The following is a 144,179-nucleotide window of genomic DNA, read 5'->3' on the forward strand; positions in this document are numbered from 1 at the left end:
ATGGTTTAAATTTGTCAAGAAACTTCGTTTTATCGGTGTTAATGATAATGATGAGCGTTGCGGTTTTTAATAGTGGTAGAAAAGCGGAAAGGCTAAGAGGAAAGTGGGTTTTTCTTAAAAACGGTATCCACAGAAATTATTTACGACGACAGAAACGACCTAAAACACGTATGATACTTATTCCATTGACAATTGTAAATAAAACTTCTAAATATAATGAAGTAAGGTATTTCTCTAAACTTACTGGTGACTTTTTGCGACACTCCTTAAATACATACAATTAACATCGACTGCGACTACGCGTTTTTAATTTATTTGCTGATGTTTTGATTTTCTGTCAGATATTATTTCGTTTGATCTGGTTCGTCTTTCCTTTCTTAATCAAAGTGTTCACGTGAATTAACTACCGTTAAATTGTGTATTTACGATTTTACTTTTATAATGTAATATAACATTATTGTAAGCAATCAAGAATACATGTTCAGAACAATTTGTACCACAACATCTATGAAGTTAGACTTGTATGCATGTACATACTCGTTTTGTTTGAAAAGTCGAAACTCATATAAAACAGAATGTACAATGTTTGGAAATCCCAAAGTAAATATTCTTTGCAGATATGTTCACATAACACATAGATGTGTGTCGTACAAACGTATAAAAGTGCCAGAGTCGACTAATTGTTTAAAATATCTTGGTCAACATTAATTTTATTGAAGAATAATATTGCATTGACCCTTTCGTATCCATGCGTTTGTTTGTTGTTGTTTGCTGTTGTTGTTTTTCGCTGCAACATGTTTCAGGTTAGTGTTAATGTTGATTATCGTTATTTTACCACAATATATTACTCAACGTAACTATGGTTCAAAGCATGACAATAACATAAATTCTATACTTCTGAGCAGAAATCCTCAGATAAGAAATAAAACAACGAACATATAGTTGTTTAAAATACAATAATTGTCATCTTATTACAAATATGTCTGGATATAGATCAGTTCACTTTATACACCAACAGTGCTTACGATTTAACAATCACAAAAAATCATCAAATGTGTCAAGGATTTGTTTCCGGACTTCCTTCGAACGATCCTTCTATTCCCTTACTACCGTCCATTGGCGACTATGTTGCCCTGTAGAGAAAGAAAACAGAGAATATCGTGAAAGATGCTTTCCAAATTCCTGTGATTGTATGAACATTTACTATTGAAGATTAAGGTAGAAAGACACATATCCGTAATCCCTGTACGTACATAAATGTAGCATGTATGCTTTGAAGAGGTAAATGGTACTTAATATAACAAGAAGAATACACGTTGTGGTCATACTTTAATAAGTCTGTTTTTTAGCACATAAGCTTGCGTTTTATGTACAGAAACTATCTTTCGAAGACATGAAAAAACTAGTGCACCTGCGTTTATGCAGTCACGACTCGTTATCCACGTCAGACACACGCCATTGATATGAACAATAGTGCATAAACTACAATAATTCTCACAAAACCACATTTAACCCAAAATCGAAATTTGAAAAAGTTTATTAATAGTAATTGCATGAAATAAAATGTGTTTCTATTATATTTGAATGCAGACATGTCAAAATAACAGCTTAGCTATTTACCTGACAGCCACACTCGGCACAAATGTCACAGACATGTACATTCTGTAGACTTTTCGACTGGTAGAATGACGTCACTTGGTTACCTTACGGAGAAATAATGTTTTCAATATAGTTAAAAACGCGTGTATTTACACGTCATGTTTATATCACGAGTCTGACCTTAAGTAAATCCATTTGTTACGCATGTATTGGTTAAAATAGATCTACATTATACCATTCTGTTTTAAACTAAGCTATAATCATTGAATCTACATTTTTTGTTATACACTACTCTTGAATTTGCTGTACCTTTGAATTCAGATGATTCGCGTTATCACACAATTTATACCACGTTTTTTAATATTGTTAAAATTTCGTTAGAAGAACCTGTTGATTACATCGCCGATTATGACTTCGACATATTTCCATAAGTATATGTAATAATTCTCCAGATATCAAAATGTTGATTGCTTACTCGGCTGATAGTAGTCGTATACACGGATCGGAGCTGGTTGCGACTTGGCCACCATTCCAGTTCGGATAATATCCAGCGTAAGGCACATGGGCGTAGGAGTAATCTGTGTATAACATTAATGCATACCATTATGGCAAATACGTTAAAGCGGGTATATACGATTTTTTATATGTGTTTAATTGTAATATATTGATAAAATATGTTACAATAACCATATATAGGCAAGAAAAATTATACATTAAAGCCGAATTTCATAAAATGCAGCAAAGACAAATTAGCGCCCCGAGCCGATTGTCACGTACATATTTTCCTACAATAACCGAAGCATTCTTCTTTGTATTAGGATCGGAGTTAGTGTTCGTTTGTCGTATGAATAGATATCGTTGCAGGAATTCAAATAAACCGATAAACTAAGTTTACATTCACATCGTACATGTATGGTATACATTCTGGCGAATTCGGCTGTACAGCCGTTTTCAATTTCAGAATTAAATATCTGGCTTATTTCGCATTTTCGACACTTTTATTTTAATTTATATTGAAATATATATATAATAAGTTTTTACACATTTTATATAAATTCATAAATATTTGACAAAATCGTATATACCCGCTTTAACAACATTGGTACAGTCATTATATATGTTGGTTGAGCAAATGATTGATCAACAACTACTATTATTGTAATTTTAAGTTTTTTCAAATAGCATATGATTTTAAGAACACGCACCTAAAAGCATAACACTTTTTGGTCCAAAATAGCGCGGTGTTTAGTTGTTAGCAATACAAGTACAGTCAGTAAATTAATATGACAAGGGACTCTATTCTTACCTGATTGAAGTACAAAACGAGCTTTCTGTCCTTAGACTCCACGCGTTTTATCTCTACTACTTTTTCAATGCTTTCAAGATCCGCTTCGAACCCAGATGGAATGCCGAACTCCTGGATGGCCATTCCACTAGTACCGGCCTTCAACCATCTGTAAGAAGTCGGCTATGACTTAAATGTGAACATGCATTTACATGAAAATTATGCAGTACGTTATATAAAAGATATACCAATATGTGCTTCTGAATGACAAAACAGGTCACAGGCAGACATTGTCATCAAGCCTTACAAATTAAAGTACGTTCTACAGCTATCTGCAAACACAATATATTTTTAATACGCCTAATATGAAGTTTCTCGCCCTTCTGCTTATCGCGAACACTTACTTAACGCATGATTTCACTGACAGCATATCTATGGTTTCAGTAACTATGGTGACATCGATCTGGAAGGAGGGCGTCTCAATTTCTTGTTCAACGTTGAACGAGAGTCCGACCTGATCAAAGACAAAAGACATTTCATCTTACGTACATGCTAATACCATTACACCCTCTGAAATCATTCGGTATAATTGCTGAATTTACTTGTTATACCGGTATATAACATACCATTAATACTGTCTTCCGATTTCTGTGATTGGAAATTATCAAACCAGAATAATTGCACTTTTCATTTGGATAAAACACACACTTACATCCAACAGAGCCATTCCGTGACCAGTCGCGCTAACAGAAACCTGGCTTGGAATCGATGGCAACTGAAACAGAAATTGGAACATATATTGCTCGTAAAATTGACACTGCAATCAAAATCAAGTACATATTGTATTGGCAATGCAAATTTGTATTGAAGGTGAAGGTAAGGTTTATTTATTTGAACACATTTAATTTCTGAAGTAATATTTTTTATCAAATTCTACTTACTACAACGGACTGCATGACAAGAGCATTTTGCTTGTTGATGTTGAATGTATGCGTGAAGGTTCCAGCTGTTACTGTGGCTTGGATGTTAAACGTGTCTGAGAAGATCATAGCAGCAAATCTGGACAAGGCTTGGAGAGCAACAACGGTATCCTGAAAAACGATGTAAATAAATAAATATAAATGGAATGGAAATAAATAGATACCATTAATTTCAGTATTATGAGTTGTTTTAAAGATTTTTTTACCCAAATCAGAATAACTGACAAACATTAGAATAAGACACGAAACAACTCGATAACACATTCAAATAGGAGATGCAATTATGATGGCATTTTCTTTCATCGTCAAAAAAGAACAGTTATACACTGTTCATAATCAATATAAAATAATGATAAAAAATGAGGTTATAAAAAACGTAAAATAACCATATCTTTTCCAAAACATCCAATGTTTGGTTATTGACATATTCATATAATTAGTTTACGACAGTGATCATCCGACCTGTGTTGAACTGAAGCCTCCATTAGAGTTTCTCTGGGCCGTGATCCACTTCATAATCTGAAGACCCACGCTCATATCGCTGGCCTCCGCCGTCACCAGCAGGTTGTACGCAGTCATCTCAATGTCGATAGGGTTGGCCTGTGAGTGGGCGGGTTGCCAGTGGCTCTGAGTGGAGGCTGCCTGGTCCTTGTGCCAGTGGATGGTGCCTCCTACAGGTTAGATTTAGAATATAAACATGTTTAATTTTTACTCATTGTATGTGCCACCATAAACGTATGCGGTAGCCAGTTAAGCATATTGTCATCGAGAATCTCTTCAACCAGTTAGAAATATTTTGATGAATTACATGTGTATAACACTGAAAGTAACATACAGGTTTTTATTATCAAGCGTCGAGGAAATATACACTGAGTCTGAAAGATTTAACGCCGAAGTTTCATAACACTATTTGATATATATTTAAATTTGATTTGAAACACACAACACAAACCTGGCCATATGAAATCTTGAAACACTTACCGCTAACGATTGCATCATTCTTAAGTTTGGTCTGGATGTCACGTACAGCTGGACTATGGGCAAGTGTCAGGGCGTAGTTGCAAAGGGAAAGAACGTAGTCATCATTCGTCGTTGCAATTTGGGACTCCAGGTAATGTGTTGCCAGTGCCACAGATTGTATAATTCTTTGGTGAATGCTCTAAAATACCAGACACATTTAAGATATTATAAAGTTATGTTCAGTATGTTTGTTGCGTTTATGTATATATTTTTGCTTTACTTGCAATATAATTAACGGAATAATAATGTGTACAGTAAGTAACATTTTATTTCACATGCGTATCATCTATATAATCTTACATTATATACATATTATTATCATGTACTTGTAATAAAAATATATGTTTATATACGCTAAATCTGCAATAAACGACACGATTTTAATGACTTGTATTACTTAGTGTAAAATGAACTACATACTGCACGTTGCTTAAGCAGACGCATTTATATCAGAAAAATTAACTTACTCCTTGAAGATCATTGTTTTCAAGAAGTGATGCCAGAACAAAAGCAGTGAGACCGATGCCGGATGCAGCTCCACCCTGAAATCAAAAGAGTTTTAAACTTAAAATAAAATAAAAAATTGTTCAACTATATTGTCGCCATCATAAAAACATTTAATTTATTACAAATATCAATGTTATCATGAGAATTCATATAATAATTGATATCTTCATACTATGTTTGTGATTTCATTTTTTAGATAATGCAGATTTATAATATTCCGTTGACAGTGTGATCAATCAAAGAAGTAATCAATTGAAAAGTTGCACAAACAAAGTTTGCCCCGCCTTTTTGTTCGTTTAAGTTAATATGTCTATTATCAATTAATTGTAGAAGGCAAACACGTGCTTTAATGTATAACTGAAAAATTACTCACTAATTTGTTAATTTATAAATTATTGAATATAGGCAACACGTCCATTGATCGCGATCTACCTGCATATCCTTATGGATCACATTACCAGGCTCTGGGAATGAGCCGTCGGCTTTCTGTCGGTTGATCATCCAGTCGATGGCTCGAGTCAGTGTCTCGTCGTCGATGAAGATTTGCTTCTTAGCCTGATGGAATGACTTGGCAACAAATGCAGTCAGCCTGTATGAATGGTTGCAAAAATTATGTTCTTCCTTTTGTCAAAACAAGTTAGCATGAGGTATATGTTTATGTGAATGAATGTTGTGCCTTTTGAAAAAGAACAAGGCTTTCTATCATTATGTATATACCCTATGGTAATCCTTCTGACTTGTAAGTGCCTTGATTGTGAAGTTGCTTGGCTCCTCAGACCGTATGCATTTTTTGCCAAAGTGTTATACATATATATTTAAGACAAGTTCCTTGAAAGTCATTTAAAGGGTGCATGAGATATATAATAAATATGAAAATTAAGGCTCAAACATTCAAGTGTAATGTTGGGAGTGAATTTGCGTCACTTTTTTATGTCTCCTGCATATGGTCTCATGGAGCAACACATGTGTACATATTTTCGTTAACATTGTTTAAAGAGTGCAGTGGATAAAGAGCGGAAAGTATTAAGCGACACAAAACTGGAAACTTAAGAATCTAACCTAAAATATTACATCGACCTTAAGCTGGCGTGAAGGCCGTGCTTTTTGCACGTCGTATTAATGACATTAATATTATTTCAATAAATTCCCTTTAACGGTTCCAGAGATAGAGAGATGAAGCAGACATGACAATGGAGGTTAAAACAGTTGACCTTAATGCGTAATCTAGACATTGAGCAGATGTAACTGACTAATTCCTCATGTACCGATTCTCAATCTTCTATTTTTTTTACTCCAAGTATCTTCAACATCGTTTGAACAGTATAGTTGATTTTTAACGGTCGTAAATTGTTGCGGACAGATGAACAGAGACGAAAGGCAATCTTGCAAATCCCTCCACCTTTGCGGCGGGTGATACATTATAATGAAATGAATATGCCTTAAACTTTTTCCATCTCTTTATAATTCTCATAACACAAGCATGTGCTAAATAGACTATTCTGATTGATGTACACATGTAAATAAGTATATAAATATGTACAATCGTACTTGTGAAAGAAACATCACTCAAAAGACATAAATCAATTATGAGTCCAATATATGCACTATTATATATATCTTCAATAACAAAGTCTTGAACATTACCCACCACATGCTTCCAGATGGGTCCTGATCACCAAATGCGCTGAATGAGCCGTCCTTGTGTTGATATGTAAGTTCACGTTGATACCCTAAGTTGGACACACCGTGCATTAGCAAGAAACAAATGCAATTTAGTTTGAAATGAAAGACTCTTGGGCGTCATAATGCAATGTGATAAGAAAATACGCAAATAAAACATATTATGATTAATGCGTATACATTAAAAAAATGACACGAATCAATACTCAAGAAACATATCTAGGAGCTACAATGGAACGTGGTGCTGATTAAATGGTTAAGGGCGGAAAGCCGAAATCGACCTTTTAGTAATCTGCTTTATTCGTAATTTCTTTAGTCAAATGTTTATGGTTAGGTAAAAGTATATCCATTTAAGATTGAATCATTTCAAACTTATATAGAATGTCTCAAACAACAAACTGTTTTTTAAAAAGTCACCCAAGTATGCAGTAGGTAGGGAACATAAGGGGAACACGATGCAGCACCCTTCACTGTTGACCTAGATCTTTCCCCAACTCATTCAACTCTATTTCCGTCACTCACCCTTCTCCATAAAGCTGATTGCCTTGTCCTCGATATCTCCCGTCAGTTGGTTGGTTGCCGTCAGGTAGTTAGTTACAAAGACATCTGGCGCGAAGCCAAGCATCGTCTGCTCGCCACATCCGGTCGGCATTTGAAGCAGTTTGTCGAGATTGTTTACCGTTGGTCCAAGAAGGTCACCTGAATAAAGCGCCTGTGTTATTTAATGTATTTAAAAAAAAATACCGTTAAGCATATGAAATAGATAAATCATGCTTTCAACAATTCAAAATTAACATTGTGTTTTACTTTGTCCGTGTATGTGAACATAAACTTTTGAATAAATACGTAATATTTTTGTATAGGAAAAGATCAGGTCAAAATGATTGTGAAAACTTAACGTGTGCAAATGTTCATTTATACGTTGGGCATGTTAACTAAGTTTTTTTCGTGTACCAATTGCGGTAACGACGATTCTTTGCGAGCCGGCGACGACCGTTTGAGGCATAGAGATGTCAACAACCTGGCTGAATGTCGTCTGGTTCTTCAGGTCTACTAAAATTGGGTTGCTGTAATGCTTAGCGACTCCTTCAGGCTGTCACAAATGTATAGTAATGACGCATGAACGTAAGACATTATATAACACATTTTCCATATAAATTGAATGATTTAATCAATTTAAAACGTTTTTGATCTCAAGGTCAATGTTCATTCGGTAAACTATGAGACCAGTATTGTTTGTGTTGGGTTTAATGAAACGAGTTTTGTTGTACTTTTTTCACTTGAAAACGCCAGCCAAAAGTACATGGCTTAATAAAGATACACAAATGCATTACTAAAATTACCTACACACATAAAGGTATCGTTACCTGTTTAAATAGCCATTTCATATTATAAAGATATTAAAAAGGGGACCTCTCACCTCAACAAGAAGTTGCCTCTGTACCCCGTCAGCTGCGAGAGCCGACTGGGCGGTCACAGTTAGGGGGATAATTCCCAGGGAGGCGGGAACGATCGGGAAAAACACGGACTTGGCCTCCCCGGCAGGGATCTATCAGATAAATATTACACAGGTATACCAAACACATTAACGTTGACGTTGTGCGTATATTGACACATATTGTCATATTGAATATTAAGTCATATTCAGCATTAAAGGATTGTAAATTAAAACGTTAATTATTAATTTAGTTACATATTGCAGCATCTTTGTAAATAAACAAGCATAAACTAACAGTATATGAAAACCCCAAAATGAATATTTATAGGGACCTTTTTAACGTTTTGGTAAATTGGAAAAATTGAAAATACAATATTTCAGATTTGCAAATTGTTATTTTTGTTACAGTATTTGTGAGGAAACAGTAATATTTAACATTTACCATGCTCTAAAATATCCATTATTAGCATCTTTTGACGATTTAAAAACCTAAAAAATTATAAAGCGTTGCAACGCGAAACGATTGCTTAATTTGGAGAGTTCTGTTGTTGTCGTTATGTTTTGTGACAAAACAAGGATGGCTTTTATAAAGTATAAAATACATCATTTTCTCTATGAGTACGGATGGCCGAGTAGTCTAAGCATTAGACTTTTACACCACAGGTCAGTGGTTCGAGCCCAGTTGAGGGTACCTATTTTCTTTCTTTAATATTATTCTTGGTTTTTACTGGATCTTGTTAGATCCTATGTTTACATTTATCAATATAAAGACATTTAATGACAAACTTCAATACAAGCCTTAATCTGTGAAAAGGTCCTATAAAATATCAATTTTTAATCACGTATTCGTGAAATGAATCTTAAAGAATGTCGAGCACAAACGACGTTGCTCGACAAACACTCGATGCACTTTTCTTCTTAGATGAAGTGAATCTTTTGATCACGGTATAAGAACAGCGGGGCGAGTATCGTCATACGTGGACTGTCTTCGTCTGCGTCTGTGTGCCGTAACTGACTTGGCCGTTAGCGTCAACTGTCATGCTCCTGAAGTCAGACGAACCTTTCAAGGTCACCAGTACCTGAAAATGTAATTGTATAACGAACGCACATATATAACAAAAAAAATTTTTCTGTATATAGTTAAATGTTTGGTCATTTACTGGATTTGTAATTATTCTTACATGTACGGGAAAACATCAAACAAAACTACTGACAAGAAAAATATCACGCTATCATTTCATATGCACATTTAATTTTGGTCTTTGTTAAACAAATCATATACAGGGAAACGATTCTTCGCAGTACCAAATACGGTATTGAAACAATCTGTTCATGACTTTTTGAAATAATTTTTTAAAGTGTGCATCAAAGCAAAATAAATGTGTGTATATATCTGTATTAAATTATTAATTAAGGTTGTCATGTCTAAACCTTAAAAAAATCAGCATCATATTAATAAAAACAACGCTACCATAACACAGAAAAAGCACGAAATGCCAACTTTCTACAAAGTTGGTATTTAAATCAATTTTGAGGAGTGATTAATTATCGTATATGCACTGCTTGTAATAAGCTCAATTGTGGGTAAATCGAATTGAATATCCGTGTATTTTGCATGGTTACAAAACGTTTAAAAGCATGTATAAATGAAATGCATTGAGAAAAGTAGCTTTGTATGAATTAAAAACTCGCAGAGGTTACCTCTCTTTACAACTGCAATCACAAGTTAAATAATCGAATACATTTAACTTTTTGATCGGTTTTGTACTTTTTATCTAAGCAAACGATAAATTAAACTTAAAAATGAAAAAAAACGAACAAGAACGAAACGCATTAAAACCATATACATATTAAATATCAAAATATTTGAATCGATTTTAATCAAAGGCTTATGATGAGAAGGATTTCATTCGTTCTGATCATAGTCCATCAAGTTACTATGCCTAGATTCTATGAACGCAGCTTACATCCATATCCTGTGACATGTAGTTAAAGACGTTTGCTTGAAGAGCGAGCTCCTCCCCTCGGACAACAGAGTACGGCAGATTGAGGCTCACGAAGAAAGGCTTGAATGCCTCAATCTGAAATGTAAATCCATCAACTGAAGTGAATATAAGGCTCTCCCTCCACTTACCGTTCCAAAGTCCGAAATTCCATTTTTATTTCCTTTGTATTTGTCGCGTGCTTAGTTTTATGTTGAGTTTTACCCTTCTTTCTAGTGGCAGACAGTTTCGGAAAAGATAATGTGTCATAAGTTAAAAAAAGCACGAGCTATTAGAAGGTTTTCATCTTACTGATGCAGATGAAATTAAACTTTGTATCCCAACGTCTTTTTATTGTCTTATCGGTGACCCCTTAATGATGTTGAGTTGCTGGGGTGAATTTATTGTCCAGAAAGTATGCGTCTTATATGTTGCCCTACATATGACTAGAATATGCTTATTAGGATTTAATTCCTTGATTATTTTTATTAAATACCATGCATACGTTAAACATTGAATGTCAACCCTATTGCAATATTGTTTAACTCGTTATATTTAGAAGCTTCCTTCTCTCTCGTATTGTCCTATTAAAAATCTGAATTCCGAATAATAAATGCACAAATTAATAACCCCTTGTTTAAGTACTATTTGAAAAGATGCAGTTAATCACAGATTTTATTTAGTGTAAATATGCGAAACATTGTGTGCCAAACCTTGGCTGGAGAGGAAGCGATTCCCAATCCTGACTTGGAGTGAACTGCAAATGCACTTGCTATCCAAGATGTGATTGTATCAGGTACAGTGGTTGAAATAGTTACTGTGCCGTCCGCTCTGTAATTGATAACAGTAAAAGTTGCGACCTTGTAGATAAATATCGTTTTATTATATTTTAATAAGATACAGACGATATGAAATGGCTTTAGATAAACTCTTATTAAGGAATCCATCAATTTCTTTATAGAAACAAAACAACAACAATTTAACATGAAAGGAAATAGGAACTAAAGTTATTAAGTAAAACAGTTGAACATTTAAACATAAAAAGCTACGTGTCAAATAATATATATCAGTTATGTAATTCGGTATTATAATTTACTACATTTAACACCGCATTTAACATATAAGAACAATATACAATTTGGATAGAGAAAAAAAGTAAATTCTCAAATTGTAATAGAAACGATAATGTAATCTAAGTTTCACATCACCACATGAAGCTAATATATTGAAAAACTATTTCCTGGCATAATGTAGATAATATAATTAAAATAAATATCTGAATATATTTTAGCTAAAGCTTTCTAAGCGTGTTTTAATTATGCGACAATATTAAACTGGCTTATTCAAACGCTGACACATAATTCCGCATTTATAAAAGAATTTAAATTTAAAACGCATTAAAAACAATTTAAAATCGTCGCACAAAAAAATAAAAGCATGGATGGAAATGGATACACTCACAAACAAAACAACATTGAACTTAAAACTAGCTGTCCCAAACAGAATCTTCGCAAATGAAATGATCTCTTTGATGTTTTTTTGAAGTTTTACCCAGTGGAAGAGTTTGACCAAAGCCATGTTTCTGGGAAGACATTGCGAATACGGTCTGGTATTTGCAAGGGTGCTGGGGATGATGATCCAGCTGCAGCCGTCCCAAAACTATTTACTGCTGCCGGAAAACCGCCTCCCCCACCGCCAAGGAAACCGCCAAAATGCGGGCGCACTAAAGGTTTGCAGAACATCGCATCGTTAGAAGGGACATTTGTAACAAGGCCATTACGGTTTAAGCTTTGCCACACTCAGCTATTCATATTTTTAATATAAATCCAGTGACACAAATAAGCATCCAAACATCTTAAACGTAAATGAATGTTCTACACACAATGGGTTGCAAACTAATTAGCAAGAGTAGTGTCCGTGAATTCAGATGTACCCTGTGGAGTGGTTAGACCAAAGCTATGTCTCTGGAAACACGTTTCGAATCTGAGTAACCTCTTGCAACGGGTTTGTGCCAGATGACGTTGCTGACAGTGTTTCCAGGGCAGATCCCTTTTGGAGCATCATATCGGTGTCCAAATATCATATGAAGAACATAATTGGTATTATCTTTTATACCCCGTTGTATTATAATCTAATTAGAGTGCAAGTGTGTGGGCATAATACATTGTCTTTAAAGTTTCTTTCGATAAGCTTATCAAGTGAACATTTCTTCTTTTACGTGGATAGACTTTCTTATTGAAGATTTATTGCGCAAGAAATGCACAATCAAATACAGCGTCTTCAAACAAAAGAGCTTATAAGTAATGATCTTCGTCGAACAATGTCAAATCAATGTCTTCCAAACGACTTGGAAACTTTAGAAACAAACCAATGATGACCTATGACGAACTTATTGAATGCTAACGTCATGTCAAAGTTACGAAGCCATATTGTCAGGAAGGTCAAAACCCCAAAATACATCGTAGCTACAAGTCAATTTAATGAAAACTAGCTGATAGCCTTTAAAACTTCATAACACAGCAGGCACGTCACAAAAAAACTTATACCAAACATTTATATAAGAAGGCAGCTTTCGCTTATCTACGCCGTCCAAGATCAAATAGCTGATACCCGGTTGTTAAGTTACTCCAAAGCCATGTTTCTGGAAACACATTTCTAATTCGATCCACCGACTGAAGTGGGCCACTAGGGGCCGGAAGTGGTTGCATGCCACCAGGAGCCGGCCCCATTGCCATTTCGGGAAACATTCCTGCCATCATAGGACCATCTACCATTGGTGGGACTGTGGATTCAGCAATTGAAGTAAATGGAAATGTCGATTTAGACATTATATGAGTTTCTTTACAATCAAGCCAGTAAAATAAAGTGATGCTGGATGAAGCAATTATACACATATAAAATTGAACGACATATAAGGCAATCAAATAACATAAGATGATAAAATCTTTAGTCACTTAAAACTGACAGTTCAGGGATATTTTTTTTGTTATTTTGGTTAGCCTTACTTTAAAATAAGACCCGAATTAATGAATACAACAAGGATAGATCATTATGAAATTTATATAAACAAGTAGGACTTAAGTGTCCAAAATATGATTCAGGAACTGATAGTGTCTGTATGATCACCACCAAACTAACTTTATCGAAAAACTTTTCAAATCTACGTGAACATATTAATAATGAGAAATTAATGAAAAACAACATACCGAATGTTTTTGTCAATGATAAGATGCATAACCAAATTTAATTTTCTATATGACTTTCTTTTGTATTCAGTGCATGGTATTTTTCGGTTCATTTCCTTTTTTAAGTACTAGTAGTATGCTATTGCATTCTTCCAATATAAAACAAAAAAAACATGTCTAAAACACTCGCGACCATAGAAACCGATCACATATTAAGGTTATTTTACAGGAACGATATGAATACATGGATTAAAGTATTATTCTGACCAGAGGAAATGTTGCTGGAACCAAACATTTCTGAGTCTGTTATATTCGACCCACGTCTCAGCAACAAATGAAGAAACAATTACACTACCATCTCCGCTTTAAGATTACATTCCTAATCCAAGACACATTCAACAAGTTTTTATATGACTGATAAATCATGACTCACAAATAAACTTCAAAGCATTAAAAAAGCACAGTTAGTTGACTTTCATATGCGGCAATGGAAGAAGTGCTTCTAGCGACACATTTTAAAGTAAATTTGAAATACCCTATTGAAGAATTATTCCACAACCATGTTTCTGGAAACACATGTCTTATACGGTCAACTGATTGAAGTGGCGAACCGAAATCTGGCTGTGGTGGACCAACGCCATGTGCAACGCAGTAAACCTATTCTAGCATCCGTCCTCCCATTAACAGGGTCCCATTTTCAGCTCTGAAACTTTTGAATCGGTTGCTGATTGCATGAAGTTGGTATGTATTATCTCATTTTCTCATACTTGCGTGTGGGTTTTCTGATAATGATATTTTGTTTAAACACGAAATAAGAATATGCTTTTAATGTCAACTGATTGAGAGTCTTGTATAAAACCATAAATATTGCTAAACCAGTAATGCAAATGAAAAAAGAGCCAGTATATTGTGGCAAATTGTAGCAAATAAACGTTTTTTGAAACCTGATTTAGGCATGGCATATACTTTAAAAAATTAAGTAAATCAAATGAATTGACTCCATCGCATCTTTTTTTGAAAATTGGGGCGTCCGAATACCATAACTTTGCTTTTGAGTTACACACAGATTGACTATCTTTTAATCTCTTATCCGTATACTATTTGTCGAATTATGATAAAAAATATTGCATATTATAATGTATTGGTGCTATTCGCCTTGAGTCTTCCTCATTGTATTTACTTATCATGGGCAATTTTCAGCCTTGTCCATCGACAAAATTGCATATTAAACTTGAACTCTCAGCGAGTGTAGACAACTGATGGCAATACAAAATATTGACTGTACTGTCAATCCGTTATAACCATTGTCGAAAAATGAAAATCATCAACCTACATTCAAATGTTCAAATGTGAATGCCTTACATAACGATCCTTGATGAACAGATCACACCTCATCTATAAATCAACACTGAGCACGATCTGGCAATGAACACAAATATTGTATGTCAGTCTTATACCAACTAACTAATGATAGATTCGTCTAAATAACAAATAGGTACACCACAACATACTTCCAACAAACAGTAATACAGATAGCAAGCATTCTGGAGGTATCAAGTAGTAGCCTGTTGTTGTGTGACTCCATGGATATGCTTCCGAAAGTACATTTCTGATTCGATTCGACCTACTGATAGAAGAAGCCCACCAGAGACCGGTATCGGTTACAAGCCACAAGGAACAGACCAGATAGAGGTTGCGGCAACATTCTTTCAATCCCTATCTACTATTATAGAATCGCGTATTCGGCTGTAAAAAATGAAAATCCATTAACCTTGTACAAAAACGATGTGTATAACAATTAAAGGGAGGAGGAATCTGATTGGCTGAGACTATCAATACGAGTTCACCCCATATCCGGTTCCGCGAATATATTTGGTGGACAAAAAAGAGAAATTTTAAAATCGTTCGTACAATTTCAAATTTCGCACAAACAATCTATTAACATAGTGAATGCTTTGTGTATAAGTCATGCAAGTTATTAATTAATTGATCGATCTGCTTAAAATGGACTAAAATACACGCGCTGTTTGCGATAATAAACTTTGTGAATAACGAGTTAGCACAAGGAACTAATTCGTTCTGTTTAATTAACCACCCAAACCAATTTTATATCAATTGGTTTCATATCTGTAGAACTCTATGAAAATTAATTTAAACAAACTTTGCATTGCCAATTGAAATCCTATCCTGAATAAAAGATTCCACTTAGTTAAATATGAAAATCATATATGGCTCATTACTATAGCGCATTGACGAAACACAATAGCAGCTAACCGTCACCAGTGGCTGAATAAAAAAATGCATTTGCTTCGACACAGTAAATGCCAAATATCCAGTCGTAGAATTATTCCATAACCATGTTTCCGGAAATACATTTCTAATTCGGTCCACTGATTGAAGTGGTGAATTTGATGCTGGTTCTACTGAACCGCTAGCAGACGCAAGACTGTCAACTCTTTCTGGCATACCTCCTGCCATAAACATTGCCCCATCTATCAGCTCTGGATCTATGGAATCGGTTGTTAATTTGATTTAACTTTTTTTTTCTTGAATATACTTGTGCATAGTTTGCGAGTTATATTATGTTAGGGAATGCAATACCCCCATAGATAGAGTAGATTGAATCATTTGTTCTTCTGATATGAGAAAAACGTCACCCTTTCGAAACACAGCTATTTAAAACACGCGGTAAAAATAATTGGGGCATTATGAACATCAATGTATCCCATTGCCAAAGCTTACACTGCTATGACGTTATTTGTCGTTTGCATATTGCAAAACAGCAACCATGGAAACAATCTCCGAATTATATTTAAAATAATGGTAAGTACACAAATACAAGGCAGGCTAAAACTAGTAAGGGGAAGACATGCAACGGTTCCACTTCCCACTGCGCTCGCCTAAGCGGAAAAAAGGTGTACACCATTGCATATACCCTGTCGTAATATTACTCCAGAGCCACGTCTCTGGAAAGACATTTCGAACTCTATCTACTTGTGCTAGAGCCCCATTATCGGGCATCGCTACAGGCATAGGCCCGCCCGCGCCCGCACCCGCCATTTCACCACCTCCAAATCCCATTCCGGCAGCCATCATGGGATAATCTGTAGAGTCCATCATGATACGTAATATCAAATGATTACCAAACATCGGTAACCATTCCCATGTCATTTAATTTAAAAATTATTACCCCGCTTGAGTTGAAGTCATGGTGGCTGTCTTCTTATTAAGAAGTATTGTACAAGATCGAAATTCATTGTGTCGCGATCAAATGCACTAGACCATTATACGGTTTCTTATTAGAAACGGATGATGACCGTACGCATCGGGCTGTATATAAGTGTTGAAATATGTTGAAACTATTTAGTGGTTATACATTCATTCTTCAATTTTTGTTCAGAACTGCTGTTTCCCGATTTAAATTATTTTTTCTTTTTGATATTTGAATGCAAAACTTACAAATCATTGGTTCGTTGTGGTGGAACACATTAGCGTCGGTCAAAACCTTGACACCAGAGTTCTGAAATATGTATGATTCGTATAAATACATATACAATTATAAATATATCTGCAAAAGTTTACCTATGTTATGAAAATAAACGTTCACGTGTGTAAAACCATCTGACTATTAGGGCAAACTATTGAGGCTGTGTTAGCGGAACAATACAGCAAGGCGTATTTTTCGCCATGAAATGGACTGTTAAAGCTTTGATAAAGTCATTAATTACTAGAAACTAATAACACAAACCAAACTAAAGAATCTGATATATCATACGTCAAAAATGGTCTGTGCATCAGACCCTCCGAAGTATCTTGGGTACGGCCACCACACCATGCGTTTGCGGCGCCCGACCATGGCCATTGGCATAAAGTCGCAACAGAAGGAGCTGCTATCATGGCTGATTGTGTCGTACGACTTCAACTCGTCGATGACCTGAAGTTACAAATCTTCCTGATGAGAAAAAAATAGATAGACTGTTTACCACATATTTAAGTAAAGTACTGACAATGATTCTGGCATAATAAAATGTACCCGTTATTGACTTTGTAAAACATTACTTTTGTACGTTTTTTATACTGCTCCTGTGAGGATCAACATATCTATAAGACAAGTTTAAATCCCAACGTTTGTGCTTTATTTTTGCATAATGTAAATTTTGCGCTCCTTGTAATTATGATTGAACTGGGCTGAGTTATTCTCGTTGTTGTTCAATAACTTGGCATACGTTCCCGCGTATTAATGCATAGGCAGATCATACTCGCATGTGCGAAGGCTATGATGTGCACTTGTGCAAACATTGGTGGATTTCAAAAGACAGTATTTTTATGCAAAACATGCATTGTACAATAAATAAAGTACTCTAGCTGACGCACCTCTGACTGTGTTACGTCATTTCCGGATCGGAGCAGCAGGACGCTCTGGTCAACGGCAAGTAGATTGACGAGTGACTGGGGGTCCGCTGTGACGATAACGTTCACGTTATCCCCGGGAGCAGCCTTGGTCTTGTCGAACGACAGAGCAACCTACAAATAGAAGCAATATAAGCTTAGTGATTTTTCAATTAAAGGACAATATCCGTTGTATTAATGTGTTTAAAATATATAAGTAAGTACACTATTATATTTTTACTTACCTGGTTTTGGAAAGCGCCATCTACATCGAAACTAATGCTGTCAGTGACGACCTCGCCGTCAGCACGTACGTAGTAAGCAATGATACGAGCGTTCGGGGCCATCTTGGAGTCAACATGAATACTAAATGTACTTCCGGAAACCGTCCCAGCCATGACGACATTACCACGTGACATGACCTGAAAATTATAAAGACCATGACACTAGATTGAGAATAAAAATTAATAAACTTGAACAAGGTAAGAGTTGTTAATATGTGTGTCTGTGCAACATTCGAATGTCTTTAAAGTATGTGAATGGAACTGACCTGGACAAACAAGGTCGAAATGGTTTCAGTTGATCGAACATCAAACGATGCCACTTGACCGGCCTGTAAATGAACAATATGTAAACATAATTCAAATGTAAAACAAAATAACATGGTTATTAAAACAATTACATCATTACACATATGCGTGTCACACCTACCCGTAGGTTAGAAGATTTCAAGGAGAGCTGCATGTAATTATTACTCGGTGAGTAACTCTTGCTCAGACTGAGGTAAGCATTTACGGACTTTCCATAGAATGCCTGAAAAAAGCATATGCACATATGAATTAGGTTATCCGAATTACATATTATGTTTTCTAAGTTTTTGAATCATAAAGCAACAAAGAACATAAATATCAAATATTTACAATTTCACTCCAAATACATAACGGTATGTGTATTATTTAAAGAGCATTTGAAAACCCATAGACCAGAAAAGCTACTACCTGTACACTGACGCTGGTTGAGTTTTCTGGAATGTCGACCTGGATCGGCACAATACCATTGTCCGGTACTGTAAAGGTCTGCTCTGGAAGACTGTAGCTGTGTTGTGGGGGCTGGTACCAGGGATAGGGCGTGGTTGCCTCGCCCTTGTCTTGGTACGTGCACGTTACTGTTACTCGCACATCTTGACGAACACCCTGAATGGGCTGGTCATCTTGCTGTGAGACGCGTAGCTGAAATTGTCAGATAATGGTGATATAATCTAGTAAACTGTGTATAAAGAAAGGTACACACACTTGTTACCATAATACAAAATACAATAACATTGGATATATTTGCTAGAATATGGTCAATTTAAATGTCATGTTTTTACAGTTTATATAAATAATTTCAATTTCCTTTTTCTGATTCTTATTATGATGTGAGCAATGGTATGTTTCCAATTTGAGTGAAGTAAGATGGACCCTGTGCTGTCATCACTGCATCTAAATACCAAACACAACAAAAACAGAAAATCGAACAATGAGAACTTCCTGGAACAATTCTGATGTATAAATACTACTTACATATGCAGTGTATGACAGACCAGGCTTGAATGTGTTTGGGTTAGATTTCAGGAACTCCATTTTCTCAGCACGGGCATAAAATTTCACTTCGTTGTTTCCACTTAAGGTGATGTGATTAAGGCTCTCCGTTACGTTGGCCTCTACCGTCAAAGTTTGTCCAGTCAAGTAGCTGTTCATCGTCTTTATAGCGTCCAATGGGATGGAAAACGAGGCAGTACCATCGACCTTGCACAAAATGAAATATTATTGTAATTCTTAATCTGTTTAGAAAACTAATTAACATGTCTGACCATTTGTGATATATGGTAACGGCAGATGTAGTATCAACTATAATTTAGCAACTGTTAAAGAACTAAAATAGTTCACAAACAAAAAGAGGCTGACTTGATAGCTATGGGTTTTACTATCGGTGGTCACTCAATAGAAGCATATCCATTTGCAATAAATACATGCGATACATAGTCCATATATTTGACTATATAATTATATAACTATATATAACTACAAAACTTTTCAAAGCGAAATGCCATTGAATGCGTCACCTGCGGGTTGTCAAAATGGAAACTTAAGGTTCAAAATATTAAAATTGCATGATTTTTACAAACCGTATGAGTGGTTGGGTCACGTTTGGCTCCTCAATACGCAAACTTACGGGATGCTACTACAAAACTTTATGTTTATACAAACCGAAAGAGTCAGTGCTTGCGTCACGTGTGGCTCGTCACCATGGTAGTTATATGGGCGGTACCAGTTCTTTAACTTCACAATTAAGTTGACCGTTCCCTGCACCGGCTTACCGTACGTATAACTAAACATTGATCATGTCAAGTTTATAAATTGTAACACTTGTGAATCTTAACACAAAATGTTACGAAGCGTCACGAATCTTTTTAACAATCAGTTGTATTAATAATTTAAAATAATTGTCATTGAGCAGTGCACCACAATTTTATCTTGAGCGTGAATATTTTGCATAAAAATGTTGAAAAACATTTTAACAATTAAATAGTATGAAACTTCCTTTTAATCAAAATATTTTGTTCGTTACAGGCTGCGGTATTTGTTAATTCAATTCAAATGCAGAATTCCACTTACATTGCGCTGACCTTCCCATGCAGTGCGTTATCGGAAGTAAGAATAAACGAAGCCAGTTCGACTTTGACCTCAAACTTTGGAAGCACTGCAAAATACACCAACACAATCGTAAAAAGTGTCGATGGTAATACGTATTATTTCAGTTCAATCTCTAAAGCCAGTGACTCGACGATCTTCAAACTGGCACTAGCCATATATTAAAATGATCTCTTCCAGGATTGCCCAAATTACAAATAACACATTCTAGATTCAGAAAGAAATGTTTTGTTTATGTTAAAACCTGCAGAAAAGCAATAATTGATAGAATGCCTTTACTGCTTGATATGAACAATAACTGACTTTATAAGGTAAAAAAAAACCTTTAACTAGTGTCTTTTTTAGCCAATGAAAAACGAGTATTTTGTAAAAATATATTCAGTTAGATGTCTTCAAGACTTGAATGAATATACATTGAAAGATCCTACCGTAATGAGCAACGACGAATATTTTCTCTGTAGATCGTCCCTTTAAAGTAAAGGTAAATAAATAACAATTTTGAATAATTTGAATAAGTATATAGATTATATGACGATATTTTTCCATTTGAAAACGCTTACAAAAAATGTCCAGTTAATACAAAATACATTATACAATGCATACGTGTATGACCAAACGTATCCAAATGCGAGACAACCAATCATTGTCCTTAGAAAACTATGTTGCGTATATTATTATCATAAAGATATAACTATACATGTTTATCCAATGCAAAAAGTGCATTAAATGCATATACCCACTTTTAATAAACATGTACAGGCTTTAAAGAATTGACAGGATTTAAAACCACGAGTTGCGTCGGGATTCAATGAAAGTACCAGTTGAATATAAGGGATGGTAGCCAATGCTCGGAAAGCATATATAATATGAAGATGATAATAGACCAAAGAATACCTTGATACAAACTAAACTGACGCTTTTACAATCATATCGTAGTCTTCTTTAGCGTCGAAACCTGTATTTTGTAAATTCAATTATCACTGACGTTTACAAAATATTAAGTCTTGTTTATATCGCGGGATTTGAGGTACAATCATGTTAGCATGACTTAGATTTGGTTTGCGTTACATAGCGAGTTATTTTATTTGAAGATTGACATTACAAAGGCAAAGCATAACTTGCTAAGCAGGTTTTAATAACTGACATTATAAATGTATGTCAGTATTCAAAGCAGAACTTACATGTGCTGTAACCTTCACTTTCCAGTCTCCGAGCACCGGCTGTGTGTCAATTTCAAGAAAGTTGGTCACGACGCCGCTGGCATCGGACACGCCGAGCCATTGCTTGATCTTGTTCGTGTTGGGGTCCTAAAAGCGGGAAATGGAATGCAGGATTACGTGACATGTCAAGTGTAAGAGACTCGGGCTTGAGAAAAGGGACAATGTTTATACTCTCAATACAATACAAAACATAAATCAACATACTCATTCCTTACAATGCTCACATTCTAGATTCATTTTGAAAGCAAAGGCATGCAAAAAAGCAACATGCATGGATTAAAAAAACTCGTTTCAATCCAAATATTCGTACATTTACTTTTTATTTTAATAACATACTCACGTATATTTCAATATCATAGCTTCCAGTATAAACAGTCAAGTTTGGGAACACAGCAAAGGCTCTGAAATTGACTGAAATGCAAGAATAAGAACTGAAATAACTTTCGTTTGCTTGCTCAAAATGTCAGTGTTGATGGCATGACCAAGACTGAAACATACATCTATCTGAACACAACTTAAGGCAGATTAGACCGATTAATTTGAAAAAAATGTATCTGTAAAGAATATGTATCACGCGGTGGTGACACCAGGTTTGTTCACATGTTTTTGTTTAATTGTTATGGTTGTTTTGCTGTGTTGTTGTTGTTTTGGCAAAAATGTTGCTTGACATCATTAAAGGTGTTCATGCTGATAACGACCGTTCTAATTTGTATCAAATGCTGTTTCACTTTATTTATATGAAAATTGCATGACAAGCTGAAAAAGAAACTTATGGTAAAGTGATAAAGGAATCTACGGTTTTATATGAAATAATACTTTTGGGAAGGAATTCTACCGTAAGATATGGACACATACTTCGGTCAAGGTTTTAACGGTATGCCATACCATTTCATGGCATAGACACACACTTTGGTCAAGCATTCTAAGGTTTTGCTAAGGTCACGTACTAGTTTGCCCAGGTTTGTAGGTGGCCTTGTCCGTCTGAATAAAGATCGAGATGCTCTTGCTCTCGTAGTTGATGGAGGTCTCGTTCTGGAAGTGTAGGCCATGACCGGAACCTTGTACTTGGATTTTGTAGGATCCGCTGTGCAAGTTGTCCGGAACCTGTACGTATTGCGCATTTGTTTATTAAAGAAAAGATAATCCGATTCTTGACTTAATTATTATCACATATGGATGTAGTTATTGTTATGAGAGCAATCGATACAAATTGGTTGGTTCAATCTGCATTTTAACTGGATAAACAAAGAAACTATGTCTTAATACAGCTTGAAACATATCTTGATGACAAAACCGCGAAAACGCAATATGCCAACGTTGATATATTAGTATATACAAAAATGAGTTTCTGAAAATGTTTTCTATAAAAGAAAAAGTTAAACTGCTATTGTTTTTAGGAAAAACTAAATTCACGCGAACCTTTGAAGATATTCGGTTGTTTCAATAAGGCTGTACGGAAAAAGCAATAGTCTTGTAAAAACAATTACTTACATTGATCTGAATTGAAGTTACAGACCCTGCAACACAAGTGATATATTTATAGAAACATTAATAAAATATAATATTATGATGAAATGTATAATATTATATAAGAATGCGGACCTAAAGTAAAATGATGTTATTTAATAGATTATAACATTAATCGTCGTTGAACGTTATAATCATAGTGTTAAATCAATCGCCTACCGGGAGTAACGGATTTATGAGCAGAGGCTATTACGGCCTTCGCGCTGTCGTCGAAAAGTTCTGCCTTAACGTTGACGTCGCCTGACGCTTTCAGGACGTTGACGCTAATGTTGAGTGGGACGCCAGGTCGGAAACTCTTAGGAGTAAGAACGATGTAAGAGCTGAAATTATTAAAGAATACTAACGTACCAAAGTCAGACTTGACATAAGAAAAATGTACGAACTGAAACAGAAGAAAGATGCTGAAAAACGCAGAGAAGTATTGGCGTACTAAAGATGTACGAACATTAATAATAAAAAGATGATGAAAAACGTAGAGTAAGTAGTATTGACGTAAGAATGATGCATGATCTGAAATTATAACGAGATGCTTGCGAACTAAGACCAGTTTTAACGTAAGTCTTGACGTAAGAACGAATTAATAAATGACATGGTCAACAGATGCTTATAAGCAAAGACGTAAAAACCATGTAATAGCTAAAAATACCAAATAACACAATAAAATCAATCAATCACATTTGTTTTAAACTTCCACAAATAATTCTCTTCAATGAAGGTCCTTCAACCTTGAAGAAGAAAATATTAGCAAATTATTAGCAAATTACTTAGGTAGATAAAAATAAGGCTTTAATATTTCACATATATTGGTGTCACATAAATTACACTGGTATAACTACAACCAAATAAAACCGACGAGGCTTGAGCTAGGTGCTAGACAGGGTTTCATGAAAACGGTTGAAACGTTTGAGCAGTTGTTAATCAGACAACGGAAGCTGTGACTCAGTTCTTTTGTATTCGTGTTGATTTGGGTCAAGTTCTTCATGTCGTGTCTCATTTCAGTTTATGGGTTATCAAAGGTTAAAATGGTTTGGTGGCAGTGTTGTCGTTAACATAACGAAGTAAATCGTGACTTTTTTTCTCTAAATGGTTTTTACTTCATAAGTTCCCTGATGTCGTATTATCAGCATTTCGTTCATTCGTCCATTATTTAGGACAGATAAGTTTTTGCATTATATGAGACATAAAGATAATTTACATGCACATTAACAAACGTAAAATTTAACAGCAATAACATCCACACAACAAACAACAACAAGGAAAACAAGCATTACAATAAACACGACAACACCGTAAAGCAGGCGATTAGAGTAAAACTTAAAGTGTGGAATATAATTTTTGCGGTCTTTGATCTTAAATTTAAAGAAAATGTCATGGTTAATATCGGATAAGAGCCGACAATAAATTAAGAACATTGGTCAAGGCTTATCAATAGGTAATACTTCGGCCAACCTGCCAATATGCTTTTTATCTTATATCTTCATATTTCATCGCGTCTGTTACAGTAAATGTCATTCCGAACATCGCAGTAATTTGCACATTTTCGGCACACAATTTCGTCTTTTTTTTCATATGACAATTGTTTGATGCATGTGGAATAAATTAGCGTCACATTGTTGTAAACTCTTTTCCTATATTACTTTTAGTTTTAAAATAAAAGAAGACGCTTGGCGTTCTGATAAAAAAAATAGCCAGCTTTGCGATGCAGGGTGTCCTTTTGCATTGTTGATGATCGGCAAGTGACTTAACACTCTGAGTTGGTTTACAGCAATCGGCTTATTGTATCAACCTTCCAATGGTTTTCTTATGACTAACGCTTATGTCTTTGTACAATTTTAACTGAGTGGTTCACGAACAAACGAGTAAAATGTACAAGAAAGGAAAAAATGGACCATTGCATTCTTACTAATAATTAAAAAAAAAAATTCAACATTCTTTTCATGGCATGTATTTTATGCATATCAACAATGATTCTTATGTAGATAAAAATCCTTGTGGTCACTGTTCATGGGTCACTTTAGAAACAAAAATATGTATAAATCAATCAATCAGTAATCGCAATAGCTAGTGTACTTACTTTTCTGCCAAAGCTACCGCAAATGCGGCCGCTAAAATAAACGCCTTCAGCATTTGATTGTTATCTAAAATAGTAATAATGCAAATGACAATAATTACCAAAATAAATACCCGAAATTAATAAAACAAATATCGTAAAGCATAGTGTACATTGCTACAAAATTGTTTCATGTAGTGCAAATTCAATTACAAAGTAAACGGTTTTCAACTACGTTTCTCGAACAAAATGAAATTAATTACCGTTCGCGTCGCGCAATTCAAAGTCTGTTTTAAATTTTAATGAAACCTAATAATTTGTACACCTGTTTCATGCAAGATGTTCCAATTTGTGTGAGCGGACTTGGACACCGGTGGTTTTATACTGAAATTACGGCGTTTCCTAACTACTGAAGTATTTCACAAGATCCATATTACGGACAGGTCTTTCAAAGTGTTATCGTATTTGTACCTGTTTACCGTGTTTCTGTTTGAATATCATGAGAGCTCAACCTTGATAACATGCTTGGTTAGATATGCTTTTATGCAAAACTTTTTCTCAAAACAAATTATAAAAAATATATTACAATTGTTTTTTTTTCTTCAAATAGAAATATGAATAGACGTAATGCATCTTCAGTATGTTGAAAACATTATTTTTCACAATAAAATTATACTAATTGTAAATCATTCAATAAACAGCAAAAAAGGAGTTGAACGAAAGTGGGTATACCCCAAGAAGCAGTGTTACATTAGAACAAAGATTTGTAGTCAGTTTGTACTGAACCGTCTCTCATCCCTTTAACGAAGTATCAGTTGAAACACTCTTATTATACTTCAGGTACACACAAGACAATTAAACCAATGACAATATTTCTCAAAATTTTGACAAAATCAAGTTTCAATACGCGCGAGTACCTGTATGCACACAATATTAACGACAATAGCGCTGTTAATATTGAAAACGGAATTATGGTCATTGTACTTAGCAACGTCCTCGAATTGTCTTCTTAACTAGAGTCTCATTTGAAACCAGTGAATAATAAAGGACTTATACTCTGTCTTGCGTCTTGCAAAATGTTTATCAAAATATGGACTGTTTTAGTTTTAAAACCATATAAGTCGTATATGTAATGTGACAAATATATTTGAGATTTGAAATACTGTATTTATAAACGTGTTTGTTCTGTTATTTTACTCAGTTAAATTGATTTTAAAACAATGAGTTACATCGAAATGTAATCGACATTTTTTTCTCAAAGTTACAAAATCTTTAGTACATGATACGCATAAGTAAATATTGGTTATCACAATGTCGCTGTGTGTCCTATTTAGATAAACTTTGAACTAAAGTGCGGTTAATCATGTTAAAAATCAGGAACAAAGCCAGTGCATTTTGAATGTTACTTTCTTGGATCAATAGACTACCCCGACATTATCGATATTATATAACGGCAAAAAAAGGAGAGATGTGTACACTTCACACGTCTGTCCGTTTGTCCGTCCGCAAGTATGTATGCCCGCCTGTGCGCTACTTCGTCTATCTGTCTGTCGTCATGCACCTCTTTCCGTCTTATTTTTAGCAATAATATTGATACGTATAACAGTAATTTTGATAATTCTATGTGTAATGGTATGTGTGTGTTTGTATGGCGTTCGTGCGTGTATGGGTCCTTAAACTTCATTTAAAATACGCTATCCGAAATAAACTCGTGATGACTTCGTTTCCTAGTTGCTCAAAAAGATCTGGTTCGATGATATCATATTAAAAACAAACACATTAAAAAAAATCCTTAAAATTCTTTTTATGACCTCCTAGATGGACTACCGGTATCAAATTATTTAACAGACATTATTATAATGGCCGTTTCCTGGGATGTATATACGATTTATGATTAATTATGGGCTAAATAAGACGCGTGACATGTGTTATACCTGGTTGATTCAAGTGTATCGATTAAGAAATTATTTTACACATTTTATTCTTTGACATCCCCAAACGATACTAAGTTGGATTCAAACGTCTATCAACTAAGAGAACATACTAATCATTATGTTCAGTTCATTTCTAAAACTATTTATTTTTACGTAATTGTGGTTATATACGAGGTCGTTTCATCTTGTTTTGTGAAGTCGTGCTGGCTATTAAAATGAAATGAAACGCACAGCTCTGAACATGGAAATGGAAAGGTAAGGCTAATTAATAAAACAGGCCGGTTTCGTGACTTACTTAACAATAAAATAGCAAGGATTGGCGATGCCTGTAAGTTGTGTCAATTTTTTTAATAGCTGATCTCAAAATCGGACAACCATGTGATGTCCCTTTTTATTTTGAACAATGTTGACTCGCTTGATTCCAAATCAGAACGTCAGCGTTTTACGCGTTGTGAATCGAGCTTTATGGTATAATGAATATCCCGATCATGCATATAATGTTGTTCGAAGTAAAGGTCCGTGCCACCAGGAGGGGTTCGAGATTGCTTTATTTGCTTTTTTAGTCTGACTCTGTTGAAGAATTCTTTCTGGCATATTCTACATTTAAACTCTATGAGTCTATCTATGGGGATGGTATCTCAGTCTTCCTGTATTTTTAAAGGGACCGTCAACCACGAATGACGAAAAAAGAAAAGTTATAAAATACCGTATATTTTTACAATTATTAGTTTATATAGATTAAAATATCCCGACTGGCATATAACATTATTTGAAAAAAATTATTAAGTTTTCGCGAAATTATAATACCGAATGTACTGAAAATATGAACTTTTTTCAAGTAATTTAATATTTGATATTAAAATCAATATTCGTGGTTGACGGTCCCTTTAAACTCCTAATTACATATACTGCAAATAAAGATTCATTTGTAATCGCCTTTTGCGACCTGCATCAACAAATTTTCATATCAAAATAAGGCAGACACGTCACAAAATACTTCAAAATCATTAATATATTACTGAAAAGGACTGATAAGCATTCTATCTTGTATATCAGCCACCCTACAGCCCATCCAACTGAAAATATTGGAATTGGTCGGCAGGTGTTGTGTACAGCATGATTATACTTCTACAATAAGTAACGTAATTAAGAAAATACTTAGATTGCGCCACATAGCATGCTATACAACTATAATATTGATGTACACACACATTTTTTCTAAAGATGGGTACCGTAGGTATTTATCGTCAACCCCTTTCACCCCTGTAATGTGTCATTCGAAAGTCAAGTACCAAAATGTGCTTAACAGTCAGTTCCAGAAAGGGACAAAGTTATGTAAAAAATATGAAGTTTTAGGGCCGGAATCTTTTCCCGCCAGAATACAAATTTGATGCGTTAATTAGTGATCTATTTTTTGTGAAAATATTACTTGTGTACATATCTACATTTATATTCATAATAATCTCGCACATGCTGTCGTTGTTGATTTTTTTATGCACCAAAGTGTAAAGGACCATTTACCAAAAAAATTGAATACAACTACCAAAAGTAAATTGTATTTCTTATGTATCTCTGCATACTAATGTATACGTGTTGTATTTGTACGATGTCTACGATTTAATTAACCTCAAGTTTTGCCAAAGCGGCAGTTCTTGTTCGCTAAGCATGCTTATGTTTAGTATTTCCTTTATCTTTAGATTCATGAAGTGACAATGTCAGATAAACATTCCATTTTTGGATAGCGAAACCGGTAAAACCAGTCAAGGGAATTATGGTGATGATGATACAAAATAATATCAGAAGGATACTTTTACTTTGTTTAAGCTAATTTTATCGATATAATAACTCTCAAATAATGTCATCAAATAATCGTTTCAATTGATTTGTGCTGGGTGTAATATCTCCGCATGGTAATAAAATATACCGCGTTCCATACGCCAAAGCTGTTGATCTCTATGCGCATGTGTGACCACTACGCGGTGCATGCCACGTGTCTTATCAACAGTGTTAGAATGTATCACGTGCATGATTATCTCAACGCGCATACGTGCTACTGCCGGGCGCTAGCCAAATTTATCATCAATCTTCTAAATTAACTTATTAAAACAGCACGCTCATGTTATGTTGACTCGAATTTTAGTTGTTCGCTTGCGGACAACTAAGGTTAATACTGCCCGTTGAAAATCGGTCTGCTCTTAACTACGCTAAAAACGATAACCGCCGCATCTGCCGTCTGAGGCTATTAATAGATGCTGATAAACAAGAATAGTGGAATATTATGTAACCTCGTTCATAGTGCATGCTGCTACAGCTGGGCAAAATTTGATATGCCTAAATTTTTTTATTTTGTTCTCAACAGATATCGGCGATCTTTTGTAATCACGGGTGCTAACAATGCAATAGTTTAGTTCACCAATTACCGTAACTACTCTATGTTTCCGGACACTCTAAGTTTTCGGACACCCCTGTTTTTAGCAAAAATAATTATTTTTCGTGACTCTTTATTTTCGGACACACGAGTTTTCGTCCATAATTAATGTCTCTAAGTTTTCGGACAGTATATTTTTCAGCTCTATTTTACCAAATTTCGGTCCTGTTTTCGGTATCTAATGTCAATTCGATCATGGGGTTTTACAACCGGATTAACATCATAAAACATTGCAGGTGCATGCTGAGGGCAACGGACCATTACATTTGCGTTATAGGGTAAATAATCTTGTAAACCGGTACATGTATTAAACAATGGTTTCTACCGATAGCATAAGCGTAATGACAATTACCAGGGGTAGGGCAAATTAGCAGTTAAATTATCTACCGCAATGGTACTACCCATTCTCAGTAAAATAACTGTGACAAATAGTAAACGCTTAAAGGTTTGGTGCACCCTATTGCAAGTTTTACGAACAATGGAAGGTGTTAGACAAGAACTATCTGAAATGAAAAAACAAAGAATTCATAGTTTGCTTTTTTATTGCGTTAATTACATGTTCGTACTAGCGAGTATCGGTACATTACATGCTCATCTTTGAACTCGTTGGTCAAAGTACAATCTTAAAGTTACTTTCTGTCAAATAAATTAAGCATTTAAAATTATTTAAAATGCAGTGCAAACATATATAACTGTAATTTATAATATAATGCATGGTATTTTACAAGCGCGGGCTATTACCGGTAGTCGTTGATACAATTGACGCTATTTTCGGACACTTCAATTTTCGACTCTAAGTTTTCGGACACCTATATTTTGTGAATACTTTTCGTATCTAAGTTTTCGGACACGAAAGAAATTTATTATTTTAAGTGTCCGAAAACATAGAGAAATTACGGTACTACAGGTATACTATAGACAACAATAAAAATGCTATATAATCGCTAGACTTTGGAATAAAGTTTGCAATTTACGTCTCTCACAAATTACTACAGGAATAGAATAGACACAACACAAATACTTATAATCGCTAAAACCGAATAAAAAGAAATATATGACAAGAAATATCTTTTTAAAAGGTAGTCGGCGTAAATGCTGACTTTGAAATAAAGTTTGCAGTTAACGTTTCAAAATAATTAAATTGAAAACAAAAGTTTAACTATTGTGTTTGTTAACATATTAGTCACATATCAACTTATCATTGTGCAACCACGCGTTAGTGTAAGTAGATAAAAATTATACTCCGGGAGTACCACCTATAAGTGTATGTAGATAAAAATTATACTACGGGAGTGAACATCATATGTGTCCTGACATGCATTATTATGAGTGTATTTCTTCACCATCGACATATAGTGTATGTTAATATTTGATTTAGACGCAGTTTTCTTTCGACACATTTAAATCACACTTTCATAGCCGCGTCATGCGAAAATGTGTCTTATGCGTTCCGGCCAGCGTATCTTAAGACCAACCTGTGCATGTGCGCATTCTTGTCAGAGGCGATGCCTCACGATGTTCACTATAAAATCACCCAATGTATTATGGTCTCATTATATATCTCATGACCAGACTGAGAGATGCGCAGGCTGAGTGGGCTATACATATGATGGGCGCGTATGGAATAAGACCGATTTTCGCATGACGAGGGTCATTAAAAATCTCATCGGGAATTGTAAATGGCACATTTTAGCACAATGCTTTTCGATACAAAATTGCATTCAAAATAGCAAATTTGTAAATAAGGGAACCTATCCAGGCGGTTAGGTACGATTTCCAGACGTGCTGACCGAGTACGGCAGACATTTGTGGTTGGATAATTAAACGATTTTCTTCTTATCGTGACACTATACTATTTGTTTGTTTTCTCATCTTAAAAGCAAAACTGTGTTTATCGATAGTTAATTATATATTCCCGGACAATTTAGTGAACGAGTACTGAACCTGAAATTCTGAAAGATGGATTTAAATGCGTCATTGTAACTGGGCCACAATTTGTGATATTTGAACATACAGGGAGTAGTCCGGAATTACTTACACTGAATAATGATACATCCTCTGCGCTGAGCACAGACACAGTAATGTAGCCAAAGTTCAGAGGTTTTATCTCGAATCAGCCTATGCAATATTCTAATATATTCATGCGTGTCTGCTGGCGTTATGTAAAAGTCATTTAAGTTTAAAAGCCGGGTAAAACAGCTACGCCAAAAAAGCGCATTAGTTCTCTAAACCCATGTTTAGGTCAGAGTAGTTGACACCGTGTGAACTGCTGGAGTAACAATTAATTCATGAAAACAAAGTACGTGTCAACAGGGCTGTCTTTATGACTACCTAATTTGTGAGTAAAAAGTATTGCTTGCTTTTTCATTTATTTTCATCAATTATATTATTGTATATTTTGAATTTGTACATTTAGTCAAAAATCAAAAGTTTTGTACAGGAAATTTCCAGATTGAAAATATATTCTTAGTAAGATAGGTATTTGATATTAAAACAATATTCATTCAATATCATGGTGATTGCAAATTGTGTTTATATTCAGTTCTCATTACCATTTTTATCTTACTTACTATGCTTTCTGAACGTCAAAATGGACCATGTTTTGTTATTTTGTCTAAGTTATTTCTATAAAATAAATAGGATGGTAAAAAGTGCACACACATCTCGACCCGTGATTTGAGACACAGTCTTTATACATTTTAATGGCTTGTGTTGATTTCAAACTTGTTTTCACTTGTTAGTCGCATATTCACCGCATGAAATGTGTGTTATAATAGTCAAACCATACATTAGTATAAGTAGATAAAACTGATAACATGGAAATGAACACCATAATGTGTCCTCACATGGTTTATTATTGGTTTATTTCTTCATCATCGAAATATATCGAATGTTAATATTTAAATAACATGCAGTGTTCTGTCCAAGCATTTAAATCACACTTTCAATGCCGCGTCATGCTCAAATGGGCCTTATGTTCATTCGGCCAGCGTTGTTCATGTTTTAATGTGGTTTGCTTGAGAATTTAATTCAATGTTGGTTTATACCAATACATTTATTATTATAATTATGTAGTTGTTCATTCTTTGTTTGACTCAAACCAAGCGACGGGTACGCTCACATAGTGAGTTACGATAGTACACAGCACACTTTACATTTAACCTGCATTTGCACATAGAAAGAAAGGGTCAAATAGGTGCTACGTTTCCCAGTTAGAGGTAAATTCTTTATATAATTCCAAACCTAAGGCCCCGGCTTCTGGAAAGTTTCATTGGTTGGTTATTATTAGAAGTTTACAAAGGCTTCATAGAAGTTGCGCATAATACGTCTAGCGGAAGTGTCTATTTTTGCATTATACAAGTCAAAGTCGCATGGTATTTATGTTTAGCGTGCTTTTTCGTCACGAGGTTTCTTTTTCGCAGGTGTTTTAGCGTCTATTTTTCGTCAAGTGGTCATAAAATGTTCTCGGAAAAAAGTTCATCGAAACGATAGCATGAAATTATTAGGTTTGTACAATCGATTTTTTTAAGGCGGTAGTTTTATCAAAATGATTTTTGATTTATAATTTACTAGCGAAATCCGTGATCGTGATTCCGAGAGAAAGAGGAAAGGGACACTATACTCCGGAGCGAAAAGAAATGCGAAAGAGAGCGAACTAGTACCAGGCGACAAAGTTGTTCAGAAGCAAAATAGAAACAATAAACTGGACACTCCGTTAACTTCCAGTAAGTACACGGTTATCAATAAGAACGGGAATAGCGTGGATGCGCGTACCGATGCTGATGGTACCGAGTACCGCCGAAATGTAACGCATATGGAAAAGAAAAGAATGAACGAAGCCCTCAAACAGACTAAAATGTAAACAATTATACCAGTGAAAATTGTCAAACTAATTTTCCATCCGCTGGAAAAGACAGACCGTTAAGGGGTCCGAAAAAAAGGCCTGAGAAATTTAATGATTTCAAACTGGTGTAAATGCAACGCTAAATTAGCATGTAATTTAATGGTGTTCATTCGAGACAGCACACTTGGCGCTTACCCCGCGGATGCTAGTAAATTTCAATTATTCGGACGTGTTTATCATGGCATATCCACACTGTTGAGGCTGGAGTTGCAATATTTCATTGCTGGAGTTGCTTTCAAAATGTTGTTTTACTGGCACTGACTTAAAATGAATACTTGTTAATGATCAATATATCTATAAACTAGGAAATGAACCAGTAATGGCATATCCACTATGTTGAGCCTGGATGTGCAATATTAAATTTACAGGATACATGGAACTACTTGCAAAGTGATGAACGCTTGCCTTGTGATGCAAGGGGTAAACAGTGTGTTCCATGCTTTATGATTTTCTTAATTTTTGTAAAAAAATGTTAAGTCTGCTAGCCAGATTAATACTGACGATCTTTATCATATCATCCAAGATGACAGTTGATTATACATGGAATTGAACACTGAAAAGACTGTTTCTGGCTTTGTGAATCCACCAATTTTACCTGCCAGCATTGTCTATAGGGGTAAAAATGTGTATGTTCAGCATAAAGGTGTGATATCTAAGCTTATCAGAATCTTGGGTGATATTAACTCAGAAGCAGCTGGTTTATTTTCACTAGACGTTGCATTCACAAACAGTTTTGCAAGTTACTATGATGTAATTTTAGTTTTTGCTGGGTTTGCTAATATACTATTCAGTATGAAAAAAATCTTGTTTTATATATGTTCGATAGTCAAAGTAGAAATGAAGATGGTCTTTGTTGTCCCGATGAAACTTCTGTGCTAGGTTCTAGGAGAGATTCATTCTTTGATGAAGAAAAAATGCACTTTTATTGAGAATTGTGTTACTTCCTGTGAACAGTGCCCCAGGTATGTAAGGTGTGATATGCATTCGTTCATTTTAACTGCCCACTATCAGCCAAATTCAAATGCAGTGCATATATTGGACAATCAAGAGGGTTTTAAGAAAGTTTCTACAAGAAAGCAGGCAAATTCAAGTGATGGGCAGAAACGGCCTTGTTTAATGGATAAAATGAAAGGAAAGTCATTCACTGGTTGCATAGATGATAGATTTGTTCAGGATAAGTTTGTAGATCTTGCTTCAAAGTTTCTCAATCCTGTAAGTGAAGGGCCAGATTATATCTGTTCACGCTGCTCTCAAACCTTTTTAGGTATGCTATGAGAAACTGCAAGCAATTAAAAAGTAATTTGGAAAAAGTTCGTCCTTACCTGTCAGATTGTAAAAGTGTTGATAATATTGAGTGGATTTGCAATGGTTGCTAGAAAATTATATGCAAAGGTAAAACACCTCCTTTTTGCAAACACATGGCTTGGCATTTCCTGTTAAACCAAAGAAGTTCGATTTGAAGTCAGATTTGGAAGAAAGATTGGTTTCTCCAAGATTGCCATTTATGCAGCTGAGGGGAAATATTGTAAATGTTCCTGCAGATGTAAACAGCACAATTAAGTGACTACCTTGAATGATGAGTTAACATGACACTATAATGATAAAGGTGAAGCGTAAATTGGCTTACACACACCATGTTTTATTTGAAAATATTAAGCCGAATAAAGTATTTGAAGCTGCAAAATGGTTGGTTGCAAATAGCAGCATTTGTAGAAATGAAAGAATTGTTGTTAATGAAACTTGGCTTGAGTAGCAACATGAAAATTTTATCCTTCCGGATCCCATGTTACAGCAAGGGAAGGGTGCTGTTGATACAGTTGATAATGACTATCACTCAGATTCTTGGACAGAAGATGATTGTTTTGATAATCGTTTAGTTGGCAATATAGACACATGCTTACAGCCCATTGATTTCAGAGAATTTAACCAGATGCTTTGTGTAGCTTCAGGAGAAAAATAAATAGTCCTATCAGCTTTTTTCAAGACTGTCATTCTGAAAAACTCTCATTCCCATCGATTTTCTGTGGAAAACCACGCCTTGATAATTCACGGCTTTTGGTACCATTGCATTACAGTGATATTTGCAAGTGGGAGTTAAGAAATGTTGACAGACGATTTGCAAAATGTGTTCCTAACATATTTTTTAAGTTAAAACTCCTGCAAATCAAACAAGTGAAGGATAAGGTTAATCTAGCAGTAAGAACATGTAAATCTAAAGACCAGTGACTAACTGCCGGTAATTTGCTTAATCCAGTTTTTGTTGATCAGCTTACAATGCAAAATGATGGGTATATAGTCTTACGAACGATTCGTGGATCTCCTACTTACTGGGGGCATGCTAAACGTGATGTTTTCGCAATGATTCGTAAACTTGGTAATAATAATTGTTTGCTTCTTTTTCTGCTGCAGAAACAAAATGGTTGCCATTTCTGATATCACTACACACACTTGGGCATGGTAAAGACATTTCAATGGTAGGAGCCATGTCACTTTCCTGGCAGGAAAAGTGCATTTTTATAAATTCGGATCCTGTGACTTGTGCCCGGTACTTTTACATGAGAGTTCAAGTGTTAATATAAAAGGGTTTTAAAAGTATTTTTATGTCAGTTGGTGAAATAATGGACAATCGAGTTGAACTCCAATAAAGAGTTTACCCATATATTCATATGTTTTTGTGGGTGAAAGATGCTCCACTGCATGGTGTTTCACCTGACAGTTTAATCACAGACTTTGTTGATAAGTATGTAACCTGTAAAAACGACAATGCTATTCAAGAATTAGTAAACTACCAAACACGTAGACATGCAAAATCCTGCCGTAAACGTAGAAAAATGTATGCAGATTCAACTTTCCTTTGTTTCCTATGACTATTATATTATGACCTTTAGATGAAACTTTAGCATCCCCACAGCATTCGCAGGTGGTTACAAAAATTATTTGATGAGTTCCTTGTTTCTCTTTGAATTGACTTCAATACATATATCAAGGTAATAAGGTACACCTTAAAAAGAGTGATAGCTTTCTTGGAGCGATCTTTAGCTGAGACACGGATTAATAATTACAACACTAATTTAAGTTTTGTCTGGATGGCCAATATGGACTTGCAGTACATACTACTTGATCCAAACGCTCGTGTTTCATACGTAGTAGCTTACATCTCCAAAGGACAAAGGGGTCTATCAAACTTGCTTGCTGATGCTTGTTCTGAAGCTCAGTCAAAAGACACCCACATACGAGACCAAGTTCGAAGAATTGGTTATCAGTTTTTAACCAATGTTGAGATTGGAGCTCAAGAGGATGTCTATGTGGAACTACAGATGCCACTGAGACGTTGTATCAGGCAGGTTATATATGTTGACACAAATCAAGCAAATGACAGGCGATCTATGATCAAACCATTTTCACAACTGCAGAGTCTTCCGGAGAATCGGTTAATGTAGAGATGGATAGTATTCTTAAGAGATACAAAAGGCGACCCAAGTCTATGGAGTTAATGTGTTATGCAGAATTTGCTTCATGGTATGATGTCATCCCTAAGCAGAAGGGAAAGAAAACAGTAAATGTTGAAGCAGATGAATTACCCGAAACTGAAAATGTGAATGACCAAGAAGATAACAGTGTGCCTATAATGATGAAATTTGAGGCGAAGTGGTGAAGTTACAATGTGTAACATGCTTAAGGCAAGGCAATGTGGGAAAATTATTTATACAAGTTTTACACCTATCAATAAGGTCCGTGTACATACCGTCTTTTCCTTTTTCGTTTTGAATTAGACACATCGAAATTTGAGAATAACGCATATAAGTTTATATTCCGATTTTCTAATAACGAAACGAAAATTAAATTCGCTATATCGTTTTTTGTTGTACTAATTATAAAACAAAATACGAAATGTATTTCCCTCTCCAAATTTCGTTCCAATCTTCATATGACGAAAACCAATAATTAAAACTTTGTCCCGTTTAACGTTCTTGGTTTGATATTACGGTTTGCAAAAAACGAAAAAAGAGTGGCGCTGTTCTATAAATACAATTATTTTATTTATAGAACTTCGCTCTGTGTTGCTGAATTGGGGAGGCAACTCGTTCGTGGATATTTCGCGTACTTTTTTTTCCTCACATAACAATAAATGTCCCCTTCGTCTTAATTTTAACATCACCGTACATAATAGATCGTTAAAGTTGTATTAGTATTGTCAATATTGAAAGAAAGAACAGGAAAAAGGAGAATAAATACAAAGTTGTTTGAAGCTTTTGAAATGGTGCAAGGTGTCTTATATATATTTTCAAATTCGTTCGACTAAGTTCAAATACATGTTACATTTCACAACTGAACTGTGATATGTTTAGTGATTTAAGCTCTGAAAGAGTTATAACCAAACACCTTATATGAAACCGTTTTGCGCTTGAAAAATATATATAATATTATTAATAATATTAATACATGTGCCTATTTAATAACTAATTATACAACATATTTAATGTTCCGGAAAGAGCGCTCAAGATGATGTTAATGCTAACAAAATATTTACCTTCCAATGATATTTTTAAGCCGCTTAAAATGTCTTTAAACGTTTCGTTTCATAAAGAAGGCGAATAGCATGCGTAACGCCAATAGAAACTACTTGCACGCGTTGAAACGTTCCGTTTTAGACCCTGGTTGTCTCATAAAATTGAACTCGAATACCATTATAGAAAAGCTTTTATATTTGTAACTATACGTGTATAATTTGCCGAGAGAAACGCGCCTTCAGTCAAGCGTTGGCTTGCGTGATCTGTTAAAGTGCATGCACAAGCCGAAAAATGTATTATTTTATACAAATCCAGTTCATGTAAACAGTCATTGAAAAGAGTAAAAAACGTACATAAAAACTTTATTCATAAACTTAATTATTTGTAACAATTTCATGGAAATAACTTAAATGGTACTTTAAATAATGGACTTTAATTAGCGTTGATTTTGCTGTTATTATAATGTAATGGTCTTGTGATTTTATGTTACTATAACTATTTATTTTACCATTAGAGTAGCCAACAATAGCTGACCCAAGACTCGACTATTCTTCGTTTATAATTGTCTACATGTATATATTAAACAATAATAAGATATAAGGGAGAACACTGCGCAAAAAGATCAGTCACGACTTATCTCTCCAAAACAGCGGAGCGCCCCTCGTTTTTCGTATACCGTTTCATCAATTCAAGAACGGTCAATGGAAACAGGCACTGTGTTTCAATTTTCATATATTGATTTTTGTATAATTAAAATTAAAACGAAATATGAATAGGGAAATAAGATTTGTGTTTTGTTTTGTTATAAGTGCACAGAAAAACGATACAAAGATCTCACCTTTGTTTTGTTTTTTGTTTGTGTTCGAGTTATAAGAAAATCTGAATATGAACTAATATACGTTGATTTTTGTTCTCCGTTGTGTCGAATGCAACACGAAAATTGAAAAGACGGTATATACACGGACCCAATAAGGATAGGGAAGAGCATTTTTGTCAAAAACTTATGCTGTACAGACATTGGAGAGATGATGAAAGGGATTTTATTGCAGGATGTCATGAGAAATGTTTTACATTAAAAATTCTTGAAATCAATGCTAATAAGATGCAATGTGATAAATGTGATTTTGATTTTGAGTCATTGGTTGCAATGGACGTAGATCAAATAGAACAAATTGTTAACATGGAAGCGCAACACGAAGAGGCAATAGATGAAAATGCAGGTGTGTCACTTGTGGTGGTGCTGGTGTTGCGAAAAGTGTGTTAACAAAGTGCATTTATCAAGGTTTGATTAAATATTTAATCATTTAAGGAGTAAAATTCCTCATACAATTAAAATGTTGTTGTTTGCTTCAACTGGAAAAGCTGCGCATAACATTGGTGGAAGCACATTTCATTCTGCCTTATGCATACAGGCTAACCAGGTTTCCATTTTAAGCCTCTTGATATGCAGCAGTTGAACACAATTCGAGCACGGTACATGTCTTTGAAACTTGTCATTATAAATGAAATTTCTATGGTGGGCCGTAGCATGTTATCTTTTATCAATCTTAGAATGCAGGAAATAACATCTTGCACTAAATCGTTTGGAAATGTAAGCATACTTGCAATAGGAGATCTCTTCCAATTGAAACCTGTCACGGATTTGTGTGTGTTCTCGCAGGACTTTAGAAGCTCCCAACTGCATAATTTGGCCACAAATGTTTGGGTTGATTTGTTTGATTTCTTCGAACTAAAAGTGACAATGCGTCAGAAAGATGATGATGCATTTGCAGAGCTGCTGAATAGTTTGAGGGAAGGCCTTCATACTGAAGCGGATATTGCTGGTTAAAAAGCTAGAGCAGTTAAGGGTGATGACCTTAAAACCAAACCTCATTTATTTTGCAAAAGGAAAGATGTATAATTGTACAATTCTTTTATGTTGAAAGAAATGCTTGTCACTAATATTGTTACAGTTGAAACTGTTGATGATGTGTCGGGTGATATAAGTGCATCGCTACGCAGTACAATTATATCCAAAATACCAGTTGACTCTTCAAAAACGATGAACTGCCAAAAACACTTACCCTTGGAATTGAATTGCCTACAGAAAAAGGTCTCAATGCAGACACAGAAGATGGCTAGACTAATGGTGCAGCATGCATCATAAAAATGATTTCAGAGTTCAAAACTCCTGTAGATAGATACAGCATAATTTGGGTTGTGTTTGATGACCCAACTATTGGTTGTTAGTGGCGCAGTCGATATAGACATTTTTACCATGCAAGCATTCCGCTGAACTGGACACCTATTCTTGAAATGTGTCGTCGCTTTACTTACCAGTATTACAAAAATTACTTTATCATCAGACCTCAATTCCCTATAGATCTGTCAGCATGGAAAACAATACACAAAGCTCATGGTTCCACCATGACAGAGGGTGTAATTATATCCCCATTACAATTGGTAATGGGGGCTATATTGGAGTCACTTTGTCGGTCGGTCTGTCGGTCGGGCGGTCTGTCTGTCGGTCGGTCTGTCTGTCCCAAAATGTCATCCGATCTTCACCAAGCTTGGTGAGAAGTTGTACCTAGATGATGTCTAGGTCAAGTTTGAATATGGGTCATGCCGGGTCAAAAACTAGGTCACGGGGTCACTTGTGTGTTTTAAACCGAAAGTTTGTCCGGACCATAACTATGTTATTTATCGTTAGATTTTAAAATGACTTGGTACATTTGTTCACCATCATGATACGGTGTGTCATGCAACAAAAGTACGTCGATATCTCCAAGGTCAAGGTCACACTTAGAGTTCAAATGTCAAAATACCCATAAATGAGCTTGTCCGGGCCACAACTTTGTCATTTATTGTGAGACTTTGTGAAAACATTTGGCACAGTTGTTCACCATTATTGGACGATGTGTCCTGCGAAAGAATGACGTCGATATCTCCAATGCCAAGGTCACACTTTGAGTTCAAAGGTCGAAAATGACCATAAATGAGCATGTCCGGGCCGTAACTATGTCGTTCATTGTGAGATTTTAAAATCATTTGGTACATGTGGTCACCATCATTGGACGGTGTGTCATGCGAAAGAATTACGTCGATATCTTCAAGGTGAAGGTCACATTTTGAGTTCAAGGTCAAAAGTGGCTATAAATGAGCTTGCCTGGGCCATAAATATGTCGTTCAGTGTGAGTTTTTAAAATCATTTGGCACATTTGTTCACCATCATTGGACAGTTTGTCATGCGAAAGAATTACGTCAATATCTGCAACGTCAAGGTCACTCTTTGAATTCAAAGGTAAAAAATGGCAAAAAATGATCTTTTCCGGGCCATAACTATGTCATTTATTGTTATATTTTAGTTTTCGGTACATTTATTCACAATTATTGGACGGTGTGTCATGCAAAAGAATTACGTCGATATCTCCAAGGTCAAGGTCACACTTTGAGTTCAAACGTCAACAATGGCCAGAAATGTTCTTGTTCGGGCCATTACTATGTCATTCATTGTGAGATTTTAAAACTACTCGGTACATGTGTTCACAATCATAGGACGGTGTGTCATGCGAAAGAATTACGTCGATTTCTCCAAGGTCAAGGTCACACTTGGAGTTCAAAAGTCGAAAATGATCATAAATGAGCTTGTCCGGGCCATAACTATGCCATTCATTGTGAGATTTTAAAATGACTCTGTACATTAATTTTGTTCACTATCATTGGACGGTGTGTCATGAGAAAGAAGTCAAGAGTACAAAGGTCAAAATGGCCATACATGATAATGGCATAATAATTCTTAAAATTCTCCATAAATTCGCTTTTCATGTTTTGTGAAGACAGCATGCACACTATTTTGTGTCAATGCAGCATGTTTGTGTATACGTCACGTCTTTGACAAAGCCATAGTTTACTTTGAAACAAAGAAAATTATCCACATTCACTATGTTGGTCTCAGTAGAGTTGGCAAACTGTCACGTGTTTTTCTGACTGAAATGAATGCTGGTAAAATACATGTTTCTCCAGATGTTGAAATTGAAATGGAAAGACTAAGAAATCACAGAAAAATAACCCATTTAATACCTTGTTTGGATTCATTTGATTCAATGCTATATACAAAAATAAGCTTTAGTAACTGCCGTTTATTAAGGAAACATTTTGTTAATTTCAGACAAGAAACATATATGTTGTATTCTGACATTTTATATTTAGTTGAAACAAGATTTTGGAATTTGATTAATGAAAAGTATAGCCTTGAAGGTTTTAATCGCTTTTGTGACACTTTGGAACAAACAGCTCGTGGTATTGCAATGTTTGTTAAAAAATGAATTGACTGTGCGTCATATTGCTTTTAAGACGGGTTGTGACATAGAGTACTGTATAATGGGCATTGGTCAGGGGCTTGTGATTGGTTTTGTGTACTGTCCTCTAAACAAACATACAAATGTAGCACAACTTCTCATGGCTGTCAAAAATGATGTCATGATCATTCAGTCAAAAATGAAGCTTTTGCTGATGGGGGATTTCAACTTTGAAAATAATGTAAATAAAAGTGTAACATATGCTTTTAAGGGCATTTTAAATTTGCAACAATCACCTACTGGGGCTACAACTGATTACGGTTCATGTATTGATCATATCTATACAACACTACGTGCTAATGACATATTTGCATATGGCACACTGGAGTCTTACTATTCATATCATAAACCACTATTTTTGCATGTGCTAAAAATTGAGTAATGTAAGAAACAGTCCATTGCATTTTGTTCTCATTAAATGTAATAATTAAATACAACCAATATTGTCCATCATGATTGAAATATTTAAATGTAAGTTCCTTCCAAGAATATCATTAATTTATAAAACCAAGAGTCAAAACATCCCTATCAAAATGTTGAACTTAACCCTGTGATTGTAATATTAAAAGTATTCAGAGAGCGAACAACTTTAGTGACTTCAGCGCTTTGATTTGCACAAGTTGATGGTTCAGATGTATTGTGTGCTTACGCGAGCTCGTATGGTACTATCTACAATCCAACTAACTTCGGGTTAGTTTGATAAACTGACACATCCTTGTTAAAATCTATCGCGTTCCAAATGTGGCAAAAAACGAAGAGAAACGCACAACTGTATCTTAATGTGGAGGACATGCCATTATGACTTTAAGGTGCGTGCCCATGTTTTTCATGTTCTAAGCACTAAATAGAAGATTTCAGACAAATGATAGGACAAACATTGAATTACTTAAAACATAATGCAAGGTGAAAATTACGAGACGTGTTGCTGTTTCCCTCGGGACATACACAAACAGTGCAACAACAATATGAACATGTTTTTTCTGTGCAATACATGCTATCATGATAAAATAAAGCACTTTGACCTATCTGCATTAACATGATCATATTTTATATAACTATTTCAATACACTGTTGTTAACTTACGTTCTAACTGGCGTCACACCTTCACCAATACCCAGGGCATTGACAAGCAGGTACAATGTCCCATAATGGCGTTATGTTCATGTCAAAGACGTTGGTTAACGTCTAACAATAAACAACAACATCAAGTAACACACTGTAAGCTATATGAGACCATATATAAAGACAGGCAAACGTCTTTCAAATTTAGTCACTTGAGACTATTCCGAAGACGATGAGAGCTAAAGTGGTCGTGCTCCTGATGGCTATGCTGCTGCTAGCGGCAGCGAATGCAGCGCGTACGTTAACTAGTTATCATGTTTATAGTGTAAACTTGTTGATCATTGACCGAAATTTAAACTTTATAGTGTATATTTAAAAAAAAAAATATTTGTAATTATATACACTCGGACTACTTGTATTTGTTACGTTTAGATTCAATTTTCTTAATTTGTTATCAACGAATCATTTTGAGAAAAAGAGTTATTGTACTATTTATATTAGATATAAAATATTAGATTAAACTTTACCAGTTTGTAAAATCTGAAATTCGGAATCTCTTTAAGCATACGTTCAGTATATCAGAATTAACACCTAGAATAGTATTTTGACTAATACAGATTGCCATCGTAAAATGTTTGCTTTTCCTCAAAGGGTTAATAAAGAGCTTTTTCCGTCCTTTTCTAGTTCCTTGTTTCCTACGGACCGTACTCTTAAATCAAAGCAGATTGTTTGTGTGTGTGGCTTAAATGACCTTATGAAAGGGTACTATATACATGTACATACAATGTATGACCTGTTGATTACACACCTCTTGTATCGAGGTATGTTACAAATACGTTATGTTACGTGTTTACTTATTATACGACGGCTGCAAATTAAATTCACAACTTCTGATAAAATAGAATGCATTATTCAATTTAAATTAAATTTTGGTACATATGCTTAAAACTTTTCTTAATAACAAAATCATGCCTTTAAAATCCTTTTAATATAAATTACATCGCCATAGCAACAGAACGTTGTCATGACCATAGCACTTTGACCTATCTGCATTAACATGATCATATTTTATATAACTATTTAACGTGTGAGAAACTTAAAACAAAATGATAGAATGCTGACGAACCTAACTTTTTAATGTTTTGCTATGTCGTTTGCTTTTTTACATTATATGAGATAGGAGAGACACTCGTTATACACTAAAACGAATCTCGCCAAAACATTTTTACATTACGACTGGATCAACAATAGAATTGTTGGTATTAAGTTACATCAATATAAATTCCACATAGGTATTAATTAAAAGGATACCAAAATCCGCCAACAAAGTATTGGCACACACTGGGTTACACATAAGAGACATCAAATATCACGAAATGATCGATGGAAGGAAAGTATGTTTTAACCATTTTTGGTTGGAACGAACAAACATCGCATAATTTGCTGATGAAAAAAAGTTGAATATTTTATCGCAAACTTTTCAATTTAGAACCAGACTCTATATATTGCATGCATTATTTGTATAAATGACGAGGCATGCTTGTTGTTTTGCCATTATCATTTATTATTGCTTCTTAGCTTTGGTGTGGATGTGCTCAAAGTAATGTATTTTTTTAATCAATTTTAATCAACGGGTTTAATATTGTAAGTGTTACAACATTGTTGTTAAATAAAATGCAGAAAGAAAAACACTTTCGGACAGCCCCTGTTCTTTATGCGGCATGAATGACAGTTACATGCACACATGAGCTCACATTAGGTTAAGATATTTTTGCGAACATTTTAAATCGAACTTCTAACATTCAATGTTAAGACATAACATGTCGATTGTGCTAAAGTTCGCCATGTTTATGAGTTTAAGGTATGTAATAAATACGTTACAACAATAGTATGGTTAGCCAAGGGTATGTTAAGGCGACTTTTAGGGGGCATTGACCATCGGGCCAATACTGCCGAAGGAATTCAAATACGGACCCATGGCACACTGTGGTCGCCTCATAACCTATACATAGTCGTGTTTGATTTATTGATATACAAATTATTAGAGCGTGATGAATAGTACTCTATGACTTAATATTTGGAGTGTACACTTTATAAATTGCTGTATCTATTTTAAGTAAATACATATTTCCTCAATAGTTATATTTTAAATTACTTTTAAGTTACTTTTTGTTAAATCGACAATAACAATTACTGTTGATCATCATGAGATCTGTTAACGTCATTCAACCTCTTTACATGTTTTTCAGGAGGACAACCACGACGCAATCGCATCGATGGTTTAATAAATAAAATATGTAGCACAAGCAATACAGCAGTGAAAAAACTCACAAAAGCCTTATTTTGTAAATTATTATTAACTTGTATGCATTTAACGAGTCTTAATTTTATAATAAACGTTACCCTGCTTTAGAGGACTCACAGAACGAAATTAAAAAGGAACAATAAAAAAAGTGAAGTATTCAGTTGCGGATAAAGACTTTTATACTAGAGGGGACGAAATATTTAATCATTACAAATGACTCTTTTAAAATGTTTCTCTTATTGTACGCCGATGATATGATAATTTTTGCTAATACCGCTGAAGAATTACAAAACGGCTTGGATCTATTATACGATTATTGTCACAAATGGAAACTTGTGGTAAATACTGAAAAGTCTAAAATTATGGTTTTTCGTAAAGGTGGTCGCCCCTTAACAAATATATTTAAATATGATAATCAAATCATAGATATTGTTAACCGGTTCAACTATCTTGGTATTGTATTCACAACTGGTGGTTCATTTAGTGACGCAGAACATACTCTCGCTGGACAGGCCCTAAAAGCTATCTTCAAACTAAAAAAATATTTGTACAAATTTACAGACATTCCAATTAGTCATAAACTATGTCTTTTTGATAAACTCATAACACCAATTCTTAACTACGGAAGCGAAGTGTGGGGTTTTGTCAAAGGTTTATCAATTGAAAGGGTTCATTTGCAATATTGTAAGCAAATACATGGTGTAAAAAGATGCACTCAAAATGATTTCGTATATGGTGAACTTGGCCGTGTAAATTATCAATGCAGGAGATATATTAATATAATTATATACTGGATAAAACTTTTGAGAACATCAGATAATAAATTTAACAAAAAAGTTTATTTGACTTTATTAAATGATAGTATTGAGTATCCTAACAAGAAAAATTGGTGCACGTTATTAAGGGATCTACTAAGTAATTTGGGATTTTATGATGCTTGGCTTTTTCAAGATGTAGGAAATGAAAATATGTTTGTATCAGTCGTAAGACAAAGATTGAGCGACACGTTTGTGCAGAATTGGAATGAGCGACTTCATACTTCTTCTAGGGCAAATTTTTATAAACATATCGCCGTTTTTCAATTTCAACCGTACCTGAATATATGTAATGTCAACAAGTTTCGAGTAAATTTATCAAAATTACGTATGTCATCACATAGATTAAATATCGAGTCAGGCAGATGGGCTAGACCTACACCAATTCCATTAGACCAAAGAAAGTGTACTGTTTGTAATAAACTCGAAGATGAGTTTCATTTTATTCTTGAATGTACAATATATACTGAACTGAGATCAAAATATATTCCATTGTATTACAGAAAACGACCAAACATGTACAAATTTATCGAGCTAATAACATCAAATAATGAACTTTTAGTAAAAAAATTAAGCTGTTATATTTATCACTCTTTTAAGGTTCGAACGCATAATACATATGTGTCATCAATTTGATGTATTCTGAAATGTTTTGTGCGGTATATATCTTGTTGTAACTTTAATTGCATTTATTATGTACTGCATATTAATTGTTGGGATAGTACCGCATATGTACCGTGTTTTTTCTGTCTTTGTGTTTAAACGGTCGCCTTTAATGGACTGTCAAAACTGTATTTGAATGTATTTAATCAATTGCCATTATTATCTTTTTAATGAAGGTTATCGTATCTGTTCCTAGATGTATTCTACGACAATATGGCTGCATTTTTAGAACTGTTATGCACTGATTTACAACTATTATGTCACATTAAATACTATACTTGTAACATCTATATTTGCATAGAGCATATTACAGGACCTTTTGACCATCTACATTTTTGATTGCGTGGGTGGTCTGTTTAAGGTTTATGAAATGCTTGTTTTTAATATCAAACGCAACCAGTTAAAACATTTTGTTTCTCGTGTTTGTTTAACTACATACACCTTGTCATAATATCATAATATCAGTCTAATTAAATAATATGTTGTACTATGAGCAGAGCCTTTGAGCTGCCTATATTTTCGTTTCGCATAGGTAGCAAGCAAGGGCTAATTCTTATGAAATTGATACAAGCATGAAAAAAGCATAATTGATATTAAGTTAAATACTGTGTGCTATCACGTGAAACGAAATTTTTTTTACGCCGGGTTAGTAAAACGTGTTATTATTATGACAATTGTCCTGTGAAGACCCAATATATGTACAATAAGCTTATTTGATATTTTGTTGTCATAATTAAGCTCCATTACAAATGATGTAATACGACCTATTCAATTACATATATACTATCAATAGTTATTAATATAATTATACCTATATTTTATTATACATGTATGAATTGTTGCAATGAAACGTATGATTTTTTTTATTATTATTTCTTTTTTTAAATTCATGAATTATTTATGTTGTAAACACTGTATGCTTACTTTGTCCACTTGGGCTTTTGGCCTTCTGGATGTGTTGTTTAATAATAATAATAATAATATATAAATGTACTAGTAACATACGAATATTATAATTAAACCGACTATGTTAATCCGGATTAGTACAAAGTATTTTTATTAGAAAATCTTGCTTATGAACCCTTATAAATGTAAATTACAGTATTTTTGGTATATTGCATTAAATTGAGTTTATTAGCCTCATACACTCTGACGCACTTAGGATATATTTAATTACATGTATACTTTCGATAATTACTTATGTTCTAGTGTAATGTATAATAATTCATAATGTATAATAATTCATGTATGCACCGTTGTAACCAAACGATTTTATTTCTTTGCATAACTTTATTTTGTATAATCATAAACTGTGTATTGTGTAAACACTGTATCATGTATGCTTGCTTTGTCCACTTGGGCTTTTGGCCTTCTGGATGGATTGTTTAATAAACAATACACATGTTTAGAAAACTCAACACATTGCATATAACACTTTATAGCGTAATAATATACTTACATAAACAAATAATTAGAAACAACCTACATATACTCATAACTAAAATGCCGAATTTGAAAACGGTCACATGCTTTTGGATTTGTATTTTTGTAAATGTCGCTTCGCTGTGACAAATACTTTTCAAAATTGCGCTCGACTTAAAAACGCGACAGACTGACTGGATCGAACTCAGCAATTGTTTTATATTTGCTCCAGATCAGGGGAGGCATGCGTATACGGGAGCTTACTGGGTTTAAGTGAGGTTAGTTGAAACTAAACTTCCAAGATGGCGTCGTTCTCATGTTTTTCGTGAAGAAGTAGCGGATATTTTCCCCCGGTAAGCCCATTTATATTTCTTTTAAATGAATAAGCCCTTTCGGCTCTACGGTGATTGAGCTCAACCGTTTCGTTGATGTAAAAGTAAATATTAGTTAAGGTCAAAGGGTAAAATAAAAAAAGCTATTAAATCAGGAGGGTCAGCGACGATTCGTATAGCACATAAGGATTCATCAGGAGAACGTGTGCTAGCCCTCACACAAGCACAGAATTAACAAAATATCAAAAGCGTTCCAAAGTGGTAAAGGAGAGAAGATTAAAATGAAAAAAAAACACAGATAGAACACAACGTAAAAGTTGAAGGCCGATTTATTAGAGCAATTTGAATGTTTGGCGCGTCTAGCGTTTTACATGCAATTTCAATTGTGCAAGCTGCAGCTGGTAATAAAATTGTTGAAAACATAAGTGGATCTGATGTTATTAATTTAAAGGAAAATTGAAGAGGTTGTAAAATCACTTAAGTTGGGTAAAGACTTCCCAAATCACCATTGAAAAAGGTTGAAGAGCTTGGTGAGGGATGGTTTCATAAGTCTGGTAAGGGAATGTTCATGAGAACAGTTTTCAGATTAATACTATGTCCAAATTCAGCATCTACATGTAAACATATACCAATACTAGAGATTCTTCTTTAGAACGATAACTATACATTATTTGTTTTGACTTAACAAACTTTATTTATAAAAACTTGCAGGATTTATAATAAAGCGAGAACTGGAGAACCTCGAATTAACAAATGAGGATTATGATGACTGGAAAGAAGAAGTTACTAAAAATGGTAATGAATGGTCGAGTTTTCAACCCACCTTAGATGTTATGATGGGGTAGTCAAAATACCTTGGAAATGGAAAATTAATTAAAAATAGAAAATTTCAGGAAAAGGGTTCTCAAGTATCCTGCAAAAAATAAAGATCGAATAGACTTATCCCGGAAAAGCACGAGTTTAGAAAAACCCACTAATCACCCCGGTACAAACAACGCTGATCCACTATATCAACCAATGATAGCTTCCTTTAAATAATAACGGTTGATACGGTGTGTGATTTTGAAAGGATTATAAATGGGTCATGTTTATTTGTACCAGCAGATTAGTGGGTTTTTCCAAAAAGTTGCTTTTTCCGGGATACATATATTGTGTGGTGGTTGTTAGCTTTTGCACAAGAATCGCTCACTATTCCAACAAATGACTCAATTACCATCTTCGTCGCGATGCACTTTCTTTCTTCTATATATATATATCAAACTGTCTGATGTAACAACATGCGTCGTGAAATAAAGTTTATTGTATTTTAACGTTCAAATACAATTGTTTATTGAATAAAGTCAACAAACTAGATAACTTCCTAGTTGTTTTTAATACAAATGCTGGGATGTTAATGAACAGATAAGATTACTTGCTGGTGTTACACAAGTGCTTGCATGTTAATGTTTATTCTAAAATTTACAAATGTTCATGACGACGCATAACACGCGTTGACAATGGATTCACGTGACTCGATGGAAGAGTATCACAATGGCAACGAAATTATTCAAGCGTACGATGACTACCGATTGGTGACATTGGCTGATATGATGTTGCATCGACAAATACTATTTGTTATTGTTTTTTCATAGATTTATTAGGAACGTTATGTTCGTACACTAATTTAGTGCATATAACACTTTGTTAATTTGATAGAACATTGTATTTATCTGACATAAAATACGATCGCAAGGGAAATGATGTTTTTTTCCGCGTATTTGTCTACGACAGCTTCCCAAACGACATGAACATTACATGCATACTCATTTTTCTGTTTGTATATATTAAATTTATTATTATTATTATGTATAAATCATTAAATTAGTTGTTGTTATTTTTCAGTTTTGATAAGACTCAGTTCAACGTTCGCCAATAAAATGAGAACGCACATAAAAATTTTAGCATATATGGTTCTTGTTTAATAAAGTTCGGACAATTTATTTAGAATCATTTTCTTGATAAATCTTACTATACATTACGTTATATTTTAAATGAATTGATACAATCTTTGACCATATTTATACTGTACCGCCTTTCCAAATTAATTTGAATTGTGTATAATTAATTGTTGCTTTCATGAATTAATTAAAATAATAAATTAAATGTATAAACAGATTATATACATCAAAATGTCATTGATTATATTGTTTATATTATATATCTAAACGGTGGCATAAAAGGTAACGTTTTAATCCATGAAAAAAATAAATAACTAATGATACGCATGCAATACCCATGCTGATCAAATTTATGTGCACCTGTCGACCACATATTGTTTGAATGCAAACGGATATTGTATCGCTTGACTTTGCCGCTAGCATTATAAAGGGCACATTAATGATTCAATCAGTAATTGATTGCATTAATTAACTAAATAATTAATATCCCAAATAAAGTTAGGCATCCATGTATACGGTATATGACTAAACGTGCAAAGGCATTAATAGACGGGTTTCTTTAAATGTCGCATATTGTCCTAAAAGCAACGAAACAATGGCGAATTTAGTATTAAAGTAATAATGTTTATCAATTTATATTTTACAAGAAACTTTGTTTTATCGATGTTAATGATAAAGATGAGCGTTGCGGTTTTGATAGTAGTAGAGCTGAAAGGCTAAGACGAAAGTGTGTTTTTATCTTGAAAACGGTAGACACAGAAATTATTTACGATAACAGAAAGGGTCTGAAATATGTATGATACTTATTCCATTGAACATTGTAAATAAAACTTCTAAATATAATGAGGTAAGGTATTTCTCTAAACTTACTGGTGACTTTTTGCGACACTCCTCAAATACAAACAATTAACATCGACTGTGACTATGCATTTTTAATTTATTTGCTATTTTGTTATCAGATATTATTTCGTTTGATCTGGTTCGTCTTTTCTTTCTTAAAGTGTGAGAATTAACTACCGTTAAATTGTGTATATTAATTGATTAATTTATTAATTGTGTATTTACGATTTTTACTTTTATAAGCTGATATAATGTTATTGTAAGCATTCAAGATTACATGTACAAGAACAGTATAATTTATACCACGCCATCAACGAAGTTAGAGTTGTATGCATGTACATACTAGTTTTGTTTGAAAAGTGGAAACTCATATAAAACATATTGTACAATGTTTGTAAATCTCAAAGTGAATATTCTTTGCAGATATGTTCACATGACACAAAGATGTGTGTCGTACAAACGTATAAACTAGTCAGAATCGACTTCGTGCTTGGAATATCTTGGTTGTTATTAATTTATTTGAAGAACAACATTGCATTTAGCCTTTCGTATTGTTTGTTGGTGTTTTTTTTGTGTTTTTGTTCGCTGTTTTTGTTTCATCATAAACACGTTAATGTTGATTATCGTTGTTTTACCGCAATATATTACTCAACATAACTATGGTTCAAAGCATGACAATAACATTAATCCAATACTTCTAGGCAGAAATCGTCAAATAAGAAATAATACAACGAACATATAATTGTTTAAAATACAATTATTGTCATTTTATTACAAATATGTCTGGATATAAATCATTTCACGTCATACACCAACAGTGCTTACGATTTAACAATCACAAAAAAATCATCAAAAGTGTCCAGGATTTGTTTCCGGATATTCTTCGACTGATCCTTTTATTCCTTTACCCTCCAATAGCGACTGTGTTGCTCTGTAGAGAGAGAAAAGAGAGAATATCGTGAAAGATTCTTTCGAAATTCCTGTGATTTTATGAACATTTACTATTTACAATTAAAGGGGCCTTTTCACGTTTGGGTAAATTGACAAAATTGAAAAAAGTTGTTTCAGATTCGCAAATTTTCGTTTAAGTTATGATATTTGTGAGGAAACAGTAATACTTAACATTTACCATTGTCTAAAAATAGCCATTATATGCATCTTTTGACGATTTAAAAACCCGAAAATTATAAAGCGTTGCAACGCGAAACGAATTAATAATTTGGAGAGTTCTTTTGTTGTCTATTTATTTTGTGAAACTACGAGGATTGCTTATATAAAGCATCAAAACACCTGACATTGTATTCGGAAGGATGGCCGAGTGGTCTAAGGTGTAGACTTTTTACTCCAGGACTCCAGGGGTCATTTGTTCGAGCCCTGCTGAGGGTTACCTTTTTTCTTTTTTTTTAAATTTTATTCTTGATTTTTTCCTGGAGCTTTTTATATCCAATGTTTACATTTATCAATATAAAGCATTTAATGACTTCAAACCATGCCAAAATCTGTGAAAAGGCCCCTTTAATGTAGGAAGACATATATACGTAAAACCCCTGTACGTTCATAAATGTAGCATGTATGCTTTGAACAGGTAAATGGTACTTAAAATAACAAGGATAACACACGTTGTTGCCCTACTTTGGTAAGTCTGTTGGGTTTTTTTTTCGCACATAAGCTTGCGTTTTATGTACATAAACTATCTTACAAAGACAAAAAAACTAGTGCACCTGCGTTTACACGGTGCCTTTACCACGTGACTTTTTAAGATCTGTCATGGGATAATAAAGCGCGAACCAGTTAACATTTTTAATGATGTCTTTTTAAATATTTCATAATTTTAATGGGATAAGTGGATAGCCCACTCATTCGTGCGAGTTTTCTATAAGAATCGTGATCTTTTTAAACAAATGAGTTTTTTTAGTAAAGTGCAAACCGCGCGTTTGTAATATGAAGTCCCCACACTGATCCGACATTTTTCTAACCGTTCAAACGCGCGGTTGCACTTTACTGAAAAAAATACTTATTTGTTTAAAATGATCATGATACCTATAAAAAAAAATCTCACGAATGAGCGGGCTCTCCACTTTATCCCATTAAAATGGTGAACTATTTAAAATGACATCCTTAAAATGTTAACTGGGTTGCGCTTTATTCTCCCAACACAGATCCGAAAAAGTCACGTGGTATAGGCACCGGGCTATATGCAGTCACGACTTGTTATCCACGTCAGACACACTCCATTGATATGAACACTAGTGCATAAACTACCTTAATTCTCACAAAACCATGTTTAACCCAAAATTGACATGAAAAAGTTGATTAATAGTTATTTCATTATATAAAATGTGTTTCTATTATATTGAAATTCAGACATGTCAAAATAACAGCATAGCTAATTACCTGATTGCCACATTCGGCGCAGATGTCAAAGATATGTGCATTCTTGTGAATTTTCGACTGGTAGAATGATGTCACTCGGTTACCTTACGGAGAAAAATGTTTTCAATATATTTAAAAACGCGTGTGTATACTAGTCATATTTATATCACGAGTCTGGCATTAAGTTAACAAGAGCGTGTCACAGTAGTGCCAAATCCCTGCCTAAATGTGTTTGCTTGTATACGACATTTGTTTTAGAGAGTAGAATAATATTTGTAAAACATGGCACCTGTGTCATCTATTTATATTTCAATGATCAATTAGTTATATAGTGGTAGAGTTATGCTGTAGAGAATAAAATATATGGAAATGAAAGAAAGGGAGGTAATTAAAAAATAATACTTTGAAATTAAATAAAGGGAGATCATTCAAAAACTGGGGTAGATAGAGATATTGTTCTTAGTCACTGCACTTTCCCTACTTGCTATCTGTTTATATTTGAAGTTTCAAGTAAATCCCTTCAGTAGATTTAGAGTTATGCTCCGGACAAAAATGTACTTTGAAATTAAATAAAGGGAGATCATTCAAAAATGGTGTAGATAGAGTTATGGTCCTTATTCACTGCACATTTCCTACTTGCCATCTGTTTATATTTCAAGTATCAAGTTAATCTCTTCAGTAGATTTAGAGTTATGCTCTGGACAAAAATTCACTTTGAAATTTAATAAAGGGAGATGAATTCAAAAACTAAGGTAGATAATATAGTTATGGTTCTTAGTCACTGCACTTCTTCTACTTGCCATCTGTTTATATTTGAAGTTTCAAGTAAAGCCCTTCAGTAGATTTAGAGTTATGCTTCGGACAAAAATTTAGTTTGAAATTATATAAAGGGAGATAATTAAACTGAGGTAGATAGAGTTATGGTTCTTTGTCACTGCACTTCTCCTAGTTACCATCTGTTTATATTCTCGGTTTAAAGTAAATTCATTAAAAAAGATTTGGACTTATACTCTGGACAAAGTTTCGGACGGAATGACGGAAGGACAGACGGACGGACGGACAGACGGACGGAGACTATTACTATATCCCCTTCGAAAAAAAATGTCGGTGGTGATAATTTATTGTTTGCGCATGTATTGGTTAATGTAGATCTATATTATACCATTCTGTTTTAAAGTGTATAAGCTATAATCATTGAATCGACACTTTTTGTTACATACTACTCTTAATTTTGGTGGACCTTTGAATTCAGATGAGTCGCGTTTATCAAATGTTATGCCTACGAAAGAATAAAATTTATACCACGTTTTTAATATTGTTCATATTTCGTTAGAACAACCCTATTGATTATATTTTCATAAGTGTATGTACGGTAATAATACTACAGATATCAAAATGTTGATTGCTTACTCGGCTGATAGTAGTCATATACTTCGATCGCAGCTGGTTGCGACTTGGCCACCATTCCAGTTCGGATGGTATCGAGCGTCAGGCACAAGGGCGTAGGAGCAATCTGTGTATAACATTAGTGCTAAACTTTACGGCAAATACGTTCACAATATTGGTGCACTCATTAAATATGTTGGTTGAGCAAATGATCGGTCAACGACACATATTAATGCCAATTTAAGTTTTTTCAAATAACATATGGCTTGAAAAACAAGCTTATAAAAGCATAACACGTTTTGGTCCAACACAGCGCGGTGTTACAGTTGTTCGCAATACAAATACAATCAGTAAAATAATATGACGAGCGACACTTTTCTTACCTGATTGAAGTACAAAACGAGCTTTCTGTCCTTAGACTCCACACGTTTTATCGCCACTACTTTTTCAATGCTTTCAAGATCTGCTTCGAACCCAGATGGAATGCCAAACTCCTGGATGGCCATTCCACTTGTACCGTTCTTCAACCATCTGTAAGAAGGTGGCTATGACTTAAATGTGTATACTCATTTACATGAAAATACGTAGTGCTTTAAAAAAAAGATATGCAAAAATGTGCTGCGGAATGCTTAAACAGGTCACAGGCAACCATTGTCAACAAACCTTACAAATTAAAGAACTTTCGTAAACTATCTGCATACATAACGTACTTTTTCATACGCCTAATATGAAGTTTTTTGCCCTTCTCCGAATCGTGTACACTTACTTAACGCATGATTTCACTGAAAGCGTATCAATGGTTTCAGTAACTATGGTGACATCGATCTGGAAGGAGGGCGTCTCAATTTCTTGTTCAACGTTGAACGAGAGTCCGACCTGATCAAAGACAAAAAACATTTCACCTTACGTACATGCTAATACCATTACACCCTTTGAAATCATTCGGTACAATTGCTGTGTTTACTTGGTATACCGGCACATAACATACCAATAATACTGTCTTCCAATTTCTGTGATTGGAAATGATCAAAACTGAATAATTGCACTTTTATTTGGATAAAAGACACACTTACATCCAACAGAGCCATTCCGTGACCAGTTGCGCTAACAGAAACCTGGCTTGGAATCGATGGCAACTGAAACAGCAATTGGAACATAGCAACATATTGCTCGAAAAATTGACACTGTAATCAAAATCATGTACATATTGTATCGGCAATGCAAATTGGTATTAAAGGAAATGTTTATTTATTTGTACACGTTTATTTTTCTAAACAGATTCTTCTTACTACAACGGACTGCATGACAAGAGCATTTTGCTTGTTGATGTTAAATGTATGCGTGAAGGTTCCAGCTGTAACTGTGGCTTGGATGTTAAACGTGTCTGAGAAAATCATTGCAGCAAATCTTGACAAGGCTTGAAGGGCAACAACGGTATCCTGAAAAACGAAGTTAATAAACAAATATAAATGGAGTGCAAATAAATAAATGCTATTTATTTGAGTAATATGAGTTGTTTTGAAGAAATTTTACCTAATTCAGATTACTGGTAAACATTAGCATAAGACACGAAACAACTCGATAACACATTGAAATAGGAGATGCACTTATGGTGGCATTTTGTTTCATCGTCAAAAAAGAACAATTATATACTGTTCTGCTATTCAAATAATCAATATATAATAATAATAAACATGAGGTTATAGAAAACGACCTGAACATTTAAATTAAACATATTTTTCCCAAAATATCCAGTGTTTGATTACTGACATATTCGTATAATTAGTTTACGAGAACGGCAGTAATCATCAGACCTGTGTTGAACTGAAGCCTCCATTAGAGTTCCTCTGGGCCGTGATCCACTTCATAATCTGAAGACCTACGCTCATATCGCCGGCCTCCGCCGTCACCAGCAGGTTGTACGCAGTCATCTCAATGTCGATAGGGTTGGCCTGTGAGTGGGCGGGTTGCCAGTGGCTCTGAGTGGAGGCTGCCTGGTCCTTGTGCCAGTGGATGGTGCCTCCTACAGGTAAGATAAAGTATATGTACATGTATAATATGGAATCATGGTATAAGCAAATAAATACAGATGGGGTAGACTAGGCAGTTTCGTTAATTGTAATCGAGAATCTCTTCAAACAATTAGAAATACTTTGATGCATTACCTGTGTATAACCCTGAAAATAATATCAACGTTTGTATTATCAAGCGGCGAGGAAATACACACTGGGTCAGAAAAATTCCACGCCGAAGTTTGATAACACTATTTGATATATATTTAACTTTGATTCAAGACGCACAACATAAATCTGGCCATATGAGATCAATCTTGAAACACTTACCGCTAACGATTGCATCATTCTTAAGTTTGGTCTGGACATCACGTACAGCTGGACTATGGGCAAGTGTCAGGGCGTAGTTGCAAAGGGAAAGAACGTAGTCATCATTCGTCGTTGCAATTTGGGACTCAAGGTAATGTGTTGCCAATGCCACAGATTGTGTGATTCTCTGGTGAATGCTCTAAAAAAACAGGCACATTGAAGATATTATAAAAATGTGTTTTTTGCGTTTAGTTATATGTTATGTTTTAATTGCAATATAATTTACGAAATTTTTACAGTAAGTAAAATTTTATTTCAAACGCGTATCATTTATATAATCTCATTATATACATATTATTGTATCATGTATTTGTACTAAAAATATATTTTTATATTCGCTGAATCTGCAATAAACGACACGGTTCTAATTACTTATACTACTTCGTGTAAAATGGACTACATACTACACGTTGCTTAAGCTGATGCTATCAAATGTGTACATTAATATCAGTTTAATTAACTTACTCCTGGAAGATCATTGTTTTCAAGAAGTGATGCAAGAACGAAAGCAGTGAGACCGATGCCAGATGCAGCACCACCCTGAAAACAAAACAGTTTAAAAAAATATCTTTTAAAAATAATTTCCCTATTCAACTTTCTTGTCGCCATTAGAAAAACATTTAATTTATTAGAAATATCATTGCTAGCACGAGAATTCATATAAGAATTGATATCTTCATACTATGTATGTCTTATCTTTGTTTAGATAATGCAGATTGATATAATTCGGTGTACAGTGTGATCAATCAAATTAGTAATCAATTGACAAATTGAACAAAGTTTTCTTCGCCTTTTTGTTCGTTTAAGTTAATTTGTGCACAGATCTATTTTCAATTAATTGTAGAAAACAACCACTTGCTTTGATGTATAACTTAAACATAACTCAATAATTTGTTAATTTATTCAAATATTAAACATATGCAACAGGTAAATTTATCGATTTCTACCTGCATATCCTTATGGATCACATTACCAGGCTCTGGGAAAGAGCCGTCGGCTTTCTGTCGGTTGATCATCCAGTCGATGGCTCGAGTCAGTGTCTCGTCGTCGATGAAGATTTGCTTCTTGGCCTGGTGGAATGACTTGGCAACAAATGCAGTCAGCCTGTATGAATGGTTTCAAATAATATGTTCTTCGTGTTGTCAAAAGTTTGCATGACGGTATATGTTTAGGTAAACGAATGTTGTGCCGTTTGAAAAAGAACAAGGCTTTCCAACAACATGTATATACCATAATGTTATCCTTATGACCTCCAAGTGGTTACATTGATTGTGAAGTTGCTTGACTCCTCAGACCTTGTGCATTTTGCGCCAATGTGTTAAGAATCTAACCTAAAATATGACCTCGACCTTAAGAAAGTCAAGGCCGTGCTTTCTACACATCGAATCAATTAAATAAATATTATTTCAATAAATTCCCCCAAATGGTTCCAGAGATATAGAGATGAAACAGACATGACAATGTAGGTCAAAACGTGTGACCTTCATGCGTAATCTAAACATTGAGCCGGTGTTACTGACTAATTTTTCCTGCACAAATTATCAATCTTCTTATTTCTTTACTTCAAGTTTCTTGAAAATCGTTTGGACAGTATAGTTGATATTAATCGGTCGGAAAATTGTTACGGACAGGCGTACAGAGACGAAAGGCAACTTGTGGGTAAAAAAAACATCGCTCAAAAGTAATACATTTATGTTGGGTTTTATGTAAGTACTATTATATATATCTTCAATAAGACTATCTTGAAAATTACCCACCACATGCTTCCGGAGGGGTCCTGATCACCAAACGCGCTGAATGAGCCGTCCTTGTGTTGATATGTAAGTTCACGTTGGTACCCTAAATTGGACACACAGTTCATTAACAGAAGCAAATGCAATTTAGTTTGAAACGAAAGACGCGTGGGTTTCATAATGTAATGTGATAAGACAAGAAAATACGCAAATAAAACATCTTATGATTAATGCGTATACATTAAAAATTCCACGAATCAATACTAATTAGGAAAAATATATAGGAGCTAAAATGGAACGTGGTGCTGATGAAATGGTTAAGGGCGGACAGCCGAAATCGACCTTTTAGTAATCTGCTTTATTAGTAATTTCTTTAGTCAAATGTTTATGGTTAGGAAAACAAAAAGTATATCCAGTTAAGATTGAATATTTTCAAACTTATAAAATGTCTAAAACAACCTGCTGTTTTTTAAAGTCACCCAAGTATGAAGCAGGTAGGGAACATAAGAGGAACACGATACAGCGCCCTTCTATGCCGACCTAGATCTTACCCCAACTCATTAAACTCTATTTCCGTCACTCACCCTTCTCCATAAAGCTGATTGCCTTGTCCTCGATATCTCCCGTCAGTTGGTTGGTGGCCGTCAGGTAGTTAGTTACAAAGACGTCTGGCGCGAAGCCGAGCATCGTCTGCTCGCCACATCCGGTCGGCATTTGAAGCAGTTTGTCGAGATTGTTTACCGTTGGTCCAAGAAGGTCACCTGAATAAAGCGCCTGTGTTATTTAATGTAATTTAAAAAAACATACCGTTAAGCATAAGAAATATATCAATCATGCTTTCAACAATTCAAAATAAAATTGTGTTTTACTTTGTCCGTGTATGTGAACATTAACTTTTGAATAATTACGTAATATTTTTTAATAGCAAAACATCAGGCCAAAATGATTGTGAAAACTTAACTTGTGCACATTTTCATTTATACGTTGGGCATGTTAAAAGTATTTTTCGTGTACCAATTGCGGTAACGACGATTCTTTGTGAGCCGGCGACAACTGTTTGAGAATACATAAATCATGTTAACTAAGTTAAGTTCATGTACCAATTGCGGTAACGACAATTCTTTGTGACCCGGCGACGACCGTTTGAGGCATAGAGATGTCAACAACCTGGCTGAATGTCGTCTGGTTCTTCAGGTCTACTAAGATTGGGTTGCTGTAATGCTTAGCGACTCCTTCAGGCTGTCACAAATGTACAGTAATGACGCATGAACGTAGCTCAAAGACATTATATAATACACTTTCCATATAAATGGAATAATTTAATCAATTTAAAACGTTTTTGATCTCAAGGTCAATGTACATTCGGTTAACTGTAAGACCAGTCTTGTTTGTGTTGGGTTTAATGAAACGAGCAATGTTGTACTTTTTTCACTTGAAAACGCCAGCCAAAAGTACATGGCGTAATGAAGATACACAAATGCAATACTAAAATTACCTACTCACATAAAGGTATCATTACATGTTTGAATAGCCATTTCATATTATAAAGATATTAAAAAAGGGACCTTTCACCTCAACAAGAAGTTGCCTCTGTACCCCGTCAGCTGCGAGGGCCGACTGGGCGGTCACAGTCAGAGGTATCATGCCCAGGGAGGCGGGAACGATCGGGAAAAACACAGACTTGGCCTCCCCGGCAGGGATCTATCAGATACACATTACAGGTATACCAAACACATTAAAGTTGAAGTGGTGCGTATATTGACACATATTGTCATATTGAATGTTAAGTCATATTCAGCATTAAAGTATTGTAAATTAAAACGTTAATTATTAATTTATTTACATATTGCAGCATCTATGTAGATAAATAAGCATAAACTAACAGTATATGAAAAACGCAAAATGAATATTTATGGGGACTTTTCACGTTTTGGTAAATTGGAAAAATTGAAAAAAAAACTTGTTTCAGAATCTCAAATTGTTGATTATATTATGATTTTTGTGAGGAAACAGTAATACTAAACATTTACCATGCTCTAAAATATCCATTATATGCATCTTTTGGCGATTTAAAAACCTGAAAATTATAAAGCGTTGCAACGCGAAACGATTGCTTAATTTGGAGAGTTCTGTTGTTGTCGTTATGTTTCGCGACACTTCGAGGATGACTTTTATAATATACATCATTTTCTCTATGAGTACGGATAGCCGAGTAGTCTAAGCATTAGACTTTTACACCAGCGGTCAGTGGTTTGAGCCCAGTTGAGGGTACCTTTTTTCTTTCTTTAATATTATTCTTGGTTTTTACTGGATCTTGTTAGATCCTATATTTACATTTATCAATATAAAAGCATTTAATGACAAACTTCAATACACGCCAAAATCTGTGAAAAGGTCCTATAAAATAGTTAATTTTTAACCACGTATGCGTGGAATGTATCTTAAAGAATGTCGAGCACAAACGACGTTGCTCGACAAACAATCGATGAACTTTGCTTCTTGGATGAAGTGAATCTTTTGTTCACGATATAAGAACAACGGGGCGAGTGGAATAACGTATCGTCATACGTGAACTGTCTTCGTTTGAGTCTGTGTGCCGTAACTGACAAGGCCGTTAGCGTCAACTGTCATGCTCCTGAAGTCAGACGAACCTTTCAAGGTCACCAGTACCTAAAAATGTAATTGTATACTGAACGCACAAATATAACAATGTTTTTTAAATCTATTTATTTAAGCTCGATTGCATAACAAGCCTAAGGCTTTTATGAAACTCTCTCGAGTCCGTTTCCTTGGTTTCTATGGAGATCTAAAGAACGCTCCCACAGTGGGAATCGAACCCTAGACATCCCGATCGCTAGGCGGACACCATATTCACTACGCCACGGCGACCTCGATAACAATGTTTGTTTTCTGTATATAATGTAATGTTTGATCATTTACTGGATTTGTAATTGTTCTTACGGGAAAACACAAAATAACCACCAACAAAAACAATATCGTGCTATCATTTCATATGAACATGTAATTGTGGTCTTTTTTTAAACAAATTATATACAGGGAAACGAATCTGCGTTCTAATGAAACAATCTTTTCACGACTTTTTGAGATGATTTTTTAAAGTGTGCATCAAAGCAAAAGTAAATGTGTGTATATCTGTATTAATAAATGATGTCATGTCTAAACCTTAAAACAAATAGGCATCGTATCAATAATAAAAAAGCTACCATAACACAGAAAAAGCACGCAGTGCCAACTTTCTACATAGTAGGTCATAAAATCACTTTTGGGGGGTGATTAATTATCGTATATGCACTGCATATAATAAGCTCAATTGTGAGTAAATCGAAATGAATATCCGTGTATTTTCCATAGTTACAAAACGTTTAAAAACATGTATAAATGCATATCTTGAGACAAGTAGCTTTCTGTGAAATAAGAACTCGAAGAGGTTACCTCTCTTTATCCGTTACAACTGCAATCACATGTTAAATTGTCCAATACATTTAATTGTTTCATCGGTTTTGTACTTTTTATCTAAGCTATAAAACATGAATTTTAAAAAAGAAAACAAAAGAACAAGAACGAAACACATTAAAGCCATATACAAATTAAACATCAAAATATTTGAATCGATTTTAATCACAAGGCTAATGATGACGAGAAGGATTTGATTTGTTCTGATTATAGTCCATCAAGTGTCTATGCCTAGGTTCTATTCACGCAGCTTACATCCATATCCTGTGACATGTAGTTAAAGACGTTTGCTTGAAGAGCGAGCTCCTCCCCTCGGACAACAGAGTACGGCAGATTGAGGCTCACGAAGAAAGGCTTGAACGCCTCAATCTGAAATGTGTGTTCATCAACTGAAGTTAATATAAAGCTCCTGCTCCACTTACCGTTCCAAAATGAGATTCCATTTGTATTTCATTTGTATTTGTCGCGTGTTTGGCTTAGTGTTGAGTTTTACCCTTCTTCCTAGTGTCAGACCGTTTCGGAAATGATAATTTGTCATTAAAAAAGGTAAAAAGCAAGTGCTATGAGAAGGTTTTCCTCTTACTGATGCAGATGACATTTCACGTTGTTTGTACCCCAACGTTTTAAACATCTTTTCTTGTCTAATTGGTGACCCGTTAATGTTCTTATGAGTTGTGCTGTCGTGAATGTATTGTCCAGAAATTATACGTGTTGTCTGTTGCCTTAAATATGACTACAAGATGCTTATAAGGATTTAATTCCTTGATTAGTTTTATTAAATATAATACATACGTAAAACATTGAATGGCAATACAATTGCAATATTTTTTAACTCGTTACTATTTGAAAGCTTCCTTCTCTCTCGTATTGTCCTATTAAAAATCTGAATTCCGAATAATTAATACACAAATTAATAACACCTTATAAAAGTACTATTCGAAAAGATGCAGTTAATCACAGATTTTATTTTGTGTAAATACGCAAACCTTGGCTGAAGAGGAAGCGATTCCCAATCCTGACTTGGAGTGAACTGCAAATGCACTTGCTATCCAAGATGTGATTGTATCAGGTACAGTGGTTGAAATAGTAACTGTGCCGTCCGCTCTGAAATTGATAACAGTAAAAGTTGCAGCCTTGTAGATAAATATCGCTGTATTATATTTCGATAAAAAACAGACGATATGAAATGGTTTTAGATAAAATCTTATTAAGGAATGCAATGTTTTTATAGGAACAAAACAACAACAATTTAACAAGAAATGAAATACGAACTGAAGTTATTAAGTTAAACAGTTGAATATTAAAACGGAAAAAGCTACGTGTCAAACATTATATATCAGTTATGTAATTCAGTATTATATTTACTACATTTAACACCGCATTAACATCTAAGAACAATATACAATTTGGATTCAGAAAAAGGTAAATTATCAAATTGTAATAGAAACGATAAACTATATAATCCAAGTTTCACATCACCATATCAAGCTAATATATTACAAAATAATTCCTGGCATTATGTAGATTATAAAATGAGTATAACTATCTGAATATATTTGAGCTAAAGCTTTCTAAGCGTGTTTTAACTGTGCGACAATATTAAACTGGTTTATTCAAACGCTGACACAAAATTCCGCATTTATAAAATAACTTAAATTAAAATATGCACTAAAAAAAACAATTTAAAATTGTCGCACAAAAAACTCAAAGCATGGATGGAAATGGATACACTCACAAACAAAACAACATTGAACTTGAACACAAGCTGTCCGTTTCAGAATCTTCACAAATAAAAAGTTCTCTTTTATTTATATTTTGAAGTTTTACCCAGTTGAAGAGTTTGACCAAAGCCATGTTTCTGGGAAGACATTGCGGATACGGTCTGGTTTTTGTAAGGGTACTGGGGATGATGAATCCAGCTGCAGCCGTCCCAAAACTATTTACTGCTGCCGGAAAAGGGCGTCCCCCACCGCCAAGGAAACCGCCAAAATGCGGTCGCACTAAAGGTTTGCAGAACATCGCATCGTTATATGGGACATTTGTAACAAGGCCATCACGGTTTTAAACTTTGCCGAACTCCACTATTTATTTTTTTAGTATATATCCAGTGACACTAAACCAAACATCTAAAACATACACGAAAGTTCTACGCACAATGGGTTGCAAACTAGATAGCAAGAGAGAGTGTCCTTGAATTCAGATATACCCTGTGGAGTGGTTAGACCAAAGCCATGTCTCTGGAAACACGTTTCGAATCTGAGTAACCTCTTGCAATTGGTTTGTGCCAGATGACGATGCTGACAGTGATTCCAGAGCAGATCCCTTTTGGAACATCATATCTGTGTCTAAATATCATAGGGACTACATATTAATAGATTTTCTATTATCAGACTTCCCATATAGGGTTCCAGAATTAGGGTACACGTGTGTGCGCATGACTCATTGTAATAAAGTGTTGTTGTTTTTTCTACAAGCTTACAAGTGACCATTGCTGTTTTTACGTGGTTAGACTGGCATGTTAAAGTGTTAGCACAGATACAAAACAATCCAACACAGCGTCTGCAAAACATAAGAGCTTCTCAGTGATAATCTACGTCGACGAATGTACATCTAAAAAACGAATCGTCAACTTCGAACACAACACCATGATGAAGTCATGTAAATGCTAACGAAATGTCACATTTATCATTCACATTTCACAGGCGGGTCGAACTCCAAATACCAACGTAACGCCCAGTCAATTCAATGAAAACTAGCTGAAAGCCTGTTTGACATAACACAACAAGCACATCCACTTCTACCAATTCTCATAAGAAACAGAAATTCGCGCAACTATGTCATCAAAGACGAACTATCTGATACCCAATTGTTGAGTTACTCCACAGCCATGTTTCCGGAAACACATTTCTGATTCGATCCACTGACTGAAGTGGGCCACTTGGGGCCGGAACTGGTTGCATGCCACCAGGAGCCGGCCCCATCGCCATGTTTGCAAACATTCCAGGCAATGGTCGATCTGTGGATTCAGCAATGTGAATAAATGGGAATTTCGATTATATAACACACCATAGCCAGTAAAAACTAAAGTGACATTGGATTAAAGAATTAAACTTCAGCATGTAAAGTGTAAGGAATTAATAACATTAACTTATCAAGAAAAGTTTATAAACTCCTGATTCGCCAATATTTTGCTGATAATACATACTTACGTAGACACTTTTCATTAACACATCTTTGACAAATTATAAAGTGAAGTCTGTGTATATTACTAATGTCAATTAAGGTCAAGAATTAATCGATTGATCTGATGAGAATTTAATTGAAATAATTTGTTGTTTGCGATTTCAAACTTTATTAATATAGTAATCATGAAACTAAAGAAACGATTTCATGAGAGTAATTCTTGTTAACGGCAGCTAGTATTTTACGGTGAAAGAATAATATCATATGAAAAACTAAAAAGTGATAAACGCTAAGTCACCGACTTGGAACTGTCAATACAGGTGCATTGTCGGTTTAAATCGGTTGGCCAATCTTCAATAAGACCAACATGGATTGCTCCCTGTGAATATAGGGAAAAAACTTCGTCCAAAAATACGATTTCGTATACTTGCTTCCAAAAAAACAATAAAGTATGGTTGTTGTTTATTCGACCCAGAGAGTAAGCTGCCGGAAACAAACATTTCTTATCCTATGATATTTGACCAACGACAACCAGAAAACAGGGACCAGTTCCAATGCCATCTACGATTGGAATTTAACCGATAATCCAATAATTTAAAGTTTTAATACGACTTATAAATCACGACTGGCAAACTAATACACATTTAAAAAAAAAACAATGAGTTGACATTCACCGGTGGATAGCGACACATTTTTATAATAAGGAAATACCCTGTTGTAGAATTATTCCACAACCATGTTTCAGAAAAAACATTTCTAATTGGGCCAATTGATTGAAGTGGCGAACCGTAATCTGGTTGTGGTGGTCCACCACCATGTGCAAGGCTGTCAACCTTTTCTAGCATACCTCCTCCCATAAACATGGTCCCATTTATCAGCGCTGGAACTATTGAATCGGTTGTTGATTGCATTTAGTTGTTATGTATTATCTTATTTAGTCCTACTTGCGTGTGGGTTTTCGGATAATAACGTTTTTTTAAACATAAAATAAGCATATGCTTTTTAGGTCAACTAATTGAGAGTCTTGTATAGAACCACAAATATAACTTAACCAGAGATGCAAATGAAAACTGGGTGCCGGTAAATTGTACGAAATAAACGTTTATCTAAGCCTCATATAGGCATGGAATATAGTATATGAAATTTAATAAATCAATAGCATTGATTCCAGCCCAGACCGTGTGAATGAAAGTGTGTGCGTCTGAATACCATACATTTGCTTTTGAGTAACACACAGATTGACTATCTTTTAATCTCTAATCCCTATTATACTTTTTTCGGATTATGATTAATTTTTTTCATATTATAATGTATTGGTGCTATTTACTTGAGTCTTCTCACTGTATTAACGTAATTTGCTTATCATGGGCAATTTTCAGCCTTGTCCATCGACAAAATTGCATATTAAACTGAACTCTCAGCGAGTAGAGACAACTGATGGCAATACAATATATTGACCGCATTGTCAATCCGTAATAACCTTTGTCGAAAAATGAAAATCTTTAACCTACATACAAATGTTCAAATTTGAATGCCCTACATAACAATCCTTGATAAACAGATCACACCACATCTATAAATCAACACTGTGCACGATCTGGCAATGAACAAAAATATTGTATGTCTGTCTTATACCAGCTTACTAATGATAGATTCGTCTAAATAACAAATAGGTACACCACGACATACTTCCAACAAACATTAATACAGATAGCAAGCATTCTGGAGGTATCAAGTAATAGCCTGTTGTTGTGTTACTCCATGGATATGCTTCCGAAAGTACATTTCTGCTTCGATTCGACCTACTGACAGAAGAAGCCCACCACAGGCCGGTATCGGTTACAAGCCACAAGGAACAGACCAGATAGAGGTTGCGGCAACATTCTTTTAATCCCTATCAACTATTGTAGAATCGCGTATTCGGCAGTAAAAAATGAAAAATCATTCGAATCAAACTTTGGTTTCTTCGAATACACATAAACCTTGTAAAAAAAACGATGTGTACAACAATTAAAGGGCGGAGGAATCTGGTTGCATGAAACTATCAATACGAGTTCACCGCATATGCGGTTCCGCGAATATATTTTGTGGACAAAATAGAGAAATTTTAATATCATTCGTACAATTTCAAATTTCGCACAAACAATTTATTAACATAGTGAATGCTTTGTGTATAAGTCATGCAAGTTATTGTCAGGAATTAATCGATCGATCTGCTCAGAATGGACTAAAATACACGCGCTGTTTGCGATAATAAACTTTGTGAATAACGAGTTAGCACAAGGAACTAATTCGTTCTGTTTAATTAACCACCCAAACCAATTTTATATCAATAGGTTTCATATCTGAAGAACTCTATGAAAATTAATTTAAACAAACTTTGCATTGCCAATTGAAATCCTATCCTGAATAAAAGATTCCACTTAGTTAAATATGAAAATCATATATGGCTCATTACTATAGCGCATTGACGAAACACAATAGCAGCTAACATTCACCAGTGGCTGAATAAAAATGCATTTGCTTCGATACAGTAAATGCCAAATACCCAGTCGTAGAATTATTCCATAACCATGTTTCCGGAAATACATTTCTGATTCGGTCCACTGATTGAAGTGGTGAATTTGATGCTGGTTCTACTGAACCGCCACCAGACGCAAGGCTGTCAACTCTTTCTGGCATACCTCCTGCCATAAACATTGCCCCATCTATCAGCTCTGGATCTATGGAATCGGTTGTTTATTTAATTTAACGTTTATTTTTTTTTTTCTTGAATCTACTTGTGCATAGTTTGCGAATTATATTAGGTAAGGGAATGCAATACCCCAATAGATAGAGTAGATTAAATCATTTGGTCTTCTGATATGAGAAAAACGTCACGCTTTCGAAAGATAGCTATTTCAAACACGCGGTAAAATAATTGGGACATTATGAACATCAATGTATCATTTATCCCATAGCCAAAGCTTACAATGCTAAGACGTTATTTGTCGTTTGCATATTGCAAAACAGCAACCATGGAAACAATCTCCGAATTATATTTAAAATAATGGTAAGTACATATATACAAGGCAGGCTAAAGCTAGTAAGGGGAAGATATGCAACGGTTCCACTTCCCACTGCGCTCGCCTAAGCGGAAAAAAGGTGTACACCATTGCATATACCCTGTCGTAATATTACTCCAGAGCCACGTCTCTGGAAAGACATTTCGAACTCTATCTACTTGTGCTAGAGCCCCGTTATCGGGCATCGCTACAGGCATAGGCCCGCCCGCGGCCGCACCCGCCATTTCACCACCTCCAAATCCCATTCCGGCAGCCATCATGGGATAATCTGTAGAGTCCATCATGATACGTAATATCAAATGATTACCAAACATTGTGTAATTATTCCCGTGTCATTTAATTTAAAAATTATTACCCCGCTTGAGTTGAAGCCATGGTGGCTGTCTTGTTATTAAGAAGTATTGTACAAGATCGAAATTCATTGTGTCGCGATCAAATGCACTAGACAATTATACGGTTTCTTATCAGAAACGGATGATGTCCGTACGCATCGGGCTGTATATAAGTGTAGAATATAAATATGTTGAAACTATTTCGTGGTTATACATTCATTCTTCAATTTTTGTTCAGAACTGCAGTTTCCAAATTTAAATAATTCTTTCTTTTTGATATTTGAATGCAAAACTTACAAATCATTGGTTCATTGTGGTGGAACACATTAGCGTCGGTCAAAACCTTGACACCAGAGTTCTGAAATATGTATGATTCGTATAAATACATATACAATTATAAATATATCTGCAAAAGTTTACCAATGTTATGAAAATAAACGTTCACGTGTGTAAAACCATCTGACTATTAGAGCAAGTTATTGAGGCTGTGTTAGCGGAACAATACAGCGAGGCGTATTATTCGCCATGAAATGGACTGTTATAGCTTTGATAAAGTCATTAATTACTAGAAACCAATAACACAAACCAAACTAAAGAATCCAATATATCATACGTCAAAAATGGTCTGTGCATCAGACCCTCCGAAGTATCTTGGGTACGGCCACCACACCATGCGTTTGCGGCGCCCGACCATGGCCATTGGCATAAAGTCGCAACAGAAGGAGCTGCTATCAGTGGCTGATTGTGTCGTACGACTTCAACTCGTCGATGACCTGAAGTTACAAATCTTCATGATGAGAAAAAATAGATAGACTGTTTACCACATATTTAAGTAAAGTACTGACAATGATTCTGGCATAATAAAATGTACCCGTTAGTGACTTTGTAAAACATTACTTTTGTACGTTATTAATACTGCTCTTGTGAGGATCAACATATCTATAAGACAAGTTTAAATCCCAACGTTTGTGCTTCATTTTTGCATAATGTATATTTTGCGCTCCTTGTATTTATGTTTGTACTGGGCTGAGTTATTCTCGTTGTTGTTCACTAACTTGACATACGTTCCCATGTATTCATGCATAGGCAGATCATACTCGCATGTGCGAAGGCTATGATGTGCACTTGTGCAAACATTGGTGGATTTCAAAAGACAGTATTTTTATGCAAAACATGCATTGTACAATAAATAAAGTACTCTAGCTGACGCACCTCTGACTGTGTGACGTCATTTCCGGATCGGAGCAGCAGGACGCTCTGGTCAACGGCAAGTAGATTTACGAGTGACTGGGGGTCCGCTGTAACGATCACGTTCACGTTATCAGCCGGGAGCAGCCTTGGTCTTGTCGAACGACAGAGCAACCTAAAAATAGAAGCAATATAAGCTTAGTGATTGTTCAATTAAAGGACAATATCCGTTGTATTAATGTGTTTAAAATATATAAGTAAGTACACTAGTATGTTTTTACTGACCTGGTTTTGGAAAGCGCCATCTACATCGAAACTAAGGCTGTCAGTGACGACCTCGCCGTCAGCACGTACGTAGTAAGCAATGATGCGAGCGTTCGGGGCCATCTTGGAGTCAACATGAATACTGAATGTACTTCCGGAAACCGTCCCAGCCATGACGACATTACCACGTGACATGACCTGCAAATTATAAAGACCATGACACTAGATTGAGAATAAAAATGTAATAAACTTAAACAAGGTAAGAGTTCTTAATATGTGTGTCTGTTCAACATACGAATGTCCTTAAAGTATGTGAATGGAACTGACCTGGACAAACAAGGTCGAAATGGTTTCAGTTGATCGAACATCAAACGATGCCACTTGACCGGCCTGTAAATGAACAATATGTAAACATAATTCAAATGTAAAACAAAATAACATGGTTATTAAAACAAATACATCATTGCACATATGCGTGTCTCACCTACCCGTAGGTTAGAAGATTTCAAGGAGAGCTGCATGTAATTATCACTCGGTGAGTAACTCTTGCTCAGACTGAGGTAAGCATTTACGGACTTTCCATAGAATGCCTGAAAAAAACATATGCACATATGAATTAGGTTATCCGAATTACATATTATGTTTTCTAAGTTTTTGAATCATAAAGCAACAAAGAACATAAATATCAAATAATTACAGTTTTATGTCAACATACATAATGGAATGTGTATTATTTAAAGAGCATTTGAAAACCCATAAACCAGGAAAGCTACTACCTGTACGCTGACGCTGGTTGAGTTTTCTGGAATGTCGACCTGGATCGGCACAATACCATTATCCGGTACTGTAAATGTCTGCTCTGGAAGACTGTAGCTGTGTTGTGGGGGCTGGTACCAGGGATAGGGCGTGGTTGCCTCGCCCTTGTCTTGGTACGTGCACGTTACTGTTACTCGCACATCTTGACGAACACCCTGAATGGGCTGGTCATCTTGCTGTGAGACTCGTAGCTGAAATTGTCAGATAATGGTGGTATAATCTAGTAAACTGTGTATAAAGAAAGGTACACACACTTGTTACCATAATACAAAATACAATAACATTGGATATATTTGCTAGAATATGGTCAATTTAAATGTCATGTTTTTACAGTTTATATAAATAATTTCAATTTCCTTTTTCTGATACTTATTATGATGTGAGCAATGGTATGTTTCCAATTTGAGTGCAGTAAGATGGACTCTGTGCTATCATCACTGCATCAAAATACCAAGCACAATAATAACAGAAGATCGAACAATGAGAACTTCCTGAAACAATTCTGATGTATAAATACTACTTACATATGCAGTGTAGGACAGACCAGGCTTGAATGTGTTTGGGTTAGATTTCAGGAACTCCATTTTCTCAGCACGGTCATAAAATTTCACTTCGTTGTTTCCACTTAAGGTGATGTGATTAAGGCTCTCCGTTACGTTGGCCTCTACTGTCAAAGTTTGTCCAGTCAAGTAGCTGTTCATCGTCTTAATAGCGTCCAATGGGATGGAAAACGAGGCAGTACCATCGACCTTGAATAAAATGAAATACCATTGTAATTCTCAGTAAGAAAACAAATTCACTTGTCTGACCATTTTTGACATATGGTAAAGGCAGATGTAGTATCAAATATCATTAAGCAACTGTTAAAGAACTTAAATAGTAAACAAACAAAAAGAGACTGAAACGATAGCTATGAGTTTTACTATTGGTGGTCACTCGATAGAGGCATATCCAATTGCAATAAATACATGCGATACATAGTCCATATATTTGACTATATAACTATATAACTATTTATAACTACAAAACTTTTCAAAGCAAAATGCCATTGAATGCGTCATCTGTGGGTTGTCAACATGGAAACTTAAGGATCAATATGATAAAATTGCTTGTGTTTACAAACCGAATAAGTGATTTGGTCACATTTGGCTCGTCAATGCGGGAATTACGGGATGCTACTACAAAACTGTCTGTGTATACAAACCGAAAGAGTCAGTGCTTGCGTCACGTGTGGCTCGTCACCATGGTAGTTATATGGGCGGTACCAGTTCTTTAACTTCACAATTAAGTCGGCCGTTCCCTGCACCGGCTTACCGTACGTATAACTAAACATTAATCATGTCAAGTTAAGTAAATTGTAATACGTATGTGAATTCTAACACAAAATGTTACGTAGCATACACGTTTTCTTAGAATATTTGTACTAATAATTTACAGTAATTGTCATCGATCGGTGCTCCACAAATGTTATCTTGAACGTGAATATTTTGTATAATAATATTGTAATATATTTTAACATTTGAATAGTATAAAACTGCAATTTTAATCATAATATTTTGTTCGTTACATGCTGCAGTATTTGAATTCAATTCAAACGCAGAATTCCACTTACATTGCGCTGACCTTCCCATGCAGTGCGTTATCGGAAGTAAGAATAAACGAAGCCAGTTCGACTTTAACTTCAAACTTTGGAAGCACTGCAAAATACACCAACACAATCATAAAAAGTGCCCATGGAAATACGTATTTCAAATATGAGCATTATTTCAGTGCAATCTCTAAAGCCAGTGACTCGACGATCTTCAAACTGACACTGGCCAGATATTAAAATGATATCTTTCAGGATTGGCTAAATTGCAAATAACAAATTCTAGATTCAGAAAGAAATATTTAGTTTATGTTAAAATCTGCAGACAAGCTCTAATTGAAAGAATACTTTTACTGCTGGATATGAACGATAACTGACTTTGTAAGGAAAAACACACCTTTAACTAGTGTCTTTTCTAAGCCAATGAGAAAAACGAGTATTTTGTATAAGTCAAAATATATTCAGTTAGATGTCTTCAAGACTTGAATGAATATATTATTGAAAGCTCCTACCGTAATGAGCAACGACGAATATTTTCTCTGTAGATCGTCCCTTTAAAGTAAAGGTATATAAATAACAATTTTGAATGATTTTTAATAAGTACATAGATTATATGACGATATTTTCCATTTGAAAACGCTTATAAAAATGTCCATTTAATTACATCATACATTATAAAATGCTTAAGTGTATAACCAAACGTTTCCAAATACTAGACAACCAATCATTGTCCTTAGAAAAATATGATTTGTATATTATTATACAAAGATATAACTATACATGTTTATACAATGCAAAAAGTGCACTTAAATGCATAAACCCACATTTAATAAGCATGTACAGGCTTTAAAAAATGGACATGCGAGTTGCGTCGGGATTCTATGAAAGTACCAGTTGAATATAAGGGATGGTAGCCAATGCTCGGAAAGCATTAATTTCACGAAGATGATAATAGACCAAAGAATACCTTCATACAAACTAAACTGACGCTTTTAAAATCATATCGTAATCTTCTTTAGCGTCTTAACCTGTATTTTGTAAATTCAATTATCACTGACGTATACAAAATATTAAGTCTTGTTTATACCGCGGAATTTGAGGTACAATCATGTTAGCATGACTTTGATTTAGTTTGCGTTACAAAGCGAGTTATTTTATTTGAAGATTGACATTACAAACAAAGGTAAAGCATAACTTGCAAAGCGGGTTTTAATAACTGACATTATAAATGTATGTCAGTATTCAAAGTAGAACTTACATGTGCTGTAACTTTCATTTTCCAGTCTCCGAGCACCGGCTGTGTGTCCATCTCAAGAAAGTTGGTCACGACGCCGCTGGCATCGGACACGCCGAGCCACTGCTTGATCTTGTTCGTGTTGGGGTCCTAAAGGCGGGAAAGGGAATGCAGGCTTACGTGACATGTCAAGAGTAAGAGACGGACGCGGGCTTGAGAAATGGGGCAATGTTTATACTATCAATATAATACAGAACACAAACCAATATACTAATTCTTTACAATTCTCATATTCTAGATTCATTTTGAAAAGAAAGGCGCTACCGGCATGCAATAGAAGCAGTATGCATGGATTAAAAAAAAATGGTTTCAATTAAAATATTCGTACATTTTCTTTTTATTTCAATAAAATACTCACATAGATTTCAATATCATAGCTTCCAGTATAAACAGTCAAGTTCGGGAAGACTGCAAAGGCTCTGAAATTGACTGAAATGCAAGAATAAGAACTATAATAACTCTCGTTTGCTTTCTCAAAATGGCAGTGTTGATGACATAACCAAGACAGAAACATACATCTGTCTGAACACAAGTTAAGGCAGATTAGACTGATTAATTTGAAAAAAAATGTAATTGTATAGAATATATATCACGCGGTGGTGACACCAGGTGTGTTCACATGTTTTTGTTTAATTGTTATGGTTGTTTTTGCTGTGTCGTATTGTTGCTGTTTTTGGCCAAAATGTCGCTTGACATCATTAAAGGTGTTCATGCTGATAACGACCTGTTCTAATTTGTAGCAAATGCTGTTTCACTTTATTTATATGAAAACTACATGACAAGCTGAAACAGAAACTTATGGTAAAGTGATAAAGGAATCTACGGTTTTATATGAAAGAATACTTTGGGGAAGGATTCTACCGTAAGATATGGACACATACTTTGGTCAAAGTTTTAACGGTATGCCATACCATTTCATGGCATAGACACACACTTTGGTCAAGCATTCTAAGGTTTTGCTAAGATCACGTACTAGTTTGCCCAGGTTTGTAGGTGGCCTTGTCCGTCTGAATAAAGATCGAGATGCTCTTGCTCTCATAGTTGATGGAGGTCTCGTTCTGGAAGTGTAGGCCGTGACCGGAACCTTGTACTTGGATTTTGTAGGATCCGCTGTGCAAGTTGTCCGGAACCTGTACGTATTGCGCATTTGTTTATTAAAGAAAAGATAATCCGATTCTTGACTTAATTATTATCACATATGGATGTAGTTATTGTTATGAGAGCAATCTATACAAATCGGTTGGTTCAATCTTAATTTTAACTGGATAAACAAAGAAACTATGTCTTATTACGGCTTGAAACATACCTTGATGACAAAACCGCGAAAACGCAATATGCCAATGTTGATATGTTTGTATATACAAGAATGAGTTTCTGAAAATGTTTTCTATAAAAGAAAAAGTTAAACTGCTATTGTTTTTAGGAAAACAATTCACGCGAACCTTTGAAGATATCCGGTTGTTTCAATAAGGCTGTACGGAAAAGCAATAGTCTTGTAAATACAATTACTTACATTGATCTGAATAGAAGTTACAGAACCTGCAACACAAATGATAAATTTATAGAAACATTAATAAAATATAATATTATGATGAAATGTATAACATTATATAAGAATGCGGATCTAAAGTAAAATGATGTTATTGAATTGATTATAACATTAATCGTCGTTGTACGTTATAATCATAGTGAAAAGTCAATCGCCTACCGGGAGTAACGGATTTATGAGCAGAGGCTATTACGGCCTTCGCGCTGTCGTCGAAAAGTTCTGCCTTAACGTTGACGTCGCCTGACGCCTTCAGGACGTTGACGCTAATGTTGAGTGGGACGCCAGGTCGGAAACTCTTAGGAGTGAGAACGATGTAAGAGCTGAAATTATTAAAGAATACTAACGTATCACAGTCAGACTTGACATAAGAAAAATGTATGAACTGAAATAGAAGAAAGATGCTGAAAAAACGCAGAGTAGTATTGGCGTATTAACGATGTACGAACTTAAATTATAAAAAGATGATGAAAAACCTAGATTAGTATTGACGTAAGAATAATGCATGATCTGAAATTATAACGAGATGCTTGCGAACTAAGATCAGTTTTAACGTAAGTCTTGAAGTAAGAACGAATTTATAAATGACATAGTCAACAGATGCTTATAAGCAAAGACGTAAAAACCATGTAAGAGCTAAAATTACCAAATAACACAATAAAATCAATCAATCACATTTGTTTTAAACTTCTACAAATAATTCTCTTCAATGAAGGTCCTTCAACCTTGACGAAGAAAATATTAGCAAATTATTAGCAAATTACTTAGGTAGCTAAAAATAAGGCTTTAATATTTCACACATATCGATGTCACATAAATTTCACTGGTACAACTACAACCAAATAAAACAGACGAGGCTTGAGCTAGGTGCTAGACAGGGTGTCATGAAAACGGTTGGAATGCTTGAGCAGTTGTTAATCAGACAACGGAAGCTGTGACTCAGTTCTTTTGTATTCGTGTTGATTTGGGTCAAGTTCTTCATGTCGTGTCTCATTTCATTTTACGGGTTATCAAAGGTTAAAATGGTTTGGTGGCAGTGTTGTCGTTAATATAACGAAGTAAATCGTGACTTTTTTTCTCTAAATGGTTTTTACTTCATAAGTCCCTTGATGTCGTATTATCAGCATTTCGTTCATTCGTCCATTATTTAGGGCAGATAAGTTTTTGCATTATATGAGACATAAAGATAATTTACATGCACATTGCTAAACGTAAAATTTAACAGCAATAACATCCACACAACAAACAACAACAAAGAAAACAAGCATCACAATAAACACGACAACACCGTAAAGCAGGCGATTAGAGTAAAACTTACAGTGTGGAATATAATTTTTGCGGTCTTTGATCTTAAATTTAAAGAAAATGTAATGGTTAATATCGGATAAGAGCCGACAATAAATTAAGAACATTGGTCAAGGCTTATCAATAGGTAATACTTCGGCCAACCTGCCAATATGCTTTTTATCTTATATCTGCATATTTCATCGCGCCTGTTACAGTAAATGTCATTCCGAACATCGCAGTAATTTGCACATTTTCGGCACACAATTTCGTCTTTTTTTCATATGACAATTGTTTGATGCATGTGGAATAAATAAGCGTAACATTGTTGTAAACTCTTTTCCTATATTACTTTTAGTTTTAAAATGAATCAAAACGCTTAGCGTTCTGATGAAAAATAGCCAGCTTTGCGATGCAGTGTGTCCTTTTGCACTGTTGATGATCGGCAAGTGACTTAACACTCCGAGTTGGTTTACAGCAATCGGCTAATTGTATCAACCTTCCAATGGTTTTCTTATGACTAACGCTTATGTCTTTGTACAATTTTAACTGAGTGGTTCACGAACAAACGAATAAAATGTGCAAGAAAGGAAAAATGGACCATTGCATTCTTACTAATAATATATTTAAAATAAAATCAAATTCTTTTCATGGCATGTATTTTATGCATATCAACAACGATTCTTATGTAGATAAAAATCCTTGTGGTCACTGGTCATGGGTCACTTTAGAAACAAAAATATGTATAAATCAATCAATCAGTAATCGCAATAGTTAGTGTACTTACTTTTCTGCCAAAGCTACCGCAAATGCGGCCGCTAAAATAAACGCCTTCAGCATTTGATTGTTATCTAAAATAGTAATAATGCAAATGACAATAATTACCAAAATAAATACCCGAAATTAATAAAACAAATATCGTAAAGCATAGTGTGCATTCGCTACAAAATTGTTTCATGTAGTGCAAATTCAATTACAAAGTAAACGGTTTTCAACTACGTTTCTCGAACAAAATGAAATTACCGTTCGCGTCGCGCAATTCAAAGTCTGTTTTAAATTTCAATGAAACCTAATAATTTGTACACCTGTTTCATGCAAGATGTTCCAATTTGTGTCAGCGGACTTGGACACCGTTGGTTTTATACTGAAATTACGGCGTTTCCTAACTACTGAAGTATTTCACAAGACCCATATTACGGACAGGTCTTTCAAAGTGTTATCGTATTTGTACCTGTTTACCGTGTTTTTGTTTGAATAAAACGAGAGCGTAACCTTGATAACATGCCTGGTTAGATATTCTTTTATGCCAAACTTTTTTTATCAAAACAAATCATAAAAAATACATTTTACAATTAGTTAAAATAAAATCAAAATTAATAAGGATATGAAGAGACGTAATGCATCTTCAGTATGTTGAAAACGGTGTTTGTTACTCAAAGAGTATTGTTCACAATAAAATAATACTCACTGTAAATCATTCAATTAAATGCAAAAAAGGAGTTGTACGAAAGTGGGTAAAATCCACGAAGCAGTGTTTCAACAGAACAAAGATTTGCAGTCAGTTTGTGCGGAATCGTCCATATTCCCTTTACGAAGTATCAGTTAAAACACTCTTATTCTACTTTAGCTACACACATGACAATTAAACCAATGACAATTTTTCTGTAAATATTGATTTATGGTCCGAGAGTCTCAAAATTTCGACAAAATCAAGTTTCAATACGCGCGAGTTACTGTACGCACACAAAATAAACGACAATAGCACTGTTAATATTGAAAACGGAATTATGGTCATTGTACTTAGCAATGATCTCGAATTGTCTTCTTAACTAGAGGTTCATTTGATACCAGTGAATAATAAAGGACTTATACTCTGTCTTGCGTCTTACAAAATGTTAATCAAAATATGGACTGTTTTAGTTTTAAAACCATCTAAGTCGTGTATGTAATGTGACAAATATATTTAAAATACTGTATTTTAAAAACGAGTTTGTTTTGTTATTTTACTCAGTTAAATTGATTTAATATTGAAATATATTCAATTTTTTTCTCAAAATTATAAAAACGTTAGTGCATGATACGCATTAATAATGACTTGAAATAGCCAGGTTGCACATTTGTTTTTAAAGTCGTTTAAGTAAATATTGGTTATCACAATGTCGTTGTGTGTCCTATTTAGATAAACTCTAAACGTACCTGTAAGTGCGGTTCATCATGTTAAAAAACAGGAACAAAGCAAGTGTATTTTAAATGTTACTTTCTTGGGACCATAACTCAATCGACATTATCGACAGTTTGTATACTTTAGTAAATTAACAAAACAAACACGTTTTTAATACAGTATTTAAAATATATTTGTCACATTACATGTACGACTTATATGGTTTTAAAACTTTAAAAAAGACCATATTTCGATTAACATTTTGTACAACGCAAGACAGAGTATAATTCCTGAGATGCATACATGATTTATGAGTGATTATAGACTAAATGTGAAGTGTTGCACGCCTTTCAGCCCGGTTAATTCACGTTAAGTGATTTAGAAATAATTTTACACATTGTTTTCTTTGACGTCCCATACAATACTAAGTTGACTTAAAAGAAATAGAAAGGTAAGGCCAATTAATAAAATATACCAGTTTCGGGTCTCTCGATGAATCCTTGACTTACTTTCCAATAAAATAGCAAGGATTTGTGATGCCCGTTATGTGAAATTTTGAAATAGATGATCTCAAAATCGGACAACCATGTGATGTCCGTGTATTTGAAAACTGTTGACTCTCTTGATTCCAAATCAGAACGTCAGCGTTTTGGCGCGTTATAAGTCGAGCTTTATGGTATAATGTATATCCCGATCATGCATATAATGTTGTTTGAAGTAAAGCTCCGTGCCCCCAGTAGGGGTTCGATTTTGCTTTATTTGCTTTTTTAGTCCGACTCTGTTGAAGCATTCTTTATGGCATATTTTACATTTAAACTCTTGTGGTCTATGAATGGGGATTGTTTCTCAGTCGTCCTCTATTTTTAAAAATCCTATTAAAATTACATATACTGCAAATAAAGATGCATTCCTTATCGCCATCTGCGACCTGCATCAACAAATGTTTATATCAGAATAAGGTGAACACGTAATAAAATACTTAAAGGGAGATTATACGATTTTTATATGTGTTAAATTGAAATATATTGATAAAAATACGTTACAATAACACAAAATAGCAAGAAAAAGTATACATTGAAGGTGAATTTCATAAAATGATCAAAGACAAATCAGTGCTCTGAGTCGATTGTGACGAAGATATTTTGTACATATTTTCCTACAATAACCGAAGCATTCGTCTTTTTATTATGATCATAGTTAGTGTTCGTGTGTCGTACGAATAGATATCGTTGCAGGAAATTAAAATGATCCGTAAAACTAAATTTAGATTCACATCGGACATGCATGATATACATGCTGGCGAATTCGACCGTACAGACATTTTCGATTTCAGCATTCAATATCTGGCTTATTTCGCATTTTTAGACACATGTTCTTCTTAACTTTAATTTTAATTTATACTCAAATATATGTATAATAAGTTTTTTACACATGTTATATAAATTTATAAATATTTGACAAAATCGTATAATCTCCCTTTAATCATTAACATATTACTGACAAGGACTGATAAGCATTTTCTCTTGTATATCAGCTACCCCGCAACCCATCCTCCTGAAAATATGTCAATTGGTCGGCAGGTGTTGTGTACAGCATTATTATTGTTTATGCACCAAAGAATGAAGGATCATTTACCAAAAATTTTGAACAACACCCAAAAGTAAATTGTATTTCTATTGTATCTCTGCGCAACGTGTGGCTATGATAATAATTAGTTAAAACATCACTTTGAATGAAAAATAATCAAATTATAACGAAAAATCAACTTCTCTAAAAAAAATAATGATAGCGCACTATTTTTCCAGAGAAATTGATTTTTTTGTTATTGTTTGATTATTTTCCATTCAAAATTATGTTTTTACTAATTAATATCATACTGAGTAACCACACGCTAACCACCTGTGTCCTGCACTGATGTATACGTGTTGTATTCTTACTATGTCTACAATTTAATTCACCTCAAGTTTTGCCTTAGCGGCAGTTCTTGTTCACTTAGCATGCTTATGTGTATTATTTATTCTATCTTTAGATACATAAAGTGACAGCGTCAGATAAACATTCCATTTTGGATAGCGAAACCGGTCAAGACCGGTGAATGGAATTGTGGTGATGATAATACAAAGTAATATCAGAATGATTCTTTAACTTTGTTAAAGCTAATTTTATCGATAAATCACTCTCAAGTAATTTCATCAAGTAATCTTTTCGAGTGATTCGTGCGGAGTGTTATATCTCCACAAAGTCATAAAATGTACCGTGTGTATTGAACACCATAGCTGTTGATCTCTATGTGCATGTGTGACCACTACGCGGTGCAAGCCACGTGTCTTATCAACAGTGTTAGAATGTATCACGTGCATGTTTATTTCAACGCGCATACGTGCCTGTGCCAGGCCCTAGCCTACGGATTCCGGATAGTGCCATATATACTCTCGCCCTTTTTTCATCAAGGGCGACACACGACACACGAAGCGATACACGATATTTTGCGCGACACGCGATAGTTTGCGCGATACACGAAGCGACGCGCGAGAATGTACCACGAAATATCGCCCTTGTGAAGGTAGCCCAAACGGCGATATATCGTTGTAAATATCGCGTGTCGCTTCGTGCATCGCGCAAAATATCGTGTGTCACTTTGTGTATCGCGCAAAATATCGTGTGTCGCTTTGAGTATCTCGCAAAATATCGTGTCTCGCGTTCAAAGGGCGACACACGAAATACGAAGCAACACAATATATTTTGCGCGACACACGAAGTGATTCACGATATTTTATTATCATAAAATATCGCCCATATTATCCTAATCTCGTGTATCGCGGTCTTATTTCAGACCGCGACACACGACACACGAAGCGATACTCGATATTTTGCGCGATACACGAAGTACTGTTCAAATATCACAGTAATAATATTGCCTGTCGACTCTCGCTTTTTTTAAATGGTGTTACAGAAATCTTCGACCATTTATTATCAATATGGCTGCCCAACGTAAAAATATCCCTTTTTGTCTCCCCTGATTTTTTTAAAACGCGATAATCGATAGGCGATATTATTACAGCGATATTTGAACATTACACATATCGCGTGTCGCTTCGTGTATCGCGCACAATATCGAGTATCGCTGCGTGTGTCGTGTGTCGCGGTCTGAAATTAGACCGCGGTACCCGAGATTCGGATAATATTGGAGATATTTGAATAATAAAATATCGTGTATCGCTTCGTGTGTCGCGCAAAATATCGGGTGTCGCTTCGTGTTTCGTGCGACACACGATATTTTGCGCGACACACGAAGCGATACACGATATTTTAATATTCAAATATCGCCCATATTATCCGAATCTCGTGTATCGCGGTCTAATTTCAGAAATGATTTCGTCCTCTACGACCAGATAAGGTCTTAACATAACCAGCTTCTCACCTTAGCTTGTCCGATGTAAGCTGGTTGATATCGATTGAAGCGGCTATCACCAAGTATACTAATATGGCATCGTTAAATTCCTGCAAAACGTTCACACTCAAAAATCGGATGCAAATAACGGACACATCGAAGCGTATAATTAATGTAAAGTGACTTCACGAGTGTCAGGTCATTGTTGACAAATTTAAAATGTGGGTACTTATTGATAATCATAAATTTAAATCGGAACAAATATTTTTATAACGCTTTTCATCGATAATTGAACAAAACGTAATGGTGGTGCTATTATCGTTTGCTTTGCATTCCAGGACAGACAAACTAGTTTTCACGAATATTGTATTATTAAAACCATTTCAATTATTGCAGTTCCGCTCGTAAGTTTATTGAATTTGATTTTTCAAAAATTCGTAAAAAGCGAACAAGTTCTCATCTTTGATGTTGTATCCATGATTGGAAAAAATTAAACTCTGGCAGGAAAATATTGAAAAGCTCTAAATTTAATTTAAATAAACTAGTTCAAACTGTTTGACCGAGATAAATCGTTTGTATTTGCAATAAAATGTGAAATGTATTCACCCTGAAAGCGAGAACGCTGGTGTAATCACCGTCCGGAGTCTTCGATGTAAATTTTTTTAGTTGTTCTTAACCGAGACAAAGGGAGGTTACTCTTGCGAAAGCGTTCTGGTTGTTGTGGGGCCGATACAAAAATAAACGGATTGTTTACATATTAGTTTGAGGCGTTTTCGGCATTTTGTGGACATGATTCTTCGAAGACCCTATTTGAAGTAAAAACACATAGATCAATATGTGATTTCATTAGTTAAATTGAAAGGGAATACGCGCAAATGGCTTCGTCCGCAGGATTTTCAATTGCCACTTCCCCACCCGGTGCCATCGGTGGCGGACTAAGTCCACTGAAGGCTGGAAAAGCAAGCACCATCAGGAAAGCGCCAACAGCTGCACAACTTCTCGAGCAGATTCGTCATCTGGAAGCAGAGGGAAATAAATTAAGATCAGATACATTAGGGATAGGTACAATGTGTTTTATCTGCAATAGTTTGAGCTTTGCATCTTGCAAGCACAGACATGTTTCTTATGTAAATATGACTTTTCGGCTTTGTAGTGTTATCTTAGCACTTGAGAACTTGAAATAAGTTTACAAGTGGTGATTTAAATATTTGAATAGTTTCATCGATACACACTTGCAAATATTGTAGAATTCGTATTTGAGAGACTCTATTTTCTCTACAAAATATTTGCTAATAATATCTCGTGCATTTATGTTTTATGCAATTAATAATTAATTCATGTTAAATAATTAGGAATAATAATAATAATACAATATTTTAACATATTTAAAGATACTTTATTAGAAACCTTTAAAAGGTACTTTCCCAATTGATGACAACCTACAACATTCCCTATAGCTGCCAAAAGAAATGTTCCTAAATTAGGAGGTATGATATTGTCAATTTCATTCCAACAGTGCTTAACCTGCAAATCAACACATAAAATGAGCACTGAAACTGAACATTTCAAGCCAAACGGTATGTAAAATGAATATTTGAATTGGTTTGTGCAATTAATACCAAGTAATTTAAATGAACTATAAATACAAATGTCAAAATTTCATGCATGGGTCGGCCAAGAGGGCGACTTGGGCAAAAAAGTTTGCAGAACATCGGCTTATATCACCTTTATTAAAGAGACAAGCGAAATTCATTTCGCCCTCATTTTCAAGAAAATCTATAAACAAACAATACCTGTAAAGCAACCTCCCATTTAAATTCCAGCAAACACAATTTATTTCCTCACACCCGATAAAAATTGATACAAATAATCCAATGAAGTCAAATCTCCAATAGTTTTCACTCATTGCATCCTCTATGGAGCTAATCATGTATTAATCCTGTATCTGACAGTACTGCATGCTGCCGGTAATGTAGTATTGATCAATGCCTTTTGGCCATTCGCCACCTGCTGAGGTGTTACAAGTTCACAGTTTTAACTCCTTGAAATCGGCCCCAACATTAAAGACTTTTGATGTCTACCGACAGCATGGACTTGCAGTTTTTTAAGGGATTGGTTTAATTGATGTCATTTGGTAACACTGGTGTGATTGTCAAAGACTTGTGTATTTAAATGGTTTTATTGTTGTTTCTACTGGAATTTGAGTATAGGGTAATTATAATGTTTTATGTAGAAGACAAAATTAATATTAAATTAATATTTAATATAATGTATAATACCAAAATATATCCCCCCTCCCCCCCCCCCATTTTTTTTTTTTGTGGGGTGGATGGGTAGTGAATGTAAATACAATTTATATTAAGCACTTTCATGCAAACTTGAATGCAGTAACAGGGTTGTTTATTGTGTAGTAATCTGTATACTTGATTGTTGATTTAATTAACAATAAAAATAATTGAATCAGCAGGATTCATAATGCACATCTTGTATTCAGCAATTTAAAAGTGAAAAAAATAATGCAACTAATTACAAGATATACAAGATAAAACAAACAAAAACATGATTTCTCCTTATTTCTCCTGACTTCCCCCTAAATGCCAGTCAAGAGAGAAGTCACTTCTGCCTAAAATTTGATCCCTAGGCCGGCCCCTGTTCATGATGCACATTTTCCCAATTTAAGGATTTCGAGGCAAGCCAAAAAATTGCTGATAATTGATCAATATTTAGTATATTTATTATTACATCATGACATAGTGGAATCTATTATTGTAAATTCATCATATCCAACTCAGCCCCAATTAGTATACTCTATAGTATAGTATCATATTTTTTATTTCTTAAAGTTTAGAAATACATGTGTAAATGTAACACAAAGATGTTATGTTAGTTCAATTAATTTTAATGTTTCAGGTGCACCAACAATGTTTAATGCACTTACAGATCTGAACATGTCTTCAAGTGCAGAAAAATCTGAGGTAAAATAAGTTTGCTTCTAAGTCTAGTCATTGTTTATTTATTAAAACTTTATATTTGTAATTTGTGTATTTCTAGGTCAGTGGCCTTCATTTACTTGGATAAAATGTGTTGGGGTTTGTTATAAAGATGATCAACAAAATTACAGATGGGCGTACACATTTGTTTTTTCCCTTTTGTGTAATTACACAGGGCCCTCAATCTATCAAATCTGCGGCCGAATTTCAGCCACAGTCCCCCACCTGAAAAGTATAGTTTTTTCCCCTTTTGGGGGGAAAAAATTCCCTCTGAAATCTTTCTATAAAATTTTTTTATTATTTTTTTTTTGTATAGAAAGATATGTCTCATGATTATTATATCTCAATTCTATTTCAATTTAATCTTGTCAAACATACTAAATTTTGAAAAAAGAAATTAATATAGTGCAAACATGTACAAATGTAATAATGAGAGAGTAAGTAAAAAATCCCCCAAAAAGGGAAACGCCGCGAGAATTCCTCCTCATGAGGGTAGCGACCCGCTTCCCCTAAAATGGATTGAGGGCCCTGTAACATGTATTTTCAAACGTTAAAACCATGCTTAAAACCATCATTATGTAAAGACAAAACTGTACATTTCATTGAAAACAATAGTTAAATAATATATGTGTTAACTTAAGCAGACACATACAATTTTAGACCTTTTATAGACCAAGTAAATAATATTGATTAAAGCTCCTTAAAACTACATTCATTGTTTTGTTTTTGCACCATTTCGGGAATGGAGCCAGGTCCATTTGGTTTGAGAAAATCATGTTGATTTTACTAAAATTGGGAAAATAGTGGTGTTTTTTTGGCAACCAAAAAAAATTGTAAGTAAATCTGTTTTCAATATTAAATTTACTAAGATCCAATGTATGCAGCCAGCTGAATGGAAGTTAAACTAAATGTTGAGATTTTCTTTCTATATACACATTTAGTTGGTTCTTGGGAGGGAAATCTTCTATTAAGATTTTTTGTTCCAATTACCAAAATAATATACTATGTTCCAGTGGGAATGGGTCCCTATATTGCCCCTGAATTTGAACAAACAAAGAAGATATATTTATGTATTATGTGATAAATTGTTGATTTGTGCATCAAATTGGGTAAATAATAACTTTTTTTCAGTTGCCAAAGTTTTCCTCCACCTCACCATCAACATTATCTGCTCTTGTCGACTACTCCAGTGAACAAAAAACAATATCTGACTTGAGGTAACACATTGTTTTGGAACAAGTTAATTGTTATACTGTAGACCATCAATCTGAAACGTTATGTATAATTTTTGTTGGATATTTTCTTTGAAACCTATTAATTGAAAATAAGAAGTGCTTTTAGCCTTTACAAAGTTAGTGAGTTCACAAGCAAACATAGACATACTGCAAAACCATTATATTTTGTTTGGTATGGATTTTCTCGGATTTTGTTGGTCCGCTGAACTACTAATTCAAGTACCAACGATTATTTATACATTTTTAATCTGAAATCGGTCATTTTCGATTATCATTTCAGACATTTTCTTTTGTTGTCGGTTATCCGAGTTATTTGTTTTTTTTTTTGTAATAGTTACTTCACTTCAGTATCACATATGTCAATTAGTACCAATTAAAGTTGAAAGAGACATAACGGTTTTCACACATGTATTTTGGGGACCTTATTACTCAATTGTTACTACTAGGGGACCGATTGCGCTGAGAATTGCAAATATTGTCAAAACAACATTGATGGCAAATAGCGAGCGGGGACCCACAAGTGCACCGCTTTATCGCTCTTATCGACAATTATCTGCAACACTTTCATGCTTCAGTGCACATAAACCTCAAGTCTTGCTGTCAACACAGATTAACAGATTATGCTTCGTTATTACTCTAGTTGTTTTAATAAAAGTTTAATTATTATGACGGTCAGTCTTCCCCGAAAATTTTAAATGAACAACATTACGTATCAACGCATTAGTTGTTTTTTATTTGAAATCCACGAAATAACGTGTCAACGAATTAGTTGTTTTTTATTAAACCACAATATTACATACCAACGAATTTCTATATGTTTACAGTATGTCTTAAAGATGATGATGATGATGATTGGAACTTTACTAAAAATGATTTATTGGTACATATTAAAAACAGTTTATTAACTGAAAACCATATTGTTCATTATAATTCATAACTAGAAATGGCGCGGCAGAGGCCGATGCGTATCCCCACGCCGCATGTTTGACCCAGGGGCGCCCCAGGGTTGGTAATGGGGCCATGCATAGTTGAAATTGATGGTATTGTCATAAAAGATGTTCAGTATCAATTTGAAGTAAATCGGTGTAGAAATGAAGAAGTTAATGTAAAATAACCTAAAAAAATGAGTGAAAATCTCTGACCCGGCCCCACCCCAACCCCCATAACTTTTGATCCAGGGGTCAGATCAAAATTCCAAATAGTGCACTGTCGCACATATGCTCAAAGCTATCATGTATGTAAGTTTCAAGGTTCTAGTGCTAATAGTGTAGGAGGAGAAAGTGGCCAGGTTGGACGGACGGACAGACGACGGAGTTAAACACATAGATTTCAAAATCTAAACGCGGACACTAAGGTCAAGGTCACAGGGATAAAAAATTGTATGCGCATGGAAATGTCTTGTACAGATACACATGCGTACCAAATATGAAAGCAATACCTGATACAGACATCATGATATTTTTTTAATCACAGATTTCAAAACCTGATCGCGGACCCTATGTTAAAAAATTTCATGCGCATGGAAATGTGTTGTCCAGATACACATCGTACCAAATATGAAAGCAATATCTGAAGGGACACAGTAGGTATGAGCCTTTTTTGAATCGCGGTCGCGGATGTCAAAACCTGAAAGCTGAGCTCAAGTTCAAGGTCAAGGGCACAGGGGTCAAACATTTTATGCGCATGGAAATGTTTTGTCCAGATACACATGCATACCAAATATCAAAGCAATATCTGAAGGGACACAGTAGTTATGAGCTTTTTTCAAATCACGGTCTCAGATTTCGAATCTTGAACGCTGACCTCAGGTTAAAGGTCAAGGTCTCAGGGGTCAAAAATGGTATTCGCATGGAAAGGCGTTGCCCAGATACACATGCATACCAAATATGAAAGCAATATCTGAAGGGATACAGTAGTTATGAGTCTTTATCTAATCGCAGTCGCAGATTTCGAAACCTGAATGCTGACCTCCAGTTCAAGGTCAAGGTCACAGGGGTAAAAAATTGTATGCCCATGGAAAGGTGTTATCTAGATACACATGCATACCAAATATGAAAGCAATATCTGAAGGGACACAGTAGGTATAAGCCTTTTTTGAATAGGGGTCGCAGGAAAATTTCTGACCCGGCCCCACCCCAATGCCCATTACTTTTGACCCTGGGGTCAGATCAAAATTCCAAATAGTTCACCGTCGCACATATGCTCATAGCTACCATGTATGTGTGTAAGTTTCAAGGTTCTAGTGCTAATAGTGTAGGAGGAGATAGTGGCCAGGACGGACGGACAGATGGCGGAGATAACCACATAATCCCCACTTTGTCTCCAAAAAGCGTGGGGATAAATAGATTGTTTTGATGATCCTTGATTGTTATTATAATGTAGTAACATGGTACCATGTATTTAAAAAACCCATCTTTCTTGAGACTTTACTGGCATAATTTTATACTTAACTTCTGTGTTCTTGCGATGTATAAAAAAGGTGGTACAAATGTACATGTATCACAGCTGATGAAAACTTGGGGATATTTTCTATTTCTTTAAGACACAACAAATAAACTTAAAACTCATGTTGTTCAGCTAAAGAATGATGCGTCTATAAAACAAATAAGATACTGCATCCAAGTCTATTATATTTTACAATCATACACAAACTAACTCAACTCTTTTAAACGTTGCATAAAATTTAACTATGAATTTCGGAGATTCATGTTCAGTTGTTTTCATCTCCTGTGTGACACTGTCATTTTTTTTAATTTTCCTGCAAATTTATGATAATGGCTGCAGACAGCATGCAACAACTTATTTTTATTGTTGACCAATGGCGTTTTAAAGTGTGTTTTTAGAGGAAATATCCTCGATTACCGTAAATCTGCAATGCAAACTTTTTCTTGCATCAGACAATGCCATCTTGGAAAACAAAGCAAACCTTTTCAATAAGGACAAATATCTATAATGAATTATTGTATAGATTAGCAAAGATGTTGTTGCCATATTTGATTCAACCCAAAAGCAGATCTAATTTGAAAGTTTGATTTATACCTTTTCAACTAAGAGAAATTAGGCATTTGTTTCTCTGATTTTTTTTTGTATTTTATACTATTCTTTCCTGTTGTGTGTGCAACATAAATAGCAGCTGGACCTATTTTTATGCCCACGAATAGAAAGATCGGGGCATATTGTTTTTGGTCTGCCTGTCTGTCTGCCTGTCATTCATTCATTCATTCATTGTGTGTGTCCCAAAACTTTAACCTTGGTTAAAGTTTTGCAATTACTTTTTGAAGATAGCAACTTGATATTTGGCATGCATGTGTATCTCATGGAGCTGCACATTTTGAGTTGTGAAAGCTCAAGGTCATCCTTCAAGGTCAAAGGTCAAATATATGGCTTCAAAGCGGCGCAATAAGGGTAAATAAGGTAAATAAGGATAAAAAAATCTCTTGTTTGTGACATTTTTTGGTAATTATGTGATAAAATTGCAATGACTGGTCCTCACAGGCACACTCAAACCTTTATATGTTTTAAATCTGCATTTCATCGAAGTATTTATATATATATGCACATCCAGAATACAGCTTGAACAACAGCGCAAAGAGACAGAGCGACTTACCTCCCATTTTCACACAGATGGATTCAGTACAAGCACCTCAAGAGCTGGGACCATACTTCACCTGCCTATCAGCCCATCCAAAACAGGATTCTCTACATTGCCATCAACTGAGTTGTTCAGTTCTCGTCGGCCAGCTAGTGTGACCGGAGCAACAGGTGCCATGGAAATTGGTCCACCGTAAGTGGCATTAGCACTGTGGCATTAATGTAGAACTCGAAAGAGATTATGGCCTTTGATTAAAATGCATGCAGGGTTCGACACTAAGGCACGTCCGACAGACATTGTCTAGTAAGATCGGTGGTCGGGCTAGTAAAACTGTGGGCTAGCTTGTCCGACTGGTTGTACATAACAAATCTATACTGATTCATATAACTATACCTAACCGAAAACCTTTTTCTCTTAATGTGTCAAATAACTCTCGTATCCTTTATTTACATCAGAACAAAACTAGCGTATATAAATAAACGTGGAGAATTCACATGATTCATCGCTATTTTTAGACGCGAAGGAGAGCTTCCCGCAGAAATTGCTTGTTTCCATTGGTCAAGTTGTCATGAATATTAATGATTTTCTGAAGTGTCTTAGAACTTTACATCATGTTTTTATGACTTCTATTGACAATCGGTATCATCAATGTAAACATTTTGGCGTAGCAGACGAGAGCATGTTATTTAAAGAATGGCTTTGTTCAAGATTGGATTTTCATCCGACAAATAAGTTAATAAAGAAGAATCCGACGGTAAAACTGACACAGATTATGCTGGAAAAAGGGCCTTAGAGCTGTGGTTGCATGGAGCACAGCGGTCAAGGAGGCCAGAATTTGATGACCTTGAATAAATGTCACCTGCTGTACAGACATCATTTATTTAACTGGTGATAAACAGTGAAATTATAACAAACAATTTATGTTGTTAAATAGTTTTATTTTATTTTTTACTCTTTTCATCAAAATGACTTTCTTGTGTTCACTAATTATTTACTGATAAATAATTGATTAAACAGTTACACGACACAATTGTGTTTATTTGTTATGTCATTTATGGTCTAGTAGACATCATATTCGGGCTAGTACATTTTAAGAGGAGCTGGTCTGATGGTCTGGCTGTAAAAAAAGTTAATGTCGAACCCTGGCATGTGATACAGTGATTCTTTTAAAATACTGTTTTGGTTATATTTTACACATAAAATGCCATTACAAACAAAAACAAGTATAAATATGCTTGAAACTATTCCAGTGCATCTTTTAACTTTGGATCAATCTTACTCAAATTTTCATAGTTGAATGATTCAAATGTGTATATGATGGTAGAGAAAAGAATGCTGACTAGGACCAGTAAGGGCCCTTTTTCTTTGTGTCCACTGTAGAATTTGTCTGAGTCAAAACATGTGTTGTTGGAGCATGATTTTCCGTCACACATTTCTAGTTTACAATTAGCAAAGCCTATGTTGTTGTTTTTTATCACAAGCAAAAAGGCATAGGGATACATAAATAGTAGGCATGACTCTGTCCGTTCATTTGTCGGTAACACTTCTGTGCACAACTCCTCCTATATTTTGATGTGATTTGGGTTTAACTTTTACGAAATAATTATCTTAATGTTATACAGTGCATAGATTTCCTGTTTTAAATTTACATATTAAAGCTTCTGCACAAAACACCTACATTGAGCATGAGATTTGTGTCAGACTTTTACAGAGTAATTATCTGCAAGTGCTCTAGTGCATTTTGAAAAGGTTTCCCAAGTGCGTTTTTAATCAGTTATTGACCTTTTTTTATACGCCCGTATAAAATACGGGACGTATTATGTGAAACCCCTTGGCGGGCGGGCGGCGGGCGGGCGGCGGGCGGAAGGCATCACTTTGTCCGGACTCTAATTCAAATTGTATTCATCCGATCTTCACCAAACTTGGTCAGCAGTTGCATCTAGTTGATATCTAGGCCAAGTTCGAATATGGGTCATGCCGGGTCAAAAACTAGGTCATAGGGTCAATAAGTGCATTTTCAAAGGGGCCACTTTGTCCGGACTCTATTTCAAATTGTATTCATCCGATCTTCACCAAACTTGGTCAGCAGTTGCATCTAGTTGATATATAGGCCAAGTTCGAATATGGGTCATGCCGGGTCAAAAACTAGGTCATAGGGTCAATTAGTGCATTTTCAACGGCGCCACTTTGTCCGGACTCTAATTCAAATTGTATTCATCCGATCTTCACCAAACTTGGTCAGTAGTTGCATCTAGTTGATATCTAGGTCATGTCCGAATATGGGTCATGCTGGGTCAAAAACTAGGTCAAAGGGTCAATTAGTGCATTTTACTTTGTCCGGACTCTAATTCAAATTGTATAAATCTTATCTTCACCAAACTTGGTCAGTAGTTGCATCTAGTTGATATCTAGGCCAAGTTCGAATATGGGTCATGCCAGGTAAAAAACTAGGTCATAGGGTCAATTAGTCCATTTTCAACAGCGCCACTTTGTCCGGACTCTTATTCAAATTGTATTCATCCGATCTTTACCAAACTTGGTCAGTAGTTGCATCTAGTTGATATCTAGGTCAAGTTCGAATATGGGTCATGTCGGGTCAAGAACTAGGTCATAGGGTCAATTAGTGCATTTTCAACGGCGCCACTTTGTCCGGACTCTAATTCAAATTGTATTCATCCGAAACTTTTAAACAACTTTTTATCCTGCGTCAAAGTGGTATGGGGGTATAAGTCACATTCAGTGACAAAGCTCTAGTTCAAGTTGAATTCACCAAACTTGGTCAGAGGTAGTATATAGATTATATATCAGTCAGGTCTGATTGGAGACATGCAACCGATTAACACATGTAATATTTTTATGCAATATTTTTATCCAGTTTTATTTTGCGATATTTTCATCGGGTTTATTTTTATAATTTTATTCTTGTGATACGCCCGTTTTAAAAACGGGACGTATTATAGTTTCACCCTTGGCGGGCGGCGTCCATGGCAGTGTCCGCTCTCTAATTCAAATAGTTTTCATCCGATCTTCACTAAACTTGGGCAGAAGTTGTGTCTAGACAATATCTAGGTCAAGTTCGAATATGGGTCATGCTGGGTCAAAAACTAGGTCACGGGGTCACTTAGTGCATTTCAAGGATTAAGCATGGTGTCCGCTCTCTAATTGAAGTAGTTTTCACGCGATCATCACCAAATTTGGTCAGAAGTTGTGTCTAGATGATATGTAGGTCAAGTTCAAATATGGGTCATGCCGGGTCAAAAACTAGGTCACGAGGTCACTTAGTGCATTTCAAGCATTAAGCATGGTGTCCGCTCTCTAATTGAAGAAGTTTTCATCTGATCTTCACCTAATTTGGTCAGAAGTTGTGTCTAGATGATATGTAGGTCAAGTTCGAATATGGGTCATGCCGGGTCAAAAACGAGGTCACGAGGTTACTTAGTGCATTTCAAGCATTTAGCATGGTGTCCCCTCTCTAATTGAAGTAGTTTTCATCCGATCTTCACCAAATTGGTCAGAAGTTGTGTCTAGATGATATGTAGGTCAAGTTCAAATATGGGTCATGCAGGGTCAAAAACTAGGTCATGAGGTCACATAGTGCATTTCAAGCATTTAGCATGGTGTCCGCTCTCTTATTGAAGTAGTTTTCATCCGATCTTCACCTAATTTGATCAGAAGTTGTGTGTAGATGATATGTAGGTAAAGTTCGAATATGGGTCATGCCGGGTCAAAAATGGGGTCACGAGGTCACATAGTGCATTTCAAGCATTTAGCATGGTGTCCGCTCTCTAATTGAAGTAGTTTTTTATCCGATCTTCACCTAATTTGGTCAGAAAATGTGTCTAGATGATATGTAGGTCAAGTTCAAATATGGGTCATGCCGGGTCAAAAACGAGGTCACGATGTCACTTAGTGCATTTCAAGCATTGAGCATGGTGTCCAAAACCTTCGAACGGGCGTATCTTGTGACAGTTTGGCACTCTTGTTTAATTTCAAATAAAAGCTTTTTATTGCAGCTACTTCATTTATGTTGTGTGAAATTTTTTGTTAGAATTTTAGAAAATGATTATTTTCAACATGTGAATGAATCTCAGATGAATTTGGATGAATTTTTTGCAGGTCCCATTTGGAGAAAGTATTAAAAGATTCCCAGGAGCAAGTTGCAGATCTTAGACGAAGACTCATGGAAGTGAGTACTGTTACAACACTTGCAGACCTTGATGTCACAGCATTTAATGATCCTCAAGTTTCCAAATGAGTTATGATTGTTTATTTTTGTTTAATTTTTTAGATCAATCAATCTTCCCTGAAGTGCTCTGCATTGTCCAATATTTAAATATGGTTGAAATATGTTGGAAAAAAAGTCAACGCACCCCTCTAGATTTAAAAACATCTGGTCCATAGCTCCACCTTGAAAGCATACTTGGCTCATTTATTAATGCATCTCCAAAAGCAGATGGTGCCAATGATTAACAAACTTGATAAAACTGCAGGCTATTAAGTTTTAATACTTGCGTTTATGCCATCTTTAAAATTTATTAAACCACCCACATCACCCTAACCTCATATCAACCTTGTTATTGAGCTACTTATGGGATTTTTTTTTGGACTTGTGTTTATACTTACATTGATGGTATATTTCAATACTTTCAATGCACATCTCACCTGACCTCATTTTAAGATTGCCCTTTTTGGCTTATTTAGAAGGTTCAAACTCTTGTTAAAGTGCACATTTCTAACCTTGACATAGACCTTGACAAAGACCTACTTTTGGACCAAAGCTCATTGTTTAACCCAAATTGAGTGTTTGATTCACATTATTACTACTTACTAAAAAAGCTTCCATCCAACACTCGTCGAGCTCAAATCACCTGACCTCCCTTTGACATTGAGATTTACCTTTTTTTGGACTTATTCACATGGGCCTATGAATCAATACTGACAAGACATCCACTAGGGCCAGCAGCAATTCTTGAGGCAGGATCTCACTTTTATATTACATGTTTCCTTGTAATTTTAATAAATTGTAACTTTTCCAAATATATGAGTTTTTTGTAACTATATTCAATAAATGACATTTTTTTTAAACCTGTGAACACATCATTTAAACCATTGCTATATTCACATAGTACAGCTTAAAACTTCTGTAAGGAGCAGTGTGAATACGTGCCCAGGCAATTAATAATTAATAGATTTCCAGCCCTTGTGGATATGAGACTTTTATGAACACTGGACTTTACTATGCTTGGTTCCTGTTTTCAAGGCAAACGAGCAGAGTGAATCCCAGAAGCGCCAGTTCCGCCTGACCGTTGAGGATCTGAAGGCAAAGCTCCACGATACCACGTCTAGTCGAGATTCTGCGCTCGAACAACGGTGGGTACATGTGAGGTCGTAAGCATACTTCTCCAAGTTTAAACTTTGGCTATCTAGAGATGGATAAACAATGTTTTTTGTAGAATATCTTGCTAGGGGAAAGATCAAGGTTTACTGCGATATGTTTGAAAATGTTTTTTTACTCCTGTAAACAGATTCAAGTTAAGACAATTTTATTAGCTCACCTGAGCACAAGGTGCTCATGATGAGCTTTTGTGATCGCCTGTTGTCCGTTGTCCCTTGTCCCTCATGCGTTGTCCGTTGTGCGACGTCAACATTTGCCTTGTTCACTCTCTAGAAGCCACATTTATTGTCCAATCTTCATGAAATTTGGTCAGAAGATTGGTTTTAATGATATATTGGATGAGTTTGAAAATGGTTACGTTTGCTTGAAAAACATGGCTGCCAAGAGGCGGGGCATTTTTCCTTATATGGCTATATATGGCTATAGTAAAATCTTGTTAACACTCTAGAGGCCACATTTATTGTCTGATCTTCATGAAACTTGGTCAGAAGATTCATCCCAATAATGTCTTGGATGAGTTCTAAAATGATGCCGGTTGGTTGAAAAACATGGCCGCCAGGGGGCGGGGCATTTTTCCTTATATGGCAATGGTAAAACCTTGTTAGCACTCTAGAGGCCACATTTATTTTCCGATCTTCATGAAACTTGCTCAGAAGATTTTTCCCACTGATATCTTTCATGAGTTCAAAAATGGTAACCTTTGCTTGAAAAACATGGCTGCCAAGGGGCAGGGCATTTTTCCTTATATGGCTATTTATGGCTATAGTAAAATCTTTTTAACACTCTAGAGGCCACATTTATTGCCCAATCTTAATGAAACTTTGTCAGAAGATTCAACCCAATAATATCTTGGGCGAGTTCGAAATGATGCCGGTTGGTTGAAAAACATGGCCGCCAGGGGGCGGGGCTTTTTTCCTTATATGGCTATAGTAAAACCTTGTTAACACTCTAGAGGCCACATTTATTGTCCAATCTTGATGAGATATGGTCAGAAGATTGGTTTCAATGATATATTGGATGAGTTTGAAAATTGTTACGTTTGCTTGAAAAACATGGCTGCCAAGGGGCGGGGCATTTTTCCTTATATGGCTATTTATGGCTATAGTAAAATCTTGTTAACACTCTAGAGGCCACATTTATTGTCTGATCTTCATGAAACTTGGTCAGAAGATTCATCCCAATAATGTCTTGGATGAGTTCTAAAATGATGCCGGTTGGTTGAAAAACATGGCCGCCAGGGGGCGGGGCATTTTTCATTATATGGCTATGGTAAAACCTTGTTAGCACTCTAGAGGCCACATTTATTTTCCGATCTTCATGAAACTTGCTCAGAAGATTTGTCCCACTGATATCTTTCATGAGTTCAAAAATGGTAACCTTTGCTTGAAAAACATGGCTGCCAAGGGGCAGGGCATTTTTCCTTATATGTCTATATATGGCTATAGTAAAATCTTTTTAACACTCTAGAGGCCACATTTATTGCCCAATCTTAATGAAACTTTGTCAGAAGATTCATCCCAATAATATCTTGGGCGAGTTCGAAATGATGCCGGTTGGTTGAAAAACATGGCCACCAGGGGGCGGGGCTTTTTTCCTTATATGGCTATAGTAAAACCTTGTTAACACTCTAGAGGCCACATTTATTGTCCAATCTTGATGAGATATGGTCAGAAGATTTGTCTTAATGATATCTTAGATGATTTCGAAAATGGTTACGTTTGCTTGAATAACATGGCCGCCACAGGGGCGGGGCATTTTTCCTTATATGGCTATATAAGGCTATAGTAAAATCTTGTCAACACTCCAGAGGCCACATTTATAGTCCGATCTTCATGAAACTTGGTCAGAAGATTCATCTCAATAATATCTTGGACGAGTTCAAAATTGATGCAGGTTGGTTGAAAACATGGCCACTACGGGGGCGGGGCTATTTTGCTTATATGGCTATAGTAAAACCTTGTTAACATTCTAGATGTCACATTTATTTTCCGATCATCATGAAACTTGGTCAGAAGATTTGTTCCAATAATATCTTTGATGAGTTCGAAAATGGTTTTGGTTGCTTTTAAAACATGGCCACCAGGGGCAGGGCATTTTTCCTTAAATGGCTATTTATGGCTGTAGTAATACCTTGTTAACACTCTAGAGGCCACATTTATTGTTCTATCTTCATGAAATTTGGTCAGAAGATTGGTCTCAATGATATCTTTGATGAGTTCGAAAATAATTATGTTTGCTTGAAAAAAATGGCTTCTAAGGGGCGGGGCATTTTTCCTTATATGGCTATAGTAAAATCTTGTTAACACTCTAGAGGCCACATTTACTGTCTGATCTTCATGAAACTAAGTCAGAAGATTCATCCCGATAATATCTTGGATGAGTTCAAAAATGATGCCGGTTGGTTGAAAAACATGGCTGCCAGGGGGCGGGGCATTTTTCCTTATATGGCTATGGTAAAACCTTGTTAACACTCTAGAGGCCACATTTATTTTCCGACCTTCGTGAAACTTGCTCAGAAGATTTGTCCCAATAATATCTTGTTATCACAGGTGAGCGACTTTGGGCCTTTCAGGCCCTTTTTATTTGTTCATAAAGGTTTGAGAAGATTGTGCCAATGCTTATTTTGAGATTTTCAAATTTGTTTTTGGGGGTAATAGGGTAGACCCTTGATTTAGTTTTTCCATTGCCTGTGTTAAGATCAAACCTGTTAATCATGTTATGTAAGGATAGACACTTCTGAAACAACTTAAATAAAGCTGCAGGTCATTAGAAATTTATTTAAATTTCTGTTTATTGTCATTTAAAATTCCTCTTACTGTACACAATCATTTGATGGTGTTCTAAACACTATGTTTAAAATGGTTAACAAGCAGATCATGTTGTCAGAAATATTTACTATGCATACATCTTAGTTGGTTCATTGTTTATGTAACCCAGGCATAATGCTGTATGTTTCTATTCAGTTGCACTCTAGACGGTTTTGAGGATGATTATACTAGATCCAGGTTAAATATTCGTGTAGCTGAAGGGCTTTTGCTGTGCTTTGTTGTGGAAATGATAGAACTGATAATGAAAATCATGATAGAACAATCTGGTCCCAATGTCTTGGCTATTTAATATGAGCTGCACCATGCGAAAATGGGTTTTAAAATATATGCTGCCAGCATAGCTCCAGAGCAGCCTGCTCAATTGTGCAGTCTGGTCAGGGGTCAATCTGTCAGCTATAAAGTCCTTCAAGGTTTTGTGGTTTTATTTGCAAACAGGAAAGCTCCAGACCATATTGTGTGTATTATGTGGAGTTGTGCTGGCCGCAAATGGCATAGGACCCATTATCACATGATGTGGATCATATTGTAAAGATTAACTTTAGCTCAATCTTCAGATTGCAAAAAATGTGATTTACTTATACAGTACAGATTATTCTGAAAATTTTGTGTTGGCATATCTTTATAATTGAACATCTCTTTTGTAACAGTTATTTTTAAAGGTGTTTTTAGACTGATGATAGACAATAATTAAGCTTGTAATTTTGAGGAGAGAAAAAAAAAGTGCCAGCTTCTGAAAAATTTAACCTGATCTCAAATTCATAAATGTCTGTGTGTGTATACAGTTCATCAGAATAAACAGAAACATTTGTCCTGATTTTTATTTGTATTCCCATAAATCTGTTTAAGTAAAACACAAAAACAATCAGCCTTTTTTCAAGACTTTCAATAAAAGAAGTAAAATGTATATAACAGTGATTTCCAAGAATTTTTCCAAAACAATCCTGCGCTTAATGTAAGATTTTTGTTCCCCATTAATGCAATTTCAGGATGATTTGCAACAAAATTAAGTGACCGTGTCTGTGACCAATTTTAAACCCTCAGTTAATATGGATTGTATTCAATGAAAAAAGAACTGATATATAATCAATGTAAAAGCCAATGTGATGTAACAGTGCATGTTTGTTTGAATGATTTGTGTGCTTAAGGACTATAGTGCCTAACTTGAATAAAGATGTTTGAGACGTAAACAGGATAACTTGTGTGTGTATTAATCATTGTTTTTATATCAGAGTTGTTAAAACTACATAAGACGCTTTGCTTTTTATGATACATGTATTATAGTTTACTTGTGTGGTACACAACATGCCAATGACAAAGACATGTTCATTAATACTTGTTATGTGCAATGTATGTAAAATATGAATGCAAAATATGTGCGACTACAGTGATTATTGTACATTTTCTCCCAACCATGATTCAGCTGCATGTTAACAGTGTGTATAATGCCAACAATAATTTGGTCTTCTAATTGTAGATTAGTTTTAAAATTGATTTGCTATGTTTGTGGTTTGATACAATAATAGTTAGAATTTTAAAATTATAATTCTCTTCAATTAATATATATGTGATTTGCTCCAAGCTGGGCAAAATGTCCAACTATTATACCTGTTACCTGTAATATATATTGTTGGTACTTGCTTGTACAAATGTCTATTTGTGATGCCTATTCTCCTAGGTGATGTAGTTTGCAGACATTTTGACCTCTGTCTGTGCGTGTGTTTGCAGTCAGAAGGAGTGCACCCAGCTGGAGATGAGGATTGCAGAGCTGAACGCCACCGTCAAGGAGCTGCAGAACAAACTGAGGGTCCAGGAACAGGTCAGTGTGGAAATATGAACAAAGTCTGGGAAAACTGGGCTTAATGCATGTGCGTTAAGTGTCATACCAGATTAGCCTGTTCAGTCTGCACAGACACGACACTCTCCGCTTACACAAGATTTTTGTTTAGAAGAGACCCCCTTTAAATTAAAAATTTAAAAAAAAAGAAAATGTCGTCCCTGATTTGCCTGTGCAGGCTGCACAGACTTATCTGGGCAACACTTTATGCACATGCATTAAGCCCTGTTTTCTCAGAGCACAGCTCATTTTAATATGCATAATATTGAGCCATAATACAGGAAGGGTGTACACTGTTTCTGCAGAGCAAACTGAGGGTTCAGGAGCAGATCAGAATGGAAATATGAGCAGAGTTCTGGGAGAACTGGGCGTTATACATGTGCGTAAAGTGTCATCCTAGGTCAGCCTGTGCAGTCTGCACAGACTAATCAGTAACAACACTATCGCCTACACAAGCTTTTTTTAGAAGAGACCTCCTTTAAAAGAAAAGTTCAATCAAAGCAGAAAGTGTCGTCTCTGATTAGCCTGTGCGAACTGAACGGGTTAAACTGGTCAACACTTTACGCACATGCATGAAGCCATGTTTTCTCAGAACACAGCTCATATAAGTATGAGCCATAATACAGGCAGGGTGTACACTGTAGTTTCCGAACAAACTAAGGGTACAGAAACAGGTCAGAATGAAAATAAGCATTATATAGAGCCACATGAACAGGCAGAGAAGTCATTGACTTTGAACAACAGACAGATACCTATTGATTCAATCCGTTTGGTTTTTACGTGCTACACATATTGCTTGCTTTAATGTCATTGCCAACTAAGGTACAGTGGGGTATATTTGAGTCATTGTGTTTGTCATTTTTTGGGATTGATAAGTCTGTATAAAATGTTTGATAAAGTTGGTTGTGCCATATGGTAGATTTTTTTCCTTATTAAAAAAAAGAGTTAAGAACAGCTTAAGAATTTAATACTATTCTTTGCCCAGTTTGTATTTTGCTTCCTGTTTCTGTTTGTAGTTGGAGAGAGAGGTACAAGACCTGAAGCAGGCACAGAGCACAGACCAACACAGCCTGTCCTTCGAGTACAAACAGAAGTAAGCAACTTGTGTACATACAATTACTTCATTGCTATCCATAATCAGTCTCAAGTATTTCTTTGTAAACGTTTCTGCTACATGTCTCTTATATCCCCTTTGAAGCATATTCATTAACTTTGGTTCAAATCTGTATGTCATTGTGATGATGTGAAGAAGGCAGGAGGCATTGACCTTTTACTCAAGGTCAAGGTCACACTTGAAAGTTAAAGTATGAGCCTCCATTAACCTACTTCATGTGTCCACTCCATATCTCTTATACTCTGTAATGAAATTCCTGAAACAAGGTTAAAATGTTTTCCTCATTAAGACCATGTGCAGAAGGTATTATCTCGCCTCTTCCAACTCTAGTTCAAGGGACATGTGCAGGGGGCATTATATTGCCTCTCCCAACTCTAGGTCAATGGACTTATGCAGGAGGCAGTATATTGCCTCTCCCAACTCTTGGTAAATGGACCAAGTGCAGAAGGAATAATCTTGCCTCTCCCAACTCTAGGTAAAGAGACAAAGTGCAAAAGGTATAGTCTTGCCTCTCCCAACTCTTGGTCAAGGGACCATGTGCAGGAGGCATTATTGCCTCTCCCAACTCTTGTTAAAAAGAACATGTGCAGAAGGCACTATATTGCCTCTCCCAACTCTATGTCAAGGGACCATGTGAAAAAGCATAATCTCGCCTCTCCCAAATAAATCTAGGTCAAGAGACCATGTGCAGAAGGTATTAAATTGCCTCTCCCAACTCTATGTCAAGGGACCATGTGAAAAGGCATTATCTCTCCTCTCCCAACTCTAGGTCAAGGGACCATGTGCAGAAGGTGTTATATTTCCTCTCACAAATTGAGGTCAAAGGACCATGTGCAGGAGGCATTATATTGCCTCTCCCAACTCTAGGTCAAGGGACCATGTGCAGAAGTTATTGTATTTCCTCTTCCAACTCTAGGTCAAAGAACCATGTGCAAAAGGCATATATTTCCTCTCCCAACTCTAGGTCAAGGGACCATGTGCAGATGGAATTATATTGCCTCTCCCGACTCTAGGTCAAGGGACCATGTGCAGAAGGCATAATCTCTCCTCTCCCAACTCTAGGTTAAGGGACCATGTGCAGAAGGCATTATATTGCCTCTCCCAACTCTAAGTCAAGGATCCATGTGGAGCTGGCATTATTTCAGTTCCAAACTCTAGGTCAAGGGACCATGTGCAGAAGGCATTATCTCACCTTTACGAAATCTAGGTCAAGGGACCATGTGCAGAAGGCATAATCTGGCTTCTCTCAACTCTAGGTCACACTGGGAAGTGAAGGTTGAACATGTCAGTCTTTACATTGTATTTTCATGTTTAGTCTTTGCCCTTTCAATGATTTTCATAAAACATCCTTAAAAATTTTGTTATTTTTAGCTCATCTATTTTTTGATAAATAAATATGAGCTATTGTCATCACCTTGGCGTCGGCGTTGGTGTCCAGTTAAGTTTTGCGTTTAGGTCCACTTTTCTCAGAAAGTATCAATGCTATTGCATTCAAACTTGGTACACTTACTTACTGTCATGAGGGGACTGGGCAGGCAAAGTTTGATAACTCTGGCGTGCATTTTGACAGAATTATGTGCCCTTTTTATACTTAGAAAATTGAAAATTTTGGTTAAGTTTTGTGTTTAGGTCCATTTTATTCCTTAAGTATCAAAGCTATTGCTTTCATACTTGCAACACTTACTAACTATCATAAGGGGACTGTGCAGGCAAAGTTATGTAACTCTGACTGGCATTTTGACAGAATTATGTGCCCTTTTTATACTTAGAAAATTGAAAATTTGGTTAAGTTTTGTGTTTAGGTCCACTTTATTCCTACAGTATCAAAGCTATTGCTTTCATACTTGCAACACTTATGAATTATCATAAGGGGACTGTGCAGGCAAAGTTATGTAACTCTGACTGGCATTTAGATGGAATTATGGGCCCTTTATACTTAGAAAATTGAAAATTTGGTTAAGTTGTGTGTTTTGGTCCCATTAACCACTTAAGTATCATAGATATTGCTTTCATACTTGGAACACTCGCAAACTATCATAAGGGTACAGTAAAAGGACAAGTTGCATAACTCTGGTTGTCATTTTTACGGAATTATGGCCCTTTTTTGACTTAGTAACTTTGAATATATGGTTAAATTTGTGTTTCGATCCACTTTACTTCTAAAGTATCAAGGCTATTGCTTTCAAACTTCAAATACTTTCATGCTATCATGAGGTGACTGTACCTGGCAAGTTGAATTTTACCTTGACCTTTGAATAACCTTGACTCTCAAGGTCAAATTATTAAATTTTGCTAAAATTGCTTCTTTATTTATAATTAGATTTGATTGATACTTTGACAAAACTACTCTTACCTGACATACCACAATGGACTCCACCCAAACCATCCACCGTGCCTTCCCCCCCCCCCCCTCCACCCCGCCCCCCCCCCCCTCCTCCCCCCCAATTTTTTTTATTTTTTTTATATTTTTTTAAGATCATCTCACAAATGACCACCACACCCTCACACTATACCCCCCCCCCCCCCCACCCCACCCCCCCCAAATTTTTTTTTAAACGGTTAAAAACAAATATTTATTTTTATTATTTTATTTTTGAAATACTGTCCAACCATCGCACCCAAGAATCCCCTCCCCCCCCCCCCCCCACCCCCGATTTTTTTTTGTTTTTTTTTGCATTTTTTTTCCGCATTTTTTGGAAGATAATGTAATAAATGTCCACACCCCCACACTAAACACCCCTCTTCACTCCACCCCTCCCTCCTTTGTGATTGAAATTGAGAGTCCCTTCACCTTTAAAAAGAAAATAGATGAGCGGTCTGCACCCGCAAGGCGGTGCTCTTGTTTATGTCCCCCACCACTATAGTGGGGGGCATATTGTTTTTGCCCTGTCTGTTGTGTTTGTGTGTTTGTTGTGTGTTAGCATCAAACTTTAACATTTGCCATAACTTTTGCAATATTGAAGATAGCAACTTCATATTTGGCATGCACGTGTATCTCATGGAGCTGCACATTTTGAGTGGTGAAAAGTCAATGTCAAGGTCATCCTTCAAGGTCAAAGGTCAAATATATGGGGACATAGTGTTTCACAAACACATTGCTTGTTTTTAATGTGCAGAAGGCACGGGTGACACTTGAAGGTCAAAAGAATCATGGCTGGGGATTAATGTCCCCTACTGGTGAAACCGGAGGGGAATTATGGTTTGCGCTCCGTGTGTCAGTCTGTCTGTCAGTCTGTATGTCCGTCACACTTTTCTGGATCCTGCGATAACTTTAAAAGTTCTTCATATTTTTTATGAAACTTGAAACATGGATAGATGGCAATATGGAGAGTATGCACATCATTTCATTTTGTTCCTACGTCAAGAATTCTGGTTGATATGGCAAAAAAAAAAATTCAACAAATTTTTTACTGACAATGGTGGAGTTTCACTGGTAGGGGACAATATTGCTTGGCAATCTCTTGTTTACATTTATTTTTATCCTGATCCAAATGGCATACAAGTACATACAAATAGTTAATTTAATATGCCTGTTGATAAAATAAAAAAGCACTCGCACAAAATTCAGTACAACAAAAAATTATATGGTGACGATTTACCTTGGATTTAAATCTGATAAGGACTATGAATGAAAGAAATACTTTTAGGGGTATTTAATGATTATCTCATAGATGGTACTTTATTTTCATACTGTCTTTATGTAAAGAATATGTGTGAGGAAGTTTTACTATAAGTTTGTCTACTGAGTTTGAGTATGGGCATTTGAGACATGTTTGGGCATTTCAGAGAAGACGAGACCTTGTCTCTTTGTAAAAGGTATACATATGTTTAATGTTTTGAAACTTAATCACATGTGTTTAACAACAAACTGTTCTTATGTTTGACATATTTCTGAGTTATCTAAAGAGATGATTGTGTCACCTTACAATTGGAAATGAGCTATTGTTGTCAGCTAGGGAATAACTGTCAACATGGCCTCTTTGAGGAGTAGTGCAGTGCCCAAGAACGGTTATCTGCCAAATTGCTCTTTATTTATTTTAATGCTTATTAGCAAGACTGTTTTTGGAGAAAACCCGAGCTATTGTCATAGCCAGCTCGTCTGAGGTCCGCTGTAGGCGTCTGCTAAAACCTTAACATTGGCTCTAAAATCAAAGTGCTTCCACCTACAACTTTGAAACTTCAAATGTAGATGCACCTAAATGAGTTCTACACACCACACCCATTTTTGGGTCACTAGGTCAAAGGTCAAGGTCACTGTGACCTCTAATATTAAACTTTAACATAGGCTCTAAAATCAAAGTGCTTCCGCCTACAACTTTGAAACTTCATATGTAGTTGCACCTTGATGAGTTCTACATGCCACACCCATTTTTGGGTCACTAGGTCAAAGGTCAAGGTCACTGTGACCTCTAATATAAAACTTTAACAAAAACCTTAATATTGCCTCTAAAATCAAAGTGCTTCCACCTACAACTTTGAAACTTCATATGTAGATACACCTTGATGAGTTCTACACGCCACACCCATTTTTGGTCACTAGGTCAAAGGTCAATGTCACTGTGACCTCTAAAAAAAAAAATCAAAAAAAAATCTGACAAGCTTTTGTAGCCGAGCGTGGCACCCATTATGCTGTGCTCTTGTTTTTTGTCCTCAGCATGATTTGAAAACTTAGTTTGCAAGGTGTCCTTTGTGACATATTTTTCCCATATTTCATGCACACTGTCAGGTGATACATCTTACTTGTGGAGTTTCTAGTTGTAAAATGTTGCTTATTTTCACACTAGGAACATTAAAATAGTAATATGTGATATAGATATAGGCCTTGCTCTGTGAGAAAGCTGTTTAATGCATGTGCGTAAAGTTTCGTCTCAGATAAGCCTGTGCAGTGTGCTAATCAGGGACGCCACTTTCCGCCTAAACTGGATTTTTGCTAAGAAGAGATTTTCTCGAAACGAAAAATAAAAAAAGACTGCACAGGCTTATATGAGACAACACTTTATGCACATGCATTAAACCCTCTTTTCACAGAGCACGGCCCATATGCATGTTGTAAAATGCTAAAACATAATGCTCTGTCTACCTTGATTTAACTGCAACTTATTATTTGGTTGATACAAAATATTTGTTTTATTCAAACATTTAGTATTCTGAAGATTAGGAGTGGATAACTCTTAATATAAACTTATTTGTTTTGTGTGTGACTAATAGGTTGCTTTTCTGTATGGGCGTTATAGGTAAAATTAAGGCAATATTTCACTTGCCTGGGATTTTGATATCATCGCTTTTTACCTCTATGTGGCCAAAATATAAATAAATGTACATTTCATCAATATTTGCTTGTTTCCATATTATTGTCTCAAACAATCATTAAATTTGACTCCATAATTGTAAGTTCTCTGCAAGACTTAATGTAGGGAAGTTATTTTGTTTGACTGTTTCTTAGGGCTCTCTGATTATACTCCTTTAATTGACGTTTCGGCATAATGCCTTTATCAAAACATTGGAAATTATATGTTAACTACATTTTTACGTCTTTTGACTGCACAATTTAAATAACAAAGAAAAATGTTTTTAAACGTCAAATGACGTTGTACATGATGACGTCATAAATGGCGTTATATAAAATGGCGCCAAAAAAAATGTAAAAATTCGCCAAAAATGAAATGACGTTAAACACTTACATATTGTATCTTAATTTTATGTTAAATGTGTGCTTTATATATTTAATTAATTGATATTTTACAATAAAACAATCATCATCATATGTAATTATAATCTACCTTAACTTATTATCATAAATTAAATAAGGTAAACTTATTTAATGACTCTAATTATTTCAATCCATATCTATGTATAATATTACAAGATAGTTTCCCGTAGCAGGACATCAACTTGATGTCCTGCTACGGGAAACTATCTTGTAAAAAATATATGTGAAAAACATTTTATATTAATCATCAACATAAATGAATGTAAAAATAATAGTACTTTATGCAATTTATCTTGTCCATAATGTGTATATGATATATAGAATAGCAAGTATATATGATTATTTAATCAAATATCATTAGAATATTATACATAGATATGGATTGAAATAATTAGAGTCATTAAATAAGTTTACCCTATTTAATTTATAAAATTGCAGGTAATTAATTTTTGGCCAGCCTGAGCTAAATATGGCACTCTACATTCTTTTACACTTTGAGAATTACACCTAATTGTATTCTTTCAACTTTACGTTTTCAATTCGTCATGATGGTATTTCACTGCTGATCCAGTAAAAGGATGCATTGTTGCTACATTTAGGAAAAAGTAAAAACAACTGTTAAAATGCAGGAAGTTGATGTGCCAAAAAAGGATAAGTAGCTGCATATTAATATTTAATCAACATCCGTAGCTGGGATACATGTATAATAATGGAATAATCATGCTTAAGAGTGTTAAATACAGTCAATCTTGTGGATGCGACCACTTGTATTAAGCGACCTTTGTCTTATGCGACCATTTTGAAATCCCACGGAGCTTTTTCGCTATATAATGATTTTGTATTAAGCGACTTTTGTCTTACGCGACCAGCGACCGCTGATTTGTGTGTATTTTGATGTCCGAATCTTGTATTAAGCGACCACTAGGAGGTAAAAGTGGTTAATCTATCGATCTTTCAGGGACAAATCCGTGTTAATTGTTTATCTAAGCCGATAAGATGTACTGTTACACCTCTGCTTTGTTTTCACAACCATTATGATTATGCTTTGTCTCGTTGACCGGTTCTGACCGGTATTGTTGTAGACTGCGTATTAATTTATTGAGTTGAATAATAGGGGAACGTATTGCGCACAGTCTACAGCTTAAATAGTTTACTATGTGGATCGTTAAGAGACAATGCCGATTTTTCTCGAGTATAGATAACAGGTGCAGAAACAATGCACTGTACGCGACAAACATTTCCTGAGAAGTGCGGAAAATAAACTATTAATCGGCAACATCTGTCGAAATCCGTACATTACCAATTTGTAATAATGCTAATTAGTAGATATTTGTAAGCCAATCACATTGTTATTTACTTAATAAATTTTCCAACCAGGTCTGATTGTTTGTTTTCAATTGACGTGTTTTAATTTTTTCAGCTCATTATGTATCATAATCGAGTCAGATTTCCTTAAGCGTACATGCAGAAATTAAAATGTCAAAACAAAAAGTGTTAACGTTGAACGAGAAAATTCGGGTTTTGGAATTGTCAAACAGTATAAGTGCACGTAAAATCGCAGACGAGATTGGAGTCGGAAAAACCCAAATTCAGAACATTCTTAAGCGTAAAGCTGAGGTGCTTGAAGACGTGGAAAATAATGTGTCAGGTGAAAAAAAACGTGCAATATAGAAACGGAAAGAGAAATACGTGTGATAATATAGCATAGCTTTTGGCTTCTGACATTTATTTCTAGTTTTAGCTGTACACATGTATATGTAGACTGTTACACATTTTTAGCAAAATTCTTTGTTCTTAGGAAAAATATTTCCTTGTCTATGTTGTTTTTGCAAATAAATATGTACACACAATTGATTTATAATAAATGATAATTTATAATAAGTGAAAAATAAAACACATTATAAGTAAAATATTGTTTATGTATTGTGTTTATATTCATTTTATTATAAAAGTTAAAATCATTGTGGATAAAAGAGATAATCCTTCATATAGATTAAAATTGAGGGTAAGCATTCTTCCAGAATGGCCTTTTGTATTCAAAGACCGTTTTATTAAGAGACCACTTTTGATTACTCCCTTGAGTGGTCTCTTAATACAAGATTGACTGTATTTATTTATGCTTATATTTGGCACATTCTTCTTACAATCTTTGTTGCAGCGTTGGAGATATTCATGTCTATATTGTATCAGTACAGATAACCTTCAACAGCATTTTCATCTTGTGAATAATTTGGTCAATGTGCAAATTTGAACTAAACTAATTGTGGTCCTAGGCAAAGTGGTTTACTTCACAATTTTGCTAAAAATTATCCTATAATTAAACATTTTGCTTTTAAATTAACTTTCAATAATGATAAATTCTTTAAGAAAGTTCATTTCAATAAATGAAAGTAACACAAGCTAAAGAATTTTAAAATGTTGAAACAAACTGGAAAAAAGAACAACTGCAGGAAAGTGTTAAGTTACATAACAGCTCTGAACAAGAGTCCATTTAAACTATTTATTGAAAGATATACAAGATGGTATGTACAAAATAATATGTTAGAGAAAAAAAGTAGTTTACAATATTTTCATGTATTTTCACAGTTGGAATAGGCCTGAGACAATATTTTTATGGCTGCAAGTTTGTTTGCAGGATCACTCAAATGACGGCGGACCATGAGCGCCAGATGACCACTATCAATGAGAGAGCCAACAACGCCCGCAAGCAGGCCGCCTCCTTGGAGTCACAGCTCTCCAACATTCAGTATGTGAACGATAAGTTTTGTAGGAGCCCTGTTCTGTGAAAACGTTGCTTAATTCATGTGCGTAAAGTGTCGTCCTAGATTAGAAAGTGAAGTCCGCACAGGCTTATCAAGGATGACACTTTCCACTTATATTGATTTTTTTGTTACCGGTAATAGGGAGCATCTGCACAGGCTTATCTTTGACAGCAATTTACACACATGCATTATGCACAGTTTTCATGGGTTTATAGAGAAAGTAGATTTGTGGAAACTTTAAGTTTGAAACATGCAACTCTTAGCTATAGAGGAGTTTCAAAAATGAAAAACTCAATGATAAAAATTTTAAGTCAAGCAAAATTGATTCTAAAAACAATTTTATTTTTATATTTAAAATTTGGAAAGAGGTCATTGTTGTTACAAAAGATACATATTGTTTGCGTCAAATTCAATAAATTTTAAAGAAATATTTTTTCTAGTGCTTTTTAGGAAAGCTTTGTGGAAAAATGCATCAAAAACAATTAAAGGCAGGTTATTTTGATGAGACAAATAGAAGAAATCTGTAATTTGCAAAAAGGATATTGAGATATGGCCTTTTGTTCTTTGAAAGTAAGTTCCATTCATGTATGTTAAACAGTTTTGCCATGTTGTGGCGCAAGGTGTAGAAAGGATTATGTCATAAAGATAAAATGTGATAGAACTGACTTTTTATGCCCCGGGAAGGGTAGCATATAGCAGTAGCACTGTCCATCTGCCGTCCATCTGTCCGGCATTCTGTTTACGCGTTTTTATCCTTAAGGCTTTCAGATATTTACCTGATTTTTGGTGTGTGAGTTTACCTGCATGACTTATATGTACATAACATGTTCGAGGTTCATTCCTGTCATTTGATTTTTGGCGAAGTTATGTGCCTTGGACTTTTTCTGAAGAACATTAGTTCACCAGAGTTTTTACAGACATTCTTTCAGATATTGACCTGATTTTGTGTGTTTGAGTCTGCCTACATAAATTCCAGATCAAGTTAGAGATTTGTTTCTGTCCACTTGTTTTTGAGGAAGTAACAGGCCATGGACTTAGGAATTTTCTTTAAAATAACTGTTATCCATAAAAAAATCCAAAAATGCTTTCATATACTGACATCACTTTTGTTGAGTGAGGCTAGCTGCATGACTAACAGATCAAGTTCAAGTTTCGTTTCAGTCCATTGATTTTTGACAAAGTAATTGGCCTTGGCCTTAGCAGTTTTCTGTAAAATAATACTTTTACTGATTTTTTTCTGAAACGTTTTAAAGTTAATGAATTTTGGTGTTTGAGTCTTCCTGCGTGACTTTTTTCATGTATCAATTCAATTTTAAAACAATTTCCATCAAATGAATTACATGAGGAGACTAGCTGAATGTTGTGTGTATCACCTGTCTAATTATCTCAAAGGTCAAGGCCACACTTAGAGGTTAAAAGTCAAATTTTGCCACCAGCAGCTTGTGTTTGACATATGCAGAGTTTTCAGACAAAACTGGAAGTCCGTGCCATATGGGCGGATGTCTCTTTCCTTATATTTCCATCACAGTAGGCAAATAGCGGTAATTTATCATCACGTTTCTCCCAGGGGGCAGCACCAGCAGCAGCTCAAGTTGAAGGAGGAAACAGTGACAGACCTGGAGAACAAGATACGTCACCTGAGAGAGGAGCTGCATGAGGAGAGGGACAAGTACAGCAGCAAGGTCAGTTATGTGGTTTCTCATCCAATGAGTCGTGTTCTGAGAAAACTGGGCATAATACATGTGCGTAAATTGTCGTCCCAGATGAGCCTGTGCAGTCTGCACAGGCTAATCAGGGACGATACATTCCGCCTAAATTGTATTTTTGCTAAGAAGAGACTTCATTAAAACGAAAAATGTCATAAAAGCGGAAAGTGTCGCCCCTGATTAGCCTGTGCGGACTGCTCAGGCTAATCTGGGACGACACTTTACGCACAAGCATTATGCCCAGTTTTCTCAGAACTTTCAAGATTACGCCTTTAAAGATCGACATCGCGAAAACAACGACTTCCACAACAAATTGACGACAGTACTTCATTATCATGAAAAGCATAAGAAACATCATTGGGTTTTGCTCTCAAAGCGAAACACATGGTTTTTTATTGCGAGAAGAAAAATCAGTGCCTGAGCATATTTTAAGGACAAAGAGTGACGCAACACTAGACACGATTCTTATGATGTTAAACACTATAGAGTAGATGCATGTGGTTATCTTATTGGTCCCCAGCAACACTGACGTAGCCCCAGGGTGTGCATTATAGCGAACAAGGAATATACCTAAAATACACCAATTCAGACCTGTTTACTTCTACAGATTCGCCGTAGTTACTACGGAATATTTGGCTTAACTACGCACTACGGATTTGTACTGAAAAACTACGGATCCATCAATCAAAATGGTCAAATTTCAGTTTTTAATCGTACTTTTGCTTATTTTTGGTCTTAACGGTTAATTTATCAATCATAATCATTTTGGCGCTTGCCTAGTAAACAACGTTAAATTTCAAGCCTCCCGGGGAACGAGTGCTAATCGACCTTGTCGAGTCGTCATTGAACGACAACTGACTTGCGAATTGGTTCGCAAATTTAGCCAAATATATACGATTTTACGTGGCTATCCAGTATACGCATCTCTCTTTTGGGGAGAATACCGACGAAAGTCGATGTATCGGGATTGAGCACGCCTGTTTTTACACACGTCCAAGATGGCGGCAAGCAGAAGAGAAATTGCAATTCACGGCGAAAATAATAAATACCATTCAAATTAACAACGGATATCATATGGTCATTAGAGAATAATTTAATGCGTGTGTAAATTAACACAACATACTACGTTCGAGATAAAAAAAAATAAAAATAAAATATTTATCAGAAATCTGCACAGTGAATGTGCGTGTGCGTCACGGAAACGAGTGTTGAAAAATTGGAGTTCAGTCCACTCACAAAGTTAAAGCATTTATTATAATACTATTAGTATCCTTTGAAAATGGAAAGAGACAAACATGATTTGATTTATATGTTAGTGGATCTGTGTATACTCAGATTCATATGCATATTGCTTTATTATGTTCATTGCGCTGTACAGTTTAATGAAATAGCATTGAACTGAGGTTGTCAAGTGCAAGATATTGAAAGGTAAACAAATAAAATATATTATTTTTACTCCATTTAATACATCATTAACACAACAAGAACACTAAAGGGTGTTTGTCAATATTTGTTTATGTTTTCCCCTTATGATATTTAATTTAAAAAAAAATACTAAATAAAATTAATAGCTACTCTTAAAGAGCTTATGATCAAATGGTGTATTAAAGAATCGAAAGATTATTGCAAGTTTAATATGCATGTGGATGGATATTAACTGAATATTGTCTTCATTGTAAGAAGACATTTAAGCAGCACTTTATAATATAAAATGCTGTCAAACATGCACTTAAAAACAATTATAATTCTGTTACTTATAATCATATGTATAATGCTTAATGTATCCCAATTTTATGGTTTATCGCGCTATTTTTTCCAATTTCATGGTTTATCGCGCTATTTTTTCAAATTTCATGGTTTATCGCGCTATTTTTTCCAATTTCATGGTTTATCCCGCTAATTTTCCCAATCCAAATGGCACAGGCTGTAACAAATCAAAGCAAAAAAAAAATCACTTAACAGATTAAATTATTAGCAAGTAAATTCATCTAATGCTTTATGTACCGTTAAACTGATATGTGACCCAGTCATGGTGTTTTAATGCTTAAAATGATTGAAAAGTTTAAAAACTACTGACAACAGCCCAAAACTACTGAGAGATGCCCTCCATACTACTGAGAAGCAATCGGTAGGGTAAACAGGTCTGACCAATTATGTGACACTCAACAAATCTAAAAACAATCAGGAAGTTTACGACTGAGGTCTTATAATGAGCTCTTCCATCACAAGTATAAACTTACATGATTGAGAGGGTTTTTGGAATTGTTTTCGCAAAAAAAGCATAATCATTGCGTGTGTTTTACATAAATAGATTATTTATATACCACTGGTTTGATCCGAGAGGGTTTTTTACATACCGGTACATTTGAAATGTTGAAGTACTGATAGAGTAAATGTGGGCAAATGGGCTGGAAATGCGAGTTTATATTTCTGACATTTAGTCCTGCTTTGACACAACATGTCTGGAATGTAAAATTACAGAGAGAGTCTTTGGAACACAAACTAAGTGAGACAGAAAAGGAGATGTCCAAGTTGCGGACAGAACGTGATGAGGCGATCAGAAATCACTCCAACATGGAATCCAAGGTGGCAGATCTTCAGGTAAGAAAACTTTGTTTATTTAGTCATTTGTGTTATCGATATTAAATGATTAACCCACTACAAATTCTTTAACTGTGCTTTTTATAAATTTTTAGCTCGGCTGTTTTTCGGAGAAAACCCGAGGTATTGTCATAGCCAGCTTGTCGTGTCGTGTTGTCCGTCATCCGCGTCGTGCTTAAGCCTCACGATTTTGTTCACCTTTTGAACATTGGCTCTAAAACCAAAGTGCTTTCACCTACAACTTTGAAATTTCTTATGTAGCTGTGCCTTGATGAGTTCTACACGTCCACCCATTTTTGGGTCACTTGGTCAAAGGTCAAGGTCACTGTGACTTCATTTATTCAAAACTGCACCCGCAGCAGAGCGTTGGCACCCGTTATGCAGTGCTCTTGTTCAGTATTGTTGTAACATGCTCTCATAATTAAGTGATAAATGCCTGAATTAAGTTTGAAATAGCATTGTATATAAATGTTTGGGTGTGTTCCAGTCACATGATGTTTGTATTGGTGAGAACATTTAAAATGAAAGATTTGAATACAAAATTTGATTAGATGCTTTTAAAAATGTAAAGTCACAAGATTAAATGATATACTTTTCATTATTTTAAAATTAATTCTTTTCCCATCATTATCACATTATATTCTTTCAGAATGTCTAGCTAAACATAAACTCACTGAAGAAAAATAACGTCATTAAGACTGTTAAAACATATTCTGTATTCTGTATTACTAGCTGACAATCAACCGACTCACAAAGGACATATCATCAGAGAAGGAGAGTTCGGGCAAGTTCTGGGAGAGAGAGGGAGAACTGCGGGCAAAGCAGGCCCAACTGGAGGCCAGGTTGGAGGAGAAGACACGCGACGTCGACAGGCTCGAGAAGATGCTTGCCTCTGTCAAACAGGAGTGTAGTGCCACCGTCTCGGAAAAGGTGCCCGATAGAGGCTTTGTGTTTGGTTCTGTGGGTCTGATCCAGTTTATGCAAAGCTCCAAAAGGAAATCTTAATTTGAATTGTGTTTGAGAGAAAAGCAGAGTTCCTTAGGGAAATATTTAAATATTTCTTTAAATTGTGTTTGCGTGAACTTTTCTGATGAATTTTTTTATAATAGTTTCATGCAAAATATCTTTGCCCTTTTCACAGGTTGAAGGTATTAAAATGTAAAAAAGCCTAAACATTAAACAGTCAGAGATTTATGGAATATTATGAATTTCTTAAAGGAGTTTTGTAAATATAAGCTATGTGAATCTATTTGTCTGTAATGTTTACTTATCTACCCCACTGAAAGACTTAAAAGGATATAAGGCCAGAATTTTTTAATTAAATGATTTTTGGACCCTTAAATGATTGTCCTTATTGATTAAGTTTGAATTATGGGCGGTTTTCACACTGCGATAAAGTTGCGACAACTTTTTTTGGGCCAGTGAAACCCCTGAAAAGCGTTTTATTATGTTATTTGTATTTGTCAGCGGTATTGATTTTTACTGGACAATAAACTATAAATGTTTCTTTTAAACCTCAATAGCTTATTGGTTGTTTGTTGAGATAAAGTATTTTTAATGAAACATATGGATTCCTTGTGAAAAAAACACATAAAAAAATCACCAAAAAGTTTATTACAGACAAGTGAAAAAATTGCATAACTTTTGAACTAGTTAAGATATTTTTAAAAATTCAAACTAATTTAAAAACTGGACATCAAGACCTACACTCTGATTATGATCGTTTTGCAAATCAACATGTTTGAAAAAAATCACTGTGGTTGCTTAGTAAAAAGAACTTCATACCATAACATTTTTAAAATGAGTGCATATTTGGTCACCCATCTTTTTTTTTCTTTTTTTTTCCGTCCTCCTACCCGACACTTTTAGAAAAAAATCCGAAAATCATTTTAATAATTTTTTTTGGCCTAAATGGCAGATGTCATTTGATCCGCATGTGCGTTGGCTAGTGTCAGTCTGTCACACTCTTGCTTGGTTAATCGTACATTTTCCATGAGATATTTGGTCAAACCTTTTCTAAATTATTATCTGCATGTGCTGCAGCGCTTTTGGCAAGGTTTTACGCTTAAGTTATTTTTGAAGAAGTTATTGCCTTGTACCTAAAATTACATGCTTCTGTGCATTTTAAACTCCTACATTTTGAGTGCAATTTGTTTCAAACTTTAAAACAACAATTATCTATTAAGTGCTATTGTTAAAGGGGCCTTTTCACAGATTTTGGCATGTTTTGAAATTTATCATTAAATGCTTTATATTCATAAATGTTAACATTGGATATAAAAAGCTCCAGTAATAATCAAGAATAAGATTAAAGAAAAGAAAAAAAAGGTAACCCTCAGCAGGGCTCGAACCACTGACCCCTGAAGTCCTGGAGTAAAAAGTCTCCCACTTAGACCACTCGGCCATTCTTCCAGATGTATTTTATACTTCATGTAATCAATCCTCATAATTTCACAAAATATAACGACAACAACATAACTCTCCAAATTATTTATTCGTTTCCTTTTTGCAAAGCTTTATAATTTTCGGGGTTTTAAATCATCAAAAGATGCATATAATGGCTATTTTAGAGCATGGTAAATGTTCAGTATTACTGGTTCCTCACAAATATCATAACTTAAATGAAAATTTGCGAATCTGAAAGAACTTTTTTCAATTTTGTCAATTTACCCATGCGCAAAAAGGCCCCTTTAAGGTTTTGCTATTGCATTATTAAGAAATTATTGCCATTAATTTGAAATTACATAAACAAGTTTGTGTGCACAATCACTCATTTTAGTTAACACTTGACCAAAATGCACCGTTGGCTGGAGATACACCGGTTATGATCACTAGTTCATAAGTGTAGTGAAAATTTTCAATATTGCTGTTCTGATTATTGATGCTTAAATTAGTCTGATTAATATAAATTAAAGAAAGCATTTTGAAATGTATGAAGTTATTATATTTGACAACATCTTTTTATAAACAATGAAATTGATTGAGCTATTTTTTGGGGATTGTTGTTTTTGGTTCTGAAGTGATTTCTTATTCATGCATAATCCTAATACACAGATTATGAAACAAAATGTTCATATACATGCAATTTGTTTCCCTACAGGTGTCCATGATCGAGAAGCAAGAACGTGAGCGACACATGGAGAAAATAGGCAGCCTAACGCAGCAACTCAGCGAGGTCAGTCAGAAGTGCAACCGGATATCCCTCGAGCTAGAGACCACAAAAGCAGAGCAAAAGGATCTTAAACACCAGACTCGAGAGTCCAGCGATCGGGCAGACACACTGAAAGTCCAGTACGAGGCCACGATAGCAGAGAGAAAGCATCTCACTGACATGCTCACCGCGAAGTCGTCAGATTTTGACCGGGTGACCCAGGAGCGTGACTACTACTTCAACATCATGGAGCAGAAGAATAGTGAGCTTGGGCAACTGAAAATGACACGCGAGAGACTGACGATTCAAATCGAGGAGAAAGAGAAAAGTTCCACTGCCTTACAAGAGCAGTTGACTAGTCTGCAGCAAATGTTCGAGGCTAACGCTAGAAACGCAGATAACCTCCAAGAGGAGCGAGACGTGCTGGTGCATCAGCTGCAGGAAATGACGAGCGCCCTTGAAGAGCTGAGGGCAACCAAGGACACCATGGCAAAGAAGATGAAGATCAGGGAGAAGCGCGTGAGGGAATTGGAGATGGAGCGACAGAAGATGGTGGGAGAGGTGGACCTGAAGGGTCAGGAAATGGCCATCATACAACAAGAGAAAGAAACTTTGTTTAAGGAGCTGAAAGATAGCAGGTGAGTTGGTGTGGTTATTGGTGCAGTTCTTGTTAGAATGGCTATAGCTCTGTATACAAGGACTACCATTGGGTCAAGTTTGTCTCTAGCAAAATTTTCAATATTCTGTCAGAATAAAAGTTGAAGAAAATCTAGTAAATTGGTATAATTTTGGACCAACATTGGCGAGTGACACAGTTAGCCTTGTATATTGGTTCTTGGTTGTGGTTATGTTTATAAAGACTTTAAATTCCTATGTTATGAAATGTGCTTTACTTAGACTGTGTCTATCAGCTTCAAATAAAGGGTGGGTGTATTAAATATAAAATATGCATAATTCAAAACCGAAGTAAAACTAGAGACAAAGTCATACAACATATACAGTCATACTTCACATAGGGACTTCTGCTTAGATCTTTCCTTTAAATTTTCTTGCGTATTTTCGTCACACTGCGTTAAATCTGAATGTGATTTTGACAGGTATGAGGTCTCAAGCCTAACAGAGGAGAGAGACAGCCTAAAAAAAGAGCTGGAGAGTCAGAAATACCAGCTGGAGAGGACCATCTCTAAACTGCAGTATCGACTCAAATGTAGGTGCCTGTAAAGCATTAAGGAGCCTTGTTATGGAGAAATAGGGTCTGGGCTTAAAGTGTTGCTAAATAGAGACTTCCTTTAAACAACAACTACCATTAAAGTGTCATCCCTGTTTAGGCTTTGCAAAGTGCACAGGCTAATCTTGGACAAATCTTTATTCACTTGCGTAAGGCCCTGTTTTTTCCAGAACATGGCCAAAGTTTTTTTGTTAGACTATCAATGTATAGTCTCAACGGCATTATTTTTAAGATCTGTGCAATAAAGCACAGCAGATTAAACTGGAATCACCATGGAAGTCTCTCTTTTGATTCATTTACATTAAATTATCCACCAAAGAATTCCTACACCTTTCATTGTATTACATACAAACTTCCCTGCATTGCACCTCATGATATGGATTAATGCATTTTAAAATGTATTATCCGATGTTCAAAATTGCTAAAATAATAATGATCTCTATAAGAAACTTGGACAGGGTATTACATTTAAGGCTATACGTAGTCTGGGGGTATTTGTCAGTGCTGTGACAATAAGAAATTGATCTAAAGACAGTATTTTGAAAAATAGTTACATAAAAAAACATTTTCTCAATGTGAAACAGTTAACTTTAGTTGAATGCTAATTTGCAAAAAGGTTGATTGTTTCGCTCTATTATATTGTCCTGCTATGTACTAAGGTTGATTGTCTTGCTTTGTAAAAAAAGGTTGATTGTCTTCCTCTGTTATTAGGTTGCTTATCTTGCTCTGCATAAAGGTTGATTGTCTTGCTCTGTAATAAGGTTGCTTGTCTTGCTCCGTAAGAAAGGTTGATTGTCTTGCTCTGTAATAAGGTTGATTGTCTCACTCTGTTATAAGGTTGATTGTCTTGCTCTGTTATATGGTTGATTGTCTTGCTTTGTGAAAAAAGGTTGATTGTCTTGCTATGCATAAAGGTTGATTGTCTTGCTCTGTAAGAAAGGTTGCTAGTCTCGCTCTGTAAAAAGGTTGATTGTCTTGCTCTGTAAGAAAGGTTGATTGTCTTGCTATGTAAGATAGGTTGATTGTCTCACTCTGTAAGAAAGGTTGATTGTCTCACTCTGTAAGAAAGGTTGATTGTCTTGCTCTGTAAGAAAGGTTGATTGTCTTGCTCTGTTATATTGTTGATTGTCTCACTCTGTTATTTAAGGTTGATTGACTCACTCTATTATAAGGTTGATTGTCACACTCTGTTATAAGGTTGATTGTCTTCCTCTGTTATAAGGTTGATTGTCTCACTCTGTTATAAAGTTGATTGTCTCACTCTGTTATAAGAATGATTGTCTTGCTCTGTTATAAGGTTGATTGTCTTGCTCTGTAAAAAGGTTGATTGTCTCACTCTGTAAAAAGGTTGATTGTCTTGCTCTGTTATAAGGTTGATTGTATTCCTCGCTCTGTAAAAATGTTGATTGTGTCACTCTGTGATATTGTCTTGCTCTGTAAGAAAGGTTGATTGTCTTGCTCTGTAAGAAAGGTTGATTGTCTTGCTATGTAAGAAAGGTTGATTGTCTCACTCTGTAAGAAAGGTTGATTGTCTCACTCTGTAAGAAAGGTTGATTGTCTTGCTCTGTAAGAAAGGTTGATTGTCTTGCTCTGTTATAATGTTGATTGTCTCACTCTGTTATTTAAGGTTGATTGTCTCACTCTATTATAAGGTTGATTGTCACACTCTGTTAAAAGGTTGATTGTCTTCCTCTGTTATAAGGTTTATTGTCTCACTCTGTTATAAAGTTGATTGTCTCACTCTGTTATAAGAATGATTGTCTTGCTCTGTTATAAGGTTGATTGTCTTGCTCTGTAAAAAGGTTGATTGTCTCACTCTGTAAAAAGGTTGATTGTCTTGCTCTGTTATAAGGTTGATTGTATTCCTCGCTCTGTAAAAATGTTGATTGTGTCACTCTGTGATATTGTCATGCTCTGTAAAAAGGTTGATTGTCTTGCTCTGTAAAAAGGTTGATTGTCTTGCTCTGTAAAAAGGTTGATTGTCTTGCTCTGTTATAAGGTCGATTGTCTTGCTCTGTAAAAAGGTCGATTGTCTTGCTCTGTAAAAAGGTCGATTGTCTTGCTCTGTAAAAAGATTGATTGTCTTGCTCTGTAAGAAAGGTTGATTGTCTTGCTCTGTTTAAAGGTTGATTGTATTCCTTTGTTTTAAGGTTGATTGTCTCGCTCTGTAAAATTGTTGATTGTCTCACTCTGTGGTATTGTCGTGCTCTGTTAAAAGGTTGATTGTCTTGCTCTGTAAAAAGGTTGATTGTCTTGCTCTGTAAAAAGGTTGATTGTCTTGCTCTGTTATAAGGTTGATTGTCTTGCTCTGAAATAAGGTCGATTGTCTTGCTCTGTAAAAAGGTCGATTGTCTTGCTCTGTAAAAAGGTCGATTGTCTTGCTCTGTAAAAAGGTTGATTGTCTTGCTCTGTAAGAAAGGTTGATTGTCTTGCTATGTTAGAAAGGTTGATTGTCTTGCTCTGTAAAAAGGTTGATTGTCTTGCTCTGTAAGAAAGGTTGATTGTCTTGCTCTGTTTAAAGGTTGGTTGTCTTCCTCTGTTATAAGGTTGATTGTCTTGCTCTGTTATAAGGTTGATTGTCTCTCTCTGAAACAAGTTTGATTGTCTCACTCTGTAATAAGGTTGATTGTCTCACTCTGTTATAAGGTTGATTATCTTGCTCTGTTTAAAGGTTGATTGTCTTGCTAAGTAAAAATGTTGATTGTCTTGTTCTGTAACACGTTTGATTTTCCCACTCTGTAATAAGGTTGATTGTCTTGCTCTGTAATAAGTTTGATTGTCTCACTCTATTATAAGGTTGATTGTCTTGCTCTGGTATAAGGTGGATTGTCTATCTCTGTAACACATTTGCTTTTCTCACTCTGTTATAAGGTTGATTATCTTGCTCTGTTTAAAGGTTGATTGTCTTGCTAAGTAAAAATGTTGATTGTCTTGTTCTTTTAAAAAAGGTAAATTGTCTCACTCTGTAAAATATTGATATCTTGATTGTAGCTACAGAGCAAGACCTTGGCATGGCACAGAAGGCCTTACGCAAACGGGAAGCAGTGGACAACTCAGCGGTGAAAATAGCTGACAAAATGCAGAAGGAAGTGACTGCAAAGCGCAGTCTGATTGACACGATGCAGTCCAAGATTCGCTGGTACCAGGAGCAACTGGACAATGTCCTAAAGGTTTGTCAACACATCATACAATAAAGCATACTTTAACATTTGTAGGCTAGTTCTGGAAGAATTGGGCTTTACCATGTGTAAAAGTGTCATCCCAGATTAGCCCGTGCAGTCTTCACAAGCTAATCAGGGACGATACTTTCTGCTATTATATTTTTATGCCAACGGATGGAATGATCGGGGGTATATTGTTTTTGGCCTGTCTGTCTGTCATTGTATGTGTGTGTCTGTCCCAAAACTTTAAGGTTGGTCATAACTTTTGCAATATTGAAGATAGCAACTTCATATTTGGCATGCCTGTGTATCTCATTGAGCTGCACATTTTTAGTGGTTAGAGGTCATGGTCATCCTTCAAGGTCAAAGGTCTTTTATTAAGCTCACCTGAGCACAACGTGCTCATGGTGAGCTTTTGTGATTGCCTGTCGTCCGTCATCAACATTTTGCCTTGTGAACACTCTAGAGGCCACATTTATTGTTTGATCTTCATGAAATTTTGTCAGAACATTTGTCCCATTGATTCCTCAACTGAGTTCGAAACTGGGTCATGCTGGGTCAAAAACTAGGTCACTAGGTCAAAAAATAGAAAAACCTTGTGAACACTGTAGAAGTCACCTTTAATGCCCAATCTTCATGTAACTTTATCAAAATGTTTGTCTAAATGATATGTTGGTTGAGCTCAAAAATGGTTCTGGTCCATTGAAAAACATGGACGCCAGGGGGCGGGGCAGCATTCCTTATATGGCTATAGAGAAACCTTGTGAACACTCTAGAAGTCACAATTTTTGCCCAATCATTATAAAACTTGGTCAAAACATTGGTTTCATTGATATCTCGGACGAGTTTGAAAATGGTCCAGATCGGTGAAAAAACTTGGCCGCCAGGGGGCGGGGCAGTTTTCCTTATATGGCTATAGTAAAACCTTGTGAACACTCTAGAGGCCACATTTATTGTCCAATCTTCATGAAATTTGGTCAGAAGATTGGTCTTAATTATATCTTGAATGAGTTTAAAAATGGTTACGTTTGCTTGAAAAACATGGCTGCCAAGGGGTGGGGCATTTTTCCTTATATGGCTATATATGGCTATAGCAAAATCTTGTTAACACTCTAGAGGCCACATTTATTGTCCGATCTTCATGAAACTTGGTCAGAAGATTCATCCCAATAATATCTTGGACGAGTTCAAAAATGATGCCGGTTGGTTGAAAAAATGGCAGCCATGGGGAGGGGGCATTTTTTTCTTATATGGCTATAGTAAAACTTTGTTAACACTCTAGAGGCCACATTTATTTTCCGATCTTCATGAAACTTGGCCAGAAGATTTGTCCTAATGATATCTTGGAAGAGTTTGAAAATGGTTTCGGTTGCTTAAAAAATATGGCCACCAGGGGGCGGGGCTTTTTGCCTTATATAATTATATATCATGCTTTAGTAAAACCTTGTTAACACTCTAGAGGCCACATTTATAGTCCGATCATCATGAAACTTGGTCAGATGATTTGTCCCAATGATATCTTGGATGAGATAGAAAATGGTTCCGGTCGGTGGAAAAACATGGTTGCCAAGGGGGCATGGAATTTGTCCTTATACAGCTATAGTTAAACCTTGTTAACACTCTAGAAGCCATATTGATTGTACGATCATCATGAAACTTTGTCAGAAGATTTGTCCCAAGGATATTTTGGACAAGTTCGAAAATGGTTTCAGTTGCTTGAAAAACATGGTCACCAGTGGGCGTGGCATTTTTCCTTATATGGACTTATGAATCTTCATGAAACTTTGTCAGAATATTTGTTTAAATGATATCTTGGATGTGTATGAAAATGGTTCTGGTCTGTTGAAAAACGTGGCTGCCAGGGTGTTCACTAGTCATGAAAGTTGGTAAGAACATTTGTTCTAATGACATCTTGGGCTGCACAGAACAGGTCAGTTCCTTTGAATCTCAGGTGAGCGACTTAGGGCCTTTCAAGCCCTCTTGTTTTCTAAAATAGCTGCCGTGCAGCTTCAAAGCGCAATAGGAGGCATTGTGTTTCACAAACAAAGCTCTTGTTTCTGTTCGTAGCAAAAACCCAGTTAATGCGGAAATTGCCGATTAGCCTATGCGGACTGCACAGGCTTAACTGGTGCAACACTTCGCAAATGCAGTAAGCTGAGTTTTCCCAGACCCAGCTCATAGTTTAAACAATGCCTGCAAACCCAAATAAATTGCTTCTAATCAAAAATAGTTTTTTGGAAAATCAGTCCTGTAATATTTTTCAAAATTAATTTGTTAGCCTTTTACTAGCAACTTCTGTATGCCATGCCACACAAATAAATGTGTTATGTTTGGACTACCAAAATCATATTAATTGTTGGTGATGCACTATTAGATTTATGCCTGCTTTCAATTAAGTCTGACAAACACTTTAAGAATTTGAAGAATGTTTCTTTTCAGAAATGTGTCATATTATAAACAAGTCAAAGCTTCCATAATTGCAAATGCCACTAGAAAATAGATGTTTGTCTGATTTGTCGCACTTAAAATGACTGAATTGAAAAAAGTATTTGTTTGCATTGTTCCAATTTTCCCGGCATTTGATTTAGTTTAAAAGCATAGTTAAATTTAATGTTGATTTTTGTTAAGCCGATAAAAAAAACAAGACTGTTTGTTAAACAGTTGATAGTTTAATATGGTAGCATTTAAAAAGCTTAATGTGTTTGGCAGAAAGCTGAACAAATATGTACACAATAATTTTCATAATTATATTCCTTGCACTCACCTCTTATACTATAGAAAATGGTCTTAAATGATATTTATGTTTTTATTTTTACTGCTCTCTCTGGTTCAAAAGTTTTAGGGCCGAATTTTGTCAAACCACTGAAACATTTTTTTAGGCACATTGTTCTTTTTCATTTCTATCCAGTTTTCATCATTCTGATTTGCCTTGCCTGATTGATGCTGGATTGATTTGCAATAGTTATAATTTACTGCTGAAAAGTTCAAATGTACAAACCAGCACAATGAAGATTAATTGACCAATTAAGTTTTTAGTCCAGACAAACCTGTGCCTTGCTTTATCAAAGTTAAAAACCCATCCCCATCAAGAACATTGCTCTTTGTCAAAGGTGGTGATTAAACCTTTCGTAAAGTGTAACATAATGGTTTCTGAGATATTTTTTCTCCTGTATTTCACATCATTAGATTCTCTGGACATGTATCCATTACTGCAGACCCGATATCAAGTATACTCAGACATACTCTTAAAGAAGCATTTTGCTTCCATTTTAATTACAGTGATGCTTTTCTGAATACTAGCATGATTGTCAATCTCTGATATTTCTTGGGCATTCATTTACCAAATCATTATGTGGTTTTCAATTATTTTTTGAAGATGTATCATTTATAGCTACATCTCTGCTGATTCAGTACTTAGAACAAAATGGGGTGTGATCCTATGGTAGTACTTATCAAATTGTAAATTTGACAATGTATTTTAACCCTTAAAGTGCTGAATTGATATAAACTGTATTATTTGCTAGTGCTGAATTGTTTAATGACAAAAAGAAGTTATACTATTAGTTTACTGAAACTGATGTAAAATTATGAATTCATGCATAATCAGCATGAAAATTGAACTGTGTTGTGTGTACATGACAACCTATCAATGGACTGAACAAATGATAATATTACTTATAAATATGTTACCATGGTTACCATGGTAATAATAATATAATCTAAAATTTCACATTTTTGATGAATTGCATGTTTTTATTTATAGCTGTAAGTTAGTCCTTAAAATATTAAAGTAAATAGTGTAAAAAAACCACATGTTTTAATGAACAAACACAAAACATTATCACAGTTAGGGTATAGGTATAAAAAAACTATACCACGCTCAGCCACATTTTACTTACAATATACAGATTATGAGATTGAGAAGTGTTCATACCATGCATTGGGAAACAATGAAGACTATTGCTGTTATTTATAGAATGATTAGTGTTACTTAAAATATAACTATGTTTAAAGAGTTGGTTAAATAAGAAAGCTATCCCATTATGATGCCATGGTAACTTTACTGAAAAGGAAGAATATTCTTCTTTGTTTAAGTGATCACCAGAATTTTACATACTCGTATGCTTTTGGCTTTTGTTCGGCAGATGTTTTAAAATTAATTCACCAGTTGATGTTTATTTTCCAGTGCACTAAAAGGGAATATTTGAATGCCATTTTCATAAGATTGAAGTAATCACACAATTATAAATCCTTAAACAAACTGAACATTTGTATGATCTCTATCACAGTTGCTGGGTATGTTGGTGGCATAATGAATAGTTGACCACCTTAAAATTGTCACAGATCGAAAAAAGAAACAATCTTGATCAAATTCTACTTTTAATTTCTATGTAATTTGAATAGAATCACTATAAAATCAGAAATTTTGAAGTTATATCCATTGAGATATTTATGATTGGCTTTGAACATATGCAATCAGTATGTCAAACATCAGCCATTTTTCTCAATTCTATTCCAATATTAATTTTATTACTTGAAAAGCATGCATACAAATTCAGTTATTAAATATAAATTATCAAGATGCATGTTATCACACAAGGAATTATGGTTTTAAAGTTCTTTAATGTCTGTTATTTGTGGTAACAAACATTTCATTTTCAAACAGTTTTTAAGGAGGCCTTGATAAGGCTGCAAGGGGCATAATACTTTTAGCCAATCCACAGTTTTCTTGAAATGATAGCTTCTTTTCAGTAATGAGTATTGAAGTTGGTACATGTACAATAAATCTGTTAACTGTTACACTATGAATGAATAATTGTCATATTATTCCATAATACTATATATTGCCATTCTTTAAATAAATGGTTGTTAAGGAAAACGTGACCCATGGCAGGTGGGTTTGTATGCAGGTGATTTATTTTAATTAAGACATTTTTACTTTCTACATAATATAGATCTATTGATATATAGTTGATGTATTGTTTATGTGATTGTGTATACCACAACTTTTAGGAGGGATAAAGGTTGAGCTTATATGTCTTTCTGCAACGTTTAGTTACCTCTAGCAAACTTACATAAATTTCTTTACCTTTCAGGCCATTAACTAAAAAAATAAGGCATGCATTCTGGTATGATGAGTGCAAAATCTGTGTTTGATCATTATGAGTTCTACACGCCACACCCATTTTTGGGTCACTAGGTCAAAGGTAAAGGTCACTGTGACCTTTCTTCCTTTTTGTCTGACAAGCTTTCATTTATTGAAAACTGCACCCACAGCTGAGCGTTGGCATCCGCTATGCGGTTCTCTTGTTGTTGCTAGTGTCAACTTTGTATAATTCCAATATTTATGCCCCCCTTCGAAGAAGAGGGGGTATATTGCTTTGCACATGACGGTCGGTCTGTCGTTCGGTCCGTCCACCAGGTGGTTTCCGGATGATGACTCAAGAACGCTTGGGACTAGGATCATGAAACTTCATGACCCGCAGATGACCCCTATTGATTTTGAGGTCACTAGGTCAAAGGTCAAGGTCACAGTGACCCGAAATAGTAAAATGGTTTCCGGATGATACCTCAAGAACGCATACGCCTAGGATCATGAAACTTCATAGGTAGATTGATCATGACTCGCAGATGACCCCTATTGATTTTGAGGTCACTAGGTCAAAGGTCAAGGTCACGGTGACCCAAAATAGTAAAATGGTTTCCGGATGATAACTCAAGAACGCGAACGCCTAGGATCATGAAACTTCATTGTAAGATAGATCATGACTCGCAGATGACCCCTATCGATTTTGAGGTCACTAGGTCAAAGGTCAAGGTCACAGTGACCCGAAATAATAAAATGGTTTCCGAATGATAACTCAAGAACGCATGTGCCTAGGATCATGAAACTTCAGAGGTAGATTGATCATGACTCGCAGATGACCCCTATTGATTTTGAGGTCACAAGGTCAAAGGTCAAGGTCACGGTGACCCGAAATAGTAAAATGATTTTCGGATGATATTTCAAGAACACATACTCCTAGGATTATGAAACTTAATAGGTAGATTGATCATGACTCGCAGAAGACCCCTATTGATTTTGAGGTCACTAGGTCAAAGGTCAAGGTCACAGTGACCCGAAATAGTAAAATGGTTTTTGGATGATAACTCAAGAACGCATATGCCTAGGATCATGAAACTTCATTGTTAGATTGATCATGACTCGCAGATGACCCCTATTGATTTTGAGGTCACTAGGTCAAAGGTTAAGGTCACAGTGACCCGAAATAGTTAAATGGTTTCCGGATGATATTTCAAGAACACATACTCCTAGGATTATGAAACTTCATAGGTAGATTGATCATGACTCGCAGAAGACCCCTATTGATTTTGAGGTCACTAGGTCAAAGGTCAAGGTCACAGTGACCGGAAATAGTAAAATGGTTTTTGGATGATAACTCAAGAACGCATATGCCTAGGATCATGAAACTTCATTGTTAGATTGATCATGACTCGCAGATGACCCCTATTGATTTTGAGGTCACTAGGTCAAAGGTTAAGGTCACGGTGACCCGAAATAGTTAAATGGTTTCCGGATGATAACTCAAGAACGCTTACGCCTAGGATCATGAAACTTCATAGGTACATTGATCATGACTCGCAGATGACCCATATTGATTTTCAGGTCAAAGGTCAAGGTCAGGGTGATCCGAAACAGTAAAATTGCTTCCGGATGATAACTCAAGAACGCTTTTGCCTAGAATCATGACACTTCATAGGTACATTGATCATGACTGGCAGATGACTCCTATTGATTTTCAGGTCACTAGGTCAAAGGTCAAGGTCACAGTGACAAAAAAACGTATTCACACAATGGCTGCCACTACAACAGACAGCCCATATGGGTGGCATGCATGTTTTATAAACAGCCCTTGTTATAATTGGATATTGACAAATATAATTATAGCATAATTATGAGCTGCAATATTAGACAGATATAAATTAACAACATTGCCCCTAAAAGCTGTTGTGGGCTGCTGGAACTTTGGAGAACACTCCCTTGTACTCTAATCAAGTTGTTTGAAAAAACTAAGCTGCCCAACTAAGGTTAGAATGTTAGTTTAACTGTATGTTTAAAAGTGAATGTCAGCTTTTATTAGTCATTTACCGGTGAAACTGGAGAGGGACTTATGGTTTGCGCTGTCTGTGTCTGTCAGTCTTTCAAACATTTCTGGATCCTGTGATAACTTTCATGAAACTTTATTTTAACTCGATTGCATCAAAAGCCTCAGGCTGATTGAAAGGCTTTCGAGTCTGTTTCCTGGGCCTAGAACCAGTACTTGGTGTCTTTGGGGAAAATCTAAAGAACGCTGCCACAGTGGGGATCAAATCTGTCACCTCTCATTGACTTATGAGTTTTTGAATACAATGCTTCCTATTCATCTGTTTATTGATCACTGCTGATAAGGGTTGATGCGTCGTGAACAAAGCAGGGTGCAAATAAAGAGAGATATAACAGACATGATTTGTGTGTTGGGGATATAATAAGACTTTGCCTTTAAGAATACATATGAGCCTTGCTCTTGTTAATTCAGGCTTAATGCATGTGCAACAAGTGTTGTCCCAGATAAGCCTGCGCAGTCCACACAGGCTAATAAGGGACTACACTTTCCGCTTTAATGGTATTTTTTCATTGATAAGATTTTTGTTCTTCTTAGCAAAATCTCTTTTAGGCTGTAAGTTTTGTCCTTCATATTCATGTTCAAACTATACAGGCTAATCTGTGATGACTCTTGATGCACATGCATTAAGCCCAGTTTTCCCAGAGTAGGACTCGGGTATTTCTGAATACTTGGTTCGGTTTCAGGAGAAGGGGAGTGTGGAAGGCGATAAGGAAAAGCTGAAAACGAGTCTCAACAAGGCCCTTGTGCAGAATCAACAGCTATCTGTGGACTTGGAGACGAGCAACGCCCGCTGTCTCGAACTCAAGAACCATGCCAACAAGCTGGAGGCCTCTCTTGAGAAGGTATTAAAAACGCATTTTCCTTTGCATGCTGGGAAATTGTCATCTGCTAAAATGTTGTATGATAAATTTATAAAATTAGCATTTTCTTCGATTTTTTTCAAAGAATACTATCAGAATAGCAAACAGTTTGGATCATGATGAGATGTCTTAGCCTTCAAAATTTGGTTCCAGCACTGAAAGAGATATTCTTGTACCCGATATTTACTTGCTAAATAGTGTGTTTTGATTTAGCATCAACCAAATCCTGTATGGTAACACCGCTGACTCAAGATGGCTACAATAGTTTTTGTTATACAATTATAATTTTAATGAGTTTTAAAAAGTCCTTCTAGATTTCTGTATGTCTTTGAAGGCTTTTTTCTTGGTTTATTAGTATGGTTGTGTAAGCATTATTTTCCTGTTTTGTTTTAAAGACTTTACATGATATTTATTTCTTAAGCAAATAAAAAACAAGGATAAATAATCCTTAGTGCTCCAGATTAGTGCAGTATTTTTGTTGTGATCTTGAAAATAGTCTTAAGCAATCTTATAGAGGTGGTTTCCCTGTTAGACTGTATGGATGCAACTAGTGCTAGGGAATTGATTGTCTATTACCTTTAAAAGGTGGAAAATTTCCTTTTTCATTAACATAATTCTTCCTCCTGTTAATTGTTTGTCACATTTGAATGCCAAATTACATGTAAAAAATGATATTTCTGAAATTTAACTCCTACAACATTAACTTTTCCTCAAACTAGAAATCTTAATTATGACAAATCGCTTTTGGGGTCCTGGAAAGGACTGAAAGTTAGAGATTATGAACTCATTATACCATTTCTGCAGTTAATGATCGCCAATTGGTAAGATTTCACAGGTTACTTATGGGGGTCTGAATTGAGAGGATTTCAATTCGCTCTAGGATTTCGGTGCAATTGAATAAAATAAATAGGTTTAAACTATATGATGAACTTTTAACATCACTCCTTACTAGCACGTAGTCGGCAATAAACTTGTGACAGGAATTGAATGTTTTGGAGGAGTAGTTCATCAAACTTGTCATTTCCAACTCACTAAGTCATTGGCGTAATACAAATATATTGGTCGCGTATGATATATTCGAATGTTTCAAGAACTGGAGACTGTTTTGATATACCCTTTTTAGTTAGTTACAACTTTTTCAAGATGTTACTCACTTGCAAAAGCTCAGTTAAATAATCTCCTGATGTTGTCATTGTGTGCCGCTTCTGGATAAGGTCTTGGATTATATTTGAGTTCTACCATGTGAAAATGGGTCTTATGCTATATGGGGTCAGCCTAGCATAGTCGCAATCTGGTCAGGAGCTTCCCTGTCAACTTTATGATCACACAATTTTTGGGGCTAATTTCTGATAATTTCCATGCAAATACATTCTTCCTATAAAAATATTTACCCATTTATGCCTAGCGCTTAGAAAAAAAAGCCTTGGCAAACAGCGTAGACCCAGACCCGCATGAAGCGGCGTCTAATCAGGGTCTGCGCTGTTTGCTTAAAGGAATTTCTGTAAGAAATATTCTAAATATAGAAATAAATATACTAGACATCCCTAATTTTGGAAATAAATTGATCCAATTTAGAAGGATAGGAGAGTCCACTAGGGATAAATGGGTTAAGGAAATGACCCAAAGCTACTCTTTAAGAACTGCACAGTCACACTAATTTTTCTTGGCAATTCTTTAGTAGCGCTGTCAACTAAATGGCAAGTGACTCGTGTTGTGATCGTATATTTGTTTTCAGAAATAATTTCACCTGACGTTAATGAAAAAGTGAATGCAACACTTGATAGGCACCAACATGTGGTTCCATTAATCTGCGCCTAAACGAAACTCTTCGTTTCCCAAGAATTTAAGGATATAAGAAACCACTAAAAACAAATATTTTTCTATATGGGACATGTGTGGTATACAAGAACCATATGACCTTCAAAGTCAAGGTTATATGTTGAGGTTAAAGTCTAAATATTGTGCCTCTTGTCAAGTTTGTTTGTTGTGGCATGTATCACCTTTACTTTTTGCTCTAACTCTAGTTTCTATTTGAAACCCTGATTTGATAATTTGCAGCCCCCATATCACCCTCTCAATCACCACCATTGAATTTTCTTTTCAAATCTAGTTAAATTAAAATCCTTTTGGTATTATGGTTCATTTATTTTTAGAATAAAATGCTGACTGCCTCGTAAATAATTCAGAATACAGGTTTGTAAATATATCTGATTTATAAAGCAAATTTCGTGAATTCTTATGCTATCTCATCAGCTTATTCGAGAGCAAAAGCAAGAGGTAAGACTTGGTTTGTGCATGTTTTCTCAATTAATGAGTAGTGTTGTAGGCACAGTGTCTTAACCTAATTAAAATACAATGTGTCTAACAAGTTTATCCAGTGTTGTTATTTCCATTAAATTGGGAAAATCGTTTCTTTTACCACAACTGGGAGATTTATATTTTTTAACTTTTCCTAATAATACTGTACAATTTGGAATAAAAGTGTTTTGTTTGTTTTTTAACTAACATTTGCTGTTTTTTTGTCAAAACTTTTGATTGGGAATTTAAGGCAGCCATTTGGGAAAATATGTACTTTTTGAGATTGCAAATGGGGCCGAATTTCGGCCCTTAATTTGAACTTATCATTGCTGAAATTTAACCCCCGAAAATTGCTTCCTGATTGAGAAAGCTTCAGGATGGAAGATTTTCATCAAGTCAGCTTGTGGTCACCACAATATACTGGTAGCTGGCATGCTTGTGTAACAGTGTATTGACCTGTGTAGATAGCTTAAGTTCAAGGTCATCATGATCAAAGGTCATTTGTTTAAATATGAGCAGGATGCAGATTCTGCAAACTTTAACTTGATCATTCAACTGGCAATTGTAACATAACATTCTGCAGTGACTCACTTGTATAGTCACTTTGTTTAGAGGATGTGTTGCGTGCAATGCCTGTCTCACAAGTTCAAAGGTGAAGATCACACGGTCATGTTTAGATAATTACAATATATATTGCATTATTGTCAAGATTTTCCAAAGGCTTCTAGTGTAATAAAATGGCTTCAGAGGTTTATTTGTATACTTGACGATGGTTGTTAAAATTAATATCTATAAGGGAAAGGTTATTGACCCCTACCGGTGAAATCGGAGGGGACTTGATATGGCTATCGCTCTGTGTGTCCGTCACACTTTTCTGGGTCCTGTGATAACTTTTCTTCATATTTTTTCATGAAACTTGAAACATGGACAGATGGCAATATGGAGATTATGCACGTCATTTCATTTTGTTCCTATGTCAAGAATTCTGGTTGCTGTGGCAACAAATAGACTAGAAATATTGCTGAAAATGGTGGATCCTTCGATAACTTAAGTCTTAATAAAAGTTTTTCATATTTTTTCATGAAACTTTAAACATGGATATATGGCAATATGGACATTATGCACGTCATTTCATTTTGTTCCTATGTCAATTCTGGTTGCTATGGCAACAATTTTTTTTTTTCTAAATCTGACAATGGTGGAGCCGGTAGGGGACATAATATATTGCTTGGAAATAGTCTTGTTAATCTGACTTTTTAATACAAATTTGCAGAACTTGAATATTACATGTATAAATTCCTGATAATTTGTGTACTTTATTATGGCAACAATTCAATATCATAGCCTTTTGCTGCCATGTTATGTTCATTAATATAACAAAATTTATTGGTTGTTGCTATATAAGGTATTGGATGGTGTAGCTTTTGTTAACTTTTTTACCAGGGAAAAGTAATTTGGTTAGGTATTTAAAAATTTCATAAACTCTGTGTAATAGTTTTAATACATTTTTAATAATAGCTTCGTTAAATATTTTAAGTGAATTTAATGAAATTGTGTACATGCAATTTTGTAACTGCGTTTGTAGTTTGTAATTTGTAGAAATTTATTCTCACAACTTTGTATTCATGGTAGTGATTCTTATATTAATTCAATGTTTCTGTAATTATGTTTCAAAAGAGAAAATAATATGATCATGTTTCTGCTCATAAAATTAATTGCAATATAATTTCATCTTCAATATCACAAAGAAGCACTCATTTGGGATCAGAATATAAGGGAAATCACCTGCCTGTAAAGCAAATTACCCGCGTAGAGTTTCATACAAATATGAAATAAAGGAAACATGCAAAAAAAGTTCATTTTTTGCTTTGTTCATTATTGTGCATATGTCAAAATGATATTCTGATGGAAATCCTTTGTGCGAGTTAATGTTAATTCTACTTACAATTTGAGATCTCAGTGTGTGTCTGTGTATAAGTTCTATAAATAAAGACAAAAAGTTTGATGCAAGACCATAGTGTTAATCTAACCAAATTAATTTAAAAGGAAAGAATAATTTGAGAATCACATGCATGAGAATCATTTGCCATTCGATATCCTCATCAATTGGAGATTTTTTTGCTATTTGTCATCAATGTAGTTCCCACTCTTTCAGTTTCCAGATAGTGAACCAAACAAAATAATTAATATGTTGGGTCATGTACTTCTACGAAAACTCCAAGATTATTTTCTATTGTGTCCATTCACATGGAAAATTGGCATTCTACGTGTTGGGTCCTCACAGATATAAAATGAATAGATGCTTAAGGCACATGTGTCTGCAATTGATGCCTAAAATGTCATGGATAATAAATCAAATTTATCATGCTTGAATGCTTCTCTGGAAAGAATTGAAACCAGAATGTTCACTGTGGACAATTTGAGCAAAAATGGTGTCTGCATTGATATATGGGCTCATGCTCATCTTAAAAGAATATGTTTTCATTTTTGCAAGGAATCGCTGTTCTTATGAACTAAACTTGACTAACAAATATATATATATGAACTTATTTCAAGAAAAATTTCTAATGCAAATTTACAAATTTCCGTTACTACATATTAAATTACTAGGCTAATTATGAAATCAGTTTTACAAACCACTTTGCTTCCTTTCTTAAACGTTTCCCAAATTTGTTAAAGTACTTAACAAATAAAATTTTATAAAAAGCTGGAAGCATTTAAGTTTTTCATGAGGATATCGGGATGTGGTTCTCATTTCAGAAACCACTGGGATATGTCCTGCAATTTGATTTAGAAAACAATTAAAACAATGATCACAAAAAATTCCAACGTTGTGACGTTGTCTTTTTGCATGAAAATAGCTTTTAATTTAATGCTTACACAAAAGAATAGAAATATACCAGTAAAAATAACAACAACATAAAAGCAAAGTTACTCAAAGTTGGGTTTTTACAGGGAAACCTGCATGCTCTGATCAAATAGCATCATTCCATATAGTAATAACATTAATTGTTCTTAAAATTTTTAAATGCATCACATTTTAATATAGGTGCACTTTACAAATACCTGGAGCTTGTGAACGAGTTAGTTTAGTGACGCCAATCTATATTGTATACCAAAAATTAGTGTAATGCAAACGCAGAGAGTGATTCATTATTTTCAGTGTCTTAAAACAACTGTTTGAAAGCGTTCCTTTTGATTCTTAACTAGATTAATAACAATGCAACTCAGAAAATTTGGGATATGTGTTTTATAAGGCATGGTCAAAACAAGAATTCCTTTAAGCTACTGCCCTCATGTACATTTTGAAATACTAAAATTTGCTGTTTGTAAGGTTTCAATTTAACATTTGCCCATTTTCATTGATTAAACAAGAAATTTTAGAATTATGTATGTTTATATGTAATGTTTTTGAATACTTTTTAATTTGATAAACAATAAACAGTTTGATCTGTTGATGTGGTTGGGTGAAAAAAAAATGTTTTCAATGTGTCATAACATCTTACTATTTACACTGTGTTACTTTAACAGTATGAGGCAGTGGGTAAAGTTCTGAAGAAAGTTGGTAAAGACAAGGTATATAATGGGTGGATGTGTGTGCATTACTTATATATATATATATATGGGCTTTTGAACTTACACATGCTGTGGACTTGAAAAAATTAACACTTGGTGTAATGTAGCCCTTCTTGTATAGCTGTCTGCATTTCTCAATTATTACTACAGTAAAGTATTCCTAAAAGAACACGGGCCATTTGTTGGGGTAATTTCGTTGAAATTGTGAACAAATGTAAATTTGTAAATTGCTCAATATAATTGTTGTAGTGACAATTATATAGAAGAGGATTGTGTAGTAAATAAAGTAAAATGAGTGATATTTTAAAATTGTCAATATTTCAAATTGTCACTTGATTTTAATTGGCCAGTTATCTCATGTTTGTTCTATTGTAAAACATATTGATCACCTCTGTGAGTTTTGCATGTAAAAATATTTCTCTATAATTAACACTAACCAGGTTAATGTTGTGGTACAAACATTGTTCTACTTGAACAACAGCAGTGCTTGTTATTACAACAACAACAGTGCAAGAAACAATGTTTATAAACATTTTGTCGTGTTCAGAAAATGCATTTAAATTTCTTATAGATTTCTGTGTAGCAGTAGACCTACTGGTTTGAGACAATTCATTGTTTTCTGATGAACAGACAATTGTCATTGTAGTTTTTGTTACTGCATGGTCAGACATGACACATTCCTTATAAATAACATGTCATTATGTAGATAAAAATATAAGAGTTTGTGTAGTAAGACATGGCATGTTTATTTCGAATTAATTGTTACTCTAAACAACAAGCCTGAACTTATTTCTGTTTCATGAATTTCATTTGATCTTATCCGAAATGTCCATTAAACAATTTTCTTAGACCACCTGTGACGGAAATTGTATGAAGACGCTTTGGACATGCATGCTTCATGTTTTTTCAAGCACTTATTTCCATTAAATAGAACTTAATTGGAGTCGTTAAGAGAAAATAGGCCAAACGGCTGTTTGAGTTTTAAAGGGCAAATGTCTTATAACTTGCTCACTAGTACTTGCCACTGGTTTATACAGCAAATTGGTATTTACAAGTAGGTAACTTCACATAATTGTGGAGTTGTTTTTCCCAAAAGATTTGTGATTTAACAAGGCAGTGAGAGTCCTTCTTGCTAGAACTTCAACCAGTATGTAACAGAATTTGAAGTGTGGGATATTTTGAAACTGACTAAAATTTATTGCATTAAAACGCACAACTCGACTTGCACAATATTTCTTAGACTTTTGACCATGCATAACACAGGTTGCTTCAAAAATATGAACAATTTGAATGTTTTTTTGAAAAAAAAAGGTTTCCTTTTCATGTTATCAACTCTATGATATTTTTTTATGGGTTGTGTACTGGGAAATCGAATGTTTCACTGAGGTAATCAACGATTACCAATTACTGTCACACTTTCATTAAGGCTGTCCAATACTAGTATAGCAACATGGTATAATAAACTTCTAATATGGATATCAGCACTTTCAGCCAATCTGGTTTCTCTTTTGACCAGATTTTTAAAAAGAAAAGCAATAAATCATGTACTGAAGCTCCATCTAAAATTGATATTTTAAATAAACTGCTTGGATATACAACTTGAAGTCACACATTTTAAATACATAAATATTATTATTAAATCCTTTACCAAAATAATTCTCTGGTTAAAGTACCAGTAAACCAGCTTATCCAGGAAAAGCATAGTATGTTAAATGACTGTCTTCATTTGACTGAAATACTATTTAAAAGCGGAGACAATTTACTTCTTAACAATCCAACATATCGGTCCACAGTCTTACAGAAGTCATTGAAATAAACAGTTTGGCAAAATTTTCTCCTTAAATTGTAGCTTGAGAGCAAAATAATGCTACATTCCCACTTACAATATATATCAATCACAGGAAGTGAGCAAAGCTGATTAAAACAATGCAGTGTGTAGTGCTTGTGCTGATTGTGAAAATTGCCCTTATTTTGACAGGCGGCTGTCCGAAATGCAACAACACAGGCTCAGATAGAGATGTTTGAGCAGGAGCTGACTAGAATGAAGCTGGCACATCAACTCGAAGTAAAGGTAAACTGAATAACTATATTAACCCTTTCCCTCGTAAGAAGCAAAGGGAAAATGGCTATGTGCAAGCAGCGTTAAAACAGAACAGCCTGCAAGTGACTCGCAGTCCGTTAAGGTTTTGTGCTGTTTGCTGCTCATCAGTATCTAAGGTTTGGAGATGAAGCCTTAACAACTTGAATCTAGTAAGAAAGCTCTTAAATTAAATATGACTTTCTAGGGGACTACAAATGCATGAAAATATGTATCTAAGTGGTAAAGGAATAATACATTTCTATAAAATAATGTACATATATTATGCACTCATACATTTAGATTCCTTTCTTCAGACATTTCTTTGTTTAGTCATCTTTGTCATCATTTTGAATATGGTTTTAACTGGCTAAAATTCTAGTGTAATATCTCCTTCAAAAAGGTCTGACCACGATTTTGAGGACAATAAACATACCCTTACATAAAGTTTGCTAATTAACTAATTTGGACTTGGAAACATGTATATGTCTTTATCTTGGTTATCTAAATTTTACTGTGCTATTTAGATGGACTACTGAGCATGTGTGTTTATCAAATGCTACTTGTGTTCAATTTGAATTATACTTTTGAGCCTTTGGAAAAATGGGGCTTAATGCATGTGCATAAAGTGCTGTCCCAGATTAGCATGTGCAGTCCGCACACGTTAATCAGCAATGACACTTTAAGCTTTTATGGTAGTTTTTGTTAAAATAAAGTGTTTTCTTAGGGGAAATCCAGTTTCAATGGAAAGTGGTGTCTCTGATATTCTGGGACAAGAATTTATGCACATGCATTAAACCTTTTTTTTCTTCTTCTTCTCCTTCGTGATAACAGTACTCCACCATACTAGGATAAACCTTACTGATGATTATGTACTTGCGCTGGGTGAAATTTTGTGTATGATACAAACTAGGATCAGGACCAAAATAGTGCCAGATAAAAGTTTTCTATCTACAGGCTTGTGTCAGAAGCAAAATTGTGCCAAGGATAAAACTATGTACACTGGTTGCTGTTTAAGCTTGCTGAGAAATTACTTGCAATACAACAGGCAAAGTGACAACTGTTTTGAAGATGTCGACTGTGTCTGCTGTACAGGCCATGATAGGCAACATGGTCCAGAGCTCAGCTCATTTAAAATTGTTTTCCATGTAACAGGAAGCAGTTCAGAAGGCTACTTCCCAGCTGAAAGACACCAAGGACTCTCAGTTCTCTGATAAACTGGGAACCAATCAGCCTCATTCTAAATCGAGCAATGACCTTCCTCAGACCAACAATGTGAGGCCTGAACAAATGGCTCAGGAGGACAGATTATTAGCACAGGTACACTTTATTTTCAGCCCTTAAAAATGCTTCACTGCATAGTGTGGCGAGCTGCAAAATAAAGAGCGTGAAACTAGGTACAATTTATTATGTCCCCCACCACTATAAGTGGGGGACATATTGTTTTTGCCCTGTCTGTTTGTTTGTTTGTTTGTTTGTTTGTTTGCGCCAACTTTAACATTTGCAATAACATTTGCAATATTGAAGATAGCAACTTGATTTTTGGCATGAATGTGTATCTCATGGAGATGCACATTTTGAGTGGTGAAAGGTCAAGGTCATCCTTCAAGGTCAAAGGTCAAAGTGGCGCAAAGGGGAAATAGTGTTTCTGACAAACACATATCTTGTTTTTGCTTGAAGTTTTATGCGATTAAACGATTCATCAAATGATCATTTGGCTCAGTATTTGGGCAAAGTCCTTGACCTTGATAAGAATACAAGTTTGCCATTGCTATTCTTTTAAGATTGAGTTGCAGCTGGACTTTGATTTCAGGAGAAAGGTCAGCAAAGTTATAAATGAAACATGTATTCGATCACTAACGGCTTTTATGTGTTCAATTTTATTGCTTCAGTTCCTGAAAGAATTACTTGCTTTTCTGGATAAACAGATTACCTTATAAAATAGTTAATGATGTCTAATTTCATTGTGTAATATTAATAAGTCAATTTAGTAATATCTATACACATTTTATGTGAAATTACCAGAAGTTAACTCAAAACATGTAACATAAACAAATATTTGATTTAAAAATCTAATAAATAAATTCAGTTAGTTGATAAATATGGATGCATGTGTCAAGAATGAGATTTCTTTGAGGGAAGACAACATTAACAGCTAGTATGTGACCCCTTGCAGAAATCCAGTGAGAATTACAAAGAAATTGGTTCAGAGCTGAAACTTCTTCTGAAAGAGATGAGATGTCTGATCTCTGATCAACAAACATCGCCTCGGGAAGCCATGGAGACCAACAGACGTCCCCAAAGGTCAAATGAGAGTCGTTCTAGAAATAAAGCCAAACCACTTCAACCAGTCAACGAACTCAAACATTTTCCTGTGTTCCAGAAGAAAAAAGCTGCATTCTCGCATTATAGGTAATCTTGGGAATAATTTGGTGTCAGATTTTGATTTTGGGCTCGTTTTAGTCATCAATTACAAACCCTGTGGGAGAAATTAGAGGTAATCTAGATTGTTTTTAAGGGTTGTTTGTTCTGATTCTGGGTAATAAAGATTTTATCGTAAAAGCCAATTTAATATCCAGGGAAAATAAATCAGATAATTGATCTCATGCCATCATTGTTGAAATATTTATGGAAATACTAGTAATAGGTGTGAAAATTAAAAGTGTTGATTGTGTTATGTATTTTGAGTCAGTAATTACTCTTTCTATTGGGAAAATAATGTTAATGAGAAATTTCTGTTTGGGGTCTTCGGTTTCAAAGAATTACAATGACAGTAACAACTTACAGGGCTTTTTACAGACTTGGGTTAAAGAATAGATTCCAGAGTATGCAACAGTTTTCCTTATATTGCTATAGTAAAACCTTGATTACTCTCTGGAAGTTACATTTATCATTAAATCTTCATAAAACTTTGAATAAATTCAAACAAAATTCCGATGTGTTGAAAAACATGACCGCCAGAGATTGTGGCATTTGTCCTTATATGGCTATAGCCAAACTGTGTTAACATTCTATAAGTCACATTTAGTCCCATCTTCATGAAACTTGGTCAGAACATTTCTTTAAATGATATCTGTGCCTAGTTTGAAAATAGTTTTGGTCCATTGAAAAACATGGCCACCAGGGGGAGGGGCAGTTTTCCTTTTGTGGCTATAGTTAAAACTTGTTGACACTAGTTCAAAAATATAAATGTGCCTAGAAATTAAATATTTATGTTTTTATAAACTTCTTTCATTATTTTGAACTCCAAATTCTCAGAATAGTCTTGTTCCTTCATGTCTCTGGTAAGCACTTAAGGGCCCATGGCCCTCTTGTTAAAATATTAAGTAACTAATTTGCAATGTCTTTTAATATTGTGGACATTATAATATCACAAGTGTTTCACTAAAAACATGTCTTCTTTAACATTACAATGATAAATAAAAACAAGCTCTGCTCTGTTGTGGGAACTGGGTATGCTCAGATTCACAGATTTTTAGTAGGGAAGGCATCAGAATCCGAAATCAGTATTAAAATATTTGCTTTTTCATGCAATAATTTTTTGGATTATTCGCTTTGTACTTTCTGAGCTGAAAAACACTTATTTTTTTCTGTATTTAAACATCACATTTCCAACCTCTTCACTCAATTTATGTTCTAACATTTTGTTTTTTGTAAGTTATTAATTACAAACAGAAAATAACAACTGTCTGACCCAATTTGACTGCTAACTTCAAAAACTGATATTTAAGTATTTCAGTCATGGTTCGACTGCTCACTTCAAAAACTTATCATTTAGTATGTCAGTCTTGGTCACACTGCTTATTATCTTCAAAAACTGATCATTAAGTATTGCAGTTTTGGTCTGACTGCTAACTTCAAAAACTGATCATTAAGTATTTCAGTCTTGGTCCTTCTGCTAACTTCAAAAACTGATCATTAAGTATTGCAGTCTTGGTCCGACTGCTTACTTAAAAACTGATAATTAAGTATTTCAGTCTGGGTCCGACTCCAAAAACTGATAAATAAGTATTGCAGTTTTGGTCCGACTGCTAACTTCTAAAACTGATAATTAAGTATTTCAGTCTTGGTCCTTCTGCTAACTTCAAAAACTGATAATTAAGTATTTCAGTCTTGGTCAGACTGCTAACTTCAAAAACTGATAATTAAGTATTTCAGTCTTGGTCAGACTGCTAACTTCAAAAACTGATAATTAAGTATATTAGTCTTGGTCAGACTGCTAACTTCAAAAACTGATAATTAAGTATTTCAGTCTTGGTCAGACTGCTTACTTCAAAAACTTATCATTAAGTATTGCAGTCTTGGTCCGACTGCTAACTTCAAAAACTGATCATTAAGTACTGCAGTCGTGGTACGCCTGCTAACTTCAAAAACTGATAATTAAGTATTTTAGTCTTGGTCCTTCTGCTAACTTCAAAAACTGATCATTAAGTATTTCAGTCATGGTTTGACTGCTAACTTCAAAAAATGATCATTAAGTATATAAGTCTTGGTCAGACTTCTAACTTAAAAAACTGATAATTAAGTATTAAAATAGGAGAATACCAGGGCTCCCCCTGAATCAAAATTGTCTTAAGCCAAATTTACTGTAAAACACAGAAATTCTTCACATTTTAACAGTTTCATTTGGTTTTATTAGCTCCACTGGCCAAAGGCCAGCGGGGCTTATGTCATGGTCCTGTGTCCGTCATGGGTGCGTCCGTGCATGCATGCGTTAACTTTTCCTTAAAACATCTTCTTCTTCTAAACTACTGGTCCAATTCTGATGAAATTTCTCAGGAATGTTCCTGGGGTAAACCTTTTTCAAATTTGTTCAAATTATGCCCCTGGGGTCAAAGTTGACCCTGCCCCGGGGGTCACAAAAAATGAAAATTTGCTTATAAAAGGCCTATTTTGTGAAAACTTTCAAAATCTTCTCGTCCATAACCATTTGGCCTAGGGCTATCAAATTTGGTATGTAGAGACATCTAATAATCATCTACCAAATTTTTTTCAAATTATGCCCCTGGGGTCAAATTTGACCCTGCCCCGGGGGTCACAAAACTGAACATATGCTTATAGAAGGCCTATTTTGTGAAAACTTTCAAAATCTTTCGTCCATAACCATTGGGCCTAGGGCTATCAAATTTGGTATGTAGAGACCTCTAATAGTCCTCTACCAAATTTCTTTAAATTATGCCCCTGGGGTCACATTTGACCCTGCCGCGGGGGTCACAAAATTGAACATATGCTTATATAAGGCCTATTTTGTGAAAACTTTAATAATCTTTCTGTCCATAACTGTATGGCATAGGGCTACCAAATTTGGTATGTAGTGACATGTAATAGTTCTCTTCTTTGTTTGTTCAAATTATGCCCCTGGGGTCAATTTGATCCTGCCCCGAGGGTCAC

At 35.1% G+C, this 144,179-nt stretch overlaps 3 protein-coding genes and 1 long non-coding RNA gene across 7 annotated transcripts in view; 2 read left to right on the top strand and 2 right to left on the bottom strand.

The window, feature by feature from the left end:
* Positions 1–939: 939 nt before the first annotated feature.
* Positions 940–79,114, bottom strand: LOC127879586 (CD109 antigen-like). 4 transcript variants are annotated; one of them, XM_052426533.1, is made up of 37 exons: positions 79,038–79,114; positions 25,580–25,643; positions 23,665–23,825; positions 23,470–23,495; positions 22,926–23,082; positions 22,319–22,389; positions 21,940–22,065; positions 21,187–21,226; positions 20,723–20,807; positions 20,315–20,435; positions 19,628–19,852; positions 19,064–19,294; positions 18,777–18,878; positions 18,616–18,678; positions 18,311–18,487; positions 18,051–18,200; positions 17,452–17,610; positions 17,136–17,196; positions 12,043–12,214; positions 11,205–11,322; positions 10,477–10,590; positions 9,487–9,588; positions 8,492–8,620; positions 8,026–8,164; positions 7,594–7,770; positions 7,040–7,121; positions 5,824–5,980; positions 5,352–5,426; positions 4,846–5,023; positions 4,327–4,535; positions 3,826–3,975; positions 3,597–3,659; positions 3,289–3,398; positions 2,906–3,053; positions 2,075–2,177; positions 1,621–1,703; positions 940–1,133 (listed from the first exon to the last, which is right to left on the bottom strand). In XM_052426533.1, the coding sequence occupies exons 2-37, from the start codon at positions 25,630–25,632 to the stop codon at positions 1,107–1,109; spliced, it is 4,344 nt and encodes a 1,447-aa protein (XP_052282493.1). In that variant the 5' UTR covers positions 25,633–25,643; positions 79,038–79,114; the 3' UTR covers positions 940–1,106. The 4 variants fall into 4 exon arrangements, with proteins under 4 accessions (XP_052282493.1, XP_052282496.1, XP_052282494.1 ...); XM_052426536.1 differs by having other exon boundaries at positions 78,976–79,057; XM_052426534.1 differs by lacking the exon at positions 79,038–79,114 and adding an exon at positions 25,881–25,976.
* Positions 52,785–79,061, bottom strand: LOC127879585 (CD109 antigen-like). The gene is given in 39 exon segments (XM_052426531.1): positions 52,785–52,976; positions 54,440–54,522; positions 55,829–55,931; positions 56,188–56,335; positions 56,571–56,680; positions 56,878–56,940; positions 57,094–57,243; positions 57,619–57,827; positions 58,147–58,324; positions 58,651–58,725; positions 59,133–59,289; positions 59,943–60,024; positions 60,503–60,679; positions 61,019–61,157; positions 61,491–61,619; positions 62,487–62,588; positions 63,648–63,761; positions 64,379–64,496; positions 66,255–66,408; positions 70,270–70,330; positions 70,586–70,706; positions 70,708–70,745; positions 71,185–71,295; positions 71,297–71,335; positions 71,446–71,622; positions 71,752–71,814; positions 71,913–72,014; positions 72,201–72,431; positions 72,765–72,989; positions 73,445–73,565; positions 73,853–73,937; positions 74,341–74,380; positions 75,087–75,212; positions 75,481–75,551; positions 76,096–76,252; positions 76,636–76,661; positions 76,831–76,991; positions 78,740–78,803; positions 79,022–79,061. Coding segments are annotated over 39 exon segments (4,362 nt in total). The 5' UTR covers positions 79,047–79,061; the 3' UTR covers positions 52,785–52,949.
* A 5,067-nt stretch (positions 79,115–84,181) lies between the features above and the next one.
* LOC127878444 (coiled-coil domain-containing protein 158-like) overlaps positions 84,182–144,179 on the top strand; it is an 83,090-nt gene continuing 23,092 nt past the window's right edge. The window contains exons 1-20 of the mRNA XM_052424969.1: positions 84,182–84,566; positions 86,415–86,479; positions 87,626–87,711; positions 91,295–91,513; positions 95,438–95,507; positions 96,582–96,691; positions 101,270–101,360; positions 102,395–102,471; positions 106,279–106,308; positions 110,838–110,948; positions 112,532–112,646; positions 115,152–115,271; positions 116,004–116,201; positions 118,372–119,060; positions 119,520–119,629; positions 122,642–122,820; positions 130,661–130,819; positions 138,690–138,782; positions 139,944–140,108; positions 140,965–141,200. Coding sequence (XP_052280929.1) covers positions 84,380–84,566; positions 86,415–86,479; positions 87,626–87,711; positions 91,295–91,513; positions 95,438–95,507; positions 96,582–96,691; positions 101,270–101,360; positions 102,395–102,471; positions 106,279–106,308; positions 110,838–110,948; positions 112,532–112,646; positions 115,152–115,271; positions 116,004–116,201; positions 118,372–119,060; positions 119,520–119,629; positions 122,642–122,820; positions 130,661–130,819; positions 138,690–138,782; positions 139,944–140,108; positions 140,965–141,200 — 3,110 coding nt within the window. The 5' untranslated portion in view covers positions 84,182–84,379. The remainder of the gene's footprint in view (positions 84,567–86,414; positions 86,480–87,625; positions 87,712–91,294; positions 91,514–95,437; positions 95,508–96,581; positions 96,692–101,269; positions 101,361–102,394; positions 102,472–106,278; positions 106,309–110,837; positions 110,949–112,531; positions 112,647–115,151; positions 115,272–116,003; positions 116,202–118,371; positions 119,061–119,519; positions 119,630–122,641; positions 122,821–130,660; positions 130,820–138,689; positions 138,783–139,943; positions 140,109–140,964; positions 141,201–144,179) is intronic.
* LOC127879614 (uncharacterized) lies at positions 93,173–95,301 on the top strand. Its single transcript, XR_008049175.1, has 3 exons — positions 93,173–93,314; positions 93,471–93,587; positions 93,890–95,301. It is a non-coding gene; the product is annotated as an uncharacterized LOC127879614 (long non-coding RNA).

Source organism: Dreissena polymorpha, chromosome 4 (assembly GCF_020536995.1).
Source record: "Dreissena polymorpha isolate Duluth1 chromosome 4, UMN_Dpol_1.0, whole genome shotgun sequence".
Lineage (NCBI taxonomy): Eukaryota > Metazoa > Mollusca > Bivalvia > Myida > Dreissenidae > Dreissena > Dreissena polymorpha.

Coding starts and splice junctions, on each gene's coding strand:
- LOC127879586 (XM_052426533.1), bottom strand. CDS start 25,632: ATGCTGAAGGCGTTTATTTTAGCGGCCGCATTTGCGGTAGCTTTGGCA. Junction 21,227..21,939: donor AAGTGAAGGTTACAGCACAT/GTAAGTTCTGCT, acceptor TTTACTTTAAAG/GGACGATCTACAGAGAAAAT. Junction 7,122..7,593: donor AATCAGCTTTATGGAGAAGG/GTGAGTGACGGA, acceptor TGTCCAACTTAG/GGTATCAACGTGAACTTACA.